Raw genomic sequence first — 141110 nt, 5'->3', positions numbered from 1 at the left:
CAGCCCCTGGGGATCCCCGGGGGATGCAGAGATCCACCCGCAGCCCCTGGGGATCCATGGGGGATGCAGAGATCCACCCGCAGCCCCTGGGGATCCATAGGGGGATGCAGAGATCCACCCGCAGCCCCTGGGGATCCATAGGGGATGCAGAGATCCACCCGCAGCCCCTGGGGATCCCCGGGGGATGCAGAGATCCACCCGCAGCCCTGGGGATCCATAGGGGGATGCAGAGATCCACCCGCAGCCCTGGGGATCCATAGGGGGATGCAGAGATCCACCCGCAGCCCCTGGGGATCCCCGGGGGATGCAGAGATCCACCCGCAGCCCCTGGGGATCCCCGGGGGATGCAGAGATCCACCCGCAGCCCTGCGGGAGGTGCCCGGGCCGGAGCGGGTGGGTGCCTGCAGGACGCTGGGATCCAAGGGCAGTCCCGGTGCAGAGAGGGCCCTGCTCCCAGGCTGGAGCAGCCTGGCCTTGGAGCGCTGCACCCTGTGGCAGACAGAGCCCGGCGCAGCAGTTTTGGGGGGCTGTGTGCCCGAGGGAGGGGCTCACGCTGCAGCAGGGGCGGTGGGGCTGCTGCTCCTGAGAGCGGACCCACGCCGGGGAAGTTCAGGAGAGCTGTCTCCCGTGGGAGGGAGCCCACGGCCTCACAGGGGAAGATTCCTCTCCCGGAGCAGCGAAGGAAATCTCGGTGATGGACTGAGCAAACCCCTGTGCCCTGTCCCCCTGCGCTGTCGGGGGGAAGGAGGGAGGGGCTGGGGGGAAAAGGTGTTTTTGAGGGGTTATTTTATTTCTCAGTATCCTCCTCTGATTCTGTTAGTAATAAATTCACTTTGTAACTTTAAGTTAAGCCTGTTTTGCCCTTGAAATGTTTCTCCCGGTCCTTGTGGAGGCCGGTAGACCTACCAATCAAGAGACCTTGAACGTCCCCTGGATGAACAGCTTTGAGCCTATTTGTTACCTCACAGTTGTGGAGACCAAAGAAACCTCTCCCAGGATGCTTTGTTTAATTATGTTAATGTACCCTAGTTCTGTTTCCCTGACTGGTCCATTGGCCTCCCTGCCCCTTTTCTACCCTGTATGTCCCCGATCCAGAAAGTTCTCCTTTCCCCATTCTCCCATCGGCCCTTTTCCTTTTGCCACTCCCTCACTGTTCCCCTGTTGGCTCCCATACCCTAACCCCGCCTATGTGCCGCCCCTGGGCTCTCAGATCATTGGTCCCTGATGCTCTCCCCGCCCCGTATATAACCCTGGACCCTTGCCTGGTTCCTGACTCTTCGTCCCCAGACCCCTTCGTGTGGCTGGAATAAACTCCTCCCATGGAACCCCATACAAAGACCCTTCCTGCTTCTTCTATCATCGGTGTGCTTGGAGCTATCCGGTGTGGTGAGCGTGCGTGGTGGCCTTGCCGAGCGGCTTCCTAAGGAGATGCTTCCGGGAAGGTCGCAGCACCTTACCATGAGCCCCTGCTGCGACAGTTCTTATCTCAGCTAATGGAGCCTTAGTTAATATTTTTTTCTCCCCCCTCTCCTCTGCCTGGCTGTGACAGGGGAGGGTGAGCAAGCGACACTTGTGGGTGCCTGGTGTTGGGCCAGTGCCAAACCACGACACCTGGTTAAAAAAAATGTCCTGAGAGCAAACAGTATCTCACTACACCAAGTCAGATAAAATTATAATAAAATCGATGTGAAGAATATTAAGAATCCATTTTTATGCCTGGAATTAATTTTCTGAACAGGGAACCACTGAACACTGCCCTAATTAGTGCATTCTTAGAACCTATTAGAACATTGTTTTCAGGGCTGAACTTACTATGGAGTTGCACTTTCATTTTTAAATGCTCACCATCGTCAGCTGCAGCCAGAATTCCGAGGACACAGTTTCAATGTTGACACCACGAACTTGGAGAATCCATTTCTAGGTCTAAGAATAAGCTCACTGTGTTTGTTTTTTTAATTTCAACTGGTCCTCACCTCATTAAGCAAAAATAAAATACCTAGTGGATTTTTTCTGGGCTTACAGGACCCTAAACAAAGGCCTAAGACTCCTGTGCTCAGTCCTGGCTGCTGGAATAGGAAGACATCAGAGGTTTTCTCACACAGGTTTTCAGTGGGCTTGTGAAGTTGGGCATTGATTGCAAATTCTGCCCCCATGCCATCTTTGTCTACAGGAGAGTTAGCATTCATGGTGTCACTCAAAGTGAACTTTTACTGCCCACAACAACCTATTTCTGTAGCAAAGGTCGCATTTGTTATCTATCAGGATGTAGCAGCACAGTGGAATAATGAGTTGCCACAATGAACTGGCCTTTTTACATTCTGAATGGGCTTCTAAATCAAGCAGAGGGAGCACTGACTGAAAATCATTGGGTCTGTCTACTTGAAAGGTCATAGTCTGAAATACTGCAGGATCATTACACCCTGGTTTATACAGTGAAGCAGCTTCTGGTACAGAGCCCACCACCTACACCAGTTGTGCAGGTGTCTGGCCTTCTTGGGATTTGAGATGGTAATGGGAAAAAAGAAAGGCTACTTGGATCTGTCACAGCCCTTCATCAAGGAAAGATACAAATCGGTAATGGTTTGGTGCTTTTTATATATTTTTTCTAATTTTTTTTCTTTGTGGCAAAAGCCACCAGAGCTTGCAGTGGCTTTCCTTAGAGTGAGCACACTTCCTTCAACTCCAAGCAGAGCTGCCTTTCTCAGCCAGCAGTGGATCTTACACAGCCATGTGTGGGCAGTACATCTTCCCAGGCATTTATTTTATCCTGCTCAGTGCTCAATTAATTGTATCCATTTCCTTCCAGCCTTGCTTTCCAGTTCTAAATCTCTTCACTCCTCAGTCAAGACAGGGCATTTCCTAAACTCAGGGCTGTCATTTCCAGTGTAGCTAAAGGAATTCACATGTTCTTGTGGCCTGTGACAGCAATTTCTTGTTTGCAGACAGTCTGAAATTCATCAGCTTTGTCAAATGGAGATGCTACATAAAAGCAATACTCAACATTATACAAGTAAAATATAAACTTTGGTGTCTGGCAAATTAGGCTCTTAATAAATACAGCTGCTGCTTGATTTATTTTGGAAGGATGTTTGGCCCTTGGCATATCAGTGAGGATCCAATGTTAGGCAAAATTCTCTCTTTCCTCACTCACATTTCTTTTACAGATGGGCCAAAGTTCATTGTCAGTAGTGTTTGAAACAATCAAAATGCTGCCGTTTAAGTGAAGAATATTAGTGTAGACATGGTCCAGTTCTCTACCTGAAATTGGCTTTGCACTGCTGTGCTATTTACCCTTATGATGTCATGTCAATATACTCAGGTTTTCCCAGGAGCCATAAAAATATTTAGTTTTACTGCTGCAAGACATTGCTATGACTTAAAAATACCCTGAGCTCCTGGGCCTGAGAATTTGACCTGACTGTCTTTGTCCTCCTGACACAAATCCCTCTGTGGTGCAAGGCAATGTCCCCTCTTTGGTGCGGAAGGCAGAGCTTTTTTGGCTGCTGCTCTGACACTGCAAAGCAATGTACTGAGAGTAAATGATTCCCACAGACCTTTCCATCTTCCCTACTGAAACCCACCAGGCATCTCTGAATATCTTTTCCTCACTGAATACAGAGCAGACGATAAAAAAAAATCTAAAAGCACATGCACTACTCCATGAAAGTAAAGCAGAGCACTCCACATTTCACATGGTGCTCTCCGGAGGCAGGACAAAAAAAAATGAATAAACTGTCTCTGATAAATGTTAATGAAGCACAGAGACCCATTTTAATGAGGTGCTGGAGAGTGGCCAGTCTGTTGTAGCTGGGACATCATGAGCCACACAGAAAAAGGACAGGACATGAAGAATGTCTTCACTTTTCTCTAAAGTGTCCTTCTTTAAAGATTTTTGGGAGTTCTTTGTGGTTGTCACAGGGCATGCTCATGGATGCAGCAGGAGAACCCCCAGCTCCCGAGAGGCAGAAGAGGTGCTGTGCTGACTGGACTTTTCTTGGATCTGCCTGTTAAATCCTCCTGCAGCTGCTTGGGGAACACTTTTAAAAGGTCAGGAAGCACCACAAATTCCAAATGACAGTTCTTGAATTTGGCTCAGAATAACGTGGCTGGATCTGTCTCTGTTCTGCTGTAAATTCTGCTCAAGCAGGTTAGAGGGATGCTGCAGAACAGCTCTTCCCAGGGGTGCCCAAAAAACCTCTGGCCTTCCTCAGCAAACGAATCAGCTGGTGACAAGGCTGCTGCTACTTGCAGCAATAGGAGACTGGGCCTGGCTGCTCTGAAGCAGAATTTGTGTTTTGTGCAGCTTTTATTTTATCTGCCATCACCCAGAGAGATTGGGATATATAAATGTATTACATTTGAAACAGGAATAAAAAACTGAATGCAATACAGAGATAAAGAAACACGTGCACAAGGTAAAATGCCAACTTTAGATACTAAAAATATCTTAAACCAAATGAGTTGGGGGAACTTGTGGACCAGCAGTCTTAAGATGTATTCCATATTATTAAATTAACCTCAGAATGTATATTTGGCTTTTGTTTCAAGCAGACTTCTTAAGGAGTTGTGGCTAATTTTCAGCATATTTAAGGATGTACACTGAGCCCTCCCCAAAGAGTAATTTCATTAATTGCTTGGTACTGCTGCTGCTCGGACTTAGAATCCTTTTTTTTAAATTACAAAGAATATTCAAGCCATGACATTTTCCTTACATGAAGCATGACAGAAGATTCCCCTCCATGATTCTGCTGTGGCTGTTGACACAGTCCTCCTCTACAAATTTCAGGGTATTTCTGGAAAGGGATCTGTTTGTAATAATATTTGTGTGCACATGATCCCTACAGGCCTTCACTTTAATCTTGGTTAAATAGCCAAGTCATTAAATAGTAATTCCTGGTGCTGGAAAAACATCATCCTCCCGGGAGACAAAACAGGAACAGGGAATGTGTACAGCACTGGCATTTTAAAGCTAATTTAAAGAGGATTTATCACAATTAGAAAAAGAGTTATTGAAGCATATATACACATTGTCTGGCTAATAGTGATTCACATTCCACCACTGTCATCAAGCTGAAGCAGAGGTTGGAAGGGCCAACTCCTGCCTGCCTGCAAACATCCACGTGGCTGCCAGGGCTCCAGCACAGCATCTCCAGCATCACTTCTCAAAGAACTAGTGTGAGAGCAGCTGTAAGAAGTATTTAATAGCCCAAGACAACTGAGAAGTTATTGAAAAGAGAAATCCTGTGGCTTAAGGCAATATAATTAACCCTGCCTTCCAGTTTGGTTTATCTATAGAAAAAAGGCCAATGAGAATTTCATCAACTGTGCTGATGATCTGTGGGAAGAAATGTTTGTAGAAATGTGAATGCTGGCATGGTCGTGAGAACCTCAGTACATCTCAGAGGTGTCTCCTGCTGATGTTGAACACATCACAGTGCATGTACCAAGTTCAATGTCATTAATATTCCACAGGCTCCAACCTCAGCCTTCCAAGACCTCTGGTTCTTTGTCCCCTTTAGTGATTATATAGACATTGTCCCTGTCCACACTCAGACTGGGTTTTCCTCCAAAAGTGTGTGTGCATGTGGATAGAAAATGGGTGAATGAAAGAAAGAAAGTCAAGCAAATCAAGTGAGGACAGAGGCCAAATGGCAGGGGTTGAGCTCTCTCCAGAAGTGGCTTTCGTATTATGTGGAAATGGCAGCTGTGCTTGGTAAGGGCTGACCTGAAATCTGATCGGGGTAGAGAAAAAAAGGAATTAGGCCATAAAAAGCAACCAGTCGGATGGATGTGAGAGAGGTGGATATTCGAGGAGCTTAATCCTAATAGAGAAGGCAACAAAACATACGAAAATAATCTAATGTGTACTAATTTCCAGGGAAAAAAACACTTTTAATAGCCATTTTGCTAGAGTGGCAAGCTCCACAGAAAGGGCAAGAAGTGACTACGATCTGGCAGACTACATCTTCTCGCCAGCAACACAAAACATACTGCTTATAGAAAAGAAATTAGTAAAAGAACCTGATGCTCCAAATTTTTTTTACTTTTGGCTAATGGGTAATTGAAGGTGACACAATGCAGCAGACTCCTGGTCTGGGGATCCATGTGAAATGAGTTTAAAGTCTAATGAAAACCCCAAGTAAATTACCTAAATATTGCCCCCAGATGATTGCTAAATTTGGTGCCAATGTTAGCAGTGGGGGTTTTTTCAGTGTTACATTTTGATGTGTGTTTCTCTTGGGATCATAAAGAGAAAGTACCAGGATCTTTAAAATACATTAGTCCAAATTTGGAATACTTATTTTATCCACTGCCTCCATGTGGAAAATTAAATTTCAGAGTGTCCCATCCCGCTGTGAAAGGGGAGTCAGGTAGGATTCTTTTTGAATAGATTTCTCGGACAAAAATGAAGTACAAATACGGAAATATTACATCTGAGAACTGTTTACTGATAGAAAAGAGTAAGTGTTCTTACCAAAGGAGGACAGCGAAGAGAGCAGAGAAGGATAAAAAGAGACAGAGAGAGGAGCAGAGGACAGGGACAGCGTTACGGCAAGAACCCGCTCTGTCCCTGTCGGCTCGGCAGACGGAGCGTGCGTGCTGCGAGCTGCAGTGAGTCTGCGTGCCTCCCGTGGCGGGCCGGGAGCCATTTCCAAACAGCAGCAGGCCGCGTGTCCCTTCCGTGGGCCGAGGACAGACTGCCGTGGCCACGGGCACAGCAGCTGCAGGGCCCCGGGGTCAGGGCGCAGGGCGGCGGTGGCCGTGGTCTGGGTGCAGGCAGCGTCCGCTCCGTCGGGGAACAGCGGAGCACCGGCTGTCGCGGGGACGAGCTGCCTCAGGGAAGCGGAGAAACGGGGCAGGACGGGTGTGGACAGGGAAGACAGCCAGGGAAGAAGCAGGACTGTGGAGAAGAAAAGGCGAGGGGGAAAGGCGGGCCAAGCAAACCCTCCAGGTGAGCCCCCGCGCCCTCCCAGAAACACAAAGAAAATGGCCCCGGCTGTGTGGCAGTTCACCGCTTTTACGGGCTAAAGCTCCTCCCGTAGCCCGATTTCCCGGACGTGTTTTCCCGGGCACCCGGGACGCTGCTGGCAGGTGCGGGGCTGCGCTCGCAGCCCGATCGTGGAAGGTTTATTCCCCCTGACTGGTTCTCAGGGAAGCCTCCCGAGGGACAGGGCTGCCAGCACGTGTACAGCCCCTTACAGGAATTCTTTACCTCATGTGTAACATAGGTTGAGGCATAAATAAAAATCAGATTAATCAGATTGATCCCTCTCACATGGGTATCTAAATTAGATTTTGGAGTAAAGGGTCAGCCTGAGGGTCTATAACCCCATCAATAATGGAGTTTCTGTTCTAATATGGAAGTAATTCAGCACATCCTGTTTCATGTGTGTTAAAAACGAGGCCAGCAACCTTTAAAAGGTAAGCCTGTTTATGGTGAACAGAGAACAATTGGAAATGAGGCCCCAGGATAAGCCCAGGACCTGCACGACAAGCCAGAGTAAAGACAAACAGTGTATCGCACTGGGCGCTCCCCTAAACTTCGAGTTCCGCAGGAGGTCCAAGTGCAGAGCACCTGGTGGCTTTTAAAGTCTTTGGTACCACCGGATTGGTGCGTTTCTTAATCCTCGTGCTGATTGGTCCCTTTCCTGTTCGCTGGTTGTGCTGATTGGTCCCTTTCCTGTTCGCTGGTTGGTCTATACCTCCGTGCATTCCTGACCAATCATTTCTGAGTAAGTCCATTTCATTGGCTGGCTCGTTCTCCAATCACAGTCTAGGGCGTCGTCCTCATCCCTTGTACCCTATGAGGTAATGTGCTAGAAGGTTCCTCCTATTAAACCCATTGGGTCCTTGTTATACCCCCATCTAGTGGTTACATTCAGTATTACAACTGTACATCAGCACATTTAACTTAATAACTCGTAACTCTTTAATATTACACTAATTATATCATTAACTCTTGAATAGCCACCTACGAAAGCCAACTTACCCATAACATGTGGATAATTTAACACAGCAATTTCTCTGAGACTGAAGGCTGAAACCCAGTAAGTAATTTAAAATTTTTTTCAAAAAATTGAGATGTAGTAGTTTTTCAGCTTACCCGACTCACAACCAGGCTTTGTGCCAAAACATTGGAATAGAATCATTTCACTCCTGCACTATTTAGAACACGTACTAGTTTAGTTTTTTTCAAGTGCAACTATAAATTGTTGGCTGTGACTGATAAGCAGGGCAGCAAGAAACACACTGTCTTTGTAGCTTCCAAGTGTGTTTACTGCTATAAAAAACACCTTGATCAGCTTGATGCAGACTTAAACCCAAGCTGCTGATGCAGACTCTTAGCAGGAAAACCCTCAAAGGAAGCATGTGCACAGAGGAAAAGCAGTTGATTGAAACAAGGAGGTCTGAAATTAAATGTGATGTTTCTGGTTTTTGTTACAGAACCAGGAGATGTGTCTGGCCTTATTCTTCTCCCACTGCCCAGCTGTTTGGATATATCCTTTCTTCTGTGCAATCATCCAGAAATTTTTCAGGAAGGTTTTACTTGTGTTTGTGGGATGTCATAGACTAGGTAAAAATTCCATGTGTGTTTCAAATGCATTTCAAATAAATTTAAAACGTGAAAGAGTTTGATCCTTCATCACCTTTCTGTATTAACTCTGTTGCTTAATTCTTCTTGTTGTTCTAGTAAAGCTGAATTTGCCCTGTCAGTACTTCAGGAGAACTAAAAGTAGGGGTAAGGCAGAAGCAGTATTAATTTTCTTATGCCAAGGGGAAAGCGTCTGCCCCTGTGGTCCATCTGTAGGCTAGAGCTGGAAGAGCTCCTACTTATTTTAATGCAGTTTAAATGTGTCACTATGAGTAGGTTTTTGCCACTCTGGTCTCTTAAGTCAGTCCCTGCTTCGTCTTGCATCTTCAGTTCCCGTTCTCTTTTTTAGAGATCCTAAAACCATTTTCCTCACTTTAGGATTCTTTAGTACTGCACTAAGTTCCACAACTAGCATCTCTCTGTTTGTTTCTTCAGTCTGTATCAGGAGGTGGAAGTCAGAAATAGAAGATCGCTTGCAGTGCCACAGGGAAAACGTGGTGGAGTGAATGCAGTCTCCAGCTCCTTTTCTTTGTGGGATTTTCTCTCCATCCTCCTGCCCCCACACTCTGTAACCGTGTAGTGAATAATAGGAAAAACAGGTAACCAACACAAAGCAAACATTCCAAAGGAAACACACAGTGAGAGAAGTCTGAAATGACCTAGTCTGGACATGAATTCACCCACCAGGTGAGCAAAGTCAGTTGCCCTTAGCAAGTAAGGGGTAATGCACTGCACATCTTACTCTGAGCAACACTAATCACTATAACAAGCCTGGAAAACAAGTCCAGTGCCACAGATGTATTCTGCTTTTAGGCTATTTCAGTTGTTCCTTCACCAAATTAGCTCTCTGGATTCAAGAGAAAGATGCAGCTGTTTGGGGGGTACATCAAAGCTCTGTGACCCACTCTGTTCCACACCATAGACCTGCAGTGCTCTTTGTGAAGATGCCAATTCAAGTCCCAAAAGCTGCATCTGAGCCTGGTTTGGCAAAAGTGCCCAGCACAGGATGGGAGTGCAGCGTGGAGCTCTGCAATTCCACAGTCCAGCTGGCCCCAGATATGGACAGAACTCCACATGGACTCATTTGAGACTAGTTTTCCAACGAGTTTTGGTTCTGAATTGAAGCCTTTTCATGTCTGTTGTGGAATGGGATCGATTTCACACAGTCACAGAATGGTTGGGGTTGGAAGAGACCTCTGAAGAGCCTCTAATCCAACCCCCTGCTAAAGCAGGTTTACCTACAGCAGGAAAAATGAAGCATTGCTTTCAATTCTAGCATTTTCCTATTCATATATACAAGATTTTCTAGATGAAAATTTGTTTTGAAATAAAAGTAAATGCTCTGATTTAAAGAGAATTGTTGAGCATTTGATAACTTTTGATTAGTTTTTTATTCCCTAAAATCTACTGGCTAAAATCATCGTTTCCACAGCACCTTAAAGGCATTCAGAAGGACTGAAAGCAGGCAGAAAATACTGCACCACAGGCCAGATGCTTACTTAGTGTTCAAAAAAAGACAAATAGACATAACCAAAAATCAGAATAAAAGGGACAACATTCACAGCTGCAGCACATGGCAGTGCTGGAAGAGAAGCTGCTGCCTGTGGAAGGAGCTGTGAGAGGACTGCAGAGTGGAATGACCTTGTGGGACACGGGGAAAAGGAAAAGGCAGCCTGAAGTTCTTGCCACGATTCTGAGGAAGAGTGTCTTCACATGCCCTTTCATTACTCACATAGCTGCCACATGTGGAGATGACTTCTTTCCCAAATGTACATTAATCAAAATGGTTAAATCTGCCACTTTTTTGAAAAATGCAAGACATATCAGGAATTTCTACCCCTGAATAGTATCCTGCTGTGCACAGTAAGTAAATCTTCCACTAGATTTGACTTCCCGCAGGAGCCTGTGAAAGGGCATGGCACTGTAACCACACACTTGCTTCTGCATAGCAGGTTTGTGCCTTCCTGGAACAGACCTGCTTGTCAGCAGCAGCAGCTGAAATCATCAGGAAGTTCTAAACAAATACAGTATTAGATCAATTTTAAAAAATTTTAGCTCCTTTTGATGTTTCTGTTTATGGGACCATTGTTCTTTTACCATGTAGAGCTTGCAAAGGGATATGGATAAAGCAGGAGAACAAAGAAGTTTTGAGGTTAGGTTTTTTTCATTTAAGAATTTAGGTTAGTTTTTTTCCATTTAAGAATCTAAATTACTAAACTGTATGCCTAAACTCAGTGAATTTTAATAGGATTAAACCACATGCCGATGCTGAGTTCTTAATGCCTTGTCAAGAATGAGACCACCCTTGATGTTGATTAAAAATTAACAACTGTTTTATTAAAAGAATAATTTTAAAAAATTAATTAAAGCTAAAATAATTGTCCAAAAAAATTCACTAGTAAGGAAACCCAAGTAATAATCCCAAAACCCAGGTCTGCAGCGATTAGAGACCTTTAGGCCTAACCGGCACAAGGCCCCAGTGCAGGAAGCCTGCAATGCTGGGTTAACTTTGGCTAGTCCAAAGTTAGATAATTAAAATGGTCTCTCTGGGAGAGAGAGGCCTGAGTCACCAGCGTTGAGCTACGCCCACAGCTAATCTGAGGTAAAAAGCGAGTGCCAGTGCTGTGCACTGAGTTTTATAGCGTCCATGTTCCGCCCAGGTCCGCCCACAATCCAGCCCTCATGGTCTGGTGCGATTGGTGGAGTCTTGAAGTGAGGTCATCTGATCCTGCCAATGGCTGGCTGTCGTCTAGGTTAAAGTTTGGGGATGATGTCACTTGCTTGAAAGGCGGGAAAATGTCCTCATTGACATTCATGTTGCCATGGAGCTGAGTTGCAGGTTAAGGGACAGGAGACTAAAAATAGCCCTTGACAGTTAAAAGTCTTCTTCTTGGAGCTGAGCTTAGAAACTTGTAGAACTTAAGGACAATTAACAAAAGCATTAAACTACACTACAAACACTTCAAAAAAAACTTTTAAAACAGAACAATCAACATTTTAAGGAACTTTTAAAACAGAACTATAAACACTTTAAGGAACTTTTAAAACATACTAATTAACTTGGATAACTTGGGTATGTGCAGGAAACAATACATTTGTAAGTTTAAAGCTTAAGGAAGGGATTATATTTGGGAATATTTTATTAACAGGGATTTTTAACTAAGAACTGTGTGATTAAGTGATTCTGAGAATTAACTCAATAACTTTAACTAGTTTGATGGGCATTTTAAGTATGTAAAGACTAATTTGGCAATTAAAACACTTAATATGCAAAATGTAAAACCAGAACATTTAACATCTTATCATGCAAAATCAGGGCACTTAACATGCAAAGGCCAATTTGTTGGATTTCATATATAACATGCCTTATGGAAAAAAAGAGATTTAAGGAAAACACCCAGTGATATAACAGGACCTTTCTTCTGTATTTCGGAGGCTCAAGTTCAACACTCAACTATGGTATTAAGCTTCTGAAATTAATCTAGTTAGTTCTTTAGCATGCTGTAGAAAGAGAGAGAGAGAGATGTGGTCGTCCATGTTTTTAGATTTTACAGCAGTAATGATCCTTCATTTTCCTGTCCTCACCTAAAGTCTTCCCCATCCTTTCTGGCAGCCCTGGGGGTGTACCTGGACAACCACAACTCCTCCAGTTCCACACCAAGCTGCTTCAAAAGCTGATTATTTTCCTCAGTGTGTGATATCACAGCTATTTGGGTAGTCTAATTTCATGGCCAGTGGGAAGCCTCATGAATAAAATCTCCTCGCAGTGGCCTGGCCTGGGAATGCTCCATCTTGTCTCCCCTCCAGCCCTGCAGCAGGTGAGGGATGGCGTGAGTGAAGCTCCTGTTCCCTCCCAGCTGAAGGGTATCAGCTCTGACAGCATTTGCTGATGGCCACTGAACCATAAGCCATACTGTAAAAGTACTTACACTTTACTCACTGCCAAGGCAATTCATGAGCAGGTTGTGAGGGGAAAAATATTGAAAAGTGAGCAGGGTAAAGGAGGACGTACGAAAGTTTGGAGGGAGGAAAAACATATTAGGCAATGCTAACTCATCAAAATAGGCCCTGAAATAGATCATAAAGGAGATGAAACAGTAAGAGAGGCATCATAGTGGAAATAACTACAGCACCATGCATGTCTGTCTGGTGCACACTTTTCACTCACTCCCTGATTTAAAAGCAATTTTTGACATTTGGGCTCCATCAGAACACTTCTTGCCAAGAGATCACTGTATAGTTTCACAAGTGTTATTGAGGACTCACACAGTGTCTGTGGAGTAGATCAGTGAAGTTATCTCTTTTTTTCAGGTGAGTAAATTGCATCATAGAAGTGAGTGATTGTTAGGGACCGAGTCTGGAGAGCTGGCCGGATAAAGGACACGTACACCAATACGATTAAGCATCGTTCTCCCTTTATTGTTCAACTATGCAAGCTTATATCTACTTTTGCAGATTCACGCCCCGTCTCTCTAGATGGCCTCTGATCTGCGGGGGAGCCGACCAGTGTATAACTTTGCCAAGGATTCTCAGGGCTACCTGCAGCCAGGGGCCTGTTCAGGGGCTTTTCCTCAGCAACGCTGGGTTGTCCAATCTTTCCAGGGGTATCATATGCCCCTGTTCCATAAGGAATCCCTCTACACATGCCCATTTTCTTTTTGGGCAACCCAGGCCTGGTTGATAATCTTTCGCAGCCCTGCTTTGACACAGGAAAAAATGCACGCAAATACTATAAGCCTAATATAGCTACAAATAGCAATCGGCAGCCTTCTACTACCAAGGTACGCAGCCATCTGGTGATACCCAGACCCTTAAGCCAATCCCCTACAGGGTCATCTGTCTTCCGAAGGTTGTGCAGGCCCCTCTTCACCGCATTGGTAACAGGCTACTCCGCCCGTCCGGGGACCAGGAGGTGGGCCAGCGGCCTTCACCCCCTTTTTACTTTGCGCCCCTCCTGTCAGTGCTGTGGCGATGACTTGTCTCTGCTTTTGCAGGACATTCTGCAGCGTTGCGGTAAATGCAGCTGTTTGAGACGACTGCTCCGTGTGGCTAGCACACACGAGCATCTCGTCTACTCCTGCTCCCTGGGGCAGCGTGGCAAGAATCGTCTTAGTTTGCCTATTAGCATTTTCAAAAGCAAGGGTCCGGAACATTTGCTCCTGGAGCTCTTCGGAGAGCTCAGTTGCATCCTTCAAGGCTGCTGACAGACGGTCGATGAACTGACCATATGGCTCTGACAGCCCCTGTCGGACTGCCACATATGGAGGAGACTTCCTTTTGGGTACTGACAACAAGGCTTTGTGGGCAAAAGTCTGTGACAACTGATGAATGATTGTGGGCATGGTCAGCTGTAGGTTCAAAAATGCTGCTAGCGAGGATTTTCTTGCTATTTTCTAAGTCCGTGAGAGATTTTTCTCTCTCACAGAAGAGGTAGCAGGGAATGTAAACAACCAAGCCACCTGCAACCTTGAAAAGTCTTGTTTATGGTATAGTAGAAAAATATTTTGACAATGGATGTTTTAGGATTTTGGCCAATCACCCCCAAGGGGTGGCTGGTCCTTTGTCCAATTAGACTATGAAGAAAAAAGTCTATAAAAGAGTTTGTAAAATGATTAAATCAATCAATCTTGCTGCACAATTCCTGCCTGCTGGATCTTCTCTCCTCCTCCTCCCTATGGTTGTGGGACACAGTGATATACCGTAGGAACCAGGCCTGCGGTAATAGTCAGCTGCGTCACTGTCGCTCCATAAGCCTCGCTCCCAGTTAGCATGTCGGCTTGGATCGCATACAGTGGGTCTTGCATACCACCTTGGTGTTTGCTAGTTTCTTCTTGTGCTAGCTGCTTCCACGTTCGCTCCCAGAGCAGGAACTCTGAAGAGGTCAACAACAATTGTGCGATGTTGATGCAATCATTAGGACACAGGACATCTGCTGTAAAGATAAACTGCAGGATGCTCCTTGTAGCTTTGGACCAGAGGCCGTGCATGGTGACCGTTTGCTTCGCTTGCTGCAAGGTCTTCCAGTCATGGGGCTCCCACCTTGCAGTGTCCCCCTGGTATCAGTACAGGGCAGGCTCGGGCATCTATGGCTTGCCAATCTCCTTCAATGTTTGCGTTACAGACAACTCCATTCCATCTCCTTCGCAATGGAACAGTTCTCGCCGTCGGGGCGGGGCTGACAGAGGCAATGGCTGCACGTCCTCTTGCGGGAAGGGAAGGGCCATAGGCCCTGTGCCCAGTTCTCCCAACGGGAACGGAAGAATTCTGGTGGCCATCTTGACCAGTGGGTCCACAGGATGCCACATTGCTGATGGTGTGGTTTCACAAGCCTTAGACTCCAGCGCGTCCTGATGTGTAGACAATTCAGCAAGCTTCTTCATTACTTCATGCATCATCTCTTGGTGCTTCTCCTCCTCTTGGGGCTGACCCCCGGCAGCCCTGGCTGGCTCTGTCTCTGCGGGCGACAAAGCCGTAGAGGCTGCTTCGCCATTGGATGATGATTCGCTGTCCAGCAGAGGGGGGTGGCGCGCTGCCGTTTTCGGCCGGCAGCTAGGACCACTCGTTTCTCCTCTGCTCGCCTGCGCCCCACCCCCAGACTCAGGAGGGTCTACTTCCGCTTTTGCTACCAGTTCTCCCTCAAGCTTCTGTGGGGTAACTTCCTTCCCTGCCGGGTCCAGCAGCTCCCGCAGTGAGCATACAGGCGCTGATGTCCCCTTCATCGGTCGACCTGCAGTCAGCCCAAAGAATTGCGCAACCCTGGATTCCGCCCTGGCCTCCAGCCACCGCTCCGTGAGCCCTCCCTCTCTTTCCTTTCTGGGGCTGCCACCCCCCAGCGCTTCCATGGCTGCCGCGGCCACCTTCCTCTCTGCTTTCATTTCTGCGAGGGTATTAGTCACAGCTTTCCAAGTTAATCCCAGAGCTTTTGCTTCTTTACCTTCCTTTCCACCCCCAATTGTGAACTGCCATAGTCTGTTTCCAACTTCCCACCACTCTTTGGTCAAAAACAAAAGCGAAGTGCATTTCAAAAACTCTTGTTCCTGGGCCCACATTATTAGGGCATAGAGATCTTGATTTTTTACAGTCTCGCCTCTCTTAGAGAGGATACTGGCTAGGAGATGAGTGCCAGCCTCGTATTCCATAGCTTCTTACCTGCGGGGCCTTGCTCAGTCGTGCGAGCTCCAGTCTCCGGCACCACTCAGCTTTCTGCCGGGACATTCCCGCTCCAGCTCTCCAGTCTCCTCACTGTCGGTGCGATCATTCGGAGTCTTGCTGCGTTTAGGCAAACTGCATTTAAGCAAAACAAGCCGTGTTTAGGCGAACCGCATTTAAGCAAAACGAACCACATTTAAGCGAGTAAAATCACTCGAGTCCCTGTTCGGGCGCCAGGTGTTCGGGACCAAGTCTGGAGAGCTGGCCGGATAAAGGACATGTACACCGATACGATTAAGCATCGTTCTCCCTTTATTGTTCAACTATGCAAGCTTATATCTACTTTGCAAAGATTCACGCCCAGTCCCTCTAGACGACCTCTAATCTGCAGAGGAGCCGACCAGTGTATAACTTTGCCAAGGACTCTCAGGGTTGCCTGCAGCCAGGTGCTTTCCAGGCCTGCCTGCAGCCAGGGGCCTCTTCAGGGGCTTTTCCTCGGCAACGCTGGGTTGTCCAATCTTTCCAGGGGTATCATATGCCCCTATTCCATAAGGAATCCCTCTACAAGTGATTATTTTTTTTCTATTTTCCCTGAGACCACAGCAAGCCAGCTTTAAAGGAAGATCCCAAGAATCCTGGCTCCTGCATCCTGGTTTTATAACCTGCACTGCACTACCTCGGATTTAACAGAGTCCTGGTAAGTAATTTTGGGGCATTAAATACCATTTCTGATTATAAGTTGGATTTGTCTATATTTGGAGGTAGTCCTGGTGCATTAAGAGAGGAAGAGAAGGTGCTGCACAACAGGTTTGTATTTGCTAATGTTTTGCCAATAAGCCTAAAATATTCTTTCATAGTCAAGGGCTGCTCTTCTTACTTTGATGTCAGGAATATAGAGAAATATTTGGAAAATCATTGGTAATGCTGAAAGGTTGAAGAGTTTTCCATGTTACCATGCTCATGGATATCCCACAATTTCATGTGATGCCTCATCCTGAGGAAAAGCTGTGCTTTTTGAGGATAGTCCAAAGACTCCTCAATCCCCAAACAAGAATTTGTGAATATCTGAAGTGTAACTCCTAAGAGGTGTAGCAGTGCTTCCCCCAGCTACAAAAATGCATATTGACTAAAAAAAAATTCATTTTACATTAGGTAAAGTGCACATTAAGCAAAACATTTTTGTTTGTGAATGTAGAGAACATACTGAATGACTGACTATTTATAGAAGTTTGTTGGATGATGGTCCTAATCCAAATTAAATCCCTGATAAGTTTCTTTTTAAAAAGAAAAAGGACTAAGCACTAAGATTTTCTGGTTAAAAATATAAAATCATTCTGTGGAATGTATGTTTACAACCAGTCATTAGAAATATAGAACGAACTGAAAAAAAATTACAGGGGAATAAAGATTGACTCAACTGATAGCTAAGTATTAACTGTGTTCATAAGGAGAAGGGAAATTACAAAGGACTTGGCAAACTGAGTTGTCCAAACTGACTGACTAAATCAAGAAGTTAAACATCCTTGGGCAAAGCAAACTATGCACCAGCAAAGGTCATTACTGTTTCCTCAAACGGTTTGGCTCTTTCACTTTGCAATCGAGCTGGGGTTTTAAATATAGCTTTAGTATGCAGACGTAAAGGTCTTGGTCTCTGTTGAACAGAGAGGCTTTGAAGTGAATTCCCTCACACAGGTGTTAATGAACACAAGCAGGTTATTGGGGTGTTACTTGCAGCGGCTTCCCTTTGTGATGTGTGTGAGGGCTCCACCAGCCACGCAGTGGTTAGAGATAAGAGGTCTAATTAGCTATGCTCTAGTGGGCTTGCCTTTAGGCTTTAGAAATAAAAGGGTTAAAAGAATAGCAGTGGAAAGATTCCTATATTTTTTTTTGTCTTCCATGGAGCAGTCTCAGGATCAACAGTATGCTGTGTGCTGCATCTGTGCTGTGGCACCTCTCACCATTGCATTGCTGTTTCAGGTTGTTGCAGTAGAGTTAATTTCTTTTATTATATTTGTATTCCATTGCCACAGGAGTTACTTAGAAACCTAGAACTGGTGAGAAACACTGAGAAACCAGCGATCACCTTGCTGGTGTGCAGGTAAACACATCTGTATTCAAAAATCTGTTGACAATATGGCACATTTTCTGCAATTGATTTGAGCAACGGGAACAACGAGGGTCTAACTGCTGCTTAAGTGCCACGTTCACAAGATGATGGTGCATTGTTAACCAAATCAAAGCTAAGACTAAGCAGCACTTGAAGCTTAATACCATTCAAGTGAGCCCAGTTAAAAGCAAGCACCAATTTCCAGGTAGTGACCTTGAGCTGTGGGTGTTGCATTATCAGCTGCAGCTGAAAGGGATTTGGTTCAGCTGAGGGCTAGGCACAGACTCACAGAAAAGAAATTATAAGTAGCAAGGCACTGCATGAGAGGCTTTGTCTGCCTTGCTCTCAGTCCCCATTCCCCACAAAGTCAGAAAATTGATGGTAAATGCACATCATCTTATCGTTCATGGGTGGTTAGAGAATTCCAGTTTGAAAGGGGCTGAGGTTATTCTTGCCTAGCGGAATAAATGCTAACTATATTCCAGTCCATTTGTCTATAGCAATGGAAAACATGATTTATCTGGGATGTCAGGAATGACATTGCCTTTCATTATCCTTAAATAATGTTATGAGGCTCTGCTCTCCTACTAGGTAGGTTCACGTACTATCAATTTCTGTGCATTTATACACATGCAGAATTAGGAAGGTGGAAATTCCTCAAAACCTTGCTAGGAGAAACCTGTTAAGAGCTTATAGGAGATATTTATTTTATGTTTTAAAATTCAATAGACTTCAGTTAATCTGCCCTCTGGTAATCCACAGAACAGTGATTGAGCCAGACACTTAGCTGGTATCATGTGAATCACTCCAAATTGAGTCTAGAGACACTTCAGAGACAGAGTCAGAGAAGTGGGTATTTGCTTTATTCAGGGAGCCAGGTGTGTAGGGGATTGCTCCTCCTAACATGCACACACAGCACTCCACACAGCACAGTATATGGTTACAGTCATGAATATTCATTGCATTCCTTGGGATAGGAGTGGTTATACAAATTCTTCTCTGAAGTCATTAATATCATTAGCATATGTGCCGCGCAGGTGCTGTGTACCCCAGTGGTCGCACTGAGGAAGGCTCTGTGTCTTCCTTAGGGGTCTTTCTGATGAAGGCCACTGGTCTTCCTCACAATGCACTTTTCACCTTTCCTCTCTGGAGCATGTGCAGTCCTTCATTGGCTGACTCAGCGGTTTCTGTGCTGGTTTCAACAGGTTCTGTTCCTCTTATCTTGACAAGGTGCATTCTGTTTATCCTACCCTGACAAGGCTAAGGTGTATTTGTGGATACAAAAATGCTGCTAGCAAGAATTTTCTTGCTATTTTCTAAGTCCATAAGAGACTTTTCTCTCTCACAGAAGACAGTAGCAGAGTTCTATAAACAATGAAACACATGCAACCTTGAGAAGCCTTGTTTATGGTACAGTAGAAAAATATTTTGACAATGGATGTTTTAGGATTTTAGCCAATCACCCCCAAGGGGTGGCTGATCCCTTGTCCAATTAGACTATGAAGAAAGTAGTCTATAAAAGAGTTTGTAAAATAATTAAATAAATCAATCTTGCTGCACAATTCCTGCCTGCTGGATCTTCTCTCCCCCTCCCTACAGCTGCAGGACGTGATAATATTTTATGGCGTTAATACGCATCCTGCTTCTTAAGCTTGTGATTAACATTTGCTGACTCTTAATAGTTAACTCGCGCTTACAGGAGTTACTATTGATCAATCTCTCTCAAATCTACCAAAGCTCTTCTGAAAGCAGCAGTCAGGCTGCTCCTCTAAGATGTAAGAGGCTTAGGCTCAATTCCCTAATTTACAACAGGTCTCTTGTGTAACTTTGGCCAAATTCCTTCTATCTAGATAAAAACAAGGGTTTACAAACCTTAGGGTAAGGTAAGGGTAGCAAACAAAGTTCAAATCCCAATGATGCTCAGACTTCCTACACAATGCTTAAGAGAGAAAGGCTCAATGGATGGAGTGCAGAATTAAAAACACAGGGGCTGCATACTAAGGAGGCACCCTCAGCACCTCACCTTCTATGTGCTTTAGGAAGCCAATTCTATGAAAGAAGGCATAAATCTCCTTGTGAGAATCCTCTGTTGCTGTTTACTGCAACAGCAGAGCACCAGTTTCTTACTGCTCCTGACGGCAGGTGGAAATTAGGGGCTAAGCAATTCAGTTCAGTCATGACAAAAGACTTTGTGGGCAGGCATGGAAGCAAAATTTTTCAATCTCTGGTCAAGCCACAGCTGAGAACATTTCAAGCATCAGTTCCCTGGAAATAGGCATCAGAAGAGGGACTTTGGAGAAATTAACAACTCCAACATTTAATCTTCCTATTGTTGCTTCAGAACCTCAGTGTGGGATTGAAAGGTAAATGGATTAAGGACTGTAAAGCATTCAGTTATTGTAGCAATGGGGATCATCTAAGCAGCTAAAATTGATAGGTGCTGTCATTTATAATTGCTGAGGGCTTGAGCACCAGAGTGTGTTACAAGTGAGTATAGTGGGAAGGTTTGAGGCCTTCAGGAGTAATGGTCTGATCTGTGATCCATACAGGTACAGCTGTCTGGGGGGCAATTGTGTGCAGATAGGCCAGCCTGGAAAGGTCTGCCCTGCAGACAAGACTGCGGAACAGGCACTTCCACAGCAGTGATGTAAAGACTGGGTGTAGGTGCTCTGTAAGCAACTGGTCAAAAAAGCAATGGTGTCAGTACCTTTTTGTAGCTTTGTGTTTCAGTTCATTACGGAAGAAATCTTTATTGTGGACATAGTTCCAGGAGTAAGTGAATGGAAAACATTTTAGGGGATGATTCTGCCACAAGAAAGGGTGGAAAAGTGGGCCAGGCAAAGATTCTAGAGGTCAAAAGTAACTGAGAAACAAGGCGAGGAAATAGTAAATCAAATAAGGAATGTATGGTTGGCCCTCTGTGAAATGAGAGAAATTTTGGGGGGCAAATTCTGGAGAATTACCAGAGGACAAGTATCTGAGGAAGGTGAGTGTGTGAGCATGCATGCAGTACATCAGGAAACAAGTTTCATGCTTCTCTCCTGCAGGATGTTGCCTTCTCAAATGACATCTCACCATGAGCTAAAAAGTTATATGCTTCCTGTTACAATTCATAGCATTTTCTTCATTCTCATCTTCTCCCCTTCTTCCCATTTGACCCATGACAGGTGTTAATATTCACTTTGACTATTCAGGAGCATTTTCTGACACAAAATCTTAGCTTGAGAAAAGTGTGGCAATTTATAGTTGAGTTACTTATTGCTGGATCTCAAAAGCTCCTTAAAGCAGGGCTGCCAGAAGACAGTGGTCTGTCAAGTGTGTCAGTGTGAGCCCGGGGTTGTCCTCAGTGATGAGAACAACCTGCACCAAACCATGAATAGTTAGTTCCTGGCTTTGGGCTTTGTATGGAACCAAACATGCAGGGAGAGCCCCAGCCATCTTTCCTTATCCACTGGATGTGTAAATCCCTACCAAAATTCAGCAGTGGTGCTTAGAAAGCATCAATGCAAAGCCAAGGATTGTGATTCTCTTAAGCTGAGAGGCCAGAAGTACAGTTCAACTCTGCATTTCTTTTTGAGCAGAGCTATATGTACTGTTTAGGAGTCTTTCTGCTCATAAGATCAGAAGTAGGGAATGCAGATAAATGACTGTCATTGCAAGGAAAAATGAGTGTCCTGAATTACTAGAAAATACGGAATAACTGCCTGTTTCCAGGAACGACTACATTAGCAAGCAGCAGCAGACTTGGTGTGATGGTCTAGTAGGGGAAGACCTCTGACATATTGATTGTGGTGGAAAAAGCAAATAATCAAATAATTTTGATACTCTTCTGTATTAAATATTTCAGTAAAAAAACCCTCCACTGCTGACCTTACTGCATCATTACCCAGACATAGCTGTGGTGAAAGATGAAGTACAGACAAGCAGAAATTTCCAGTTTGTCTACGAGTCTTGTGCTGTCTCTTAAAGTGAGCATGCACAGTGCCTCCCAAACCATCCTCTGCTGTTGGAAATACCAGTGGGATTCCTGCAGCGTGTGAACTATGCCTTTTAGACATAACGATAATTGTTTCACACTACATTAAATTACTTGTAGCTGCACTTGCAAACACCAGTGCTCCAGCTCCCTGGGTAAAATGTACTGCACTGTTTGCCAAAAACACCACTGTGGAGATGCAGCCAAAGCAGGGAGTGTATTCTGAGGTTTACAGCTGTTCTGAACAGAGATTCAGAGAGCTTGACCTTATGTTTCAGAGCAGCAACCAGCCCTAATTCCACCCTAATACAGAGGATGTACCTTCTGCAATCTCTCCTTACTGAAGTTAATTTCAGTGAGCTCAGGCCCCATAACAGGTAACTGTCAAACAGTTTCTATAAACCTGCAGTGCAAAGGAGCTCTGAGAAATGTGTGTGTTCCTCTGTTCCACAAACTCAAGGCTCAGGATGGCACAGAGGTAACAGTGCCACAAGTCTCCATTTAGGCCATGTGTTAATCTGTGAGCCCCAGATTAACAGCTGGGGCTGTGTAGCAGCCCCACAGGTCAGAGCCACCTGCACTGACCATGTGCAGGTGTGATGGAAGTTAAATCTGAATCCTTTGTACTCAGAAGGAGGTTCAGTCCAACCACAAGCAGCCTTTGTTTCTGTGTCCAGATTAAGAACCAGATGAACATTGGCCTCCCTTAGAAACAGGGGAAGATTTTCTTCAGCTTTCACTGAGTTACAGCATGAAAATCTGCATTTATTTGTTTATTCTATTAACTGGCAGATATATGGCCATTTCTTTCCATTAAACAAGTTGCAAAATTTTCCTCTACATCCTGCTCTCCAATAGGAGGAAAATCACTGCCTTTCAAGTGGGGTCTTTTGGCAGGTCCTCATAACTGTCTCTACTAGTAGAAAGAGGTTTTTGGGTTGGATTTTTCACTTCCTAGCTGTGAGGCAATTAATGTGTGATAAAACCTATAGCTGAGTGGAAATTTTTCCAACAAAACACCTCTGATGAGCAAATACTGACTTGTCAAAATCAAAACTGTCCAAAATTCTAGTTCTGAAATTGTTAGCATATCTGGTTCTGCATGCTCAAAATGAAACCTAACGATTTTTTGTCTTTGAATAATTTTTGGATACACTTGGACGAGAAGTGTAGTTTAAATTGTTGTTTTGTTAAAGAAAAACCAGAAACATTAGGAAAATCCCAACACTTTCTCATTTTTATATGGATCTAACACATGACAAAAACACAAAATGGATTTCTGAAGAGGATCGAGCCATAAATTGCTTATGTATGTTCAGTTTAAAAAACAACAAAACAAAAAATAAAACACAAAGCATACAAACCCTGTAACTTTTTCTTCCCAAGCAGAAAACCACCACAACAGAGACAGAACCTGCATCCAAATGACCTCACTGTCTACTGAAAGCCTCTTTCCTCAGTTCACCTGACACTCTCCATGTCACCACAATGGATGAGACTCACTGAGACTGCAGATAAAGACTCCCATGGAACAGAATAATTGATGGAGAGCTCAGAATCATGGCACTAGCTTCTTCTAGTTTTCCTTAATATCCTGACCTTCATATCTTTTCAGGCCCTGCCTGTGTTTGCTGTAATGCATTTATTTCATTCAAACTTGTTTCAAAACTGCTTTGTCAGGTAATTGAAGTTATTAGTAAAGTTATGACAACATTTTTTATCCCTTCTAAGAGATGAAAAATAGTGTTTTTCTTCATGAGAGATGCTCAGTGTAACAATAATTGCTGAGTAACCAACTATTTCCATTGTTTACCTTGGCATCACACAATTTTTCTTAAATTAACAACCTAAAAAATAGTGGTTTTTACTTTTGGAGGAAAGAGGAACAAAATTACCCCAGCAAAAGCTAAAAACTAAATTAAGAACACATATTTATAAGCTTTTTTAAAAACCAGAGCCAAACCTGTTGCAATTGTTATTTTTATGCTGAGAAGTCCCCCTGCACTGCAGAAGAGTAACTGGTACTATGAACACTGCTCACTGAAAAGCAGCTAAACCTCCACCACTCACTTGTTTAATCATTCCTGAGTTTTTCTGCCAAGCACCTGCCTTTTAATTTGCTACAACCAACCTGAAACATCTGTCAATTTTTTTTTTTCCCCATGAATTAATAATGCTGTAATTAAAATCCAGCAGAGAGCTCAGCTGAAACTCCTGGTTAATTAGCACAGGAAGGGGCCATCTGAGCAGTGTGGCACTACATGGCTTGGAGAAGGCTTGGATTGGAACCAGGGCTCTGTGGGCGATGAGTTTCTGCCAGTCCATGAAGTTTTTGGATGTTTGTTCCAGTAGCCAGCACATCTAATTGTGGGCAATCAAATATTGCTGAAATTATTTAATTTGGATGCAGTGCCCAAAAATTATTTTCTTTAAAGGATCTGAGTTTAGTTATTGTTTCTCTCTGAGCACGAAGAAAATGAGAAGAAGCAGTGCTGAACTAAGCTCTTACTGAGAGATGTTTTGCACTTCAAGTGGCAGTGGGAGTGTCACAAAGAGAAAAATGAACTCCTTGGTAAAGGCCATACCTGCTGCTAATGGGCAAAGATTGAGGATTTTAGTTTCTTCCGGGATTGATTTCCACGCTGATAATTGCAATGGTGCCCAACTAATCAAGATTGTTCCTGGTACTGAAAATACCAGCTTGATTCAGGTTTGATGCTTGTTGACTCCTGTAGCTTAAGTTCTTAAACCACACACTCGATATATAAGGATTTGGAGATTGGCTGATTTGTTTTGTTTTGGAACAGCAGACAAAAATATTTGTAGTTTTATTGCATTTCAGCACACTTAGAGATGAAAACATCCATCTGAAGATCTCATCATTTATCAAGTAATTTTTTAATTTTAAAAAGTGCACAGATTAAGCTTTTTCAAGCTTGCTTGTTGAAGGCAGAGATTTATCTTACAGCTTGGAGTGAGATATAAGAAATTTTTATCATGACCTTAAATAATTTGAAAACGAAATTAAACTAAACTTGTGGCACACAGCAGTGTGTACCATGTGTAACCTGAGTGTCCTGCTGTGCACCAGTGCCATGTAATTCAAAAAGCATTCCTGATTTAATTGGACAAGTGTGTTTGACAACTGTCCAAATTCCCAAAGGATCTCCTACAAAATAAACTTCTTTAGGTAGCCTCTAATGCAAAGAGAAGGTTGGTTAATTCATATATTCTTTATTGTTAGCTTAAATGAGAACCACTTGTTTGCCACTTTCCTTTGATGATAGAAAAGTTCCCAACTTCTCATATGTTAGTTTGCTCTAAATCTGAATTACCAAGTTCATACCTAATTTTCAATTTTGAGCTTGTTTTTGTGCAGCAGTATATATATATCTATATATTTATATGACTATATATACACATATAGCAGTTGCATCCTATTAATGGGAAAACTATCTACAATTCCTGTAATTTAAGATTAAGGGAGTCTTTATTTCTTTGTAAGTTTTCCTGTGAGAGTTAAGCTGAAGATTCTACCTTCCAGTGGATAAGATATATTTAATAGTTAACCTCCTACAGGAAACTTAAGTCAAGACTCACCATATTCTGCAATATAATAATAATTTCACAATTTCTTTATAAATCTAGAATCCATTAGAGGAAAATACACCTCTGGAAAGAAGCTCAGGGAACTGGATGATGGATGCATCTTTGTCTCTGAGAAGGTGAACTTCAGAAAAGGCTTAGGTAAGTTTCCTGAATATACAACAGAATATTTATCTCCAGCTTTGATCCAGGGAAAAAGGAGAATTATTTCCTGAAAGGGAGGAGAGGAAAGTTTTTGGATTAACACCACATTGTAAGGGTAAAATCCCAGAGGGAGGTAATGTGTAATATCTTTTAAAAAAAACCAAAACGAACTGAACAACAACAACCACAAAAACCAAACAAACAAAACCCCCCAAAAACCCCAAACAAACACAACCCCCAGCAACAAACAAGCAAAAACCAGAAAAATAAACCCCTGAATAGATGCAAAATACTTATTTCCTGCAAGACTGTAGCCTCAGCTTGATGCCGTGGTGATGTTTTGCCTTTTCTTTTATATACCTTTTATGTACCCTTTTATATAGCTTTTATGTATCCTCAGTGCCTTTAGTGTGCATGTTTGTAATTCCTTAAGCTCAATAATTTAGCATAGTCCGACTGTTCTGTTAAGCCAGGAGACCAAATATCCTGGAGGCCTCACAGCTGGGGCAGAAAGTCCTATGCTATCCTGAGAAAGCAAGGTCCTCCCTAGAACACATCCTGGAAACTGAGATAGGCCCATCCAGGGGGGAGTTCCTTGGGATGGGGGGATATCACGCTATTCATTATTCATATTCATTATTCATATTCATATTTTTGGGGTGCATTTTTGGGTGCATTTCATGGGCATTTTGGGTGCATTGCGGCGCATTCCACCTGGACAAAGTTATGCACCTTAAGGTTCCTTAAATAAATACCAAGGTAAAAACCCCTTTTCCCTTAAACAGTGTTTGGTTCTTAATTTTAAGACCAGGGAAAGGTAACAGGTAGACATGATTTTAGTTTTAAATTAGCTGAGACTCCTGGAGTGTGTTATTTAAAAAAAAAGAAAACCACTTGAAATTCTCAGTGTTTTTGGACGGGGAGAAATACAGATTTGTCCAACTTCGCCTGAAAGTCCCAGGGCAGTGAGAGCTGCTTAGGGCATGTGATCAGGGAAATGCAGCACAGTCAAGAGGGAGAAAACCTGACTCTCATCCACAAAAATGCCACATCCCTGACCCTTTCTGACCTTTTGAGAGCTTGGCATTGCATTTACTGAGTTGTTTCTGTTTCGGTTTTTTTATTATTATTTCGAATTGCAAGACAGCATTGCAATGCTAATGAGCTGCATCTGAAGCTCAGTGTGTAAAAGAGAAAACCCAACATGGCTGAGAGGGAATTTTCCTATGACACCCTTCACTTCAAGCAGCTGCTGCAAGAAAAATGAGGAGATTCCTTGACCAAGCTTGCCCTCTGCAGGCCTCTACTTCCCTCTGGCAATGCCAGATCTGTTCCTTTTCTACACAGGCAAATTAAATGTGCTGCTCACATAACAGAATTTGGATTTTTTTTTTCTTTAATAAAATATTAATTACTAAAATAGATATTTGGGGACAGCTCTTAGTGCAACTGAGTCCCAAACATTAATTTAATTTGCCCAAATAGCTCCCGATTAGGTTTGCTGTTATCTGAAGGCAGTGAGCTAATGGAGATGATGCAGAAGGGATTTGATTTAACCCTGGAGCTGTTTGCTCAAGTTAAGCTCCCAGCACAGGCCATAACCAGCATCTGGTCTAATGAGCCACAGTGAGAATCCCACCAACTGCATCTCTGTTGTACTGGATAACAAGGAAGAGTCACACTAAAATAGGCTTCTGGTGAAGGCAGTGAGAGTAAATACAGCCCTTGGGAGATAGAGGAGGGAATACTTTGCAGCTCCTCACTTAATGTCTGATGAATAAGGACTTTTTAAGAATCTCTCATTTTTAAACCAAAAAATCATCACAAAGGTTTATAATTTTCATATAACATAAAAGCAGGTACAGGTCAATACCATAAATCAGTTTATGAATGAGAGTTGTTCAAGTATTTCACACAATGTTCTCTGTGTATGTGATTCTTTGAAAATAGGACTGAAACCTAAATAAGATAATGGTGTGATTTTTTTAAAGCTAAATTAATGAGATATAACTCTGAAATGTAAAGCCAGCAAAACTAAATTTTAAAAAATCTCTGCACAGCTATAGCAATTTGGGATTTTTTATTTGTAATTGACATAATATCATCAAAATCTCTGGTACAAATGAAATTACATTGACAATCCTGCTTATGTTGGTATAATACATGCTAGATGAGCTGAGGCAGACAAGCTATGCCCCTCAACACTTTTGCTTCAAAACATTTTGCAAAGAGAAGTTATTTAACCTCTTCCTTCTTTCTTTTTATAACACACTCTATGTGCTTGCAAGAGGCAGAAAATGTCCATTAATAGTAATAATTAGGTGTAATATTATCTCTTCAATAACAGTAAAATTGCAAGGAGTGCACTACGACTCTCCTGGGACTCTTTGACCACCAACTCATGAATTCTGAGGATTTCAGCCCTGAAAAGGCTGGAGAGCCAGAGAGGTTTGTTTCAAGCAGAACCTCAAGCCCACTAGGAGTTCAGAGATCAAGACCAAAAGCTGATTTCAATGAGTAACTTTAATCAGTAAATTCCAGTGAAAAAATGCTTCATTGGAATTTTTTCTTCTGAGTAGCTCAATAAAATATGCTCTTTGAAACAAGATCTGACTCACACTGCAGTTTTAACAAGGGCTAATTTAAATAGGCTCTCATTTCAGTTTTGGTGTTAAAGATTAAATGAATTAAACACCTGAGTTTAGAAGATGCCTTTCAAAATTCTGCAAACAAGAATAAATAAATGGACTCCTGTTTTGACAGCTGGTGTCTGGCTTTTAGCCAAATGACAGGATAACAGAAGTGTGGAAAATTGAGATGCATTCTGGGCTGCGTGATGAATTCCACCCATTTACTACAGGCTGAGTAAGAAAAAGACTGCTACATTCATGGTACATAATCAATTTTCCTAAGAGTTCTTTGATGACTTGTTTTTCATAGAGATACTTGCAGGTACACCAAAAAAACGTGGTTTTCTCCTCCATTCCCGTTAAAACCATCCAGTAGATGGGGCCACAGAGTTGTACAAAACGCAAAAGAAAGTAAAATTAGTTCCTCCTAGGAAAAACTCTCCTAGTGCAAACAGAGCTTTGTTAATCCGTTAAATTCTACTGTCAGGCAAATAATTTATTTACTTATATCGTGTCCTGACTGTATGACTCATTAAGCTGTACTCAAATGCTAGTTAATATGATTCCGTGTGTATTTGATACTGAAATATTTACAACTCTCAGCCAACAAAAATTACAGCTGAGATCTTAATTTTCATTCATCCTCTATTCGTTCCCCGGTATTGTACAGGTATGAGATACAGTCAGGCCTGTGATGAAGTGACACAGTGGAAGTCTTTGACAGTAATTGTAGCAAGGAAGTCCCACATGTGGAAAGGTGTATGTGGCAAGGAGGAACGTGTTAGTGGTTGCTGCAGAATATAAAGGATGACTTTATGAGTGTAACTTGGATGCACTGTTCGGATTTTTTTCCCCGTTTCTTTGAGATCTTTTGCGTGTATTCTTTTAAAATGTGTGGATCAGAAAAAGAATGTGGGGGTTTGAGAGCACCTGTAGGGAGGTTGCAGGAGTAGGGGTAGCCCCGGGGGCTGCGCAGCGGCGGCTGCAGAGGTTTGAACTGTGTCTGCACATGGGGTGCAGCGTGGTACCAGTAGCAGAAGGGGCTCTGAGGGTGTTTCTGAGTTTTGCCTCACGAAACGCCAAGTTCCTCGTGGATTCAGCTGTGAAATCCCATCCGGGAGCCGGCTGAGCCACCGCTGCCTTTGAGCGGGGGGCTCGCAGGTTTCCGGGCCATGGGGCAGGAAAATGAGCCCGTGGCTGTGTGACCCGGGGAGGTCAGGGGGTGCTTTGGGTCCGGGCCGGGGTGAGGGGCTGACCCGTCCGTGCGGCTCTGCCGGGCGGGGCTCGGCTGCCGGAGGCCCCGGACAGGGCAGCCCCGGCCAGGGCAGCCCCGGCCAGCCCCGAGTCGCCGCTGACCCCGCGATCGGGGGGAGCCCGATCCGGAGGCATCCTCGCCCTGTCCCGGCGGGTGTCGGAGAGAGCCCTATCCCAAGGGATGCTCCGGTGGGAGCGCATCCCAGGCGGGTGTCGGGGGGAGCCCTACCCCGGGGGATGCCCGGGTGGGACCCAGCCCCGGGTAGGACCCAGCCCCGCGGGGGCGGGGCGGTGCCGCGACCAGGTTCGAGGGGCCACGGCAGCACCTGGAGGCGGCCCCGCCCCAGCGCAGGAAGGGAGCGCCCGGCGGAGCGGGAGGGAGCGGCTGGATCCGGTGGCGGGGCCGGGGCTGCCGCCCCGCAGAGCCCGCGGGACGCTGCCGGCAGCGGCCATGGCTTTCGGGAGGGCTCCGAGGGACCCGTTCGGCACCGCCGTGGGCAGCCTGGTCGGTGAGTAGCCCCGAGCGGTGCCCCCGCGCCGCCCTTGTGTCCCCGCCGGGCGCTGACCCGCGGCTCCCCTTGGCCTTTCAGAGCGGGCCACGCTCGGGTCGCTGCAGACGGAGGAGTGGGGACAGTTCATGCACATCTGCGACGTGATCAACGCCACGGAGGAGGGGTGAGCGAGCGGGGCCGGGGGCAGCGGGGCGCGGAGGTGGCACCGGCGTCGCTCGAGGGCAGGGAGACATCGAGCAGCCAGCGTAGGGCGCTGATGTTGAGTGACCCGAAACGAAATAGCGCAGGGAGCAGATAGCTTTAGTCCGCAAGGAAAAGCTTTGCCTTTCGCGGGGCCATCGAGGATTAGGCTCGGAGGTTCTTCCCTATAGACACACGCTAGAGAAGGGCGGTGACAGAGGTTTCTCACCTGAGTTTGACATGTTTTGTACAACCTGTTACGCTTGTCAGGCTGAACGGGTACTCCTGCAAACCCACCTTGAAAAAGGCTTTGAGCACTTGGTTGCCTGCAACACTTTAAAACTCTGGGGTTTTGCCTTCGAGTTCCCCAGCGTGCAGTGTCTCTGTCAGGCTGTGCCGCAGCAGGGGTGAAGCGAGAGCTGGGGTCCTGTGCAGTGGGATCCATTCCGTCCCGGTGTGCACCCAGGGCTCCCAGGACTGAGGTGCTTTCTTGCACTGAACGGCCACATCCAGGTTTGCTCAGCCACTTGCTGCTCTGAGCTTCCTTGTTTCCACCTGTAAAAGGGGGGCAAAAGGAAACTCGTTCTTATGTAAGATCTGCTTCAGCTTTGCATTGTAAGAACTCAGTTCTAGCAGTGGCATATTTTAATACATAACATATTCTCCAGGACAATGGAGTATGTTTTACTTTCTGCACAGGTGTCTTTTTTTCTGTATCAGCTTTTCTTTCCTCCCATTGTTTTGGATTCCACACTCTCACCCGTGGCTCTTAATGCTTGGAATGTCAGTAATAATTACTTCTTTCTGGTTATTGCCATAAGCAACAGCACACTTTGACCCTCAGTTGTTATGTAAAGTTTCCATGCAACAGAGCCTTTTTTTAATAAACTATTTCCTCTTGTGCACAGCTTAGGCTTGCAGAGGAACTCCTTGTAACTTCCTTCTAGGCAGCTACTACTAGTCACAGTCTGTAACACGATAGTAGGAGCAGCAGAACTGCTGCATCTAATTAGGCATATGGTTGTTTTATTGCAATATACAGCTTCTGACCAGAGCATTTCCAGATGCTTCAGCGAGGGAAGCAAGCAGGAGTGCAATTGTAGTACAGCTCTCTGCAAGGGAAACTTCTTCTCCACTCTCATGCTCCTATCCATCACTTTATGCTCTACTGATGTGCCTGGGTATGACATAAGATTAAGAAAAATAGAGAAATGTCTTCTTCTTTTTTCTTTTTTTTTCATGAAGTATAGGACTTCAAACTAAGAAATGCAGTAATGGTAAACACCCACTTAATTTCATTGACTTTGAAATGTTTTCAACAAAGATTTCTTAGTTTTATCTTAGTGCAACATTGTGCCTATTGCTCCATCTTGGATTCTGGAGAGATCCTAAAGAGAAGTTAGGACATCTTGTTTATGTTGATCATGAGTGTTGGGTTGGCCCTAATAATTGTACACTATAGATAGTCCATATTAACGAGGCAAAACTGCTTCCCTCATGTGATAAGCTCGATACCATCTTCCACCCTTTTCCTCCTACACAGATAGTTAAAAGATACGGGGTGTATATATAGAAATGAAAATGGCTGGGTTAGAAATACCCCTATCTCTGGGCTGGAATGGGTTGTCCATCCATCCATCTATGGTAATTACTCAGATGAGTTAAGTGCATCCTGCAATTATAAGATTTGAAGTTGTCCATGACACCCCTACTCCTGACAGCACTCCCAGGAGAATATTTTGTAATTGCATCATACTTGAAAAGTACCAGTCAACTCTTGATACAGCTGGCAATTGATACTCCCTTTCATGGCAATAAAAGCTAGATAAGTAATTCTATTGTACAGCAGTGAAAAAATATTATTTTGTAACAGACTTTGCAGAGGAGAATAACTTTATTTCTCTGCACAAATCTTTGGAGTAATGCACAGTCTGCAGTAACAAACCTGATTCACTGCTTTGTTGCTCTACTTCAGTGCTGAAGAGATTTTGCTGAAATCAATGGGGCAATTGCTCTGGTTTATGTGGGTGTAAACACAGGGACGGATTTGGTCCTGTATCTCAGGCTGGTATTTTTGGTTCTTGGATGAAGTTATGAACTAGAAAACTTCACTGGTAACTTTTCCTTCTTAATTTCTTGTCACAGGCCTAAAGATGCAGTTAAAGCACTGAAGAAGAAGCTTTCAAAAAACTGTAACCATAAGGAGATCAGGCTTACCTTGTCTGTAAGTACAGCTATGTTTATATTAATTAGACACTAAGAAGGCAAACATTCTAAACGATAAGGTGGCATGCAAATTACCCCTGACACAACTCTGCAGGATGTTTTCAGTCTTTGTTGTTTGTGTATACAGCACTGCCACAGCTCAGATCAGATGGTTTGCTGGCATTCCATGGACTTCTGGATGATGCAAATTCTGGTTTGGGTTGGTTTTTTTTCACTTGTTCTGTGTAAAAGTAGTATAGTTCTTAATTGCTCCAGTGACTGTCCCTCTGTGAGAGCCCCATCTGTTTGTGAAAGACCCGGAGGTTGGGATATTACATAAAAGCTACATTTGACCATTCTCTTACTCACCCTGTTAGTTGGTTAGTGAAACTAAGCACAGTGTGCAATGTGGTGGAATATGTGATACCTGCTTTGTAGAAGGAAATGTTATCACAAATAAATGATAAACTTGAAGGAAAAGGTAACCATGGTGAGTTAAGTAAGGGAGTGGCAGGGTGAGCTATGTGAAATTCAAATGTTACGGCTAAAGGTTGGCGTGTCTGGGAATATCCTCACTTGACATAACCTGGCCTCTAGAATCTGACAGTGTTCCTGAACTGCTCCTGGGTTTGGGGAGGTGTTGTGATTTCAGTCAATTTAAGATTTACCAAGTATATTAACGCAGGAAGTTCTAATAATGCCCTAAGTCCTGAGTTTCTGACTTGAATTACTCTTGGCTACCAATAGTGCATCTGTGACAAGAGTCATATTATTTGTATTTTAAGGTCTTGAGGATATTAGTCTGTCATTAATTAGCTAAAAGTATTTTCTTCACCATTTCCTTTTTTGAGGTTTTAGAGGCCTGTCTACGTCACTTTGAGTACTATTAATCATGGGTTTGCTATTTGTTGTGTAAAATCATTATCTATATCAAGATGTGCTGCGAAGTGATTAAGGAAGATGGGTGATGGATAGTGCCAAATTGTAGCTCGCTTAGCAATTGCCCAAGTGTCTCCTGACCAGTTAGAGATGAAGATAATTGTGTTAAACATGTCAATATAGACCTTCAGCTCACTCCACTTCCGCACTTCTTCCCTTGCTTCCTCCTCCACTTGTCTCATGAGTCACATTTTTGTGTGTTCTGTATGTTTGCATAATGGAAACACTGGGTTTCCACTGTACCTGCAATCCCTCTATCAGGTCTGTCTCCTGCAGCCCTTCTGCAGCAAGGTCCTGTTCTGATTATCTGACACAGTCTCTGCTGCTAATCCAGGGTGTAGGTTTAGGAGCTGTTTCCTGGGCATTTACAGTGCAGATATACCCAAGGTGATATTACAGCTTAGCTTTTGAGTATGTAAAAGTGGGAGAAGGATCTTGTTCTGGGTGTATCCAAGGAAGAACTTTACCACACTGACCTGGAAGTTTGTATTGCAGATGGAGCATGCAGCAGGTTCAGCTGGGAGTGCAATTCCTGTCCTGTTCCAGCCCCGTTCTCTGTCCTCACCCACTCCCATGCACACCTGTAACTTGCCTGCCAGGCAGTCACATCCTCTTGGCCCAGCTGCTGTTTTCTGTCTGCAGAGTTCTTCTCTCTATATTCCTTAATCTTGTTTCCTTTTTTAAATTTAAATAAGTTCCAGACTTTCCTCTAACTCTCTCTCTCTTTCTGGGTTTAGATCTTACATAAGATCTTCTATGCTTTGCCTCTCCCTCTGCCTCTGGCTTCTTTCATTTTTCTTTCTTTTTTTACCAGTACTGCCATAATTTTAGCATGTGTAAAATCTTTCCTTTGATGACCTCATTGCTGGCCATGTGTGGCTTTTACCTTTCCCACATCACTCTTCCTATGTGCTGTATCTTCTGTTTTTATCTTCTTAATTGCCTTAATGAAATTGTTCCTGTTTTCCATTTTGAAATGCTTGGTTGACAACAGCAATTCATTGCAAGTGGAAAAAAAAACCCAATTTTCAATTCCTTAAACACAAGCCCTTCCCTCCCTGTGCAACTCTCATCTCTTAAAAACTGTTTTCCTCCCAGAGTTTTGCAAAAATAAGGGTTCTTTTTGGATGAACTGTTAGTGCCTGTATTTCTTACGGTAAATGTGGTCCTCCAGCTTTTGAGACTCTACATCAGATTGTCTCTCCTACGTACATTAGATACAACTAAGAAGGATCTACAAATCACATTTCTTTTGAAGTGCGCTTTGATCCACTTTTATCTACTCCACCTTGACATCCTAGAATTTAATATTTCTAATGAAGCTGCTTAAGGAGCTCATTCCCAGAGGATACACACAGAGTGGAGTGTGAAAGTCTTCATGGAAGCCGCTCAACTGCACATGTTAGGCCTGATTCTGTTACTGAGATGGGTTAAATCTCAACAGTGTGTTCCTCCTCCTTGCTCTTGGATGCTTCTTTATTTACTTGGAGGAAGAAGGCTGAGTGCCAGCTGTATAATGTGCTGGCTGTGGCTTGGCTTCAGGTGCTCTGAGCTGCTGAAGTTCTTGTGAAGTCACATGGATGGAGGTGTTTGTGTGTTAGGCCATGGAGTTGCCTCATACTTGGCCTTTGATAACACAGAGAGATCAGGGCTGGTGCTGGAGGTTGCACAATCAGAGTGAAGAGGATTAGAGCTTTCAGGCAGGAATCCAACAGACTGTGTGTGTGTTACTTGACTTTTTATTACTGGTAGACTTTAGATGCATAAATTCTGTTTATGTAATGAACAGTGAGACAACTGTTCAGTTACCTCCATAGGTCTCCCTTGGTTTTGTAAAGCATTTGCTGCAGTGCCCCAGTTCTGATACCTCTAAGGTCTTAGGAGCTGAACAGCACATGGGGAAATTGTTTCTTGAATGTATCCCTCTCACTCCGGCATTCAAAGCAGTGGGCAGAAATTTAAGATTAAATTACTGTTTCACCTCTGTATTACATTGTTGGAAAATATTTTAAAGGAAGTCATTTTCCTAGAGAAATTGTGGATGCCCCATCCCTGGAAATGTTCAAGTCCAGGTTGGATGGGGCTCTTAGCAACCTGATCTAGTGAATGGCAGGGGAATTGGACCTAGTTGATCTTTAAGGTCCCTTCCAACATAAGCCATTCTATAATTGCTTAGAATTAAATTTTGAAGGGTATTTTTTCCTAAGAATATTTCTACTTTTCCTTTTAATCACATGTAATTTTTCTGATGCAGAAAGAATTTAGCATGGCACATGTGACCTTCAGATTTAATTTTTTTAATTAACATTTCACAAAGCAGAGGATCTGAAAAACAAAAACATGAGAGAGTCCTCCAGCTCCTCAATTGAAAGAGTACTACTCAATTTTATTATACTTTATGGTATATGCTGACAAAGAGAAAAAGAAGAGGACATTGAGTGGGGGCAAAAGAAATCCAAATCTCCGTGTTTGAAATGTGAAATCTGAAAAACTCAAGACTTCTGAAAATTCAGTGGTTTTGAAATGCTGAACCTTGATCAAATGTACCCAGCCCCTGCACTGTAATTGATGAGCGGCAGCTGAAAGAGCTGCTCATACCGGTTTGGTTTAAATGCTGGCCTTGGAAACAGCATCTTGCAGTTCCAAATGTCGGCTGGGCAGGCATTAGGATGTGTTCAGTGGAGTGTAATCCTGGACATGGATTAATGGCTTGCTCCCCTTGAGTCTGAAGTGCAAAGAAACAAACCGTTCATCTGGGTTTTCTTGCAGCCACCTTGGGTCTAAGAAGTGTCCATCACAAGCTGCATCCATTGCTCAGCTGTATGGACCAAACCTGGCTGCTTTAGATGAGCAGTGAGTCCTGAAACCTGGGTGAGGTCTCTGTTGATAAGGAACATCGTTGACTTTCTGCTATACTCACCAACTTCTCACTTTTCTGTTTCTGCCTCAGTTTGGCTTCACTTCTCTGTAGACGCCTTTTATCATTTTAGTTCTGTGATTCAGTCCTGTAAACCAGAGGCCTTGGATTACACCGTTTGCCCCCATTTTGCTCAGTGCAGATATCTGGGATCAGTTATCCTGGAACACAGCAGCTCTGTCAATTCCAGCACTTCTCACATCCTGTTTGTTATTGACAGGAAGTTTAATGGTTTGATTGAAGTTAATTTGCCAGTTTTGTTATTAAAACGTGTCTCTATTGAGTTCCCATTGTGCTGTGTGGAGCAGTGGTTGGCTTGGCCAGCTTGGATCTGTTCCTTCAGTGGAAGTGCTTGCGACTATGAAGTCCTGTTTGCACTGGAGTCCTATTTGCATGATAAATACCCATACTGAAATTATAATGAAAGGTGTTATTAGCATAAAAGTGGCTTGTTCATGAATAGTCCAGTTAAAAATAATGGAGTCAAATTCTCCTTTTTCTTATACCAGCTTAGTTTTACCCTGAGTAAGTGGGCTGGGGTGTCATAATCGAGTGGAAGATCCAGATCATTCGTTCAGTACTTTCATTTAGCGGGTAAATACTCAGTCCCTTAAATAGAGAATTAATAACAGGGAGTACCATAACAAATTTGCCATGCACTGGGTTGAAAATATTTTACACAGACCATCTTTGAAGTACTGCACAGGCAAATGACTTTGCTTATGTGCCTATGTTTCATGTACTCTCCATGAAAAGCAATGTTTCGAGCCAAGATATTTTTGTAATTATCTTTCAGTTAGCTTTTTGCACAGCAGTCTGCCAGTGTCTCTTTGTTCTACCCTGTTTTCATTTTGGCAATATATTTTCTTCTGGTCTTAAACCTGTTGTCCTGTAAGTTCCTGATCACACTGAGAGAAAAATCCCTGAGTCTTGACGTTAGAAAATTAGTTACTAAAATGATTTCACTTAGTCAAATGTAGTCTGCTCTGAATAGAAAGTATATTTAACATACTTTTATCAAGATCACAGTATCATCCCTTTAAAAATGTGTATCCTTTTGAGAATATGTCTTGTCTGTTACATGATTCAGGGGAACTTTTGTCTCAAAACACATGAAATTTTGCAGCCTTTTGTTAATGTCAGCCCTTTACTTCCACCTTTCTATCTTCCCTCTTACATTGGGAGGGAAAATGAAGCTATAGTTGAGGAGAAAGAAGCACAAGAGTGACCATTTTTGTCTCTGTGGGTCATCATCCATCTTCAGATTTGGGCCAGGTGAGATGAGTTCTGTTCCTGATTCTGCAGCTGATCTGATTGACCCCAGTTTCCTGTCAAGTCCCAGGTGACTGAGATGTAATGGCAGTTTTTGACATCTCTTCTGGAAAATGGGAATTATAATCAGCCACCTCCAGATGTACCAGGGAGAAGTGTTATGTCCTTACCACATCCTGCTGTGTTTGACAAGGCAGTGCTTACAGGGATCCTTGCTCTAAGCATTTCAAGCAGGGTTTTGGAAGTAGACTTCCTTCATTAAGATGAATCTGACAACTGGAACATTTCAGCTCATCTGTTTCAAATCAATGTGACCTTTGAAATGCATGGAGAAATTGTGCTCCAAGTTGGTGAATTTGTTCTTTCCTATTTTATCATTAGTCTCTCACTTACAGGGCAGATTAGAGGACAGACATTTAGTAATCTTGATTTTCTTCTCCTGCAGAGCTCTTCAGAATCTGTCAGACCAGGGTACCTATGTGCTAGGCAGTGAATTAATTCTATTGCTAAATCTGTAAAAGTAACTTTTTTAAGATATGGGCAGATTTCCTGCTGTTAAGGTACTGTGTTCAGTAACTGCTGTGACATAGAAACAAGTGTGACCATGCTTCTCTGTTAAAAACAGTGGCACTCTGGCTGGCACAGCTCCTTTGAGCTGTGCGGGTATCACAGAGCACGCAGGCAGCTGCTGTTCCCCTGAAGTAACCTCATCAGGCATTCTAGTGAACAGTAATCTGTTCATATCCATTCCTACTCTTCCCCATAGTTCCTTGAAACAAACAGAAAGAAACAAAAGCAGTCAAGTTGTGGGGTTTTTCCCCCCTATTCTTTGTGTAACCAAAGGTTTTTTGTATGTGCAGCTGCTTGAGATGTGTATGGAGAACTGTGGCCCAAGATTCCAGTCTTTAGTTGTGAAGAAGGATTTCTGCAAAGACAAGCTGGTGAAACTGCTGAACCCAAGATACAACCTGCCCATTGATATGCAGGAGAAAATCCTGACCTTTATCATGGTGAGTCTGGAGTAAACTGTGAGTGTTCAAAGTGTCTCTGCTGTGTTGTAAATGTTTAATTGTGCAGCCTGTTTAAATCCTGGGAACCTCTTCCTAAAGCAGGCCTTAACTTTGGAGCTGTTGTGGTTCCTGCTGCACTGAATGGAGTTTTCCAGAGTGGAAGAAGGGAATGACCTGTCTTTAGGACATGTTTTAAAAGCATTTGTCTGACCCACTGACTGACCATTTCTGTGACTGTTACTGTCCCTGATATTTCGAAACCAGGTTTGGGCACGAGGTTTCCAAGGGATGGTGGATGTGAGCGAAGTAAAAGAAGTTTACCTAGAATTGCTGAAGAAAGGAGTGGAGTTTCCATCCTCTGACACCAGCAGAGGTGGATCTAAGGTGAGGATATACAAGGACACTTCAGAAACAGTATGTGTTAATTTTATGGGACACAGAAGGTGTGTTTCATCTGGGCTTTTTATTTAAATGCTCCAGGGCAGAGTATGACCAAACTACTTAAGCACGTGAGCAGGAATCAGTTTCAATTATAACAGTGAAGATAACAACAAAGAAACCTGACCTATATAGTAGTTTATTTCATTTCCAAGTACAGATTCATGGATATGTTCTCAGAAATGAAGCATCTCTGTCTTGAGACTTTGAAAGATCTGTGCATGCTGTTTACTTCAAAATAAATGAGTGCTTAGTGCTCCAAACTTGTCAGCTTCTGAAAGCCTCAACAAAAATGAGTAAGATTTTCACAAAAACACGTACTGTTCAGAATATGAGCATCATCTATCTTTAAGATTAAATTGAGAATTGTAGAAATCTATAAGAAGAGATTATTGTCTGTATATCTCTTCAGCTTTGCACAATCCATGCACAGCCTATGTCATAGGTAGTGTTGTGTGGCATTTAGGACATGAAATATAAGTATAGTTTGAGCATTGAACTTCAGCTGAAAATACAGTACATGGTTTAATGCCATTCTTTCTAGATTGCTTTTTTTTTTTTTTTAAGAAGAATTTTCACGAGATCTTTGGGCACTGTGAAAGCCTTCCACCACTGTGTGGAATCTTGCAATTACAGAATTAGATGTCTATAATCAGTGCAGACAGGAATAATTCAGATTTATCCTGAGTTTGATCTGCTGATTGAATAGTGGAGTACACAAAAGCTTATGTATTTAAAGGTTGTTCAAACAAGCCATGTGAAGAGTGCTCTCAATAAATACTAATTTTTTCCCTCACCTAGTACATTAGAGATTATTTTGTCTACCTCAGGTACTTGCCAATTAAAATCAGTGGCAAGCTGTCTGTTTATCTTAGCAGAGCTGAACACAGTTTTTACCTCAGTCTCCAGGAAGTGAAGGGTTTGTAGTGTGTAGTGCAGGCTGGGATTTGCATTTGCATTTTTTTTAGCAGTCAGTTCAGATGCAATGCAGGTGAAGCTTTCTCAGACTGTTCCTGCCTTTCAGCCCAGGAGGCTTTTGTAGTTCACCTTCTGCAGAGACCCACACTCAGCCTCCGAACCCTTCTACTGCTTCCAAGTGTCATCCCATTCCAAAATGTCCTTCATTGCAAAATTGCATTAGCACTTTGGGAAGGACTCTTTGCTCTTAGATGACTTCATAATTCCTTGCTAGCCTGTTCTTGAGCCGTTCCCACTTTGTCCTGTGATGGAATTTACTTGCAAACGCTTTCTAAAGATACTTGATTTCCAAGCTTCATTTCATTACAAAATAGACATTAGATTTATTTTTGTAAATAGGCCTTGCTCAACAAATTCCGTGGGAGCACTGATTATGAGGAAGCTCTTGCCCAGTTGTGTAGTCTGAGAGATGGTCCTCTCTCAGCAGGATGCCTGCTGCAATTTTGTTCAACCCAAGCTCTGGTTTTTTTGTGTTTTCACAGATTTCACCCCTGCCTTGTGCAAAGTCATCCCCATCCTCTACCAGTCCTGCCAAACGTTCCTTCCTGCCTCTTCCCACAGGCCCAACATTGTTGTTGACTCCGGAGCAGGTGCAACACTACAGGTTTAGGGGAGGGTGGGTCCACCTGAAATGTGCTGTGAATGTGTGACTTGAGCAGCCTGGCTGCCACTGGAGTGACCCTCAGTTCACGGGGTGTAGCTCTGGGTTCTTGGTCTTAGGTTTGTGGAATTACTACTCAAGTGTGTGAATATCTAATCACATTTTACAATTCTGTTATGCAAATTGATAAAAGCTTGTTCAGAGATAAGCGAGAAAGCCAAATTTACTTTCACACAAGGCTTGTGTGAAGAGGTTGTTATAAAAAGCAGGAAGGAAAGGACAGTTCTCTTCCATTCCTGCTTGCCTATGAAACTAAAAGGAGAAACAGTAACATCAGTGAGAGGGATTAACTGTGAGGAAAACAAGTAGTGCTATCAGGCTTGGATCTTAGTTTGATTGCACATTTAAAAGCTGAACTAACTCCATTCATTTTCATGGTGTGTTACCAGAGTAAAATAATGCTAGCTAAGTCCATATTATACCTAATGGAGAAGAAAGTGTGTATTAGAGGTAAGAATTATTCTGCTCGCTCTGTTCACTTACACAATATTTTCCTGTTGAATTCCAACAGATTGGGAAACTGTACAGTGAACTGGATATGGCAAAAATGAATGTGAGAGTTATGTCATCAATATTGAAAGAAAATGTTCCTGGCTCTGAAAATCTGGATGATATGAATCTTTTACAGGTACCTGATAATTCATTGATAGGGGCTATTGGTTTGGTTATAGTTGCTTTCTAAAGTGTTATGTCTTGTCTTTTAACATCTCAATTTAGGTTGACAAATGGAACCCAACAGCAGGTTTCTATCTCTCATTTTGCTCAACTTGCTTTCATCTCCTTCACCTTCCCTTGACATCTCGATAGTCAGGAAAGGACAATACAGCTTGAAATGCAAATATAAGCTCTAGGGAATTCCGAGGGCAAAGGAATTTTATAATGGAGCGTTCTCTGTTGAGCATGTTCTGTCAAACAGCTCCGAGAACATTCCAGCTGAACGCAGTTGCCTTGTGGGAGAATAGATGATGACACAGTCATGCTCTCATATCCGTCCTGGCGTTTGCAGAGCTCTCTTTATTATCACCAGTCCCTTAGAGGCAGACTGAGGGCCAATAAAGAATATGAAGCATTGGCTTTATGTGTGTAACCTCAAAGGTTGGGAGCTTGCTGTGCTACAGAAGAATCCATGTGCTCTTGAAGTGTAGCCTGAAGGAAGTGTATTGCAATAGTCTAGTGATGTGACAGTGAACCTGTACGTGTTCCTTCTGTGATATTATGTGCTTATGCTGTATTTTTCTGTTTAGAAATTAAAAGTACAGTATTACTTTAGCATTGCAATAGTGACCTGTGTTAATGGAACCTTTTCGGTTTCATATTGTCTGCGAGAACTTAAAAAACTTTTACCACATCCTCCTGTTTCTTACCTTACCTCCAAACTGCTACAATGAGGAAGCATTTTTGGCAGTTTTGCAGCATTAAGTGTTTTGAAGAACTGATCTAATTTTTGCAAGCCTTGAGTGCACTTCTTCTGCTCAACATAGACATTTTCCTGTGCAACAAACCCTTACTGGGTGCTGTTGAGAATACACTGGTTTAATATGCTTGACCATCTCAGTCCAGTCCATGACAAGGCTGGGAAACAGAAAAAGTTCATCTTTCATTTCCTGTCTCCTGCTGTGGCACTTCTGTATGTGGCACAGATTCAGCTGCCCACAGTAAACCAGTGGATTCTTATTGACACTCCCAGTAATAAAATTGTTGGCAAAAGGTTGAGGACAGGGTGTGGAGTTCCCATATGTGGGAGAGTGAATGAAAACTCATTCCTTTCACTGTTGTTCTTTCTGTTCTTTTTCTCCTGTGCACCAAGTGGTGCAAAACATCAGGCATGGCCAGCCTTTTCCTTGAGCAGTGTTTAATGTTCTCTTTTTGTTTGGGACACTACTTGGATTGGACTTCTGTTGTCACAGAACAAAATCCTTTATTAAAAGAGCTGCTTGTTTAGACTTTGAGTGTGTTGGAGACATTGATTTCAGTCCCTCAATAAAAACTGTAACAAGGTGAACTTGATCAGTGCAATGTGTTTTCAGTTCTCTATCTTCGTTAGTGGCCAGGCTCCTCCCTTTCCACACCCTGTGCTGGACAAGGCTTAAGATACCAGATTTCACTGGAACTAATGTGCTGGCCAATAACTGTAGTTAAAGAATAGCTCAGGATCAGCCAAGAAGCGTAACAAACTTTTGTACTGGATGGTGAATAGACATGGTGAACAGATAGTGGATGGATGTGCAGGAATTTGGGTCCAGGTCAGCAGCTGGTAAGAATTAACACAAATGTATTGGAATCACTGATGATTGTTATCCCAGATGCTACTCCATCATTGTAAAACTCCAGTTTTCAGGCAAATCTGTGCCTGAAATGAGTGTCTCAATTTCCTTCTCTGTTGAGTATTGACACTTGCAAAGGAGAGCTAGTCTGCCTGTGTAATGGAGTCATAAGAAATACACATTTTTTTAAATGTGGATCAGGTAGTAAAGTGTGGAGTCAGGTTTTAAATGTAATTACAGACATTAAGCTGAATACATTTTTGTGTTTTATCCTGGGCCATGAAGATACAGTACTGAAAAGTACAGCACTCTACAATCCTGACACAGATTTAGCAAAGGGGTGAAGATTTCTTTTCCCATAAATAATTGATTTACATGAAGTATATATTTTTTGAGGACAAATCAGATCACTTTGAATATCAAAGCAATTTCTGAATAGTAGTTTGCAAATAGAGTAATTTTCCCCCTCCTTTGTTTTTTTTGTTTCTTTAAGCAGAGCCAGCCTGCATTTGCAAATGCAGAGTGAGTGAGAAAAAATGTTGGCTGAATTAAAGTTCCTGTTGCTAAAGAATTTGTTTCTTTGAACATGCAAAATCTGCAGAGGGGAGTAATATAAACAGACTGTCTTCCACTTCAACAGACAATAATGTAAAATTTTGCTTAATAATCTCTCATAATTCTCCTATCTGTTAATTCTGTAAGGTTTGTGTTACTTTCTCAAAAGTCCATAGATTAAGTTTATCCAGACTTCGCATTTAAAGGAATAGTTAGAGCTGGAGACTTGTCACAGAGCACTTCTGACCTTCAGACTAATATTTTCTTCAAGCAGATGTTGAACAGGATCGCATCCAAGTATCCTGCTGAGTTTAATCAGCTTCAAGCAGGATCAAATCACATTGGCTCTACATCACCCAGATGTGTCTTTGTTATTTTGCAATTTGTAATTTAGGCTTTAGAGATAGCTATATCTTTAGAAATGACAGTGGATCAAGAGGTAGGGGTTAGGTAGGAGTGATGTGGTGGTGGGAGTTGTGACCCTGCACTGGAGAGATCAAAGATGTGGACATTGTTCTATTTGCAATGGTCGGTACCCATGTGATTTGTGTAAATTAAGGAATGTTACCTGTGACTGCAGTGCTTGAGTGTCTTACCATTCATCTCCAGAACTGTCATATTGAGAGACCACAGTTACGATTTTTAATTTTTTTTCCTTCCCTTGGTTCGGGCAGAAATTGTACAAGACCTGTCGGATGATGCAGGAGAGGATCATGGAATTGCTGGTGACAGTGGAGAATGAAGATGTGGTTGTTGAGCTAATACAAGTAAATGAAGATCTGAATAATGTCCTCCTGGGACATGAAAGGTAAGTGCAGGGCTTCTCTCCTCACATTTGGAATCCTACCTGAATAAGTGCACTTAATGGGGAGATGGTCCCTATGCCTAGTGTTGATTTTATCCTTAAATTCAGAAAAGAAATATGATTGCAAAAAGAGAAAATTATGTATCTTCTGCCTCCTAAACACTTCAGAAATGGTTCAGGAAAGTAGTTAGGAAACCATAGCGTGGGGTAAAGCAAGTTAACAGCATGGACAGGAAATCAGATGGAGGCACGCAAAAATAATTTTGGAATTTTTGGTAGAGTCCAGTGAATTTGTCAACAGCTGCTACAAATCCTTTGGTGCTGGTGCTCATCCTTACCTCTGTTAAGTGTCTGTGCTTCCAAGAAAGAATGCTTGTCCTCCTTTCTAAACAATTTTGACAGCTTTACTGCAGGAATTGGCCATGGAGCAGCCTTCTGCCTCATTGCATGCTTAGGAGAGTTGCTTACTGTTCTCAGCTGGATTGAAACACACTGTTCTGCTTGTCTTACAGCAGAAAATGTTTCTTTATTTCACACATGAAAGCACAGCAGTACTCCTGTTGACATCCTGAGTGTTTGTCTGTTATGGCACTGCTAGCATGACTGGATGCTGGCAAAACTGAAATCAGTTTTCAACTCAGAATTCCAGTGTTGTTCCGCAAAATATCACAAGTATACTCCTGGAGAGTGTTCTGATTTAATAGGAGATACCCCTCCATCTTAAGTAGTTGATCTCTTTCACAGCTAAAAAGTGTTCTAGGAATCATTATGCATCAAGTGCAATTGTTCTTTATTAAATTTAGCAAATTTATAGAATTTAGTAATCTTTTTAATCTTCTTCTGAGTGCTGCACTGAAAATACCACTAGTTCTTCTAAGTGTCAGGCATAAACTTTAGGCCTAATAATGACAACATTAAGTTTTCATGTGCCCTTATGTCTACTGTAGTGTTAGTGGATTTTACAGCAGCTGCCTTGAAAGAACTGTGTGCTCACTTCTTCCTTTAGGAGGTTTTGCCTTTTAATAATCAGAAAAGGAATTCTATTCAACTTTTGTGTAAATCCACTGAAGTCAGATGCGGGCTTACATTTTTGTTACAAATGATGAATACTGGTGAGGCCAGGAACCTTGAACTGTGAATAGCAGCTTGTGGGTATAATTCAACAGATTCCTCAGTAAAGACATGGTGATGGAAAGAGTGATTAATTTGGACAGAAAACTACTGTATTCTAGTAATCCTGTGGTTTTTATGTAACAGGTCTTCCTGAGTGCAGATCCACTGCACTTCAGAGTGGATGAGTATAAAAACGTATCTGGTTCATTTTGTGTTGCAGAAGATTTGTTTTTTGGATCTCCCTCTGAACTATGAGATGTGTAAAGGGCCAACTGATTTTGATGATCTGCATCTGTTTCACACTGTGTGGTGTTGGAGGATGAGTCGTGCTGCATTTTCTGTTTCTGATTATTATTGTAGAATCCAAATTAAATCCAGAGCAACCTCCACTGTACAACCAACAGCTCATGTGTGTAACAGTGCTTCCCTCTAGTGTCTCTGCAGCTTCTTGGTTCTTTCTGGATTTATGATAAATACTTTCTGCTCTACAGCTGGAAAGGTTTTTTTTTCCTGCTGCTTCTTCATGCATCTATACTCTTTCTGGGCCTCCCTAGTACAGTGACCCTGAATAGCAAATGCAGTTGGATAAACAGTCTCCTGTCTGTACAACTCGGGGCTTCTGGTGCTGAAACACAGAGACCTTCTGGATGCTCAGTGTCACCTACCTGGGTCTGCTCTGGACCCACAGTAGCAGTGTTATCACTTCTAGTACAAGTGCAGGTAGATTTTTTTTGTTTCCATTTTTAAAAAAATTATTTCAGAGATCTGCGCTAATGAGAGGGTTGTGTGCCAGAACAGGTGTGTGGTTTGTCCTGGGAGGGCATGAGGGAATGCCCAGAGCTCTGAGGACAGAAGGCTTCCGGAGACTCAGCCGGACGAGTGTTGTGGTCAGAAGGAGCTGGATTTGGCACAGAGGATGTTCACAGTTACCTAGCTGGTGTGAACAGAGGCAAACCACTGTCAAAGGAGCCTTGGTTTTGTTTAGGAACAAGCAGATGGCTGTTTCCAAACGTGAGGCCAGGAACAAACCAGCTGGTGTTGGTGTAGGAGATCCCAGGACCACAGCCCTGGAATGGGAGTCAGATTGCCCATAAAGAGACAGGTGCTCCAGGGACAGCACTTGGAGTACTTGTTCAGTGCTTCTGGAGTCTTTTGAGAATCAAACGTTGATCATTACTGGTTTCATATTCTGAAGGACATCATAGGAATGTAAGAATGAACATTTAACTCTGCACCTTCAACAGGTTCTCACGGAACAGAGTTCGTTTCCTGGAGAACCAGAGGATACAACGTGAGCGGGAGGAGGTAATTAAGGATGAACTGCAGGACTGCAAGCATTCCTTTTGCTCTTCCTCGTGAAATATACACTTCTGATACATGCAGAATTTTATTTTCTAGTTGAGAGGTACAGGAGACAACAGACTGACACTACTCTTACTGATTTTTCTAAAGTCTCACTTGCAGAATTTCATGCAAATTCATGTAACTAAAGCAGCAAATAATGTCAAATCTAAGAGGGAAGCTTGGGTAAGAAAAATGAGGGAGAGATCTATTCAGATGCTGGTTTATTGCCTCTCCAGCTAAGCACAATTATCTGCCATACACAAAATGAGAAACCAAAGGTTCTTTTCATTTGCTTTCTGTTAATGATCTAGAAACTGAAATACTGTTGCACTTTGAGAATTTACTCTTGCTGCTGATTTTTTTTCCTGAGTCAAAGCTTTTTCTGAATTGTGACTAATGGCTTGTAGCAAATCTTTAATGACTGTCCTTTATTGATTGATAATTATGGTTGTGAATTATATTGCCCAAAGTAGTTTTGCACATGTTTCAGCTTCTGCTAAGCCGTAGTTATGCAGTCATCTAGGACTCGATATGAAAATGCATTGTAAATGCTGAAATACTGCTGACAATTACTAAAAAAAGGTAGATGATCTTGTTTTTCTTGAAAAACCCCTCTTACTACATTCTGGTTATGTAGGTGGATGGTTTTGCTTGATGGATGCACTGTTGGGTTAGTTAATAGCTCAAATGGTGTAGTCTGTGCATTTTTGTATTACTAAGGAGACTGTGAGTTTAAAATGCATCATCTTTTACTTACTTATTTTTCATCTGTTGTGAAAAAACCTGTATGATTCAAGCATGGGGTTTTATTAAACCTTTGGCTGGCTACATTTTTAATTCCAACACATTCACAGGAGAAAGGAAGGGAACTCTTTTCTATGTCCTAGGAAACATTATTGTGATTTTGATTTTTTTCTATCCAAAATGGGACTGGAAAAAATCAATCTCCTAAGTACGTATCAATCTCATTAACACAAGTAAGTAGCAGGAAAAGAATTGTACAGGATCGATCAAAAGATAAATGTCAGTCCTGTAACTAAACAAGTTCAGAATAGCTTTATAGAATCGAATCCTTTCTATTTTCTACTTCAGAACTGGTTTTCTTTATTTTTTGAAACTGATCTTCTCTGAAATGCCTATTTTGTTTCATCAGTTACATTTCAAATACACAGAGTCCTGATCTTCTCTTTTATTTACCAATTTTTAATACTAAGATTTTAAAAGTTTATATTCTGTGAAAACAGTAATTTGTTTAAAACTGTGTAAGTTCCTTAAAAAAAAACCCCAAAAAACAGAACACCAGGAAAAACCCAAAATAACTTTCTCTCTTTCAAATATTAAGCTGTACAGGAAACAGCCATCTGCTCCCTCAAGTGACCTACTTGGCCTCTCCATAGATTCTCCATCTCCTGTGTCTGCAGTGGTGCAAAGTGACCTTGCAGTGTCTCCTTCAGGCCCAAGTAGGTGGTGAATGCCTCTTTCCCTTCCATTCCGCTTCCCTAAAACAAACCCACAAGAGCTTAGTGGAGGAATCAAGAAGGTCCTTGTAAGAAAGAAAACAAAGATACTCCTTAACTTTAAGGATGTTCCTTAAATTTTCTTAAAAGGAGAATTGAAATGTGTCCATAGGAACAAAACTGTAAGGTAGTATAAGGTTGCCTGTAATTTTTTAACAGTAATTTTTTTCCCCCATTTTATAGATTTGAGCAGTAGAACATGCTCTGTTTTCTATTGCAGTGAGGCCTGTAAAACACTCTGGTAGTTTCTACCTCAGCTTGTTCTGTAGACTTGGAAGGAAGAAACAGGAGTTTTTTCAGGAGTGTTAGAAAGACTTGGCTTCAGGTACCCTGAATTACTGTTTGCAGAATCCCCTCCTTTACCCACTTTAGAGAAATCCATATACTAAAGCTAAAGGTGTGAATGTCCCCCTGGGAATAAATGCCTAGAATTCCATTTTAGTCCTTTACAAATAGCAAAAAGAGTTTGAAGTAGTATCTACCATGCAGAGCTCTGCTGATGCTGTAGAGATAAATATCTTGGATCTAAGACTTTTCAGAGTCATTAAAATTTTGCCTTTCATGTGATAAACAGCAATTCATTTCAGACTCTTTATAGGCCTTCCAAACAAAAACTTTACTCTTTCACTGTTCAAAGTACAAGTAGCTACTTTTGCATGATAATGTTTAAATGATCATTAATTACCGCTTTGAATTTCAGATGGCCTATCTGCACACCCTGAAGATAAAAGCAGGCCTCATCCATCAATTTACCCACAGCTGGATTCAGCACCTCCTACAAAAGCTCATCAATCCCCGTGAGTAGTTTCTTATCAAGGAATGGGAATGGATAACAGATCCTTAGGGGTATTAGTGCTCTGTAATTCATCTAATGAACATAGAAGGCTCTGAGGACACAGATTTACTACTTTTACATATTAGTCCAGTAAAACAAGTGAAAATTCCCTCTGTACTAGACACTGCTTGGGAGGGTTCAAAATACACTTTTGCCTGCAGCACTGTTTTGTCATAAATAGACATAAATGTACCTGACTTTCAGCAGGGAAAGGGAGAAACATGAAACAGGTCAGTAAAAGAGTTTAAGACAGGAGAGGTGTCCTTATAATGACTGTGCGTTGGACGCTGGTCCATCTGCCCATGCTGCTCTCAGTTGTGACACACAGGAAAGACAGACCAGCCAAAAAAAAAAATGAACAATCAGAATAAACAGTTTTGATCATTTCTTACTTACATTCAGTGTACTGCTCTCTCCTAGATTTGCAGCTGAAGCACAAAACAATAATGTAAGCAGCCCACCTGGACACACATACAGCAATGTGAGTAATACTTAGGTTCAGGATGATCATTCTTGTCTGGCAGCTGTCAAATGAGAACTTTCGGATTGACCCCAACTGCTGTCCAAGTGGGATGCAAAGATCTCTTCTGTGCTCCCTTCTCCATACCTCAGGGAATATTCTACTTGGTGATCAGGTCAACTTTCCTTTTTTGCTGCCACAGATCCTAATGTGGAAGCCTGTTTCCTTGGGTCCAGCACAATCCCAGGGCAATTTGCAGAAACCACTTGCTCTGTTATTTGTGTTTAATTTGTTGCTATGCGAAGCAAGCTGAGATCTCCTCTTATTGCCATGATGTCACTTTGGTGTATTTTCTATCTCAAATAAGATATTAACAACAAACATACAAAAAAAAAAAAAACAGAACAACCCAAAGCCCCCCAAAAAAACACAGCCCACCAAAAAAGTCACTTAAACCCCAAGTACAGTGCAGGGCAAATGTCATGCTGCAGAGAAACACCCATGACAGAAGGAATGGAAAGAATATGAAGGGGCTTTGAAGTAATGTTATGAAGGTGGTATGAAATAAAAAAGATGAGAAGCAGCTCCCAAACAAACATGCACAGTCCTTATTTTAAACTGCAAGTCAAAGCAGATGTTTGAATCTGTGTAGTGTAACAAATCACACAGAAGTAAATTATACAAATGTGCTATAGAACACTAAAAGTTGCTTTGAAGTTTGTGTGGAGAATGAAGATTAATTGGGTTGCTAACTATTGGCCTTAGAATTTTACCTGCAGTAGTCAGAGATTAAAGGTAAGTCAGCAGTTATATAAGTGAGGTCAAACCAGTTCTCATAGAACAATCTCTTTATGCATTGTTTTGCTTGATGTCCTTAGCTGGTGACTCTTCTAAGCCCAGTGCCTCTGAACCCAATAAATCTGCAGACTGGACAGACTGTGCCATCGAATGGACCATCACCAGCAGGTAATAAATACTGCAAATCACCTCTTTCACGTTTCATTTTCTTGTTAGAACTTAAGGCCTTTACATAATGACTGGCAGTGACTAGGAGCAGCAACAAACATTGACAAAGTCATACTGCTCATGGATGCTATTACACACCTGTCCATTTTAGCATTTAAAGCAGCTGAATCCATAGCAGATAATGTGCTACTTTCAGGAAGACACAAAAAACATGCAGTAATCATGCTGTTCATTCTCATTTAAATCTGGATGTGTCTGCCTGTCTTTATTCTTCAGCTCCATCAAAGAACAAGTCACAGTCACCTCATTACTACGAGATAATGGAATTTGATCCCTTGGCTCCCACTGAGTAAGTAACTTTTTAAATATAATTTTAAAATTCAGAGGTGCCAAAGGCAAAATGGCTTTTTCTTCTGAGAGGGAAAGCAGACCTCTCTACGTAGGTTGAGTTAACTGACCAACTGCATCACTGATGGAAATGACAGTGGCTGCATTTTGTATGTTTTCTTCCAGTATTTCTGGCATAAACAATTAAGGAATAAACTGTAGTGTGCTCTCATTAACTGGCATCTGTAAAAATGGAGGAGTAATCCTGGGTCAAAATTACTAAAAATCCTATCCAGTGATACAGAAAGGTGGAGGAAATATGGTCAGGGTCCTGCTGAAGGAAGCTGATAGAACTTCAACACAGGTAGTTCTGGAATAAGATAACAGAAGGAATTCCTGTTCACAGCAATCATGTTTTTTAAAGAATGTTTTTCTACTGCATATGAAAAAAACCCTCAGTTTAAATATAAACCACAAAAGGGAATGGATGCTGTGTCTCTCCAGAAGGCCAAAATAGTGAGACAGTGAACTAATACAAAACTTAACAGATGGCAGAACCCCCCTTTCTAACAGGAAATTGCAAAAAAATTGAGCTGTCTATACAAAACTTATTTCCAAGGAGCCATTGAATTCTGAGGTAGGGAAATCTCAACAAAGCTTCCATTGTTTTTTTTTTAATTAGTGCAGTAATTGCACAGTGGTGCACTTGCCATTTGCGTTTTGCAGTCCTGTTCCCAAACTTGTTTGATCAAAAGTAACAATGTCCAGAGGTACCTCATTAAATGTAAGATCATCAGAGCAAGGTTGGCCCTTTGTTTCCATGGAGACCTGGGCATCCTGCAAGGGAAGCTACACTGTAAACTTTGGGCAGGATTTCCCTGGTGCATTTTGTCAAAATGAAATGTGATATAGGAGTCACCCTGCTCCTCCTCTTTCAGAGCTATTTATGAAGAAATTGATGATGTGCTGAAGACAGACGTTTAAAAGAACACAGACTGAAGGTGGAGGTGGAATCCTTTCCTGAATACTCTCTGGTGCTGGTCCTGTGCAGTGCTTCCTGTAACTACAAGTGAATAACAGAAAAGATTTTTGCATTTTGACACAACAAATAATTAGTGTTGGAGTACTAAGCTGTGTGCAAGTTGACAAGTTACTTGGCTCTACACCTTGACAATTTGTCCTAAATGTTCAGCTGTGTGTTCTTCAACGTCACTTGAATGGTTAAAGTATTTTGGGGGCCTTTAAAATGGGACTTCCAAATTCACCTGTGTATGAAGTAACACTTGATACCAGGCACAAGTAAACAAAAAGGACATTACATTCACAGAAACTGCAGAACCCAGTTTCTCTTTTGGCCTCACTGCTGTCTATGTTCATCTCCCTAGAAATCTATCAGGGGGTTTTGACATATAAAATGTTTTTCTAAAATTGGCCTCTTGATAGATGTCTGAAGACGTGCAGTGTTACTTTCCTACATCCTTAATACAGATTTTCTTTTTTTATTTTCTTCCAAAAACCCCACAGTATAGTTGGATTTTTGTCTTGGGAAGAACCTAAGCTGGGACGCAAAGTGCTGTCATCCATAATTAACAGAGCAGGAAAAAAACCTGCTTGCTCCTGTGTTGTTGTTGTTGCTTTTATTGACTCAGTAAATATTGGAGGGGGATCAGTTATTTCTTTTGATGTTCCTGCCCTGCAGAGATTGTTCTGGTGAAGGAAAAATTAATCATCTACAATGCAGATGAGCAATAGTTACCCATTTATTTTGTTTAACCCTGTTAATAACTGTTTTGTCTTTTAATAAGTGCCTTATCTATTTTAATGCTAAATGTAAACTGTGCACTTTAACAGGTATAGTTCTCTGAATTTATAGCTAATACAAAATTTGAGAACTTAGTTCATGTTCATAGCCGATAAGCTAATTTGTGAAATAACTGCATTTTAAACATTCCTTATGTTAACTGTTTAAGGGATAAGTTCTCAGCTGGTTTTGCAATTTTTGTAGCATAAAATCCCAAATAAAAGCAAATGCTGAGATGTAAACTCTCATCGCTTCCAACTTTTTCTCTATTTGTGTATTCCTTGAAACATAAATGTAGGTAGCTTTGGAAGTATTTTAGTGTGAGTCTGTGCAGTTTGCTGCAGGACCATCAGAACCCCTTGCTTCTATTCAAAACACAACCTTGACAAAGTTGGGGGTTTTGTAAGCTGAGGTGAAAAGGTGAGTTACTTTACTCTTAATTTTTCTTGCATATTTGCAGTGGTCTGGACTGCAGCCTGAGAAAACATCTGAAAATAGGATTTGAGGTGGATTGTTTTTTTAATTTTTCCCCCTACAGCTTAGTTGTATAGGCAGAACCCCCACCGTGAAAGGTAACAAATCCAACTGCCTGTTCCAGTGTAATCCATAATGGGTGATTGCTGAAGAAACCTGTGTTTAAAGCAGCACAGATAGATGGAGGGGAATTGGCTAATTACCAAGGTTAGAGCCTGTGTTACAGAGGGAATGTGCTCAGCATCTGTGCAAATTTGGGGGTTCAAAACTCGGGGGAAGAAACCACATTTTTATGGAATTGCCACTTGCCAGGGGGATACTCCTTTTCTTCTGAAGAATGTGGCCAGAATAAAGCAATGGGTGGAGAACTCCCATAATCAGCTTTTAGAAGGACAGTGGACTAAAGGCAACTGAGGTAAGAAGTTTTTTTTTCCCCTAGTCTGGAGTCAAATATTAGTCTTGATACTCCTTTTTTTTTCCTGAAGCATACTGGAATTATAAAGCTTGCTGCTATCTTCTGTTGGGGCCCTGCCCCTGGTCAGCCTTGTTCCCCATTGGTTGTTTTGTGTTCCCCTGTGTGGGCAAGGACCCTCGGGTCCTGTGACTGTGAGAGTTCCTCGGCAGATCCTCAGCCATGTGGCTGGAGAAATAAACATCTCTGAAACATCCATCAAGAATTGGTCCATACATATTCTTTTCTGCGGGCCTCGTTGTTTGATACACGTGTTGCAGTTTCCCCAGTGTAACAATCTTCATACAGATGTATTTCATCTGTGTGGGCTTCACTTGTTCTGCTGGATAAAATGCATTAGAGAGACGAAATGATGACAAGTTTTCAATCTTTAATATACAGTAAAGACCTGTATGTCATCCAGAATCTGTTCAACCAACATAAGTAACTGGTACGATAATGCATTGTAAAGGTAGTATCCATTTCTTTTCAAAAAAGCATTTTTTAAACTACTGTATGCGAATATAATTGAGACTGAAGTAACTGGAAGTTATTTCTGAAATACTCATTGCCTTTTCAGAGTGCAAGCTAACCAACACTAGCCTTACTTTATTAGATCTTCTCTGCTGGAAGGGGTACAAAGACCTGGCCCAGCAGAAGAGATACTGGCTGAGATTAATTTCTGTCTGAAAATGAGCAGGTTACTTGAACTTGCTCTGCAACTCGCTCCTGGTTTGCAAGGCAGTGATAAAGTGTTATTAGACCTACCCCACAGATAATGACCAAAAGTTACATAAATAGAGGCTTACGTGTTCTGATGGTAAACAGAGTCCACCTGAAGAGCTGCTGCACTGCTGGGCAGGCTTTGGCCAACTCAGCCTCTGAAAAGGCTGATTTTGGTTTTTGAGGAGACGCCTATGTTGTTCATTTAGCTGCAGTTCACAGCAGCTGTTTATGCACTGCCATCCCCTCAAAGCATGTCAGACACAAGCCCAGCTTGTGTCTTGTGGAGGTGCCCAGAGTACAGCCCTCTGCAGAGGCAAAGAGCACTCATTAGCAGCACAGATACTTCAAATGAGTGGGACACAACAAGGAAATAAGATGGTGTTTCCAAATGGAAACCATCCCACAGATCTGATGTGCTTACACTTAAATTACTGTTCTCATGATGACAGTTTAGAGCAGTCTGCTCTTACCAAATTAACTACTGATTCAGTAATAACATGAGAGGGTGCATCACCTTCTGAATCATAATATCCTCCTGTGCCAGGGAGGCTTACACAGAAATACAGTCTAACTTTGTTTAGTTATGGAATTACCTTAATTTATTATCTGGGTTTACCTTTATCCAAAGTAACTTAACATGCAAGTTATTTTCTGGAGCCAGCAATGGAATTTTAGATGCTTAATCAACTGATTTTTTTTCCTCTGTATTTAAATGAAAATCTTAATTTACACATTGGTTTAAAAATTTGCCTTGCAGTATTCAGATAACATCTTACAAAGAGATGGCCTGAGAAAACCCTCTCTGTTTCAGGAACAGTGTGTTCCCTTCCACTGTCTGATGAAGAAATACTATCCCTAAAAAATAGGGATACATTAAGTTGGTTTCAAAAAAATGTATATATACATATGCTTTCATAACAGCATGTGCCCATGGTGGTTTAGTAATATAATTTCATACTGCACAGTACTCCTGAGTTTTTTCTTCCGAGGAAAAATGGCCTCAAAACTTGCACTCAGATGTAGCAGAAGTCACATTTCGTAGAGAAGGCCCATTACTGATACCCAGGAAGTGGCAACTTCTGTCCTTCCTTTGCTTCAAAGAAGGTGTAAGAGAGGGTGATCAAATCAACTTTAGCCATTTTAGGGTCCTCTGCAAACTCTGGGTCAATGTAGAAAAAGACAGGCATGTCCACTTCCTCCTGAGGATTTAGCCTCTGTTCTTCAAAACAAAAACACTGGGGGGGGAGGGAATCCACAATTAGACAACAATAGTGATGATAAATTATATCTCTGCCAACATGAGAGAAATCTTCATGGTTAAAAATAAACTCTCAGTCCCTGGACACCCTTAAAATCCTGGGAAGGATCAATATGATGAGCAACAAGACAGCAATTCTGTTACGATGGTGATACAGGAAAAAAATAAATCAGCTTAATGAACTGCGTAAAGGTGTCAAGGGGCCAGGCCAGCTCACATTGTTCCTGCCCTCACAGTGGTACTAAATAACAGATTTTGGAGCCACTCTGATGGATGAGCAGCTTGGTGTAAGACTAAGGCTAAGAATGAATTGATGCACTTCATCATTTGAAAAAAATCAAGGTATTTTCTTAAAATGTTGGCATATGAAGAATGGTGTCCAGGATTAAAACAAAAGAGTTAATTTATAGGTAACTGTTTTCGTTTGTGTATAGGAAAATGCAATCTTTGGTTTGTTCACACTTACTTGTATTTTATTGAAATACTGTCCTGCTTCAAAGGGAACAACGTTGTAGGTGGAGATTCCAATTACTGGTTTGTCAGTAGGGTTTTTTGCTTTATAAAATGCCAGTGCAGTCTCTCCTGGTACCACCTGTGTAACATAATTGTACAGTGATTTTAATTTTTTTTTTTTAATCCACTGCAGCCCTCCACCCCTTAAACCAAGTTCTTTAGACTTTATCTAGAATTCATTTTCTCTTTTGCTGTTTCGAATTGGTTATTTCACAAATATTTTTGATTACATGCAATTCACTCATTCAAAATTAAAAGCTTCAATACTGTTCTATGTATTTTTAATCTTACCCATTTTGCCTGAGTCTTCTATTATTCTCAGCAGTTCAGCAGCACACAGAGCTTTTTTAATAAGCAGATTTATATATGGTGTGCATTTAATTTCTGAGGTTATTCTTTCAGTACTGGACTCAGAATCTATTAAGAAGCATGACTCCTTATTTTGAGAACTAATTTGAAACAGAAAAGTTAAAATATTTGTCATTTTTTTAAATTAACAATACCGTTTCTATAAGGATTGAGGCAAGAGGAGAAACACTACAGGTTTAGATATACTGTTATACTATATATTTTTAAGTGTATATATATATAATTTTGCAGTGTATATACCATGTACATGTGGTGTATATACCAGGAAATGTATATGTAAATATAGTTTCAGTAGCTTTTTTGATAGCTTCATGGGGTGGCAGAGGGGCAACTACAAACAATGTCCTGTAAAAAGGACATTGAGGTGCTGGAGCATGGCCAGCAAAGGGCAACAAAGCTCGTGAAAGGTCTAGAAAACATGTCTTGCAAAGAAGAGCTGAGGGAGCTGGGGTTGTTCAGTCTCAAGAAAAGGAGGCACAAGGGGAACATGACTGCTCTCTAGAACTACTGACAGGAGCGTGTAGTGAGGTGGGGATGGGGCTTTTCTGCCATGCCTGCACTGAGAGGACCAGAGGAAATGGCCTTGAGATGAGATAGGGGATACTCAGATTAGATATTAGAAAAATTTTTCACTGTTGGTGTGGTCAGGCATTGGAAGGAGCTGCCATGGGAGGTGGTGGAGTCACCATCCCTGGAGGTGTTCAAGAGGCGTCTGGACCTGGCGCTGGGTGATGTGGTTTAGGGGTTACAGTGCCGGGTGCCCTGGATGATCTTAAAAGCCTCTTCCAACCTTGAGCGCGGCTCTGCGCGGGGGGAAGGCGGTGACTCACGTAGATCTCGCTCTGCTGCGGTTTGAAGTTCCACTGCATGCTGGCGTGCGTGTCAGCGTTGAACGTGACCCTGATGACCCGGTCTCGCACGGGCTCCATGCGCTCGATCCGCTCCGCGCCGCGCCCCGCGCCCGCCGTCCCGCCGAGCCCCGTGGCCTGTCAGGGAAGCGCAGTGAGGGCCCCGCGCCCGCGGAACCGGCGCCGGCCGCGGGCCCCCCGTACCTGGCAGTAGAGGCGGTAGAGCGGCACGGCCGCGTACGACAACCCCACCATGCCCACGGCCGCCGCCGCGATGTAGCCCAGGGCTGAGCGGTTCCGGCGCCGCCACTCCTCCTCCTGCTGCCGGGTGAAAGGGTTGGAGCTGCGCACGCCGCGGGTCCCGCAGAGCCCGGGCCGGGGCAAGGCCCCGAGCCGCAGCCCCCGGCCGCACCCCGCCCAACTCCGGGCGCACAACGCCATGGCCGCAGCGCGGGGGCTCTCGGGACAGGTGGCCAAGGAACGGGGCGGGGAATGGGGCGGGACAGAGGTGGGAACAGGGCGGGAGTGGAGGCGGGAAGGTAGCGGGAGAGGGCGGGTCGAGCCGCCATCGTATCCCCGCCCGCCGCGGCCCCTCAGAGCGCGCTGAGTGCGGGGGTTCCGCCGGAGCCGCCTGTGGGTGCTCTCTCCTCGCTCGCCGGCGGGACGGCCCGGGCGCAGGTTGTGTACGAGGTAACTGGAACAGCCCCCCGGCCGGCGGGGTTCGCGCCCCCGGTACTGCACTGAGCGGGCTGTGCTGGACGGCAGCGGCACTGAAAGGCCGGCAAGGAGCGGGGTCACCGGAGGGGTGGTTGTCCCGCAGGGACACCGCACTGGACGTACGCGGTACGACGGTACTGAGGGATGACCTTGGTCCCGCAGGTACCTGGTTATCCCTCAGGTTCTGTGCTGCCGGCCCCAGGACGGGCGCTGAGCGCGGGGCCGCTCCGAGTGGTCACTCCGGGGCCGTGCAGTTTTTGCCCTTTTGTGCACGCTTGACGCCGGTTGTTTGTTTGTTCCTTTTCCCCACTGGTGCTTTGTTTCACGTTAATTCATTTGTAGGGATTTGTTGTCCAGGCACAGATATTGACACGCTGCAAAGGGAGCGAGCGCTGTTTGTAAACAGCAGCAACCTCAGGATGGGCAAAGTCAGGCAAGTTCACGAACAATAGTTTTTCATATGGCTGGTGCCATGCACTGTAACAAACTTTGCTGTAGCAATACTTGAATTTACTGCTTTAGAGCTGTGCTTCTCTTCTCCTGTGGTTGTTCCAGTAACGTGAATCATACAAGGACTGGCAGCTCCTGCTACTGCTTCATTTTCCATGTTGAATAAGAAAATGGTAAAGGTTGCAGTGTAGCCATACTGTGGTATTTCCACTGTGTTTAGATGCCTGGTTTTTTGATCCTTTAGCGAGCAAAACCTGAAAACGTTTGCTGCAGGAGCATTTGTGGTATTCCAAAGTGCATTTAACATCTTTTTCACACAAGATAATACGGACATGCAGGAATTAGTGTGGTTTTGTGGAGGCTGACCACCTGGGCATTCTGCTGTATCTTGGCCACGGTTTGTGGTGTGACACTGGTGCCAGGAGGACCTGTGCTGTCTTTGCCTGTGTGTTGGGAGAGTTCCTTGTCCCTCTTGTCTTGGAAATAATTCCTGTTCTGGGCTGTGGCATGTAAGGGTTCAGCAGTGTACCTCACAAGGTCAGGAGGATTTGCTGCTACTGATACAAACAGGTATTTTTTCCATTAATGCTTTTGTTGCAGTTTTTGAAATGATTGTAGTTCAGTACATCCAGGGTTGTATTTCTTGTCAACCTGTTGTATGTACTAATAAAAATACAACGTGAATTTCTGGGAGTTTTGCTACATTAGTGGTGTGTAAGCCCATTTTGTGTGTTTTGGCCTGTTCCACATACTTCATGTGAGAAGTTCAGAGACAGTAAATACCAGATAGTAAGTTAAAAAAATATGAGAAAACAAGACACACAGAACACCTTATCATGTTGCAAGTAATATTCTCTTTCCAAGTAACTTTCAGTGGAAAAAAAAAAAGAGATTGTCTTTGCCTTCAGCAGTTACATTACTTCATCTTAGAATTGTAATCGGTTCTTTCCTTTTTTACAAGATTTTAATCACAAGGGATTCAGGTTTACCCTAATTTCTGCCTTATAAATTAAGAGGAAATTAAGATGTGAAATGTTTTGATACTACCTGCAGCGAAGTCCAAGTCGTTAACTGTTTTCACCAATGAGTTGTATCCATTTTGTAATGGCAGTTGTCTTTTTCCGGTTTGATTTCAACTAGTCAGTAATAAGATTGTTTTCAGTGTCTGAAAATTAAAATGGCCATGTAAATTTCAGAAAGTTGTTTCTCCTTTTTTGTTTTCTGCAGTTTTGATCCTGGGTAGGAGCCTGTTCTTCATGTGTCAGAACTCTTCATTTTGAACTTTTATTTAAAGAAGCTTCTAAGATGTCCAGTACAGATCCCCTCACAAATACAGAGAAGGAGTAAGTACTCTTTTTTGCCTAGATGCAGAAATACAATTACTGGATTATAATGTGAAAATTCTTGCAGTTTCATTGGTAGGATCTTGCTTTGATGAAGTCTTAAAGAAAAATAACTTTCATATTAAAGCAGTCTGCAGTAACATCGTAGAAGAGCTGACACCAACACCAGTGAATTTACACATTAAGGGAGAAAATGTCCCTTAAGCTTTTCATTAAGTTAATCAGCACTTGGTTGGGACTAGTTTTGTAGAGATAAAACCCTGCATAGAGATTTCTTAATTTAATGCTTCTGAAGTATGAAAACGTACTTGTATATAGTAGATCACTTCCTTGTACATCTGCGGTACCTGCAGTAGCATAAGATGTGGTATGGAGGTTTTGTGTCACAGTGCGTTAATTTTTCAGAATACTCTGTCTCTATACCTTTAATATTTAATATGTAGTGCTTAGGAACCATCATATTTTTACCAATGTCATGGGATATAAAATAATAATTGTATTGATTCTATAAAACGTAATGTTATCCACTTAAGAGTTGGATCAGATTCTGAATGTCAAATCAAATGGATTCAGTCATGATTGAAAACTGTAACTCCAGACCGTTCCCAAACTGCCAAATAACCACGCCAATGTTGTCATCAAAACCAGAATTAAAACCTCTTGCTGGACTGATCATGTTTGTTGTACTTGTGCAATAGAATCCAGCAAAGAGTATTCAGAAAAATTGTAAAACAATTTAGCATAGATTTAAAATTATGCCACCTCATAAATAACTTGATTATTTTGAAAAACAAAACCACATAACATTAAAAAAAACTAACTTGCTTTTCTGGGACCTGAAGAAGGCAACACTCTGCTTGGCTGATGGAAATTCGGGGTACGGGATCACAAAGATACATCTTTAAGACAGCTGTGGCTTGCTAGAGTCATGTGAAAGATGAGTAGTTTACATGAGTAGTTCCTAGCTCACTGTATTCCAAAGGCAGTTTTTCACATAAGAGATGAACAGGAAAGGCACCTATAACTGCACTTCAGCTACACGCTGATGGCAGACTGTAATTTTCTGTACTTTTATTTTTTATGGGAGATGGTCTCGATGCTTCCAAGAATGGACTTGGTTATATTTTAACTGAGGTTTACCTAAACTTTGAATCATACTTTCCTTTTCTGCACAGGGGTTAGCCTCAAACCATTCCTGCTTCTCCACTATTACAATGTTGCCCAAGCTTTTTTCAGGCTTAACAATTGCCATATAATGACATATGTTTTCTTTTAATCTTTATAACCTAATCAGCAAAATGTATTTTGAATAGTGAGTGGGTTTGGATGGATCATATTGAGTGCTCATCCATGATATTTGATACAGGATTCCTTTGCCTGTAGTCCTTAAAATCGGAATTTAGGGTTAGTGAACCTGAAAGGCTACAGTTGCATAATGGATTTGTATAGGATTTTTGTAAAAGGCCTTTGGTTTATTTATAACAAAAAAGATCCTGTGAATCAAACTTCCAAAGATTTTGCAGATCTTTTTGTCATCTGCTAAATTACCCTGTAATCCATCTCAGTTGCTAAAGCATTGCAAAATGTCCCATGGGAAAGGCAGGTTGTAATTACAAATGTTGCCAGAATGGAGTAGTTTTCCAGCTGTTTGGAAAGGAATCGTACTTAATAACAAATGGTAACTCTTGAAAATTTAGTTTTACTCATTTATACTAAATTTCATGGAGTTTTGAGTTACAATTTTCCTAGATCTTTCTGTAAGTAAAAAGTAACTTGTGTTCTTCTGAGCATGTTCTTGAAAGGCAAAGGAATTGCAAGAGAAGAAATGATGCTGTTGTTCATTAAAAGCAGCGCAGCAACAGAATTTGAAGGTAAAGAGGGATAGAAGCCTCGGGGGTGAGTTCAGGAAGCTGAACAAAGCACAGTTTACTTTGAAGAAGGGATGGAGGAGCAAGTGATGTATTACTGGTAATAACTCTAATAAAATGGGAGCAATAAGTTTAATACTACTTTATATCTGCTTAAATTGTTCAGAAGTTTGTCATGTCTGGTTTAATAAAAATAACTGTCTGCTTTTTAACAAGGAAAATGCAGAGCCTTGAGCCATGTGTTAATTGAGGGGTTTCTGTAGCAGAAAATGTGACATTGGTTGGTCTGAGTGATGTATTTTGACAAATGCTCCTGATATTGATACCACAAATTGAACTCCACTGTTGTTAAGATAAGCGGTAGTTTTGTTGGAGAAGAACTGTTGATATTTTATCTTCTGTAACCTTGCCTAGAACCAATCTAATTGATATGAGGCTTAAAATACCAATGGCTTTTGTGTAGTTCCAGTAGCACCAGCAGAGTGAACTGATTGAGAAAAGGCTACGAAGGGGCAAATTTTCATCTCTATATGGATGTGATCACTGTTCCAGTGGGGCTTTTCACATTTTGGCAACTGGGAAGGCTGCTTTATGTTCCCATTTCCATCTCTGATCTGCTCCTTAATCTGTGGTGTCACTCTGCCCCTTCTGTGTGTGCATTGCAGGCTCTCAGGACTGACCTCTCTCTATTTGAACACTGTTCAGCACGTTGTCTCTCAGCAAAGGGATCCTTTCCCCAGAAGGATTATCTGCTAATGAAACCACAGTCACTGCAGCTTTAAAAAAAAAAAGGTGCCTGAGATAAGCATTTGCATTCCTGGCATAGCAGAGCCCTCCTGCTGCATGGCTCCAGACCTGACAGATGCCGTCTGATCCCAGGGTTGCTCTTGGCTAGAGAGGATTCACCTGTCTACTTAAAGCCCTTAGTGAATGCAGGGTAGTTGAGTTTAATTTCAAGCTGCAGTCTTACCATCTTTTAGAGAGAGGGGGAGTAGTAGGGGTGCTTCTTCTGAGGCAAGCCTGGAAGAAAATGGTCATTAACCAAAATGGTGTCAGGTGCTCAGAATTTCTGAAAATGTGCATCTCTGCAAGACCAAGCCTCTTGTCAGCAAGGTCTGCCCTCTGGGAACAGGGGTGATACATTTGACTCTGTCTTATTCTCAGTGTAATGACTGACATAAATTTGGCAGTTTCATTCCCTTTCACAGAAAAGCACATCAGCTTCCATTTCTAGGGAAAATATATAACCCAAGTTCTCTGTTGACTTTTGGCTGCTGTATATCGAAAGTCTACAAACCAAGTTAGATCATGGCACAGGCCAATACCATGATTGAGAATGAAAAGTAATAGCATTATGGCATTCATTTCATTAATACTTTCAGTCTGCTTTGTTGGCTTTCCCTTTTGTGTGGCTGTGCATAATCCAGTCTGCTAGGAAGATTGCTTTAGAAAGGTCATGAATTACTGCTTTTGACCTTGTTTGCAGGGAGCATGTAAATAAATTTTTGGAAGAGCAGGAGGAAATCAGTTTCTTTTAATCATCTCATTTGCCTTTGGCTGCTGGGATCTAGACTGCTTAATCACAGTGTAGTAAATTTTCTCCTTTGCATTTATCAGTCTTAAAAGTTGCTCTAAATGGCCATTTCAAAGAGAGAAAAAGTAAGCATTACTTCCCTAGGTGAATTAGTGCATGTGACGCAGAGGCTTTCAGAGAAGATTAAGTAGGCAGAGACGCTCAGCTGGAGCTGTGTTTGGGTTTTTTAGCTGGTAGCAGAAATCATCCTGCTCATAACCTTTATCCGGCTGAACTGGAAACCTCCAGTGTGTTTTGGTTGCATTGTCCTTGTTTTTCCTGGCTTGCTGAAGGATGTCCTTGCTTTCTCCCGGGGCTGAAGATGAACCAGAGCGTTTTGATGGTCTCTCTCTCTTATACTGGTATGCTGAACCATTCAGTTCCGAGGGTATTGCTCTAGTCTGTAACTGGGCAAAGTACATGACAGATAATTTAAAAGCTGTGGGCATTTTCAGCTTCTTTTCATGAACAGCCAGAGTTTATAATTTAGATTTTTCTGTGTCAGTAATATGTGTTTTGTGAGCAAAGTGTATTATTCTTCCATTGATAAAAACAGGTAAATGTTTTATTTCTGCACATAAATGACTAATAATTTCTCAGGAATAGAGATCAGAAGAATATCTGGAGCTGTATGTTCTGATAAGTACTAGAAGAAATAAAACCCGAAGTTGTTGAACTTCCTTGTGTATGCTGCTAAAAAGTAATAGAAGCAGGTTCATTTTAATTGCCCTTACTAGAGCATCTACACAAAATGTTGCACATTTAGCCTGTTAGCATTCCAGAACTTCAGCTGGAGTATTGAGTTTAGTATTTTTTAGTGTAAGACGGTTATAGTGTACATTTTGGTGAGTTTTGCTTGTTTATTTCATCTCTTGCCGCACATCTTCTCTATGTGCTAAAACCTTGCTTACAAATACTTTCGCCTGACCTCAAAAAATGAGTTGCAACATCATGTCATCAATAACATGGTTATTTAATTTGCATCTTTTTCTACAAGGAGTTGAATTATTTTTTGTTACTACTGCCAGCTGGTTTAGGAGCCTATTTCCTTATTTATACTGTTCAGCATGGTTCTTATGCTCTGGAGAAGTATTCTAACATTTCAGGAATATTAAATAATGATGACATAAAATAAATGTTGGATGGATGGGTGCTGAATCCAAGTCATTTTACAGTGAAATTGTTAAAGCTTTGTTTATTTTATAACTATGGCAAGTAGCTTGACTTGAAGATCTAAGTTATATGGGGGAAAAAGACCCCCAACACTGAAAGTCAGCTAGATGTGATATGCTAAACAAATTTGGAGCATTTGAAAATCTTTGTCTTTGCTTTTATGGGATAAAGTAATTTTAACTGCATGTACTGGAGGGATTTAGTCTTTAGAGCATAAAGAGACCTGAGTACCTTGTAGAAGTTGTCTGTCCAAAGTGTCAGTTCTTTCTAATTGTAGGTGGCAGCATCACAATTCCAGTGTTTCAGAGATACCTTATTCCTCTCCATTGTGCATTATTAGTTGTATATTCTCTGTGTCCTCTTTGTCAGAATCCATTTTATGTTCGTTAGGATCTCTCTTTTGAAAGTAGTGCCTGTTACTTTTGAAAATGTAGATCCTTTCCTATTAACTGGCCTGTACTTAGATTTGATCATATTTCGTGATTGTTTTATATGGTAGTATATAAAGAGGTTCTGCAGTTTCTGGTGAGCTCCAAACTTCAGACTTAAAGTCTGAGATTTGATCTTTTCAGACTTCACCAAAGTAAACCTCTGTGTTGGTTTGTATGAGGTTGAAGTAACTTTTGTTCTTGCTTTTTAATTTTAACAGAAAAACTGCCATGTGAAAAATGCTGAGAGGGGATGGCAGAGCAAGACCAATAGCAGTAGTAGCAAAAGGCAAGAAAGGAAAAAATAGAATAATTGCCTATTTTAAAGATCAGTGTACCTTGTTTAAGATTTCAAAGATGAATACAAGTCAGGACAAAACATGAGTAGTATGCTGTCCTTCCACCTCAAGACAAGTTCATGGGATAATTACAGTGACAGTACTGGGTAGTAATGCAAAATACTCTGTTCTTGTCGTGGAGTAGGAGGTTGTCCAGAGGGTAGTCATAAGCAAATATCAGACTTGGGGATTTGTTCTTCCTTTCAGGCTGTGGTTAAGTAAAAGCAGTTTGGTTCACTTTTAGCCTTACAAAGGATGCCTTATGCTCTGACATATCATGGTAAGGTCATGTGCAATCCTGTCAAATACAGATCCAATACACCGGGTCTTGTTATTTCTTTTTAGCCTATGAAACAAATACTTCAAGAAATACTAAAAATTATACAGTGCTTGAAGCGTGGGTTTACTTTTTGCTTCTAAAGGTTATTAGAATTATCAGAATTACTAGGTCTGTTCTTGTAGCCAGCCTTTCCTAAAGCAAAGGCTAATTTTGCAATTATTTGGAAATAGGAGGTTTTGTGGAATCGTTGCTTTTCAAAGCTAGTGCTTATCCCATGATACAAAAAAATCTCATCCAGTTTTCTTCTACAAAACCAAAAGAACTGCAGATGTTCTTTAGAATCTGGATCTCTTGGCTGGTGCTAGAATTTTAAGAACATATGGACCTTCTGGATTTCTCTCTTCCTCTGGCACAGCACCTTTTAATGATGTACTCTGGCTTTTTGCAGATGTACCCAGTTCCAGGTATGGAGTTCAGGCTGTGTGCTGGATTAGGTTGTGTAGAAGGATTTGGGTCACTGTGTCCTCCACTTTGATCTTCTTTCCCACCCTGCTAATGAATTCTCATTGTTCCATTTCACTAGCACCCTCTAGAAAATACAACTCTGTCTAATGTAGAACAATATGTAGGTCAAAGCAGAAAAACCTCGGTGGTGCTTCTGCTCTTTTCTAGAAGAGATCTGCTGAGTCGTCTCCAAAAATGATGCAGTGAAAGGACAAAAGAGCTATGATACAACTTACATTTTTTTTAACCCATAATTCATCTAAATGAAAATAAAACCTGGTAAAGGATAATCTGGATATATTGTCATTCTTAACACTCTACGTTGTCAGAGCAGTGTGCTGGTCATGAGTCTGATGGAACTGTAAATTTCAAAACTCTTAATTTTACTTTGTATTCTTTTTTAATTCTATAGCATGATCAACTGTCCTGAAAATATTCCTCTGCCTTTAGACAATTCCAAGTGCCATCCTGGTGTTTTCCCTTGGGGTGGTGTCCTGGGGTGACTGTATGATACTGTATTCCCTATTGTCTGCCCTATGCCAGGAAGGTACACAGAGGATCAGGCAAAAGATTTTGGAAAGAAGTCTTTTTTACAACAAAGAAAGAAATCAATGTTGAGTGAAGAAATTAGGAGACTTGGGAAAATATTATGTTCATAAATAGCCACTAAATTATATTTTAGGTATCTTAGGAAATAATTTTATGCACTGGCTTAGCCGTGTGTTCAAGTATTTTTTTCAAATATTTTGTTCAAATATTCATGACCTGATGAAGACTGATTTTATGGTACGTTTTTATTGCCTAAATGTTAAGGTGGAACAGCTTGCGGAATTTTGTTTATATGTAATCACAATCCTTTTATTATTCAAAATGGGATTCACAGTTTAGCCTGAAATGCTTTGGAGGAAAAGGAAGTGAACTCTGTATATTTATTATACCTTTCCATCTGGTATGGTATTGTGATGAGTAGATTGATTTTTGGCTGGGGAGATGGTGGCTCAGAGATATCAAACAATTTGAAGTTGTCAGTGGAGAAAACGGGTTTGGATTTGTATTTGAGTTGAAAACACAGTCACTGAAATTTCTTTTCTACTAACATAGCTCTACCTACATTTCTGTAATTTAATGACTTTTATTTTGTTCCTTAGGACCATTATGGGCCCTCATGGAATTAATCGAGCTGTTCATCGCATCTCTTTCTCTGATTGCCAGAATGGATTAGGTAACTAAGACTGCACATTCTGTTATTCAAAGTAAATCAAACCTAAAAACACCTGGTGAGCTTTGCCAGCTCACACTGGCATCAGGAAAGTTTATTTGTCTTTTATGAATTTGGCTGCAAATACATTTAGCACAGTAGGTGGAATAACCAATTTTTCACTTTTGTCTTTTTGTTTGTTGTGCAGGAGTTAAAATTATTGGAGGTTATCGGGCACAAACAGCAGAAGATTATGGGATTTTCATAAAGAGAATTCTACCTGGAGGGGTTGCTGCTGTAGATAGTAAGAAATTTTAACTTTTTTTCCTACAAACACACTGCATATAAAAAGCTGTCAAAAGAAGTCTTTATTTCACTTTGTGGGTAAGGATATTTAAAATAGTATGGTTTAGTCAGGATCCATGAAGTTTTGGCTTACTTTAAGGTAGAGAAATGAAACATGGACCTCTTGTGGAAGAAGATTTTAATGTGCTCAGGTCTTGAAAATGTGTTCAAATCTAAATATGGCTGGTGAAGGCAATTGGCAGTCTTTCAGTGCTGCTGAGTAAGTGTTGAGATGCTGAATCACTTTTAATTTATAAGGTGTAAGAGTGAGGTTTCCTGTATGGAACCAGTATTTCTAATTAGTTCTGGTAATTTTTATTACTGTTTTTTTTAATGGTGGTGTGCTGGTGGTTGAGATCAGTGTGCAAAGAAGAAATTACACTCAGAGTTTGCAGTAATCAAGCTACAGATTTCCATCCTAGGTTTCTGATGGGATTCCATCTCGTCTTGTGCAATATAATTGTTTAAAGTAATCTGAATCAACTTCAGGTTCCTAAACTTGACATTTTCAGGAGGTTAAAAAATAGAATTGGTTCTAACAAATCTTTTAGCTGACTTTATTAATGTCTAAAACATTAATATATCTACACATGGTAACTTATATTAATGTTAAGAGCAAAATTCAAATAAAAATTTATTCCACAACTGGGAAATACAAATTCTTGTCTCCCAAATTTATGCGGTGTGTAAATAATACAAATAGCTACATAACACTTATTTTCAATGCCTACTCTGTTGTTAATAAGACTGATTTTTAGTTTCTAGTCTTACCACAATTACCTCTCTTATTTAGGATCAGGTGCCAAGAGTCATAAAGCTTTTTAATGCATTAAGTCACATAAAATTGAAAGGAGAAGCCCTGGTTTAATACCTGGTTTAATACAATATGTTCACCATTTTCTTGTTGATTCATCAATCACTCTTGGTTTCATTTAAAGGCCGTTTGCTCACTGGCGACCTAATTTTAGATGTCAATGGAGAAAACTTGATTGGAGTAACAAATGAAAGGTATGTTTGTACTGATTCCTGAACGTTTATTAGAGCTTGGAATGTTATATATTGATTATTTTGGACGTTATCAATGACTGATTGAAAGAGCACAACTACCCTGAGATCCTTGGAGTTCAACTGGCAGGTATTTTATCCTATAGATCTAATTCAGCAAAAACTGTTGTGGAAAAGTTAAGGATTTTATATGCTTCTATAACACCAGAATCAGCTGGTTTCTTAGTGACACAGATTACAGAATGTGTGTGAAAATAGCAGAAGCGGTTAAAATATGTTTATAACTATCTGCTGGTTCAGTACTGGTGAATGTAAATGATGGTAGCAATCATGTGATGGCACAATGAAGGGGAAAGAAAAATCTGTAGATGGTTTCTGTAGCTGGATCTCTAAGAGATCAGTGCAGCTTTTAGTGCTGGAGATGGAGATTGAAAATTCAAAGAAAAATTGCCGTTATGTATTGTTGCGGGAAATCCTGAGCCAGGCACACCTGAGCAGTAGCTTTTGGTGTGTTTGTGTTGCTGTTGATCCTGAAGGAGGCCCAGGAAGGCAGCAGGATGGACCAAGGGGGGATGGGGACAGAAGGGAAGGGAAAGAGAGGTCAGTCCCAGTTTGTTGCTGTCAGCAGATGCACCACAGTCTGTCTTTTGCTCTGTTCCCCAGTGCTCACTTTGAGTTTTGCTGCTGAGCTCTTTTCTCTGTATGTGGCTGTGAAAATTAACTACCTTAGCAATTTGTCCATTTTCCTGCTCTTCTAGCACTCCCCACTTCTTGCCAGCATCCTGGTATATTTATTTGGCCTTTTTCTCCCCTCTTCTAGGGCTGTTGACATCTTGAGAACAGCCTCAGCCTCTAATCACATGTCTCTGCTCGTTGCTAGAGATGAAGAAGCAAAGTAAGAGGAAAAATTGTTTTAACCTCAAAACTAATAAAAATCCAGTTCTGTTTCTCTGGGTAGGTGGGTGGGCTTGCATGTATTTTTATTTCAGATTAGTTTTAATTGCAGAATTGCACCACATGTCACATTTTTCTGATGGTACTTGATACCAGTTCATTCTGAGATCACTTGCATCACTTCAAGTAGCAAGCTCAGGCCAACTTCAGTTTAAAGAGAAGGATTGTAATGTTATGTTTACAGCTAATACCATTAAAAATTATCAGCTGTGATAGTTTTTGAAATACTTCTCACATTTTAAAATAATGACAAATGAGGACTCCGTTAGAGCTACTACAAAACTATAAGATTTAAACTGGTCTTGCCTTCTGAAAAAAGGCAGATTCAGTTGTGTTTTCCCCCTAGAAGTTTGCTTTTCAATCTCTAATGAGCTTTGAATAGTTTGGATAAGTAGGTTAAACTGTTCACTGCAGCAGGTAGTCCAAAATATATTCATTTTAAGGACATTTATGGTAAATATTGCTTTAACTTGACTGTTGGACGTTAAGCATATAAAGCAATATTGGCAGAGAATCATTGGCAATGTGAGAATCCAGGTCTGTATCCCCTTTTGACTTAAATCTCGGGAGAAAACGGCTGTTACGTAACTTTTCCTGATAACCGTTGTGAGAGTGTCTGCTGTTACTTGCCATCCCTGGGATGTTCCACTTCCAGAGTAATCTCCCCATAAAGGATTTTCCCCTAAATTCCTTTAGCCTTTTGTCTGAGTTAAGCTTCCTCTTTCTGTTCCTTTATTTTTTTTGTATTTGACATACATTTAAATCACTCTGTAGCCTCTGATCTCTTGTTTTTTCAGACTGCCTAGATATATGAGGTCCACTCTTAATCTGCTTTTATCTAAAGCATACTGGCCTAGTTCCTGTAAACTCCTTGAATAATTAAAATCCATCAGTCCTTTAACCACTCCAAGGGGGAAGTGCAGTAGCCTGGGCAGAATTTGCCACTCCATCCAGTCCCTGACCAGCCACCTGTGAATTCATTTCTTGTGACTTTGCATTCTAGCCTTAAAGTATGTTTGGTTTGCATTCAGCTGTGTTTATGTGTGTGCCCTGGGGCCAGCATTAGTACAATAAATGTTGTCCTTTTTTAAAATAAAGTGCACCCAGGAGTTTTGAACAACCTTCAGCAGGCAAACTGGAATTACCTGGGAATTACTCTCCTTGCAATCAGTTAATTTATTTTCTCTCTGACTAATTCTGTAATATTAAATTGGTGATGTTTCTGACTTACATCACTCTAGATTATTTATATCTTCTAAATCAGTTATCACTGAGGTAATCAGAGCTCAGATTATAAACTTTTTTTCTTAAATTAGGCTGGATTCAGTATCAGATGAATCAAGTGTTTTTGTTTTCTCTTTAATGCCTGTCATAGAAGATGTACGTAATTGCCAGTCTGTTACAATATGATTGGTGTCTGCAAGGAACTTCTGCTTTTGTTTTTCAGTAGTTAATAAATATTTCTTCTATCCCCTTGTTTTTGAGGAGCCATATCTTTGTCGGTTTCTTCTGGGTTCTTGTTCAATGTAATTGAACTAAAGGCATTCTTTAAAAACATGAGTATGCTATAGATGTATAATCTGATTCCCTCTAATATAAATAAATTGTTCTGGACCTTGGTAGTACCACTGTCTTGTTATCTGTAGTTGATTGTATTACAAGTTTTTAAAGTTTTGCAATTCAGGGTAAAGAGAGGCAAAAATAAAGTTTTTTTACCAACAGTCCATTTCATCCACAGTGTGTTGTTTTCCCACCTTTATCCTGCATTACTTTTTTTTTCTTTTTTTTTTGCCTTTTCTGACCATTTGACAGGGCCTTCCTCTTTCAGTTGAGGTTGAGCTTCCTTCTCTGAGGAGGAGCAACTGTTCAGTACAAGCAGTGCAGGTTTCACAGGGTTCATTCAAACTAACACCAAATCCTGACAAAGACAATATTTTTATTGGCACAGGAAAGAATGTCATGACCTGATGGATAAGTATGGCTCTCACAGTGACACCAGCTCTGCAAGAACTTCTCCAACACATCAGTTAGCTGGTGAGAGATCACTTCCAGCCTGAAGCAATCCTGGGGGACAAAATCAGCCTTGGGTGGAATAGAAACTTGTACTTAAAATTCCTAATTTGAGGGGAGGTGTGTTGGAGGAGGTCACTGAAAGTCAGACAAAACACACGTGTACCTTGAGGAATTTGTGTGTCAGTTTCCTCAAATCTTAAATATACTGATGTCTATTTTCAATTTAATTAATGATTTATGTGAAAAGTTTTTGGTATTTCTAGCTGAAATGTGCCACAAAATATGAATAAAAATTTCATCTAGAGCACCATGAATTCTAATCTTTCTGGAAGTGCTGCCTAATTAAGATGCCTTTATATAGCATCGAGGAATTAGTTGAGATTTTGTATTTTGCACCCAATTTGAAAAAAATCATCACTTGTTATGTTTTAAAAAATTATTCCTGGAGCCCTGGGCAGCTCTCAGTTCTTAACTGTGTAGACTTTTCTTTGGTTGTCTGATTGCTTAGTTTGTCTGTTTTCTAGTATGAAAGTGGTCCTACTGAACTTACTTACATGAGCTGAAGTTTTGTGCTTTTTCCCAAATACGGGTTTTATTTTTTTTTTCTTTTTATTATTTCTTTTTTTGAAGCAAAATCTGTAGACAGCCTTTCTTCTGGGTCATCCTCAAGGTCGCAGAGTCCTCAGTTGCATCCGAAGGAAAACATAACCACCAGCAGCAGAAATAATTCTGTGCCAGCACCATCCCCAAAGCTTCCAAAGTAATCTCCAAAACTGACTGTACCTCTCGTGTGTGAGCTGCAGGAAATGCTGTATTTGGCTGGTCAGGAAAATTTGGGTTGAGCACTAAGTGTTAGACTTTGGGTTTATTTTTTTAACTTTAGTCTTGTAGCTCGTAATACCGTTGACATTGCAGACTTTCCATTTTATTAAGTTATTTTTCTATATATTTATTGTTTATGTGGTAGAAGTAGATTAATCAGGTTGATTTTTTTAGTGTCTCCTAATGAATTAATGTTCCTGGTTTAAGTGTACCCAGGTACTCCCACAAGCCTTGGATTTATATAGTAGAGAGGAGTTTTTAGCCTTGTAACATAGGTATCAGTTCTTGTTGTAATTGTCAGAAGTGCCTGAGGTTGCTGATTTTGTAGTAAATAGTGTAATACTTGAACACTGAGATTAAATGTCCACTATTTCTATTTGTTACTGTAATACATATTTGCAAAACCAGTAAGATAAAGATAAGTTATTGCTTCAGTCTTTATATTATCTACTTCTGTGAAGTAATTCTACTTTTCTTTTTCTTTGTGTCTCTAGTGATAGTGCATTTCAGATTATCTCTGTTTGCAAAGGAACAAGCCTAGGTTTGAATATTGTGGGAGGAATTAACAGAAATGAAGGGCCTTTGGTATATATTCAAGAAATTATCCCTGGGGGTGATTGCCATAAGGTAAAGGCCTTTTTTCCCTTCCTTCCCCTTTAGACACCTGTATTTTTGCCTTAATTTAGTACATGTTTGGTATGTTACATCTACAGTCATATTTTAAATACTAAATGTGTTTTGTGTTCCTCCTTGCCTTCTCTTTTAACAGAATTATCTCACTGCAATGTAACAGAGTTACATGGTAATGAAAATTTATTCAGAAGTTCATTTGAGGTAAATGAGGATCTTATTCCTCAGTTTGTGTATGAGAAGGTACAAAACCAACTTCTGTAAGAGATTGCATAATGCAAGGTAAATCAGGAAGGATGGGACAGAGCTACAGATGGCACCTCTTTTTTATTTTCTTGGACATTCAAAAAATCTTATTTCCCTGAGACTTAATTTAGATGGATCCTTGCAGTTGGAAAGCAAATTAGAAAAAAATATTCTGGAAGTGCAGACTGATAAAGTGTGTGAATTGGTGTTGATTACTGTTTTAATTTATGACCAATGTAATATGTATATCAGGGGGATTTGTCAGTGTAAAAAGTAAATAAATAGTATAATTGCCTGGTTCAGGTACACAGAACTGTTTATCCAAGTGTCTCTTCTGGCATCCTGAGTAATTATGGTTATTTGGAAGTGTAGATAGTCAACTTTTGCCTCTGGCCCAGCAAGAGGGGACGATCTCAATTCATGAACAGTGATTTTTGTCCCCAAACAGTTTATAACTATTTGTTACTGAATTTTTGTAGGCTAAGTTAAATCCTAAAATGCGAAGCTGGAAGATAAAAATCCAATGTTTCTCAAAGACCTATTTCAGTAGATTAATGGTAATCATTCCTCTTTTATTTTCTCCTATTTTGTTGTGGGTTCTAAAATATTTTTCTCACTGTGAATTTGAGGCCTATCACACCTAATCAATAGACTGAGGCTAAGACATCAAATTTCAGTAGGCTCTAATATTTGCAATAATAGAGGTAATTTTCCAACCCTAATTATCCTGTTTGGGAAGGTGAAGCAGGAAGCATATTTTAAACCTCTGCCACATGAGGGCACCATTGAAATGGATATCTTTGAACATGCTGGATGAAAGCAAAAAAAAAGATATACAGCTTTTTTCTTTAACCAAAACCAAAACACTGTGTGACCAAAAAAAAAGGTAATAGGCATGGGTTTGAAACAACACAGCTAAAATTATGGTATGTGGGTGTTAAGTAGGTAAAATTATACTGGTTTTGAGAAGGTATTTTACTTTTTTCCTGTGTATCATTGTCTGTACATATTTTTTTTTTCCACATAGATTGATTTCGTAGGAGCTGAAAAGCAGAGACATGTTCTGTGTAATGTGATGTGTATTACATTAGACAAATGTCATAACTAACTCTGTAACCATAGGTGAATTGCATGAATTTCCAGTTAAATTGCTGAGGCCTCTGTTAAAATGTGAGTAAAGAAAGCTGTCTTACTGAGAAGTCTAGCCTAACATGTTTAAAATCTTGTCTTAAGAGTCTCTGGGACAGAAATGTGAGATGTTCTTGTGCTAGTAGAGAGCTGGCAAGTAATTCAACAGAACCACAAAGTTGACAATATTATTTCTGTCATGGTTTTGACTGGTGAATCCTAATAGACCAATCTGGTTTTCTCATTAAGTTTAGCATGGCCAGTGAGTGTCTGCAGAGTTCCATGTATTGCCATGAACATTTGCTTTTGAAATGCAAATTAATCCAGCTCAGAGCTGAATTAATTAGTAAAGAAGCTTCCTAAAGTCAGATGGGTTGGTGCTGGAAAAATCTGTTTTTTCTTTCCTTGGTTTTTTTTTAACAGAAATATTTATCTGGATCCAAAGTTCTTCTTTATACAATTTCTGAGGTCTGTTCTCTCTGATGAGTTTTTATGATGACTGCTTTAATAGTGAGGGATGATGGTTTAATCTGCTTATTTCTGGAAGATTGTCAGGCAGAATGCAGAGCTGTTCTTGATATTTCTTGTCCTAATAGAACCAGGGGAATGTGTCCAAGTGCTGTGACTATACAGTTCTTTCTGTAGTGTTAGCAGTTAATTTAAAAGTTGTGGGTTTGGTTTTATATTTGTTATTTTAGGATGGACGATTGAAGCCTGGGGATCAGCTGGTGTCCATCAACAAAGAGTCCATGATTGGAGTCTCCTATGAAGAGGCAAAAAGTATAATCAACAGAACAAAGATGAGGTGTCTGTTACTGTCGAACAGCCAACCCTCCAAGATGGTTTAAGAGATATTTATGATCAGATTAATGTGAAATGTGTTTTTGTGTGCTTAGAGGAAATACAAGGGATACTAATTTTTTTAAATATTCAGTTGTAATATTATTTCATAGAAAAGACTCAAATGCACCTTTCAGGCCTGCAAAATTGTGATACTTTAATATTTAAAAAAAAAAGACAGTATTTGTCTTTGTAATTAATGATGGATAACAGAACATCCTTTTAGGAAAATAATTAAATAAACCCACACACAGTGTTTGGAAACATGTAATTTTTGTAGAAGTATAATCTTATGAATAATATAAGTGTACAATATGTTGAAATTTCTAACATTTTAATTTTAGGTTTGAAAATTTTTGGGAGATAGCTTTTATTAGGCAGAAAAACATCCCCAGTCATCCAGAGAATCGGCAGCGTCCTTTCAGCCTCTTAACATCTTCTGTAGCACATGGAGAACAACAGGCTGCACTTGGTCCTCTTCCCTCTCCTAATGGGAAGTTGCTTTCAACATTCCCTCCAGATGCTGTGAGTGTACTTATAACTCCTGTTAGAATAAACTCAGCAAATGGTTGCTTTTTCCTAATTGTAATTGAGTTTCCATTTTAGTAAGAAAATTATTGTCTATTTTCCTGCACAATATTGTCTTTGGAATATCAAAACTTTTGGAAAAACCCATGTTGTATAACAGGAGATTAAAGCACACTGATGAGAGGAAATAGTTGACTTGGGGTAAGAAAACAAATTAAACAAGCATTAACTGTGTTCTTAGATACCAAGTTCTCCTTTATTGTTTCTCTAAAGTTTTGGAATTAGATATAAATAGTTATATATTTCAGAGTTTAAAATTCCCTGTTTACTACATATGTGTGAGTACAGTGCAATCTCACACTTGCTCTGTGATGATGAGATTTTTGCTTAAAAAAAGTCCTAGAAGGATGCGGGGTTTTTCCCCTTTCTTTCGACTAAGCAGCAATTGTTTTAATTCATACAGCTCACCATTAGTGTAAAGAAATAATGTTGACCGTGAGAAAGAAGATTTTAAGACTATTATTGCAATTTTTGAAAAAACTTTTCAGTTTATCATATTTTTAAAGCTAAATAAAGTATTGCCTTAGAAGAAGGAAGAAGAAAATGTTCTCAAACACAAAGTCAAAACAGGTGATTCTCAAATCTTCTTATATTTGTACTTAAAATTCTTGCCCATTTTTCTTTCTTATTAGGGATATAAATATTGAAGTGGGTTGCCTAGAGAGACTGTGCTATCTTCACATATTAAGATTTTCAAAACTCAAGGTTTTAATGAGGCCCTGATCTCTTTTTTTCCAATGCTCTTCCTTCTCACCACCACCCCTTCCATGCCTTTCTTTTTCTCCTGGGGTTGTTTTTTTCTGCCCCCAGTCTTCCTTCCTGTCCCTTTTTTCATTAATGTCTATTTCTGGTTTGGCTTGTGATCTGCTTTAGAAATGGTATTTCATGACTTTTCATTTCCTCTTGTAGATGGAAACTGGAGTCAAGATGGGAGAGCAATCTCCAATTACTGCTCTAGACGGCAATCCTGCTGATGTGTCTGCCACGGGTAAGTGCTCATTTAATTCCCTGCCATCCTTTTCCTTGTTCCTTCAATAACAGTCAGACAGAACATAGTGCATAGTGAGACTCAACAGTCTTCAAAAAAACCAGGAATATTGCACTGTTTTTATACTCCTAAATAAATAAAGGACTGAGATCAATGGATTTTTAGTAGCTTCTGTCAAATATCACTTACATCGTCTCTAACAAACAGCTGCAGCCAAACAAAAAAGAGTGATCACAACATTTGCTATACAGCAGTAATGATAATAGACTCAGTAGAAACCAGATAATGAAGACTCACGTATAGATCAAGATTAGGTTGCCATAGAAACTGTGCTTTCTTGATTTGATGAAATTCTGGGGATGTATGCTGCTTGCATGGTTTTTTTCCTTAAATCAGGGCAGCATATTGAAAGGATAGAAATAACTTGCAGCCCTCTTAACAGCTTTTCAGTTCATAACAAATACAATATATAGTGTATATTTGTGCTTTAGAGTCATGACATTCAAACAATGGCAAGAGTCACTGATCCCATCTCTAAATATCTATTTTGAAAACAACATTTAAGGAAAAACAGAGGTTTTGAAATTTGCTCAGAACCAAATCTGAGCTGAACAATTGTAATTCCTGTGGGAAACAGATGTGTTGTATTTAGAAACAGTGAAAATGCAGGAGTGGCACAATAATGGGAGTCCCCATTGACGCTGTGATAGAACTGACTCTTTTCAGTATTTCTCTGTGCAGACCTGAACTTTATTCTTTTTCGTCAGGCAGTAGGAATTAAGCATAAGCTGAGCTTCTCAACTTGATGTCTAATGTACTGAGAAGAGGAAGAAAAAATACACAGGATCTGATTCATTCCAGATGTCTCTCCACTGATGTTATTTCAATTGTTCTTGCATTTATTATAGCCCATATTAGATATTCAGATTTAAAATGAAACAGCTCCCATATTGCAAATCGGACAGTTGGTTTCCTTCGTTGAAGGGTGACCTGACCAAATATGGGCTATTGAAACTGGAAAAGTTTTAGTATTGAATACACCTGGAGAATAATGATCACACAGTTTTTACATATTGACCATGAAAAACACTACAACTAAATCAAAGGAACAAGACAAAAGTCTTATTTTTTAATATATTCAGAATACAAGACTCTTGGTTAATATAATTCAGTACACTGGAGCTTCATTGTTTGAAGACACCAAGAAGGCCACAGTCTCTTTAACACATCTGAATAATGTAGGTAGTAGAGCAGAAAGCACAAATACTTGCAGCTCCAGTTTGTACTGCTTCTTGCCATGTTTGATTTTTTTCTTATTTAACAGCACATCCTTTGTCAAACCTGCCACTTCTTTCATGCTGCCCTTTTTCAAGGATAAACTTTCAAAGATAACCTTGAAAAATTAAAGTATTTTTTAGATGAGATACTATTTTTTTAACACCTTATGAAAAAAATTAGCATAGTTTCAGGAAGTTTTTGCACAAACTCACACATGAGGCTTTTTCATTCTGAGCTGAAGTGAAATTGTGCCAATTCCACCAAGGTTCTAGCCCACTGTCTTCAGAATTTAATATAGCATGTGAGAGGTGTTAGTGTCAGAGATTTTCAAGATGTTTTGGTTTATGCTTTTGGCATGTAAAGAGAATATAAATGGCTTTGAGCTTGGAAACAGATACTCTGTGAAACTTAAAAAATTTTTTAAAAAAAGAATTCCCTGCAATTCCTTCTGTTCCTTTAGAGAGAATCTCAAACTGCAAGATCCTTTACTTGTCAAAAGCTGGTTTTGGTTTCAGTACCTTTTTAATTCATTAAGGAAATGATGAATTAAGATCTACATTATGTTTATAAATAATGAATGCAAACAATTATTTTTTTTTTTATTTGCATACATCTAAAATCCAAAGAGTTTAAAAAAAAAAACCCATGCAAAGTTGTGTTTCTGACTGTGAGGGTAGAGGGGGCTGATGGATGATGGCCTGATGGACAGGAGTTCTTGGAAAAGTGTTCCTTCCCAGGAAAAAATACTGAGGAGCCTGGGGAGTTCAGCCTAAGCTCTCTCCACACAGCCCATGGTTGGGAACAGGTCATTCCCTCTCTTTCCCCAGTGTTTTCTAGATCACTCCATGTGGGAACTGTCAGTTACGCCGAGGGTGTGTCTTGGAGGTCTCTCTTGGAATTCACAAGTGTGTTTCCCCTTCTGTTTCCTGAGTGTCTGTGTAACTCTGAGAGAAGAGAAAATACCACGAGGAGAAGCCATATGCTTGATGGATCACTCAAAGTTATTCCTGGTTATTTTCTGTTAATTTGCTACTTGTCACTTTTTTATGCAAAAAAAATAGTGGAAGTGGTTGATACCCATAATTTTTGTTGATTACAATTATGTCTTTTAAAAGAAGAAGTCAGTCTAAGGATTAACATGTATTTTTGGCAAGTGGGTATTTAGCTGGCATCCACTTGATGAGCAGAGCTTCAGAACAAATTTTTCAAAGCAATAGTTACAACTACATCATTATTACTTTAATTTTTTTATTTCTTAGTTATTGCCCCCAGCCAGAATGATGTTTATGAGCCCCAAGGAAAGAACTCAAGTATTCATCTCAAAACAGAAAAGCTGGAGAGGGTAAATACTTAAAATCTTCTGAGTTTTGCTTCTTCCTCTTCATGATGCAGGTAAAACCTCTAAACAATATTTCTAGGCTGACAAACTCTAAGGTATAAATGACACACAGAATTTTCTATTTGAGTAGCTCTTTAATGTTGCAGGCCAACATTTCAGTTTATACATTGGGCAAATTACTGTTTTTGTTAATCTAATTACTGATTAACTCTTCTGGGAATCAGAACATCCCTCAGGATTTTTAAAGCAGTTATTAAGGACAAAGGGGTTTGCTTATTACACTCATCTGTATTCAAGGTTAAATAATATCTGAACATCTCTCAATGAGAAGGAAAAGTCACAGAGTGGCTCTGGAATAAAAGTGTTGTCAGTGAGAGTGTACCGGGATACAAAGGCTCTTTGAAGTGTAGCTCTTTAATTATTCCCCCATGTCCCTGCAGTCATTATCCTTAGTCCTTTCTTTTTTCAGTCCAAAATAAGTTTTTTCCTTCCAGGCACTGAATTATCTTGGGCTTCAGCTCACAGATGAACAGCAGCAAGCCCTAAGGCAGCAACTTCATAAAGATTCTAAAGGAACAGTGTCTTTTGGAGGTAATAATTTGTTAATTACCATAGAAAATAGTGAAAAGTAGGAATACAGAAATGGTAGATAATAACGATTATTATATTTTTTGTCAGTATTGGGTTGCTGCTGCAAATAAAATGATAGTTTGAGGCAAGAACCTTATTTTACTGTAGAAAATAAGCTTGAAATTTTGAAACTAAGTCATGGGAATGCAAATCACAAATTTATCTAATTAAGAGCAGCCTTGGGAAAGTTTTATTTTGTGCTCACAAAATCCTGAACTTTTTGTTTTGACAATAGGGAACTGTAATTTTTCCAAAAATTACTTGGGAGAGTTTTGATGGTTAGGGAGGCTTCTTGAAGCAAGTAAACTGACGGATCATTTAACTTCAGTCTGTGGGAAGCAAGAACATTTCAAGTATTGCATATAGAAACAGATTTGCAGGGAGACCATCATAATTCTTCCAGCTAAACCTAATTCTGATAGGATTGAGTTGCTGTTGTTGGTTATGACAATTTTGGTTGATGACACTGACAATTTTAAAATATTTTTCAGAAACTGTGAGACATGATGGTTCTGATGCTAAAACTGATGGAAATTTCACTTTTCCTAAAGTCTATGAAAAACACTAGTGTGTGAAAACTAGTATTTTGTACTTAAACATCCAGAAAGATCCTCAGTGAGAAAGATACTGGATCTTCTGTCAGATTTTATGTGAAGTAAACTGACCTTTATATTTCCACTTTTCTGTCATTGCGTAGCAGAATTTTTTAATTAAAAATGTATGGGTTATCCAAGTCATGTTGATTGTGAATGAGGGAGTGTTTGTATTTAAAACTTTCAACTTGGTCAACATCAATTTTACCAAGCCTCTGTCAGGGGTTTAAAGGGCCTGAAAAGGAAACCATGAGCTCAGAGCTAGCAGGAAATTTTTCCTTTTTCCTGTCTCCTCTGGTAAGGCCAACTTCTTGGGAAGGGCAGGTGTATATACCTGGTGTGCAGATTTATTTCATTTTTCACAGGCACCTGCCAAATGCAGAACATCCCAGGTACTTTGAAGGTGAACTTCACACCACCTTTGTTTTCTTTTCTCCTTCACAATTTGATTTGAGGACATTTCATCCCACGGTGTGTTTTGGGCATTTTTATTCTTACCATCTTTAACAGAGCTTTCTCTTTGGAGATATCTCTCTGATTTTCCTATTTTCCTTTAGAAAGCTTCAAGGGCAGACACTGCATTTCTCAGAGTGGCTGTTCTTGGTGATATTGGAGTTGTGTTGCATCAGTGATCTGTTACTAAGCTGAACTTCTGGGCTACAACAACAAAATCTGAACTGTTTTTTTCCTAGATTTCTTTGAAGTTTCAAGAAATCTGTTGTCCATGCAATCAACTGCAGCTGATGATGGCCACAAATCTGTCACCTCTAGGGTCAGTGAAGTTGCCAGCTTACAGGACTCACAGGTAAAATATGTGCCTGGTCAGTGTTCTAACAACTGGGAGGAGATTATTGGAGAGTTTATTGTATGTAAAATAACTCCAAATCTTGGGCAGATGTTTAAAACAGCTCGATAGCATGGGGTTCTTTAAGATAGCTTAGTTTCTGTGAAGCTTTTTTAAGCTTTTTTCTAATTTATAGGAAGCAATTAATGTAATTTAATTCTGGTTTGTTGTATGTCTGGACAACATTGATTTACTGAGGTCTCTTAATAAAATTTGGGTTGTTAAAACCTGTGTGAGTGATAAACAACTACTGGGCACAGTGATTTGAACTACTGTGCTACAGTGAAAACCATTTTATTCTAGAAGTGACTTCTAAAAAGAGCATTTTTAGTATATGAACACTAAAATAAAATGCCTATTATTTAAAATATTAAAATAGTGATGTATTCTTGATAATTTAAAAAACACTTTATTAATCCACTTTAAAAGGAAAAGTAATTGTTCCTTTGGAAGATAAGTTGGTTAAAATTTTCTTAAATGTTTTTAGCATTTTCAGATCTATAACTCAAAATTAAGATTTTCTTCTCATTTTATTAACAAGAACTTTTAATATAAGATGTTAAAGATTATGGAAGACACAGTTAGCAATACATTCTAACCTTAAGTGTTTATATACACACAGTTTGTAACCTGTGATTCCTTGGAGGGTGATGTGGAAAGACTTAAGAAAGAAAGAAATGAAGCTTTAAAAGAAATGAGTAAATTAAAGGTAACACAATTTTTATTTGCTTTAAATTATTCAAGAGACTTATTTTTTTTTGAGTTTGCATAGTAATTTTCTTTTTTTTTTAATTTCATGTGCAGTTTTTCATAAATAAAATGGCAGTGCAAGCAGTCTTAATCATATTTGAAGACTGCTTACAATGTATTTGTGGAGACAGTGAATTTTAGCTGTTACACTGAACGCTAACACATTTTTTAATCTGATCCACAGAGAAATGAGACTAAGCAGACATTTCACAGAAGTGAATTTGGAGAAATGACTGATTTGCATGGCAGTTTTATTTTAAAATGTGTGATGCTTGTAACTGCAGAGTCTGAGCATGTGCTGATACTTTTGAAAGGAATCAGAACTGGAGGATAAATTAATCTGTGTGCAAAATTAATACGTATTTTCCCAGACATTAGAAAATTCCCAAGACTAAAGCAGTAAATACTCTTATTGTTTATTAATATCCCAGGTTCCTACCACATTCCCATGGTCCTGAATTTCTGTTTTAACAAACCAAAAGATACATGTATTCAGGATACATAACTCTGATTCTTGGACAGGAATACTGAGCTTGGGATAAAGACAATTAAAAAATTGCCTCTTGGTCCAAAAAAATTCTTGCTGTAAATTACAGAAACATTGGGTTGAAATGGCCAGAGATCTGTTCTCTGTTCTGTGCTCAAGGATTCTTCTTCAGAGAGCTCTGTACTGAAATGAAAGAACCCTGTTTACATTGAGCACGGTGACTGCTGACCCAGAGTCCCTAAATTGCTGATGTGGAAAACTGACAATGATCAATCTATAATTAATTGCCTTATTTCTTACACTCTTTTACACAAATCCCAGAAATGTTCAGTAAATAATCCTAAAATACTCAAGAAACTTAAAAAGCATCAATGAACTCACAGAAAAGTTAGCTTTTAGAGATGGTTTTATCACAGGTTTTGTAAAAGCTGTTGATAGAAGTTAAGTATTGCTACCTGTAGTTTTGAAAGAGCTAATTGTTTTAGGACCAAAACTCTTCTATTATTCTTTTTTTTTTAAAACAGGAAGAATTGTCTGAATCTGTGGACTTACAGAAACAGTTAACAGAGCAGCTACAAGTAGTCAAGCAAGTATGTTGAAGTTTCTAAAAATTACAATTATTTAAAAATTTTTAATTGTTTTTTTTGTGAAAGGGAGAAAGGAGCACTTTTTGTCTTGCTGCTCATACAGACTATGCTTTCACACTGATTTCAACACAAAGTGCTTCTTGTGTTACTACAGAGCTTTTGATTAAAAGTGGAGAATTGATCCTTCAGTTTTTAGAGCAGTAATATATTTCTCTACTATTGAATTGAGAGTGGAACCCTAAGACCAGCTGGATCAATGAAGTGGCATAATGATGTAGTAGAACCTTTCTGGTCTTAGAGATTTTGCTGATTTTAGCCAACAGTGAGCCTAATTTACAATCCTAACATTAACTATTTTATATGTCAGCCAGTCTTAAGTGTGAAAAAATTACCAGGAAAAAAAATTGTAGTTAGGGGTTTGTGAGGAAAGCCTTGTTTCTGTCTCCAAATCTATCTATAATTATGAGCCAGTAAATCAGAGTATTTGGCCTCCTTGTGTCTTTTAAAGGAAATTCCCAATTAAATGTAAGTCTCATGTCAGTTATAGCCTGGATTCAAAACCAAGTGGCTTTCTGGTTCCCTCTTTTCTCCTGAACACCCTGTCAGCTTTTTCCTTCTAATGAGCCTGGCTGCCTTCCTTCCCTCCTGCACTGCTGCACCTATCCTTTGCAGGTTTCTCATGTCTGATGTCATGTAAAAATGCAAGAGATAAAGTTTAAAAATCCCATGTATTAAGATTAGTCTTATATTTTTGCTCATAAGACTAGTTGAGCACCTTCATTATCACCTTTTATTCCTTGAATGTAAGAGAGCTGCTTGGAAGCTTTTTCCATTAGTATTGTGTAGTTTCCTTCTGTACACTGTGGGGAAATAAGTTGGGTTATCTTCTGGATAAAATTTAACTGGAAGATTGTTCCAGTAATGCACTTGGAAGTTCCCATTCTCTAATGGGTTGACTGTGTTGTTCTAGACCAGAGCACTTGTTCTGTGTATTAGTCCAGACTAAAGCTATTACAAAGTACAATCCCCAGTACAAACCTGCTTTTTCTGGGAAGGCACCCTTGGACAGGGCTGGTTTAAGATGTTTTAAGTGGCAGCAGTGCCCATTTGCCACCACTCGAGGTCCTCCCACTTTTATTTTTCTCAGGTACTGTCGTGTGGTGATGAAGTTCAGCTTTGCCCTGCAAACCTCCCAGGGATAAATACTGATTTTCTTGTAGGCATTGAAAGGGTTCCATATAGAGAAGTCAAAGAGAAATAATAAATTATATATAATTATAGCATTGTGTGATTTGTTTTAGGACATGTAAGTGGGCTTTTAATGGACATTTTCTTTTGTTTATACTTGGTGCATTTTCAAGTGTTTCATATGTGTTTTTATATATATATTTCTGTTGTTTAAAACCAATATTGGCACTGAGATTCATGGTGATAAGTTTTTTAGAAATAGGCTACCTACAGTACAAGTTGCCATTTAACTTACGGTGTGCATTCCTGCTTGAGCTGAAGTTTAGTGAAAGGAGTTAATGAGTGCATTATTGAGCCCTAATGGCCTGATTAAAAGTAACAATCAAAGTAAACAAAAAAAAACAATTGAAGTCTGTGCGTAAGGTCTTCTGTCTTCAGTGTAATTTAAGCATTTTTTAAAAATGACTGCCTTCATGAAAAAAGAAGGTTTTAAATGAGGATATAGGTTACCAGTCATGTATTGGGGTATATTTTGTGGTATTCCTATTTTCTACTAATTGCGAATTGCAGAGATTACAGATTAATTAAGACAGGGGTACAAATATTCTGGTTAATAAACATGCTTTGTTAGTACCAATTCATTAAACAGTGCTTGACTCAGTAACTAACAGCGTGAATAAACTCTTAAGATTAGAAATGCTGCTAAACTTGCAGTAAGGTAGTAATTATTTTCTAATATTGGTATGTGACAATTAAAATTCATTAATTGACCTATTTTAGCTTTGAAGTTGTGATATAGCACTATATCTTTGGGGCTTCCTTGAAATCATATGTAAGCTGAAATTGGCACCAAACACAGAAAGGCACTTTTGCGTACCTGAAGTCTTGCCAAGAGCATGAATGTGAAATCTGGAATGATGTCTTCTGTCTTCCTGGAGGAGTTGGACTGGATCCTGTGCTGCCTCAGAGTCCTGGAGTATTCCAGCCTGAATGATCCCTTCTGTACAACAGCTTTTTCTGGGCAGTTTCTGTCAGCTGAAGCACTTAGCTAAACATAGTAAATGGGAGAGCCTGTAAAGATAAGATACTGTTTGTGGTATTCCAAGCTCCTGGACTCAGTTCATAGGGCTGAGATACGCTATTCTGCGGTTGTTTTCTCTTAACAGGGAAAGAGGGGCTTTGAATGGCTGCTATTTTGGAAGCAGTATGTAATTTATTTCACCCTGCCTGAAAGAAGGATTGGGTTTGTTTCATTAGCTTTTTTTATTTTAATACATAGTAAAGATATTAAAAGTTCTTTTGAAGGATAATTTCAGCATACAATTTTTATAACATTAATCAACAAGCACAGTTGACTTGTAACTACAATTTTCATGTGCTTTAAAAGAATATCTTAGTTCTGGTGGTTTTGGTGGCTGGAATAAAACTTGGATAAAACCTTCTGGCACTCTGAACCTGTACCTTGAAAGTGCTTTTTTACAGATTCAGCTTCTGTCCTCCAGCTTTCAGTTCCTTATTGGTTGTAGTGGCTTCATACCAGATTAGGACAATTGGCCCCATCAAGCATTTATATAAATGAAATATTAGCAGCTGCAGATTCCCTATCTGTTGTCTTAGAATCCTAGATTGGTTTGGATTGGAAAGGACCTTAAAGCTCATCTCATTCTAACCCCTGCCATGGAGAGGGACACCCTCCACTCTCCCAGATTGCTCCAAGCCCCATCCAGCCTGGCCTTGGACACTTTTTTCATACATTTGAGTGGGACAAGAGCTGTCTTGCTGAAGTGGGTGTTACGCATCAGTTCTTCACTGGTGGGGCCCCCTTACCTGCACAGGTGAGAGAACCCACTGTGTCCCCACAGTGCCAGCTCCAGTAACTGGAGAACAGTGAAATCTATTCTCCAGTTCCACAAAGGGAATAGTTTCCCTTTGTGCCCCTCTGCTCCAGCAAACAGCTCTGGTGTGTCAGAAGACTTTACTAATTCAGTTTTAGTGTGTATAATTGTTTAATTGTAATGTAAGAAGCCATTGTTCCTTAATTATTCCTTTAGGTCTTTCACCATTGAAATCTGGTCATACTTAGTCTGCTATTACAGAGAAATTAATATTCAACAACTAGGGTTCTGAAAAAACAACAGAGGAGTAAAGGCAGTTCTGGATTGTAAGAGTTTAAACCTTTATCTCAAGGAGGTATTCTTTCAAAATGAAGACCTCTCTTTTCATAATAGCAATTTTCTCTTCACTTTTCTCATGTCGGTTTATTTAAATAATTCCTAAGTGTGGGTTTTTAAGACGCCATCCTTTTTCAAGGCCTCTGTGTTCATTCATATTAGTCAAACTTAACATCAGAGCATCCTTTCACTTTTGTCTCTGAGAGTCTTTTTCCCACCTCCAGCCTGCTTCCCAAGGATGCCTTTGGTGCTGAAGGCTCCCAGCTCATCCTCTGTATCAGCAGGGCCCAGCTCTTCTTGCTATTGACTCATTTTGTTTCTTACAGTGGCCATAAAGTGCCTTCCCTAGAGGTAGTAATTTTGACCCCTGCTTCTGTAGATTGATAACTTCTTAGGAGTCCCTGTGTTCTCTGAATTGTTTCTAGGAAAAAAGGAGTGCCACGAGCAGCTTGCAGGAGGGGGGATTGTTCTGTTGTGCTTTCAGGGAGTGCGAGCAGTAATGACCCTCACACTGTTCTTAGTGCTGCAGACACACAACTCTGACACCAGCGTGAGGAATAACACACACAGAGCAATAAGCTTGGGATGAGTCTGTGTTTCCAGGTGCAAGTGGTCCTCGTGTAGTTCACCTAGTGCTTCCAAAGGAAAAAAGAAAACCATTCTACTTGCTGTCAAATTAAAGGTCACTTAAATGGATCTCTTACCACTTGTGCCCTGTAACACACCAGTGCCTGTACAGCACCAGTGTCACCTGCCTTCACTAGTGGTGTTGCTGTTCTACATGTGTGGTTACTTCTTCTACTGCTCTATTTTCTGAGAGACCAGGATGTCCCTGGCCATCATCCAAATTGGTTTTATATTGCAAAGATGAGGAAGATGATGTACTGGTTATATGTGACTGATATTAGCTGATTTATGGCCTGGAGTATATTGTTCATTAAGGCTAACAGTGTAGAGGTTAAAAGTCGTGTGAAGCTGAGATTCGTAGATCATTTTACAGAAAGAACATTATCACAAAGTATAGGAAAACCTGACTTGAAGGATATTGATTGTACAGAACAAATGCTTCTACGTGAAGAAAGAATTAAATCTGCATTTGTAAGTTTAACTGACCTCTCTATAGACATTTGTATCATGACACATGTTATATGCAGTTTCTTCCACAAAACAGACAGATCTGGTCATCTAGGTTTTTTAGAAACAGCAGTTTCAAACCTAGCTTCTAGAAGGTTGTTTCCTCCATGTTAAAGAGTCACAGTGTGTTTCTCCTCTACAGCTACCTGTTTTCCCTCTAGTTCCATTCCCAACCAGGGTATAATGATAATAATAAGATGTAATAGGTAGACGAGGAATAGAATATTCACCTAAGTATCCTTAACTGAGCACCTTCTACAAAAAGCTTGTAGATCTGTGAATTTGTGTATTCAAAGCTTATAACTTTAATTATTCAGAAAATTGATATAAGGTGACTTTTCATACAGATTAATTAATAGCTGAGGGCAAAGATGGTTTACTAGTTTTGGTGCCAGTGAGCCTGTATATTTTGTGTGAGCAGTTTGTTTGTTTTATTCCTAGTGTGTAAACCCATCTTTAGTTTGACTTTCTAATTTACTAATCAAAGTTAACTTCAATTAATATTCAGTCCTAAAATGAACTGAGCAATATCTTTCTTGAAAGGACATGTTGCAACATTTAGGGATTACATTAGCTGAATTAAAGCTAACAGTTTCTGATTTTTCTGTTTTCTGTATGTTATTTAGATAAAAGTTTTATCCGACTCTCTTCTAATGTTCTGTGATAATATAGGATATTAGGAGCGTAATAGGAGCAGGAACTAGGCAGAAAAATAGTTTTTATAAAAAGCACTGATTCTGAGAAGAGTGTGGACTGAATACTTGCATTAAAAGTCCATGTACGTGATGTGTGAGCTGTGACTAGAGTGTGAATTCAGGCAATAATAATAAAATGAAGTAACATCTCATTAAGGTACTTTTTTGGTATGGAAGCAGTGGGGCAGATCAACAGCATCTGGTGCATTTCAAGGAAACCTTTCATTCACGTAGATTTTCAGTAATTGTAGAACTCGTTGTTTAATTTATTAGGAAAATTATGTCTCTCTGCTTACCTGTTTTTCATTTGCACATCATATATTAAAAATTAGCAATTGAGCCCTCTAACCATGAACACTAACAGGTAGCCCTGAGGCCAGCTGCAGTACTTGTGAGCTAAATCTGCTTTTTTGGTAGTTGGAGTTGTAACTTTTCCACTGAATTGTATCATCTGCAGGAAGCCAAGGCAGCTGTGGAGGAGACAAGAGCCCTGCGAAGCAGAATTCACCTTGCAGAGGCTGCACAAAGGCAGGCCCGGGGAATAGAGATGGACTATGAAGAAGTGATTCACCTGTTAGAGGCTGAAATTGGAGAGCTGAAGGCTCAGCTCGCTGAGCATTCTGGCCAAAATAAAGTAAGCAAAGCCTGTCAGAGTTACCATGGTTTCCTTCCTGTTATCATGTATCTTGTTTTCATTTTCTTTTCATCTGCTTTTCTAAAGTAGGTCACTGTTTGTCTTGTATTATTCAATAACTGGGATGATGTGTAGCGAAGGGGGTAATGCGAAGTGCACGAAGCTTCCTTCCACCAGACATCTTTGGGCTGGAAAAACAGGAGCTCCCAGCATATTTGGGTTATAGGTCAGCATATCTCAAGCATTAAGCATGGAATAGTTTCTGGGCTGCAGATACATTGTCTTTAAAGGACTACACCTTGCATATATTTATATGCTTTTGTACTCATGTGAAAATGGCCTTCAGGTTTATGTTTTTGTTAGGCAAATAACACCCCTGTCCTGTTCTAAAGTAAACTTAGATTTAATTAAAATAATCATTTAAATAGTACTAATCCCGCCAATTTTTTTTTTTTAATTGAGCCTTATATTTTAAACCCACATCATCTTCAGTGAGGCTTTTCAGAACAGGCTAAGAAATAAAATATTGGAGGCACTTTAAAATTTTTCCCTGTAACTCCTGACCTGTGTTCTAGACACGGTTTGAACAAATGCAAACAGGTTGGCATTTTTGAGATTACCTTGTTTTTCTCATGAAAAATGGATGTGCATATGACCTGGTGAAGAAAACCTACTGAAATGTTGCCTTGTTTAATCCTGAGAATTAATTTAATATTTCAAGACATTGGAAGGTAAAGCCAAGCTCTGAGGTAAACAAGCTTGCAGAGAACAGCTTAACCAAGTCCCTGTGGTTCCCACGGAGGAATTCCTCTCATTCAGTTGTGAGTGATGAGGTGAATCACACCCTGGAAGTTCTTTCTGAACATTTGGGTGAGATGCCCCATCTTTTATGTCAGGTGTTCTTGCAGCACTGTTTGTTTTCTAGGACTTGTATAAACAGCCAAATTTTAAGAAATTCAGAGGGTGTGGGTTACTTTCCTGGGGGTTTGTTCCAGAGATTGTAGCTTGAATTCCTGAAATTCTGACTGACTACTTCAACACCTGTGTGGAGATTTGAACCTCTGCATTTCTTATCCAAAAGAAGCAGTATCAAGTAGGTACCAACTCCATATTACAGCCTTTTTAGTGTGAAAGATGAGGTCCCTCACCAGCTCTTTCTCCAGAGTGGACAGTGACATTATCAAAACAAAGGTGTTTGAATCAACAGATCCTTTGGCATTCAGGGTGATGATGATTCTGCTGCTTTGTACAGTGTATACGAACAAATTATTTGCTTCCAGTAAAGTTAATAAGTGGGTTTGGGTGATTTTTCGATAAGAGTTTTAGAGTAGGTTGTGAGCTTTCAGAATGATCACCTGCAGTGTGATGTAAAAGTTTATTTTTAACTACAGTGCTGTTTTCTGTATTTTGGAGAGATCTTTCTAGATCTTGTGTCCAGCAGACAGCTCAGCTAAACAGACATGCCCAGGTACATGTGAGGACTTCACTCGTGGTTCTCTCACAGGAACAGTGCCAGGCACTCTAATGAAACCCAAAGCCTCCAGGACTGGATCTAACAGGGCTCACATCCTCTGTGCTGAAGGAGAGAGGGATGCATAACACTGATCAATAGGTTATACGAGTGCATGCAGAGACATCCTAGGGGGTAATTTCCTCCAAGATGTGCCATAATTACTGTAGTGGCCAAAGGATGCAAGCTAGGGGACTGAATTTGTTCTGGCTGTTTATGGCACCCTACTGAGGGATACTGTCACCATCAGGTTGGTATTTTTGATCCATTCATCAGTCGGTTCAAACTCTCTTAATTTTCAGCCCTATCACTGTTGTTGTCTTCCAATTTTAATTTACCTTTCTATCATTTGCCAAAATCTGTTGCAGTTTGGTGCTGATTTTCCAGCTGGTCCGGCATTCCAGTTATGAGTTTTACAGAAATGTAGAAAAGAGTGTGTTAAACATTCCAAACACTCAGTTCATACCATGTCTCTGTGTGATCCATGGGAGAAAATTATTAGAATAAAAGCCATAAAATACCTTTTCCAGGAGAACATTCAAGACTTGAGAAAGAGGGTTACGGTGCTTGACTGCCAGCTGCGGAAATCGGAGTCTGCCAGGAAGACATTTGAGGTGGCCACTGAAAAATTGCTACAATTTGTAGAGGTAACTTTGCCTTTCATTTCTAGCAATATCTTATTTGGAAAGGGTTTGTGTTGATGTCTTTGAGGAATAAACATAGTAAAACGGCTATAAACTAGTTCACAGAGATCCTTTCATTCCTGGAAATATAGATGATGTGTAAGTGTACAGTTCCATCCAGAGGTTTACACAATCTTTGTGTTTTGCTATACTGAACAAATGAAAATGATCAGATAATTTTTTACACCTAAACTCTACCAATTTCTGTGAAACTCCTCAGAAGAAAAAGGCAGAAAAGCTAATATTTGGTAATACTTTGGAATGTTATGAAACAACAACAAAAAAAAGTGATGTTGTTATATTTACTTTGTTTAAGGGGGCTATAATATTTTGGTTTTTACTTTTGCGCTTCTAGCTGGGAGACACTAGACTCTTTAATTGACAGTCAAATCCCCCACCCCCAAATAGAACATCAAACTATAAGGTATTAACTTTTTGATGGTGTTGATTTATAAACTGATAACTTCTTGACTATGACCAACAGGTTGTGCATGAAATACTCTCTGATAACTCTACCTCCTCAACAGTTTTAAGGTAATGAAATGGCAATATTAATAATGAAAAACACTGCTATTGTTTCCAAGTCTCCAAAAACTGCCTTGTAGCTATTTTTTTTCCTATGCTTTTGCTGTGTAGTTCTGAGTGTCATTTTATTGAAAGAGAGGGAATGGCATGAATTATGAATTAGGCTTTCAGAATACAGCTTCATTAACAACCTCTGAATTAAATTAAAACAGTTAGTAATTACATAGATATGATTGTCTGGATGTTTCCATAAAGTAATTATAATGTACTAAGGATTAGTTAAAATGCAAGGAACTTTAACAGTGGGTTATAATTTTTTTAATATTTTTTTAGATCCTCCTAGGTGATTTTGCATCACAATGAATCCAGTAGCATATAAATAAATTGATAAAATGTGTATCCATTTACATTTGATTAATTTTCTTGTTTAAAAAGCTGCTGGGAATATTCAAGAATTAAGCAGCCTTTGGTCCTTCAGAATATTGACATGATTGTGCCTATATATCCCAGATAGCATTCTATTAATATTTATGTAACAGTAAAATTGTTCAGTCTCTTTCCTGCAGTTTTGTTTGGTACAGCTCTCAAGGAAATCAAATGTATTTAAGTGAAGTGAACTGGAACGTTATTTCAAAAAACCTGTGCAGGCTCAGACCAACTAGGATATCATAGATAATCAGTGAGATGCAGTTCCCATTGGCACTGCACACAACAGTGATGTTGTCTGTTTATAAAGTTCATAGAGTATATTTTAGTAGATGGATTTATTATCAAATACTAAGCCAAGGTGACAAGCTGACTAACTAACAGCAGAGAAGAGTTGGGTCCCATGAAGCAGTGTTCCTTCTTAAATGCTGGTATGAAAATTCCATTCAAGTTCCTTTTGTGACACCCACTGAGTCCTTGACACTGCATTTTGAGTTGTGAATGTTATTTGAATTGAACTTTCCGAATAACCTTTGTTGTTCAGCCAGGACTGCTGCTGGGGCAGACTCGCTGATTTGGTAGCGTGAATCTTTTTTGTTCATACAGTGAGAACAAAACCACTTTAGAAAAACAAGTTTACCTTTTTAAAAGGAGCAATTTCCTTTATCATCTTACAAATAAACACTTACTCTTTATTCTCTTAGTGACAGGAGAACATTGTCCACTAAAGCACTTCTGGCACGGCTGGGAAGGGTCGGACCTACTGTCACAGCAGCTCTTGCAGCAGAAGCTGGGGACCTTGCCAAGTCTGTCCGTGCCATTTTGGAAGTAGATTGTGAGTGAATGTGTCCATCTCTGTGTGCTTTGAAATCTGGTATCAGTTTATCAGCCAGGAAGATGGGTAATTTCATTTAAAATTGAATGTGAACTGGCAGAATAAATCATTCCTAGCAGAGAAGGACAGAGCAGGTTCAGTGTCAGTTCAGGACACATCTTCATCAAACTATAATTAGAATATGAAGTTATTCCAGAGTACATTTCTTCACAAGAAAACTTAAAGTACAAAATTAATGCAGAAATGAGGAATATGAAGATTACCAGAATCATGTAAAACAAGCAGAATTTCATTGCTTTAATGCTCTGGTTTTCATACTGGAATATTTGTAAAATGTTATTCTGCTGGATTTACATGGATATGTATCAAAGTGTTTTAATGAAGATGTTGTTGCTGTAGGGAGTGAATGTAGGCAGCAGTTCTGTTTGGAGATATCTGTGTATGTCCTCAGGTCATGAACAGAAGTCTCTTCCCATTGCTGAAAGTGATGGTAGTTCATGCGAGTTACTGTGATAAACTACATGAGTTGAAAATCTAAGAAACAACTTCGACTTTCTGTAGAATTCCTGGTTAAGATCATTAAAACAATTGTGTATTTGGATGGTATTTTCCTCTAGTTGAGCAGACATGTCAGTTCTAATCCAGCTTAAATGGATTGATTTACAGAAATGGAGCAGAAATGGTACATTACAGGAGGTTTTGGAAAGGTGGTTAATTATGGTTCCCATAATTATTATATCAAAGATTCGAAGAGCTTAGACTATTTAGGAATTAATTTAGAAAGAGACTGAAAAAATGTTTCTTGAGAAAGTAAGATATGAAAAATAGGTTTTTTGACATTCTTATTGAAGCATTTATTTATTATTCACTCTGTGGCAAAGGAAGCACAATAAATTTTGTTCAAAAGTGTCCAGATAAAATTTGTTCAAAAGTGTCCAGAATATTAGAGTTACTGGTGGAGTGAAAAGAATAACAGTGACCAGGAGAGGAGATAATTGGTTTTCCACCAGTGACAATGATAGTTCTGTCACACTGAATTGGTTTTATTACACTACACAGGAAATGGTGCAAATAAAACTTTTGGTTCTAAATGCAGCTGAATTCTAACATGTGGTTATGTCAAACATAATAGGTAGAATGCACATTAGAGAGCTCTGGAGCCACAGCAGGAATCCATTTTATGAACCTGAGAATTAAAAATAGGTCTGCAGAGAAGGATTTAAAGATTGAACGTCATCTTTCTGAGTTCATTCTGATTTGGAGAGCATTACAGATAGATTTGGACTCTGACAAGCTTGGGTATGAGATTAAAGCTTTAAACTTCACTCGTTTTTTCTCTCTCTGTCAAAAAAAAAATTGTTAAGGCAAAGGAACTATCTAATAGCTATCTGTCTGCAGTGTTCTCTGCCAGCTTCTCACTAGATGTTTCCCACGTGATCTGAAGTTTTCTTGCAGATGGGCTGTCATTGAAAGGGGGCTCTTGTGTATGTGGCATTTCATAAATACCATACATCAAAGAGAAGAGTGTAGTAGAGACTACAGTGCAGACTGAAGGGTTTCCTTTTTCCAGGCAGGTGTCCACAACATAATAATTTGTTACTTAATTCTTAGAGAGAAAACTGGAGTTAATATTTTTGAGGTTGCTCAGTGGATCAGAATGTCTGGCTAGGCAGCCTTTGTGATACATTTTACCTTCTAAATACAACTTTGCTTTCATTATTTGCTTGATACTTGTAAATACAAAGTAAAGGAGCCCCAGCCAAAATTCCTCTTTGATTCACTTACAATACATGTGAAACAAAATCTGGGTGCTAGGACAGAGTTGTAGAGTGTTTTTCCAACAGAAGACTGCTTCCTTTGTAAAAAATCTTCCTTGACAACCAGGTCAAAATGATATATTTATGAATTATCCGCACAAACTATCCCCTTCCTCTCTAATATCCTGACGTTTTGCCTGAGGGAAGAGGCTTGAAGAAGTTCAGGGTATTCCTGAAAATCTTCAAGTACATATTGCCTTGTGATACTGCTGCAGGTCAGCTTTCAGCTCTGCAGGCTGTGGCAGCTCTGTAAAGGCACTTTGGTGATTCTTTAGGCAAAGACTCTGAAAAAAAACAACAGCTCATTTTCCAGGGCTTACTGCTTCAGGATCCTGCAGATCCTGAAATGCAAACAATGAAGTAATAAACAGAATAATCAAGTTTATCCCTTGAAAGAGCCATTCTTCATCTTCTTTAAAGACTGTAAGCTATTTTTAGAAACCAAGCCTTGAGAGACTGTTCTGCTTTGCAGAATGTGAGCATCTCCTGAACACTTGAAATTACTTTCGTCATACAAAGGATAATAATGCCTCAGTGAAGAACTGCAGCATTTAAAAGTAGCTGCTGCCTGCACTTAGCAGACCATATGGTGCAAATCATGCTAAAAAGAATAGAGAAAGCATTTTCTTCTTTTCTATTAAAAATTTAGAAAAGGAATACACTGGGTACGGGTAATGGCCAAAAGCTGATTAACCCTGGAACATACTTATCTCCTCATCAAAGAGCAGGCAATCAGCATTTTGAAATGGGCAGTTGTATAACACAGCTTTCAAGTATTTTGGCTGCTGATTTCCTCCCTCTGCCTCTGAAACTTCTGTCCAAAAATACAATCTTGCTGTAGTTGACACAATCCCAACCATCCATATCCAGGAAGTGCTCTGAAGCCAGGTTCTCCACTCGGCAGGAACTCAAGCAGTGAATCTTGAGCTATTTTATCCCATCACGTTGCTTTAATTAGCTCTCAGCCTGGGATCTGACACAAGGCAGTCATGCTGAAGTTCACTCAAATGATCTCCAAATTAATAAAAATTCCAAAAATCCTACTTACCTTACTCATGTTGATCTTGCCAGTCACTATGCATTTGATTTTGATGATCCTAAAGGCAGAAATTTTGTTGCCTGGATTTTATATTCATTTTCCTTGAATGCTGACTAGATAAAAGGAGGATGTAAACTGCTGCTGCTCAGCATCCATTAGTGCTTGTTCTCTTGATGGTTAAATTGCTTTTGATTTTTGGACAATGCTTTACATCTTTGGCATTAAAAGCTGAAATATTGGATCTATCCATTTCTTCAGTGTAGGGATTTTTCAACTATATTGTGTTTAAACGCCAGAACCATTCCATGGCTGGGAAAGTGTCAGTCCCTTTCCATTCTTTTGACAGTGTGGGTGGAACTAAGCTATAAAGCAGAGTAGCAAGGCTTCACAAATAACAATTTTGCTATTTTGAAAAGAGCCAATATTGTTAAGTATTAATATTTCTTTTGTTTGTTACAGGCCTGGTGTGTTTGTTTATAGAATAAGTGCTGTATACATTTTTGCTATTTTGTTCTTGAATCTTGTATTTTATGAACGCAGTAGTGCTGTAACTTTTTACAGGTAATTGGCTGTAGTTCATCAGCCAGAACATGGCCTGTTCTCCTTCCGCTTTTTACCTTATGCCTGTACATCAAAATGTAGCTGTAATTGTGGCATGGACAGGCATGTCTTGGTTAACTTCTGTATGTTTGGCTCCTGATATTAAAGATGCTGTATCTTGTATTTTTAGTATTAGACAAAATTATCTCCTGCAAGGTCCGATTTGTGGGGAGGAGTGTGAATTGAGAGAATACCTCTGACATTCTTTCAGCTGATGAGCTAGAACTGTGCTTTTCCTTCCTCACTGGAAGAGCTGCTTGGGAAGGAGCAGCATAATGATAACTAAAGAGATAACTGTGTATTCATTGTTCTGGCAAGGCCATAAATATTTCAGTGAATTACTGAAATCAGAAATAGAAGAGACCTGATAAATTATACAGAGTATATCCTGAATGCAGCTGTACAGGTCCCTTTTTAATAGTTTTTGCTAGCAAAAGAATTAAAATTAGTGCTGTGTGCTTTAAAGGTAAAAAACTTATGTTTGTCAGCTAAACATTTGCTGAGACAGTACTTCCATAGAAAATACTAATTTGGTGAAATTAATATGTATTATTCCTTTGAAACTTTTAACAACAACAAAAGAGGTGAGTTTTCCCAAAAGAGAATTTATCAACTGTTTTATTCAAAGGAAAATTTCACAGTTTTGCTAGTCCCTGAAGGTCAATTTCTTTCCCCTCCAAACAAAAATACTTAATGGGAAGATAGTTTCATTTTTGTCAAAAGTAGTAATATTAAGTTACTCAATTAACTTTTTGCTGTTGGATCTTATTTGAATTGACATTAAAAAGAAATGATAAATCTCAGAATTACATTAATATTGAGATATGGCCTGGTCATCTGTAGCTCCTTCTACTTGAAGAATTGTGCTGAATTTTGAGCTCCTGGGGACAGCACAGAATCTTTTGGCACAGAATATTGTCACTTTATTCCTCCTGGAATAAATACCAAATGCTGTCAGCTCCTCAGAAGCAATGCTCCAAAATCCTTTGTTCTTTACCAAGGAGATAGGAGGGCCTGTGGCCTTATCTTTGTGGCCTCCATGGCCTCTAAAGACAACATGTTACATACAGCCTCTTCCCTGTGTAGCTGCAGAATCTCTCACTTTGCCTGGAATTTGGAATTCAGTCTCTTGTTTGCTTAGTCTCATCTTGTAAAGTCAGAGCAAGGCAGGACAAGATGGAGCAAGGCAGGAAGAGTTTGGTGCTGCTCTGAGTGCAGCCCTTGGCTCAGGCTCTGTGGAACAGGGGGATTCAGCTCCCAGCTCTGCTCCGTGGAAATCTCTCTGGGCACTGAGATCTGTCTCCCAGCTCAGCCTGTGCTGGGGGCTCTGGGTCCCTGCTCTCAGCCACGTGCTGGGAGTCAGGGACCCTGTGCAGAAACAGTGGCTGCAGCTACACAAACTGGTTTATCCAAAAATTAAACTTAATTCACCAAGAAATTTTAATACTGTTTTTATTAAATTGCAGAGTGCCCACGTTACTTTTCTGATCTGTAAACTTTGCTGGTGCAACTCAGGAATAGAGTTTGGGAATTGAAATAAAACTTGGAAATTTTCCTTTTACATCTTCAACGATGTAAACTGAGAATAACCCCGACTTAATTTTAATTTTTCCAATACACAACATCAAATATACACAAGATGGGAAGTGGATCTGTTTCACACTATATTACAGACCTTGTTAAATTTTTGCCTTATTTTGAAAATGGGAATGTTTCATTAAAAAATTGATAGCTTTTCTGCAACTCTATAGATACATTGCAAATCAGATCACAGTAAGAAACCTGAAGGTGAACAACTTATGTACTTGCAGAAAAATTAAATTTCAAAGTTGCATAACAGTGAAAATGGTTTCTGTAATCCTCAGGAAAAAAATCCCATCATATTTAATACAGTTTTACAAGGATGCAGTCAAGAATTTGAAAGCTTTTTCTACATAACTGTTTACTTGCATCAAGACTTTTAATTTCCTGGAAATCATTTAAATTTCCAATTTTGCTTGCATGGTAAATAAGAATGAAGAGTTGTAACTCTGACAGTGTTCATAGAACTGTAATTTCAAAAAGAAAATCTGTCCAAGAATTTGAATATGTTTCATTGCAATGGAAAATAAGTGTTCCACTTAAGAAGTGTAATACTGTACAGTATTAAAAATAACTCCGATATAAATGAAATTGAGTGTGCATAAAAACTAATTTGAAAAGGGAGCACTAGACCTGTGAGACAAGTCCATTCTCTCTCCAGTCTGTAAATCTGATACAAACTGCTTTATTGACATGATTCCTACACCTTGATTAAAATTATTACCCCAATTAAAAAAAAAAAAAATTGAGTCATGAAGCAGCTGACTTGCTTGTTCATAGGTAAGAATGACAAAAACTCAAGGATTTAACAAAAGTCTTCTGAATTTATTATTAATGTTTTTTTCTGATTAAGTGTCTTACTGATAGGAAATCTTGAAAGCAGCTTTTTTTCTTCCCAGATAGTAATCTACAATTACTAGAATCTATTATTACACTAGAGATGCTATTCCCCAGCATTCTTGGGTAACTGTCAGGTTTATTAGTGACTTGTAAAAATACTTCGTTTCTGGTTTATCATTACTGTGTGTGATGTTTATGCAGTGACTTTTCATTGAGCAAAAATGCCTGGACTATGGAACAGTGTCAGGGAGCACCTTTGCACTGTCTGACCTGGAAATCTTCATTAGGAAAGGGAGTGGCTGATGAGGAAGCACAGGCTGGAGCACAGAGACAGCCATAGGCTCCCGTACGGTTTTCTGAGAACATTTTACTGGGTTGGGTTTCTTGCCTTTTTTTATTGTAATTGCTGCAGTTAAGTACTGTAGGTCTGATGCAAAGTTTCAGTGCTGTGTGCTGGATCCACATTAATTTTTTAATGCATGGTTATCCACATATTTCTAGGTAATTTAGACTTATAGCTGTGGTTTCCAGACTGTACTTGATCATCAACCACTGAACCGCAAAAGTCTCATGACTGATTTACAGCTTGTCTGCAGAACCTGGATTCTTTTGTATTCTTTTCAATTGCATGATTTATTATGATAATATGGGAGAGGTTTCAAGGTTGGGTGGTGATCCCTGACTCAACAAAAAAAAAAAAAAAAAAGGCTGCTAAGCTGTAGCATCATCACTGATGAAATAGTAATATTTAAGTATTTATCTGTACTTAAAAGCAGTTCCTATAATGTTACAGAAATAAGTTCTGCCAGTGCAGACAAATCAAGGCTGAATTAAAAAAAAAAAAAAAAAAACAAAACACAAACCAAAAAAAAAACCAAAAACACAAGACCAAAAAATGCTTTTGCTGTTTCACCTTTGACTGTGGTTTTGTTTGGTTTTAGTGTTATTATTGGGGTGTGAGTACAGGTGCTTTCTGACAAGCCTTAAAAACGTTCCCTAAGCCCTGTTTCTCTGGCCAGGACTGCCTTGTGTTTACAAGAAATACTTTGAAGGAGACAAGAGAGGAGTTTTTTAGTGCATAATATAATTTAAATATATCACTTCTGTGAACACAAGACATAAAAATGCCTTGCAAATGGGAAGCAGAAGAAATGTCTACATGTAATGTAAATTACACAAAATTGTAGAGAAGTAGCACTTGGTAGTTTGCCACCAAGGCATCAGAAAAGATTTGGCTGGGAAGGACCTCTAGCAATTAGTGCATCCATGTGCCTCCAGCAACACAAATTATTATTAACTCAGACAGGTATGTTAACTCAAACAGGTAATTGTTTAGCATATCCCACTGCCTCTGTGGGCCAGCTATTGCTGTCCTTAATTACCTGTGCCACTAGAAACCTTTTCCTTTGGCTTAAATCCTCCTCACTGTGGTTAAAGCCCGCTACTACTTGTCTTGACCCCTGTGGTTATTGAGAACACCCCACTGCTTCCTCTTAACTTTTAACTTTTGAAGACCGTGTAGCATCTCCACCCTGTTTGCTGTTCCCCCAAATAAATGACACTAGTTTGCTGAATTCTTCCCTACACCACATCTCTCCTGGTCACTTCCTTACCTTTGTATTTCTCTGACTTCTCTCCAATTCATCAAAGTTGTGTTGAGTTCTGTACTTGAGAGCTTCCTGTGGGAGACAAAAATGGAATAAGCTTGTTTGCTTTAATATGAAATCACACCAGGTCCCAAATGGTGTTTCCTTTCCCCAGTAGCTCCATGTTACTGGTTCGTGTGAAGATTGGGCTTTCTTCTACTCCCAGAACCAAGGGCAGCTGGGTGTGCCCACTTCCTTCTGGGCAGCTGATTATCCACACCTTGAAGACAACACTCTGCTGTTGTCTTTATTCAGCTGCACCCTGTTTATTTCAGACATTTGATCCAGTTAGTCAAGCCCTTACAAAATTTTAATCTTGTTTTTCAATGGCATTTCAAAAAAACGTCCTTTTACCAATGGGTTTTAAATCCTGAATTATCCCCAAGCTCCGCTTCCTTGGACTAAATTCACATTTTGTTGAGTGTGAGTGAAGAATGACATTGTTTTCACCTAACTGGTCTTACTTGTGGGTGTTGTTACAGGGCCCAGGAACTAGACCCTGCTTGTTTAATTTGGTTTTTGAGAATCAGAACATTACAGTAATTATGGATAAGCAGAGAAGCCAGATAAAAACTCACACTAATAAGGACAGAATAATTTTAGACCCTGATCAAATCAGAAAATACATTTAAATATCAGTTATGAACAAGTTGCATGCTGATTTATTGGTGATTGAACATGCATGTTAATCCCCATGTTTCACAGTAAGGAAAAACACAATTCAGTGTCTAAAGCTTGTATTTCAAGACAGTTCTTTAATGTGACCTAGATTTCAGAACTCTGTTGTTGCTGCTAGAAAAGCGAATTATTCTCTCTCCATTCACTTACTTTTAATGAGAAAAGATGAGTCAGCTTTTGAATAGGCACTGCCTGTCCTGACTTTCAAATCAAAACATTTTAATAATGAAAAACAAGTGGTATTATTATATCTTAAAATACAGATGACCTAACAAGATTAGTGCAGTATCATTAGGATAATTTCCAGCATCTCTGAAAAAAAAGGTCATTAAAGAGCAGACCTTTAAAAGTCTATGGACTTGTTTAGTTCAGACTGTGACCCCTCTATGAAAAAATCAGTTGACTTTGTGCCTCTTCCCATACAAGTTGTATTTGCTCTTGGTAGCTATGGAGACTGAAGTCAAAACTCTCCAGATTCAACAATTTTACTGGATGGTAAATACTTCCTAAATTGTCTCTCTGTTAATTTCTGTTGACATAATGCTTGGAATTTTGATATATTAATCCTTCATTATAGCATGGTGTTTTGACTTAAGGGAGGAAAGAAACTTTAAAATTCTGTGTCACGGAGATGCAAATTGCTCCCAAGTTGGAGAAAATACACAGGGGAAGCAGGAACTGGTCTCGGCCCCAGATCAGTGTCTGAAAGCCAGAAAATACCCTGGTGAGACAGGAATTTATCCGTGAGGGGTCAGTCCCAGATCCGAGTCTGACATCCTCCTTTTTTGGCTGGCAGGGACAGCTCAGATTTAGTCAGCTGGTTGTGGGGAGAGGTGGATACCCCGATGCCTCCCTGTGGGTCTGGGTGCCAGGGAGCTCCTGTGTCACCATTTAAGGTGACCAAAACCAAAGTGACCATTGCAGTGGAGCTGATCCAAAGCAGTGTGTGTGCTTTTGGCAGTCAGTGCTGAGTTCATTTTCTTTGAGCATCCTGAGAGATCTGGATTCATGCTGACAAGGGGGAGGGGGATGAGCAGCCCTTTGTTGGGAATCAGTGTGTGCTGAAGCTATCAGGGCTCATCTTGTCTCAGAGGGCTCGTAGGCTTTGCTGTCAGCTCCTGCAGTTGTCACATTTTTTCACTTCTCCTCAGTAGGTAGGAGTGAGAAGCTGAGGGCCAGCAGAGTTCCTTAGACATATATGGCACACCAGTGTGTTAATTTAAATGGAAAGAAGTACAGGGAAAGTTGATTGCCAAGAATGAGAGAGGAAGCTTTTTAAAAGTGTGTTTTAAGGAGAATTTGCCAGAGGAAAATATAATTGCTTGGTGCTTATAAAGGAGACCTAAAGGAGGTAAAAAATGTATGTATGGCTCAGACTAGATCTGTTACCTCATGGCATGAGGCATATGGATCATTAACTGAGAGTTGAGGGAAATTTTTGCCTTACTTTAGTGATTGCTGTGGGTATTGTGTTTGGTAACAGGAATTTTCCTTTACCTGTAAATTTTACCTTTACAGTTCAGGTAAAGTTCAGTATGCTAAATTGAGGCACTTTGTGATTTTTTTTTTCCCTTCAGATGTAAAACAAAAAAGGAAATCTATCTTAGATTTTAAGAACTTTTAACATTATCTCTAAAATATTTAAAATTATTTCTAAAGCCTCTTCTTTTACCTATGTGTAGCTACAGGCTTTTCTGTATCAGGCTAAAAGAATGGCTTGAGTTGATGTATTCTTACAATTCTTGCTTCAAAAGGAAAAAATATTACTTTGGTCAGTCCTTGCTGTGAAATGAGCTGAGCACAGAGTGGTTCTGTCTCTCAGTTGTAGGTGGTTCGTGCCAGCCCGTTGTGCAGTTTAATTTCATCATCAGTGCAAAACAACTGAGGTATTACTTAGCAAGAAAGGCATATCATGTAATACTATTGCTTTTTAAATCTCAGACAATTTCTGCTCAATTCTAATTTTAGGCAGTCATTTTAATTTGTTACCAGTGAATGCTTTCTAATTAAACTTGCATTTAACGATCACATGCGTCAGTGAGCAATGTGAGCTGACAGTGATGGAAGTGGGTGGATAGCACAATAGATGCTGACAAGAGAAGTTGATCCAGTAAGGAGAGGAGATGGATGAATTCCGGAACAGAGGAATCAGGGGAGCAAGAAAGGAGGGAAACTGGGTAAAAAGAAATGGGTTCTTGGGCCATGCAGTGAGTTATTCCAGGCTATTCCTAATTACCTGGTCCTGGTGGTGAATGCCTTGTGTGCAGAGCCTTGAACTTCTGTAATAAGAATGGGTTATTCCAGGTTCTTTTTAATCAGCTGAAAGTGGCTTGTACCAATTCAGAACAAGAATGTCCTCCAGACAGTACTTACTTCCATGAATTTAACTTCTGTTAGCCTACATGGCATTGGTGTAAAATTCCCCAGTGATGGACTGTTTCTCTAATTTAAGAATTAATAATGTGTTTCCTGTCTTCTCTTCAGCGCTTCGAGATTCATAGGTATAAACAAAACTAATTTTTAATTTAATTTATGCAAATATTCCTCAAAAATTAATTCGTAACTTGTAGTGTGTTCAGTCAGCAGTGGAAGCAATAATGTGTTCTTGACTCATCCCAAGGACAGCATCATGTTAACAGTCAATAGTGGGAAATTGCAAAAAAAAGCCTGCAATTAATGCATAGAAAGGAATATTTTTTTTTTTAAAAAACGGGAAGGGGGTGAGAAAAATGTAATGGGGAACAAACACGCTTTTACTGTTTTTCAACCTTAGCAGGGAGCACTACCAGCCCTGCGATCCTCGGGCACTGCATTTCTCTCGCTGTGTCACCAATTGAGACTCAGCTATTGCAGCCTTCAACACTAAAATAAAACAAAACATCTTTAACTTGGCAAACTAAACAGATGGGAGCCATTGGAGGATAAGGAACACTGGTATGATTTCTTTTTCTTTCTAGCCTTTTCTGTGAAAGAGGTGGATTTCTGCATTCGTCATGTTTCTGGTTTTTCTGTATCGCCTCCACCTTATCGACAGATTCTTGACCACAATAAGCCAAATAATTTGGAGGGATTGGTCACTGCATTCTTTTGTATTTTCACTGGGCAGCCAATAGCATTTTAGAAGCAGTGTAGGTGAAAAATGCAAAAATCAGTGTCAGATAATCATATGTTAAATGCATTTTTAAAAGGAAAGAATAAGAGACAGTAGATTATGCAAAATCCAGTGTTTGGTCAGAAGGAGCTGGTCTGAAACCCCTCCCAGCTTTCACTATCCCTCACCTTTGAGGGTTTATGCTCTCCTGAACTAATACCTAAACAAATGTATTGCACCCATGACTGAAATGTGATAATATTGAGAGACAAGCAGCCTCATGGTATCTTGGCCTCCTCAAAATCTGTTGTTGAACATCTATCAAATGTGTGATGTGGAAAGACTTTGGAAGCCAATTTATTCGAAGCATGTTGAAATAAACTTGGTTTTTTTGATCCAAGTTGCTAATGAATTACTTTTTTTCTGAGAGGTGATTATTTTATATTATTTTGACTACTACTAAGCTTCTGCACAGATTAAAATGAGTATCACTTCCTCTGTTTGCTTCTCATCTTGTTAACAGTCCAAATTGCTTGGAACCTACAGCACCTAAGAGTTATGGGAAAGTAGATAATTAGTCTTTATCTGAAAAATATGTAGTTTGGAGGTTTATTTTCTGTTATTTCCAGTATTCACCTTCTGAAAAGGTACCATTTTAAAGGTAATCCTTTATCCTTCTTAAAGACATATAGCAGGAACCTCTTAGCTCAGGTGACTGTAGCTCTCACTCATTTCTGAAGATCTTCACACTGAGCAGAGTTGGTTCTAACTTTGGATTTCCTTCCTTCTTAGGTAGGAGAGGAAAATGACTGTACTAATGTCTGACCACATGCTGTTTGAGGTCATTCTTATTTCCTTAAATTTTAGCCAGTTGACTGGTCATTGTTCATAAATTGCAATTGCTCTTGTATTCAAACTATTTCTAATTAACTGTACTAAGCTTTTCACAGACAAGTATTAGAATAGAAGAAAGATACTTATAGCAATTTGTAATTTGAGAATTAGCAAAAAGATCTAAAAGTTGTTCATATAATCCTTCAGCATGAAACACAAACTATTTAATAACTCCTTCTAAATTGTAAATTGTAATTGTTTTAATCCAAGATTAATGAGTTTGCCAACATAGATGGGTCAATATGTTATGATTAATAGGCAGTGGGAAAACACAAGCTCATCTTTCACCATGCCCTGAATGTCCAAAGTAAGACAAATACTGTTCCTGAAGCCTTGTTTCTAGGAACAGACTGAAGGGAGACAAGCCACTCTGCCAACCATACTCTTAAATCAGCAGAAGTTTCAGTTGATACTTTTTGCCAGATGTCTCCACTTGAAGACTGCTGAGTCCCTCTTTGTTTTATTAAGTGACCAACAACAAAAGAACAATTTCTTTAAAATGGAATTGGATATGTGAATAAAGGAATGGAATGTCCCCTCAGCAGAGTATTATTTATGAAAGGAAACATATTTGGTTTTGGGAAGAGCACTTGAAATGATCTAAAGTGACACACAAGCAAATGCCAGAAGTGCATATTCACTTCTGAAAGCTGTTTTTCTGAACCTGGGTGTTTATAATTTAATTCAAAAATGGCAAAATACAGCTTGTATTATTGATAGCATCAAAAAATAAAAGGCCATTTTGTGCCTGCACCCCACTGAACACTCTGGACAAACAAGGGTGGATATTTCTCCACAGATTTTTGCTTCAGCTGTGTCAAATTACATAAGTCACAGAGGGGTTCCTCTGCTGGTCTCACAACATGATACCTCTGGTGTCATCTCTGGGATATTCCTATATTCCAGTAGCACTCAGGAGTCCAAAACCAGGCAACTTAGAACCAGCAAATCAGACCTTCAGCTTTCCATCCTCTTTGCTCAATAGCTCAGAAATAGTGGCTCAGAAGAGAAGAGCCAAAGGCATCTGGGATCTTAAGTAACACCTTTTCCTTTATTGTTGAAGCCACATGAAGAAGGTTTAAATGTTGATAAGAGCTGAAATCGATGGCTGTTGAAAAGAGATCAGAATTCAGAACCACATTTATCAACTGACAGAGAAAGCTGGTTTTAATGTCCTATAGCAAATCTTCTGCATCAGAAACCCTTTTAGCATGTAATTCCTGTTTCTAAAAAAATTTCATCATTTTTGAGACTCTGATACTAAATACAAATAAATTATCAGGAGATAAACGGTACGAGCTGGCCCATACTCAAGTATGTAAAAAAGATATCCTTGTTTCTGTTGTTGGTCAAGGAATGGTTCATTGTGAAACAGAATATGTCAATAATGTGTCTTTAGCATTCCAGATAGATACTACATCCCTTAAACTGGATATTAATTCCAGATACAGACTGTTCACCCATAACAGGAAGGGTATTGCAGTCATAGACCGTTTTAATGACGGGTAACAGAGATGTGAAAAATGCAGGAAAGTAGTTTCTGTTTCACAGAAGAGTGCTTTGGGTGAAATTGGCACCTCTGGTAGGCAATTGTCCCTAAGCACTTCTTCCAGATTCATCAGAGATGTTTGGTGCCTGCTTATAATGGAAGGAGGGTTTTAAACTGTGGCCTCAAGGCCAAAATAAAACACTTAAGGACATACTTATCTTGCAGCATCTAAATAGGGCAAATCTAGATAGAATCCTAGTGCACGGTGCATTTGTTTGAGCAATTCTGTAGGCTCTAAATCTCTCATTTCCTTTAAGTAATTTTGTCAAAAAATAAGCAAAATAGAGCATTTTTGGATTGCAGTATTTTGATGTCAGTCAGGACTGCAGTTTTGAGTCAACTGAATATTTTGCTGTGGTATCTGTTTTACTTTCATCTGCTGATCTCCACATATCTTTTGCTTTAATGATTTTTAACTAGATTATTTAGAGGGAAAAAAAATCACCCAACAACATTACTGCAGTGTCTAGGTTTAATAACTGCCCCAAATGAGGCTTTTCCCATAATACATGTATTTCCCCCTTTTTCCTTTAGAGGGATTATGCCATGTGCAGCGTTACTGAGGGGAGAGCACACACATTCTCTCTTGGGAACTGCAGGCAAAGTCTTCCATGTCTGTCACTTCCTACGGGTTTATAATTCGGGCTGATGCTCATCTCCTTTTTTCTGGGACCCGCAGTGTCAGTGCTGGTGCAGTTTTTGTCCCGTTAAGCCAAGGAGGTGATAAAGATCGATGAGCTCCACATTTATCAGGTATCAGGAAAGTTCTGTTTGCCCAAGGGCTTCATTTCCTCTCAGCTTTGGATAAGTTCAGAGCAGTGGTTATCCCAGCAGGCATCTCGGGGAAGGAGGAGCAGTCCCCAGGGACCCTGACCAGCTGTAGTCCTGGGGTGCAAACAACAGCAGCCGCTTCCTTGGTTGTTTTTCACAGAGAATTACAGACATTTCTTTGGCATTAACCCTAATTAAATGCATATACTCAGAACAAAATGCTGGTAGGTTATTGTGTATTTTGACTGAAGTGCTCTCTCTCAGGAGACCGCTCTTCCCGTTGCATGCACAATTGCTTTTGCAGTTTTACCTTTTCTTCACCTTGCAGAAGGTAAATAGTCACAAGTATTTGAATAGCAAGAAGCCCTGTATTTTCTGCTGAAATGAACTAGTTTTTAAATACTTTAAATCTGTAATTTCTTAAGATGATCTATGCAGACAGCTGCAGGCAAATATATTATTTATGAAGATTCATCAAATAGACTGTAGCAGTTCACACGAGAAATTATAAATATGCAGGAAATCTGAGATTGCTGGAGTTTATGTAGGTTAAATCCTGTATATTTCAGACTGTTTTTCTGACTTTTTCAGCTCCTTTACCTCCCGTTTACTCCAGGTGAGAGCTTAGCAGCCTTTCAAAGCAAGTCCTGAGACAGACAACAAATTTGACCCTGGAGGGTGTGAGAAAATAGAGCAGGAGGAAGTAGATCAACTTATGAATGATTCATGGAGATAGCAAGCTTGGAGGAAGTGAAGATGATGTCTGGGGAAATACGATGCAAAACATGAGAGCGTCCTGGCTACCAGGGGAAATACATGAAACAGAAGTACAAATCTGAAAGGGAAGGAAAGTAATAAAGGGAACAGCACTGAAAAACTAGTGGAGAGCAAGTAAAAAATGTGGAAAATAAAAGCATTAAAAAACCTACAGATGTAGGTGGAACGTGGAAGCATATAAAGAATGGATAGGATATACAATCTAACACACACAAAGTCAAAAAGGCGAATAAAGCTCTGGAGATATCTCCAGTTTCATTTCTAGGCAAATGTATTCAGTGTTTTTGAAAAGCAGTCTTCAGTGTGTAAGGGAAGAATACAGAGCATCAGTTATTGCTACCTACATAGGGTTCTTCATTTAGAAGAGAAAAAAAGCCATAATTTTAATCAAATCACCAGTGAAAAAAGTGTAATTATGACTGATAAATGAAACAGGTGATGTAGGGGATCCATGTGAGCACAGAGCAGATGCTGGGCTTTTACTCATAATTGAGCAAATTTGTTGTCATTTATTGGGACATGCATGTTTCATGCAGGAAGAAGGAAAGGCCAGGGCAGATGGAAGCAATTGAGGGATGAATCCCATTGCCATTTAAATAGTCAGAAAATATCCATGCTTGAATAAAGGTCCCGTCTTTCATGGGAGAGGAAGGAAGAACCACTGAGCATGTCTAGCATATTTATAACTTAAAACATCCTTTTCTTCCTCCCTTCATAATGGAGTCAGAGCCTGAGAACTTCTACGCAGCATCTACCTTGTGTTTAAAGGGAAGTAGCTGTGAATTATTCTCTTTGAAAGGTAGTGGGCGTCATGTTTGGAGGAACAGATTGTAAAGGTCTGTTCTAAACTGAAAATGGGAAGAAGCCTGAGATAAGTGACTAATGGGGGTAAAAGTGATAGGAAAAAAAAAAAAAAAACAATCCAGTGGGTTTTTTCTTTTTCAAGCTGTACTGACTGATCACGGTGCTGTTCTAGTTCTGAATTCTCAAGTTCTCTTCCTGAGTTCTGGAGTTTTGGTTACTTTGGCTCCTCACTTGGTGCCTACAGGTTTAATTCCTTCTGAGAAGGTTTGTACCAGTTCCACTGTGCCCCGTCCTGATTCAGTAGCTGTAATGAACTCTGTTTCTACTGGAGAACTGAAGTTATCCCTCCCCAGACTTCTAAGAGAAGAACCACACTAGAGACAAAGGTGTGACAACAGAAGAAAACCAGCCTTTTAAAGAAGACATTTAAAAAATAAACATGTGCACTTAGGCAGTCCTGGGGAGGAGGCAGCTTTCAAAGCTCAGATGGTGCGTGCAGTCCAGCACATTTTCCAAATAAAAGTTTTAAATCTAAAGCAGGCTCACAGATGGTTCTAATGAGCTGGTCTTTGAGATACACTGGGACTTGAACAAAAATAGTTTAACTCCTAAGACACTAACATTTTGAGATGAGTTTCAGGCAAAACACTTCAAGAACAATTTTTCTTGAATATTTAAATTTCATATATATTTATATATATATAAATTTTATATATATTTTATATGTATATATAAGCCAGTTTTTTAGGACCTTGCACTTGCCATTATATACCTTACAGTACAGTATCACAAAAGTGGGAGCATTTTTACACAGTGACTGATGCTTTTTTTCTCCAGCACTTTTCAAACCCTACAAAGAGTTAGTTTTGAGCAAATAGTTATTTAAAAGGTAAAGATTTGTTTGGAAAACTTAATTTTTAAAGGAATATAGGGTAGTGCCCTACTAAAAGTATTATTCATCATTCTAGTAATAGAAATGTCATCAAATGATACTTATCAAAAAGTATTATCTAGTAATAAATGTATCATCAAATCATCAAAGCTAGTAGCTTCGTAGCACAGCATGTATTTGTTAAATTGTATTGTTTATATTATTACATATTACAAAAGTAGGAATTGGTTTATAATCTTTCTATGATATTGTTTGAAATTACAGCATTGTAACTTACACTGCCTCAAAACTATGTTCTCTGTGTCACTTGAGCTTCAAGAGACTTCTTATGTCTTTATCTCCTCTTAGGTCTGCCTTATGGATGGGAAGAAGCTTACACAGCTGATGGAATCAAATATTTTATCAAGTGAGTAGTTCTGGGGTAAACGGGTCAAAGTTGAAATAGAAGCACGTCAAAATAAACACATTTTCAGTCCTAAAATTAATGGAAAAATTTATTGCACATTGTACTGTATGCTGTTGTTTTTTCTAGAATATAGTGAAGATTAATTTATATAATATGGGGTTTTTTTGTTATTCCTCTAAAAGATTGAAAGAAGTGGCAAAAAATATAATTCACCTCCATTCCATATATATCGTGATCTAGTTAATAGCAAGTTATTCTAGTTACTGAAATTTTCACGTTGTTTAATTCTTATAGGTGCCAGAAACACAGGGTTTTGCAGGTGGATTTCTGCAGTCTCCTTAAACAGAGGAAGGGCAGCAAATAAATTACTTTTATCCCGAACTCTTCCAAAAGTCATGTAAATAACACTGAAGTTGATGCATTTACTGGCCAAGAAAAGTAGAGGTTTTTTTCCTTTTTTTCAAGCACAGTGCTCAGTTGTCCTTGCTTCACCCCGTGCTGCCTCGAACGAGATGTATTAAAGCAGACATGGCTTTTTCTGCAGAGGTTTCCAAACACTCTGTATATGATCCTGCATTCCAGCTCTAATCAAAGGGTGCCTTTTATTTTCAGGCATATGTAGGTTACTACATGAGATTTATACCCAAAAAAATTGTCGAAAAATAGCTTAGGAAATGAAAGTGAATTAAAAGCCAATTTCATAGTCATGGAAATAAATACAAGAGCAACTATTAAAATAGAGCACTGTTCCCTTGGGCTCTGTCTGTTCATACAGGGAGACATGATAGAACAGTTGGGAAGTTAAGGTGGATGCTGGACTCTTTTCTGGGTAATACTCTGGGTTTGTACCTGTGTAACTGGAAACTAAGCTTGAAGATAGTATTATCAAAAATAGCAAATAAAATTTAGAATCAGAATAGAAGAAATGACACATTCTTGAAGCATCTGTTCTGGGTTTTTTTGGGGGGTTTGTTCCTGTGTTTCTCGTACAGATAAGTATCTCAATGACTCAGCAGAAAGCTGGATTTGCTGGATATGTGCAGACATTTCTTTCTGAGCTCTGCACTTGGATGCTGAACCATTGCAGATGTGACAAGCAGATGCTTATTAGCAACAGCAGAATCTCAGCTACTCTAGGTGGTGCAAGTCTAATTTGCAGAAAGCATCAGATGTTTTGCATCTTGTCCCCACTTGCTGAAACTCACAAGTTCACATGAAAAAGCTTTTTCAGGAATTTTTGCAGATCTGACTTAGTGACTCTCTTCATTTGCTCCTGGTGACAGTGCCCAGGTTTTCCATTGCTGTTACCTTCTGTAATCTGTCCTAAAAAGTTCTGCCTGTCAGTCTTTGTGAGGAAGGAAGGCAAGGAAAATTTATCCATTTAATTGCAGAGAAGGGTGTGAAGTCACCCTTTATGACCACTGGCTAAAAACTTCTTTTGAGTGGAATCACCACACTGAAGTGGTGTTAGAGCTCTTAATGCAGCTCATTAGAATGGAGTTAACTGAGCATTTCAATAACACATCACTGTAATTAATATTATTTTTAACGATTTCCTTATTTTGCTTTCATCACTGTTTCCAAATGCCTTTGCAGAGTGTAAGCCAGGCTGTTTGCATGCCTGGCAATTCATACCTCTTACTACACTGTTTAATGTGTATGAAGTCAGCTGTCGAAGTTAACTGTTTGGAGCAAGGAGCAGGGCTTGCACAGACCCTTGTTTCTAACATCAAATGGTGGAGATTTCAGGGTGAAAATCAACTTTGAAAACATCCTTTTTCTAGGAGGAACTCAGTTGAGGGACCATTTTATCAGCTGATCCTTTCCAGTAGGATTTAATCTTAATTGTTTAAATGGGAATTATCAGAATAGTTGATACTTCACAGCTCTGGTACTAATGCTGTCACCTTGTTCTCTTTGGCTGTGAATGTCAATCCTTTAATTCTATTTTAGAATCCTTTCAATCATTTTTAGTCCAGTCAAAGCCATGAGGGGCTTAAGAGTATTTCAACACTAGCCCACTTCCCTGTGTACAAATAGGAAAACATGTTAGAATTCTGAAAGTGAGGCCACAATTGAACTGGTCTTATATGTGAATTGCCATTTTTCTTACTGTGCACTGAGGATGTATAGAAGCTGCAATGGCTTTGTTTAAATCCACAGCAGCTTTACAATATGCTAAGGACAATCAAATATTATTTTAATTAGCAGTTGCCTTCAGTTCCAACATGCTTTATTGGGCCATCAGGTAGCTGAGTCCATAAATCTATACATTATAAATCTAATGCAGTAAACACCCCAGAATGGAATCTTAATAGCACGTAAGCTTGAGACAGCTTGCTGTGAAATTTCCATAAATATCTCTGAAGGGGTGTAGCAATATGAGGTGCATGAGAAATCAGAGTTTAAAAGAAGCAAACCAGCTGGCTTGTGTTACACACTAAAGTGAAACCCACTTACATGAATAAGTGACATGAATAAAACATTTACATAGGGTTGAGAAGCTCCCTGTACCTACCAGGGAAAGCTGCATCTTGTCCATGAATCCTGACCTTAGGACAACTTTTGAAATTGTCACTTTATCCAGCAAATCATTTCAGCCTCAGTAAATTATTTTCAGTCTATCAGGTTGTCAGGACTGCTCAGTGCTGCAAGTGTGAGAAACCACCCTTTAGACTGCTAAAACTGACCTGATTCTGGGCTGGCCATTAAGCTCATTTGTACAGGTTTACCATGGAATAGCAAAGTGTAATGGAAGACTCTCTGAGTTACAGCTCAGTGTGCACTGGAAAAAAGCAAGTTCAAGTGTCTTACTAAAATAAAATAAATTAACAGTTATGAGAAGGACAAAAATTACAACAGTAGATAGGGATCAGCTTCCTTGCAAATGTAACTTCTCTCCTGCTGGGCAGTAAAGGTGGAATTTGGGCCTGGATATGTTTTAAGATAACTTGGTATACCTCAACAGAGAGGACAAGCACTGTTGTATTTTTATGTAGCAATACCACCATTCATACATGGCACCAGATTCATGCCCCATCAAGAGAAACAAAGCACTGGTGCCTGTGTCCTCACCAATTTACATTTGGAATTTCAATCCTTTTTATACTGGCTGGGTATCCCGTTCTAATGTTTAGTTGTTCTCACAGTGAAGAATATTTTGTTAGTCTAGTCAAAATTTCCCCTGAAGCAACTTATGCCCATTGCTTCTTGTCTCTGACCAACATCTTTGTGAGAAGAGTGGGCTGAACAAACCCAATTCCTTCAACATTTCTTCATGTGCCAAGTTCTCCAACCCTCTCATCATCTTGGTGACCCTCCTCTGGATCCTCCCCCATTTTTCCATTCTCTGTCTTGAACTTGGAAGATCAGTGCATTGAAGAGACCCCACATAATAAGGTAAAAAGGTCCATTAATTAATTTTACTTATGGTTGATTAAGGCATTTTTAAATTACTGATTTTCTAATAGAAATTCCTGTCCCAAGCAGGCATTTCATCTGTAAGTCCCAGAAACACAAAGGGGCTAATGAGCCCTCATAAAGTATCACCTACACCCAGACGAGTGTGAGAGCACTTACAGTCAGCTGGGAGGCATTAGGATGGGAAAAGTTTTGTAAATAAGGGATAGGCCATCTTGTTCACTTTCAAAGTTTTCATGTGGCTGGTTTTGCCCAGGCTTAGTTCAGGCATTAAATGAGTTAACAAAGTGTTGTAACCAACCACCACTAGAACAAAATCTCACTTTTGCTGCATGCTCTAGCACTAAAATCCAGCAGTGCAAACAGTGTCCATTCTATCACTGAATTTATTTTGTGAATTAGGAATCTTTGGGTTTAACTTTCAAATAGGAGAAAGATTCTGTGCAGAACTGCCCTCCCAGGGAGGGCCATATCTGCTAATTAATGGTTATATCATGCTAGTTTAGAATCACACAGGAACAGCATAAAACCCCAGAGCTGGGACACACTAATTTTTCCCTAGAAAACCCATTCTAGTTAATCTCTTTCATCCTCCCACTATGTTCACCTTTAACATATGGCAGCTCTGTATCATGAGGCTGGTGCCTAAAATTAGGTAGGGCCTTGCTATGCTCCCTCCCACTCCCACCCACTCCTTGCATATGTATGTGGTTTGTAAGGACCAGCTGTGAATTTTACCCCTGTAAACACTGTTTTTCTAGCATTTTAATAGAACTAGATTCCAAATATTCCACACTAACAACTATTTTCCTCAAGAACACTTACTTTAAATTTTCGTTAAAGACAAGTAGAAGTTCTCAAATATTTTAGAACTTTTGGGATCTTTTCCCTTAGATGTACTAGGGCCTGTGATGTTTTCTATCTTACAACAAAGGGGAAACAGTAATGTTTCATTTAGGATTCTCTTTCAGCAATTTATCTAAAAATCAGAAGTTTCCCATGGAGGCCATGTGTACTTCAGGTGCCTCCATTGGAAGGTGGAGAATTTGCTCCAGGTTAAGTAGAAGCCTAAAGTCAATACTTATAAAATACAGATTAATAAAAACCACACATGATGTGTTCTAGTGGATTTTTAAATCATGCCTAAGAAATCAGGTTTCTACTTGGAAAGCAGACACATCGTACTTAGATATTCTATAAAATTGTATTTTGTTTGGTCTTGCTTGGGAAAGAGACACCATTCATTTTGATGAAAACTGGGCATTCATAGAAACTGTGTATCATTTTAGCTGAGCTAAGAATAGCAGAGCATGTGTGATAGATGAAGAACTTCTGTAGTATAAACATGGATGTTTTACAGCACTACAGTTAAAGGTATCATTGTAAAAGGAAAACAAATCACAGTTGATTTTACTTAACTGCATGGTAACTTGAAAATACAAATTTATTCCTTTTATAAATGTTCTCTGCACATTTCTACTGCTCTATAAATGAAGGATCCAAACCCCAGCACACTGAGGTGTGTTCAGCTCATTCCTGAATACTCTGGTAATATTACAATATCCTGGTTACCTGCAGGTTATCTCAGCATGGGTTGGAGTTGCCCTTGCTAGGAGACTTCAGTGAAGTTCAAATCACAGCAGACCTGATGTAGAAATAAACTTGTGTATGTTCCACTTAATTTTCAGTCAGTTCAGAGCAGCAGACTAAGAAAACCCGTGATCTGCCATACTGATTTCAACATGGAATTGAAATTCCCCTGGACTGAATCCAGTGCCAGCTCTGCACCCAGCTCCCTGTAAAGCAGTAGGCAAGTTACTTGCACCAAAATTAGCAGTTATCAAATCATCACTGTAGGTGTCCCCATCTTAACTCTGAAGTTTTGTGGGTAGGAATGGATAATTTGAGGCATGCAGTGCTGGTTCCACTGAGTTCAAAGAAAGCTGCAGTTACTTTACGTCTCTTAAAATTTGGACCTTTCCTATTTTACATTTCACAAAAAAAAAAGGAGGTTGTTTTTGAAAATGTTTCCTTTTACCTGTCATCCTCAAATTCTCCTGAATGAAAATAAAGAATAGTTATATAGTTACAAGTAGTGGCAAATATTAAACAGAACTGGCTGAGCACTAACCAAGTGCTACCTGCTATTACTGCTGTTCAATGTACAGGGATCCAAATTTGTCTCCATCCATCAGCTTGGCATCAGTTCACACACCTCAGATGTAACCACGTGAATTTGAGTAGTCCTGACATGTTTCGCTTGGATTTTTGGAATTCAGTTTCTCTGATTCTCACTGAAATCATTTTCCATGACTATAAGGAAAATAATCTCAGATGCAGAGCTAGGAAACTTGGCATTGGATTTTATGATAACATGAGCTTGTAATACAAGAATGTTAAGACCTTAAGCTGCTTTTGGTTGGGCAATCTTTTTTTTCCTGAGAGGTTGTTTGTTTTCTAATATCAAGAACCAAAATGGAGAAACATTCTTTCGGCTTCCGCAGATACTGCACACTCTGTCCAGCTTCTGGCCTGTCACAGAAGGCATCTGTTAAAATTTCTTCTGTGAGAAAACACAAGAAAGTGAAATTATTTTGCTCCCTGGGTTTTGGGAGGGCCATCGGAAGCAGATCAAAGCACACAGCAAGGTTTTTTGGGATGTGCTTCATCTGGAGCAAAATCACTGCTCCAGGTTCATGTCAGTTTAGTACACAAGGAGTTTAAACAGTAGCCTTCAACATGCTCTGATGCATTTGCGAATACACAGCACCAGAATTTTTATGCAGCTCACTTAGAGACAGCACTGTGAGTAACTGCACACATTAAACCAGCACTTCCAGAGGAACAGCACTTGGCTGGTACTGGGGAAACGGATTTCAGGTAGCACTTTCAAGCTGAGAAGTGCCTGTGCTGTCACTCAGACCTTAGTTCTGATTCAGCCTTGGCTCAGATACTTTTGTACTGATTTTATTTTAGTTCAGGCCATTTGTTTATTGTTGACAATTTTTAATGATGCAGCACACACTATTTGGCTGGATAAATCTTCTTCCTAGTGATTGCTGCCCGCTGAAATGGCTCATAGATTTTTCTGAGTAGACAAGGGTTTAATTGGTTTAATCAAGGAGTAAATAGCAAGACTGTCTTCTGGGGTTTCACTTTATATCCCTCAATCTTTAATTAATACTCAAGCAAAATCTGCAATCCGGGAGGGAAATACAATAAACATTTATGTTGCCTGAGGACACAGCTCCATGAGGTGACAAGTGCTCTTGATTTTATTACAGCCAGTAAAATTAAGGTCACTGACATCTTCCAAGACCTGCCCAGCATCTCCTGGGGTACTATTAGAGGTTGTATGGTCTTTTGAAATGTCTTGAAAGAGGGTACAGCTTAAATGAATTTTAACAAAAAAGGAAAAAGAAAAAATGAATGTTCCAGTTCAAATAATCTGATCTTGATAAATGCAGTGCAAAAACCCTTCCCAAACTGCCTTTAGGATTCGTGTCTGGAAACTGTCATCCCTAGATGCTCTCAGGATTGATTGATTGAGAGATAGATTATACTTCCATCAATGTAACTCAGTTGTTTTATTTTGCTCTGATTGCTTACCCGCTAAATGAAAATGCTTTAGTTACAGCTCAGAATAAGTTATTCCTCACAGATCCTCCCAGCATTTGCTCTTCGAAATAGCAAGAGTTTTCCAGTGCTTGACAGCATTTAATACCTGCTTTCCAACCACTGTCCTTTCCAAAGGGGCTTCCAGCCAATGCAGACACCTTGGCTGGCTCTGCAGGTGTGTGCTGGCTCTAAGAGAAGAAGAAACAAAAAATGAATACCAAGTTTAGATTCATAAGGGACAACAGCAGAGTATTAAAAGCACTGGCTCTGGAAAGCTGAGAAATGGTTCAAGTTAGGAGTGCATTCCCAAAATGTGTGAGGTGCAGCACCAGCAGCTCCACATTACATTTAATAGAATTATAGAGTGATTTAGAAGCAAGTAGAGATTTGAGGGCAACAGAGTTAGCCCACTTCCAGCATTTTAAGCATCCTGCCTACCAAATCGTGATGTATTTATCTAAACTCCACAGCCATGTCAGGGTAACTAAAGGCCAGCTATTGCCATGATCCCATGAACTGCCTTCAGGAGCAGCAGCTCCCTGGAACTCCTGTAGATGCTCCATTACGACCTGCTCTCATTGGGAAGGGTGATTCTCTCTCCCTGCCAGGATGTGAAGGTCCTCAAGATGCTGCTGCAAGCTGGGACTGCTCCGCTTGTATGCAGGATCTATGTTTGGTTGTGTATTTTCTAATTATACAACATTTCCAAACATGCCCAAGGAATTCTGATCATGGCTTAAGAGGGTTGCTTTAGAGACACATGAGAATAAGAGCTGAGAACCTTCTCTGAGGTGTGGAATTTGGGACAGTGGGTTTGAAAGAGAAGAAGGATCCTTGCAAAGCAAAGAGCTCTCCCAAGCACAAGGGGAACAGGAACAGAAAGGCCTGGAAACGAAAGACAAAGGCAGTAATTCAAGCAAATCTTGAGAAGCCATGTGGAGTCCAGCACAGAGTGACACGCAGCCTGTGCAAGAGCAAGCAGGGAGGACAGCAGAGTCTCTACATGAAGGATTAAGTTTCAGGATCTTCATTCAGGGGCATTGTTCTTTATTTTCTTATAGTTCTGGCCCTTATTAGCCTCCAAGCCAGCAGTGCCCAGGGCCTGCATGCCAGTGGGTAAGGAAGGGATGTGGAGTTCATGTTCCCAGTCCTCTGGCAGATGGCACACACTCCTTTCACAGGAACTCCAAACCTTCCCTCTGGGAGATGCATGTAAGTCTAAAAACTACCAAAGCACAATGTGGAATATATTTCTGGGTAGTGTAGAGCATGTCCCCTTCAAACCTGTTGCATCTACATCTAGCAGTGCTATTTGCTGCATTTTTTAATGATTATTTCAATAGCAACAGTGAATACACCAAAGGGTGAAGCCCACAGGGTGTGCAGTGCCCCTGGCTCAGGCTCTCAGCAGCACTGGGGGCCACCAGGGCTTTGCAGAGGTTTTGTGCAGAGATCAGGAAGAGCTTCATCAAGCATCAATATTCTTCAGCTGAGCACTATTGTATGTTAAAGGGATGGTGAAGATTGGGAAATGAAGAAGAAGAGAAGATTAAAAGTTTAGCAAAATTACTGCTATGGATTACATGGATTTAGTTTATGGGGTATGCTCATTAAGGAGGAAGACATGGGGTTTGTGTTGTTTTACACAAGCAGAGTTTCACTTTCGTCTTCCATACTGCTCAGTTTGGTAGAGAAGAACAGGGCTCATCTGAGGCCAGAATTCGGCTTTTTAAGTTCAGATACAACTAAATCTTTTTTGGCCCCTAATGAGTAACGGTCCCTATTCATTAGGAGAGTTTGACTGACTAATTGCTTAAGGCTGCATCTCCTCTCCTGAACTGATCTCAAACAAATGGGTCTTGCACAAGACAGCTCCTTTTAAAGCTCAGGAACAGTGGTGCAATTGAAACATTGAGCCAGGTGTTGTCAATGTCATCTCATGTCAAAAGGGGGGGGGAAAAAACAACTTCCAAGAATGCTGTATGTCAGGTTTGTAGCTGAACATCCTGCACCGAGACCCACAGCACTTGTGGTGTCTGCAAGATTTCACAATTCCCTGTTAGGCTCCAGAGTTTGGCCCTGGCTGGAGAGCACAATTTAAAGTGAAAAAATGTCTTGATGATGCTAAAAATCTAAAAACAAGGTGCAAATATTTTTTCCATTAGCCTTTCTCCGAATTTTTGAGTTACTCTTTTCTTAAAATATTGTCTGCGGTTGTAGTTTTAAAAGAAATAATTTTCCATGTGAAGAAGGAAGAGCCATAAGGAGAGTAATTATAATGGCATTTGAATAATCCACTACTATTTCTTTGCCAAAACATCCCTTTGTTCTCATGTTTTGTTTTCCCAAGCTCTGAAATTTGTCCTGCAGTTTGCTAATGTTAAGACAGACTAATCTACTGACATATTTCCAGATCAAATGTTTGTTTTCTATCAATAAATTTGGCTGCCCTCCGATAGCAGTGATTTGTTTGAAAACCTAAAAATCTTTAAATGTTGCTAATTGCTCTGAAGATGTTAAATTGCTCTGAAGATGTTAAATTTTGAACAGGAACATTTGCAAATGGAAAATGTTGTACATTTAAACTTTGTAATGCTGGCTTTCCAAATATTCCTTTAATATTCAAACCAATTGCATCAATTAAGCAAAACCTAGAGGTAGATTTGGACTCTCTCTCACTTTTTATTGCTGGCCCTAACACACAAATCAGAGAGGGTGTATACAAGAATGTTCTGCAAACCACTAAATCTGGGATTATCTCTTCGGACTGATTATGTCAAAGCTCTTTAGTCACAGCACTTTTGGAGAGCTAAAAATAAATAGCAGCAGGGTTTATACATTTATTCTGTACTTAAATAATCTGTGCGTATTGTGTGTGTCTGTCTACAATGTGAGACATGGTATCTGGACTTAATGTTTATTTATAAGAGCTCTTTTCCTAGGAAGGATTTTGGCAAAGGGTTTAAACCAAACTGTCGTAAGAGAATCGCCCATGGGATAAAGTCTAGAGCAAGTTGAAAGGAGCTGGGTTCAAATCAGAAGTGTTTGCAGCAGCAGACTGACAACAGAGCAAAACTTGGCCCCTGGTGTTTTGAAAATGAATGAAAACTGGTTCTTTTCTTTCTTACCTGTGATGAAACAATCTTATGCAATCAAATACAGGGAATCGTAACCCAGATTTCAGTGCCACAATTTTGCACTGCTGAAGATCTGGAGAATTGTGTGCGTTTAATTTGTGTGAGAGCAAACTGAAGTTCTTACAGCAGTAGCAGAAAGTTGGGCATGCTGTCATTTGCCTGGGGTATGTAGGAGAAAAATCTGAAGAGGAAGAAACACTTTGCAAGGAATTTTTACATCAAAGAACTGTGGATGCCTTTCCTTTACTCCTGTGCAGTTTCTCCCCCTTCACAGGGTTGATACTGCATGCTCAGGAGAAAATGGAACCAAGGCTTCAGGTACACAGCAGGTCAGGGCATGCTACACAAGGAAGACAAATGGGAAAAAGAAACAGCTTTAAAAATCATTTTGTTCTTATTTAAATTCAGCAGTGGATTGCTCAGAAATGGTTTGATAAAAGTAGGCAATACAAACATAGTGCTGGAGGCAATAAATCTTGCATTGGCAGAGGTGGAATGGATGGAATCCAGTTTATTCAGCTCCCATAATTCTGCAGGTATTGAAAATAGTTCTATGTTGTTATACCAATAAATCATATGCTGATACTTCAATCTGGAGCACATCTCCAGTACTAAGCCTTATTGACTGAATATTTTAATTGGGAAACAAGGCATTTCCTGACGTTATAGAAAACATTGCAGAAATGTGCAGCAAAATATTTTTCTGAGTATATTTACAAATGTAAATATATTCATAATATAAATATGATGCATACATTTCCCCGTGTTGTGGAATAATGGGAACAATGTTCTTGGTTAGACAGACTTTATTCACAAGTCTCTCATAAAACATTGTAAAACAACTCTTTTCATGTTCTTCATGTTGGGTGTCACCTGACTTTCTAAAGGTAAACATTGGAAATGTTTGCTAAGTTGCTCTTATTCCTAGTAAAAATAGTACATTTGCTTTCTTAGAATGAAACAATTACTGTCCTTGAGAGTGGTCATTGTCTGCTGCAGTGTATTTTCTGTAGGAACATGTTTTTCATTTATCCTTTTGTTTTAACTCTGTGAAACTGATCCTACAACCCCAGTAATGCACATTTTGTAACAAAAGAAGGAATGGAGTCCATCCAGTCCTGCTCTCACCAAAAGAGCACTTCTTGAATTGGTTTTACACATAACTGGAGCTTTGGGGTTTGGTATTTTTTTAATGTGTGAGAACCGAGGGTATGGCCTTTATATTCCACACTTTGTTTTCCTTGTGTGGTCCTTGCTCAGGCATTGCCTGAGTTGAAGTAATGCCTGAATTCACAGGTTACCTATTCAGAGCAGCTCCAGCTGGGATTTACATTAGGATCATATTTAGCCCTTGGTGAACAGTATCATACTCATCACACCCAACTGATTCTGAGCTCAGTGCACTCAGCTGAAAGGTGTGAATAGTATGATCATGTTGATGGGAAGAGTGATCCCAAACCCATCACTCCGTGTAGTGGAACATTGGCTCGAATTCCTACTTCAATGTATCTGTTTCCATAATCAGTTATTCAAGAGACCATTCTTGCAGAGAGAAAGACAAAACCTGTTCTCACTTGAAAAGGTAAATCCAGAGTAGTTCCTTGATGGCACTTCAAATTTAATTAAAGCAATGCGCCTGGAAATTGAGTACAGACCTGGGCATGAGGGACACTGTGCTAGGACGTGAGAAGAGCTGTGTGTCCTTCGTGGTATTTATTATACCTACAGTATTTTTCAGCTTGTTCTTGTAGTGAACTTATATTACAAAATTAATCTTTGCACTGACTTGACTATAAAAGCTGTGAATTTATTAGCAAGATTTTTTTTTTCCAAGTGAAAAGAAGCTATTTCCTTTCCCAAGAACACATTATTCCAGAAGGGAGAAGAGGCAGTGTGTTGCCCACACACAGTATGGCTCACATGCACACACCACTCATAAGGTGTGCATGTTCTCACCACAGACACCAAACCTGTCCGTGTGTCTGTCCTTACTGAGCCCTGCTTGGGCTCTTTCCATTCACACAGAAGCTTTCCAGAAACTATAAAGCAGCTTAGCCTGCATGTCAAGTGTAAGGTTTAAACATTAAAAATCAGCACTGATACCCTTTTATTACACGTGTAAAGGCTGTGGGAGCACGTCCAGAATTTGGGCTGGAAGACATGTAAAAACCATCATTTTTTAATTCATTCTTTCTGCAAGAAGAGGAGTTACTTAATGATGCTAGAATAGTAATCATAGAATGGTTTGGGTGGAAATGACCTTAAATACCCCCTCATTCCAACCCTCTGCCATGGGCAGGGACACCTTCCACTATTCCAGGTTGCTCCAAGCCCTGTCCAGCCTGGCCTTGGACACTTCCAGGGTTCATATTCTAAAGAGCTGAGTGTGTTTCTATGATGTGATTCCACATTTGCTCAACTTCCTCTTGACCACCCTGCCTCCCTCAGGCTGGAACTGGTGTGATGGCCATGTTAATACCCTGCTGTGTTAATTGTCTACAGCTCCAGTAATTAACAATAAATGTCACCAGTCTGTATCAGGAGTCTCATACAAAAGCATTTTCTTTATTGCATTGGGAAATGGAATCTCCAGTCCAGGTTCTGGCTGTCTGAAGACTCCACATTTTGTTTTTAAAAATCTCGCAGCTAGCAAGAAAAAGACAATTCTGTGTTTGAAGGTGTCATAATGATTGTTACAACTCCAGAATCCACCTGGAATTCCTTGTTTTGGGGTGGGTAAGCCTCTTTTGGGTTGCTGATATCATTTCTTGTTGGTTTTTAGCCACGTGACACAGACAACGTCCTGGATCCATCCCGTCACGAGCGCACTGAGCTTGCTTTGCTCTGAGGAGGAGGAGGATGGGATCAGAGACCTTCCCAGGCCCAAGAGCTGAGGACAGCTGTGGACAGAGAGTAGTTTGTCTGCTTTTAGTCCCTTAGTGAGAAGATGCACAGGTTTTAATCTACCTACTTTCTCGTGTGATGTAGTAGTACCTGGTGACATTTCTCCCCCTTAAGCTGAAGGAAGTTCTGCTGTTTTTGAGGTGGGTTTGTTGATGGGTGCTACAAAGGATGCAGGTGCCACAGGAGTCCTTAATCTGCCCCAGTTTGGTGTGCCAGGGATCAGTCTCACCTTAGGGCCCAGTCCAGTCTTTTCATGATTACCCCCTTGACCCATAATTTCCCTGACCTGAAGCTGAATTTTTCAGGTCAGGTGAAATTTTCACAGCTTTGAGCAACATGAGATTCAAGATGGGACCACTGGTGATAGATTCCAGCTGATGGTTGACTGAGAGATGCAAAGTGAGGTGGGGTATTTGAACCAATGCTAGTGAGAATAATGTAGATGACTTAACTGAAAATTCTTATTTCTGTGGGAGAAATCTGCAAATAAGTTTTGCTACTAGAAATTTAGGGATTTATTACAAATATTGGAGCCCTGATGACTTTTAAAACAAATACTTCTATAGATTGGTTGTTGAGCTTTAGAAAAATGTGTCTTTGATAAGTTGTCAAGTAAAAAGAAAGTTTTCATAGAGGACACCATACTCTGACAACAATATGAGGCAAGATGAAAATTATTCTACTTTTGTACTCGGCTACAGTGATACAGACACACATCAAATACTTCAGTGGAAGCTGTGAAGTTTCAAGTACAATGAAACCTGTGAAACCACCTCCAGGATCAGCAGAAATCAGTCACCTCCTCAGAACTGGTCTTTTAAGTAGAGCAAAATCATTTTGTACACATTGGTGATGTTTTAAAGAGGATAAAGAAAATGATGGTGGGTGCTAGTGCAAGTTAATGAACAGAAACTGAACAGGTTTCTGTGTACCTCAATAGCACAGGATATTTTAAATCTCATTATTCACAGCACAATGTCTGATCTCAGCTTTCTCAAATGTATGATTCTGTGCTACATTTTTCTGGAGGCTCTTTTTGTGTGTGTTGTGTGTATAATGGTGGCTGTTACTAATGAATGAGACAGCCCTGAACCTGCAGAAGCACTAATGGGTATGCCAAAGGGAAACTATCTCTGTGCTTCAGTGCAGGAGGGAGAAGGGGATTGTGGCAGTTTAAGGTACAGGCTGCAATCACATTTTTTAAGGTCTGTCTTCAGCAGGTGTAGCATTGGAGTTAAGAATCCTTGTCCCCTGAGGAATGAATATGAAAACCAGACTCACTTGCAGTTCTGGTGCCTCAACCACGCTCTCTGTCCTCAGCAGTGCAGAGTTCTGCCAGGTCAGGCTCACTGGAACAGTTGATCCTTTTGAACCAAAATAATTCACCTTTTTTTGAAATCCAAGTCAGGCTTCTGACTGCGCTTGGCCTGAGAGCTGGAGAGCACATCACCAAATGTTCTTCCTGAAGCTCACAAAAGAGGCCTTTGCAGGAAGCAGAAGTCAGCGTACATTGAATAAGCAAATAGGAAAAATTTGTTTTGTACTTTTAACTAGGTCAGACCCAAATTATTTGTGAATCTACACAGGTGGTGTGGATTAGGGAAAAAAGCTTGCTCAGCAGACCCACAGTAACTTATATTTCTAAGAAAACTTCTCCTAGCAATAATACATGAATGGTTTAGCCATATTTGCTCCAGTGGCTCCTGCGTGCTCCACAGCCTCCTTTGTGCTCCCGGAGAGCTCAGGCCAAAGGGACAGAGCGGGTGCTTCAGTTTCAGGCTTGGACGCTCCAGAAGCATTTTCATTTAAATCCCTTTTCTCAGAATGGCACAGACTCATGACCCACAGAGGATATGTGATGTTTTGAATTCTTTATGGTATTTGCTGTAGCCATAGTAGTCATTTGAAAGCTTTATGACAGCACTTTCTGTTCATACTTCAGTGATATCCAGCCTGCACATAGATTCCGGCTTCCCAGTTCTGTTCAGGAGATGTTTGAGCCATCACTTGCCTCTTGCAGCCTCAATGCGTTCTGCTCGTGGCTTTGTGTCAGCCAGCCGGGTGCTCCAAAGGGGAGCAGCTATTTAAGGATGGGGACTGTGGCTCAGGCAGGCTCTGCACGAGCAGGGGCTCCATGGAGAGCAGTTCAAAGCTGTCCTTCTGTTGGATCAGCTGCAGGAAGACAGCTCTGCACATGCTGCCCTTCCTGGGGCGCTGGGGACGGCGCCGGGCGCGCAGCCTGCTGTGCACGGGGACAATCCGCCTGTTCTCTCACTGGCACCTCCCACAGATGAGAGTGGCACAAACTTGGAGCCTCTTCCTCCCTCTCCCGTATAAACTTGCCTAGAAATTAAAGATGTTAGAAATAGATCTCTGCATCTCTTCAGCTGCTCCGGTGAGCATTTCCCTCCTCAGATAATCCACCAGTTCACATTCTCTGGGGTTGAGAATACATTTTCTTACCTACAACCTCCAAATGTTCCAATCTATTTTTGTACACTGGCATACTTGTTTCCTAGGTTATTTCTCTTGATCTCCCCTTGTCTCTTCCTTTCGGTGAAATAGTTTTGTGAATATTATTTTGCTTAATCTGAACTGTGTATATTGAGAAAATGGTTCTAGGATAACTTGGAACAGAATTTGTAAAGAGCAGTTGTCAACATATGCAACGCTGTAAACAAAAAATTTTCATTTTTATTCCTGAATTTAAAAAATTAAGTGGAAAAGATACTAAAGTGCATGTTATAGCCTTTAAATTAATAAAGCTAAACCTTTATGTAGGAATGAATCTGTCCCATATAACATTCTCCGTCTGTTGAAATGCCTCTTGTAACAGGCTGCTTTAGAAATGGTTTGGTTCATTTATTTTTGACACTCAGGAGGTGCCTGGTGCCACTGAGGTAAGGAAAGGAAAATCCTTTAAGAAAAATATTTGTGGTTGTGGAACAGGCTGGGCCGTGCAGGACTGACTGTGGGCAAGGCGCTCCAGGAGCTCAGGAAAATGCTTTTCTGGTTGGCCTGTGAAATGTTTCATTTTCTGGGAACTGGTGGGATTCTTAACCCTCAGCTCAAGATACACAGGAGCATTAATGCTCACTCCAAACCAAGCTCCAAAATTCAGTGGCCTTTTGGCAAGTGCTGCTCTGAGTGACTTTTGTGTGGCTCTGCTTTAAGTCAGCAGCAAAAATTTAAGTCAGCTCAGGAGCCTTTGTTCGGTTCTGTGCTCCTGGTCCTCATGTGTTACCAACACTCCCCACTCCAAGGAGCACCAGCCTGCAGGGAATGAGCCCAGTCACACCAGTTCAGACTGGCACCTGTCAGCCCAGGCACTGGGGCCAGCTTTGCAAAGATGTTTAGCAGCTTAAACATGTTCATGGAGTTAATGGGAATTAGGCACCTAACCTACTTAGATGCTGCTATAAATGCTGCTTGGCATGTTTAGGTACCTAAATACCTTAGTAAATCTTTCCCCTGGCTGCTTGCAGTGATAGTGTACCAAAAATCAAATACTGGTGACTAAAGCCTAACCTTTGTCCTCTCTAACCAGCTTTGCCTTTCCCTGGGGATTGTTTTCATGTAACACTAAAAATACCAGCCAGCTCACAGGTGGTACCATTTAGGCTCTGCTCATATTTTCTGGTGGCTTGATTATTGCTCATTCTAGATTTTTTCCACAAACAGTGGCTGATTTGGCATGGATTTAATAGGTTGGTGTTTTCGCAACACTCATTTAAGATATTTTATTACAAGATAATAGTATTGAATTCACTTCCTACAAAGATGAAATGAGTTTTGTATAGTTCATTATTAAGTCAATAGAGTTGAAAAAAAAAAGGGCATGGGCCAAAGATCTGTTATAAATGGAGCCTCTTGTTTCCCAATATGAAGCTGGGAAGTTGAAATCTGATAACCAATGCTGATTCTGTCCCTGTGGTACAGTATCAGTCAAACCCAAACTAATTAAAACTATCATTTAAAGAGAGTGGATTAAAAAATCTTTATCCCTCCTGCTCCCAGGTATGTTTGGGAGGTTGGTTTGCCCCCTGCAAATTCTGGCCCTGAAGCCACAAGGCCATGTTTGATGTGATGTCCAGGATCTCTATTTACAACTTCAGGATTAGCTGAGGTTAAATATATGCAGGGTTAACTGCTGTCTAAGGATATTTCCTTGCCTGTATCTTGCAGCTCAGGAATTCTCAGCACACCAGCCAGGACAGTGATGTGTTTGGTGTTTACAGTGGCGCTCGAGACTCCAGAGAATTCAGCTCAGCATTTTTCCAAAGCAAACATAAGCTGTGCTCTTCCTTCACCTTAAGAAGGATGTTGATAAATAGAGACATTGAACTGCAGCGACATGATCCTTATTATTCACTGAGGGCTCCAACGAGGGAGGTTGCTGAAATGATCCCTCATCCTGATGAGGAAGAATCCAGTTTCTCCAGACAGTCACTATGGGGAATTTTGGTTTCATTGTTAGGCTTCTTGGCTAAAAGCAAACCATGAAAAATCAGTAGTTTTGCTGCTGTTTTAGATAAGTCACTATTTCACCCTGACCCCCAAAAGCTACACTCTGATCAGAAATGTCTTAATCTCCTCTCAAGTACCTTGCCTGTCAGCTACCCACAGTCAGTATTTCCCTGTGGTCCAATTATTGTTATTATCATCAAGAACTATCCTTGCTTTTGTATGTGAAGAGAACTCATTAAAACGTGATTGAAATGGAAAAAGAAATTAAATTATATTTCTGGTCTGAAACAGAAATATAACAATAACAGCATTTATATGGGAAAGAGAAAGGATCCTAGGAAAGCAAAGCATTGGAGTTCCTGCTGATGTTTTCATTTTCACTCCAAAGGCTGGTAATGCATCCCTGTTCCTTTCCCACCCCACTGTTCCAGAGAGCAGCAGGAGCAGGGGGCTCTCTGGGGACAGGGGAGATCTCAGGCCCTGGCTGAGCTGCACATTTTAATCTCCAGACTGAGCCACTGGGGACCCATCATTAGGGACTGTAATTAGTCACCGTGGGGGTTACATGTTCCAAGCCAAAGACAACTGCTCATCACTGATGGCATGGCATGAGCAGGAGTCAAGAGGCCCAGTAAGAACCTGCCTGGCACATTCAGACCGTATTACTCCTCCAATTAAATGCAGAAGTGTTGTAAATAATAAAGATTCAGAGGATCAGGAAATAGGACCTAACTGTCAAAATATGGCTGTCTTGTTACTTGGCTAATTCAAAGATGCAACCAAAAGGAATCATTCTGGTATTAACTGAAAATGTGTAAATGCAGTTAATTACTCTTTTCTCTGCTCATCTTTGGGAATGCAGTCCAGTCTCTTGAGCCTAAATTCTCCATGAATGTGCTTAACCCATTCTGGCTGTAGATGCTGAAGCAGCACAGTCCTGCATGCTCTGCTGTTTCAAATAACCACTTAGAGTCCTGCAGAGAATGATACAAAAGCCAAAAATGAAATCAATAGTAAATGTTCACTAACAGGAAAAGTCCTGCGGCTGGCTGAGGATAATAAGAGTGTTTTACTGCTGTGGTCAGAGGTTGTTGGGTACAAAACCCTGAAGTCTGTTTCAGACCAGGTTTGTTATTGTTGCCTGTCCTGATGTTTTGGATACACAATTTAACCCACTTACAGGAAACTGGAGGAAAAGGCCTTGGTAGTTTCACCACATTCATAAAAATGCACGTTCTCATTTATAAGAAAACTCAGTAGCTAGCATAACTGAAGTTTTGAACAGCACCAGTGGGTGCTCCCAGGGGGCTGTTCTGGGCCAGGGACACTCACCTGGAGCACGGGGGGAATTAGCAATTCAGCTTCTGATGTTGCTGAGGGAAATTACAGCTCTCCAGGTAAGGAGAAGGATTGAGTTTTTTTGTTTGTTTGTTTTTGGGTTTGTTTTTTTTTTTGCTATAGCCAAAAGGGAAAGGCAAGCCAAGGGCTCTGGGGCTGGAGTGAGGACAGGGGCACCCTGCCAGGGGCATCACCACCTTCCTGAGCTCGGGAGCTGGATCCTAGGGAGTGTTACCAGGGGAGTGCTTCCTTGCTCTTTTAGCTCATTGTAGTGGAAAGCCCTCAATCCAAAAAACCCGTGTGCTCTGCAAAGGCACCAACAAGCTCCAGCTGCAGGCAGGGGGATGAACCAGCAGAGACGTGCAGAGCAGGCTGTAATTCCTAGCCAAAGCTGCAGCTCAGCCTCCTCCCTCTGTGCCCACTGCATCCAGAAATTGTTCTTGGCTCCATCCATCTACAGCTTTCCTGCCCTACCCAGTTCTGATCATGATCTCTCCCCTGGAGGAGCGCAGTGCTCAGCTGCCTCTCTCTGTCACTACCACATTTCCAAGGGACGGACTGCAGCTCTGACAGCTCCCAAGTGGGTAAATTGAGTTTGCAGTAATCCCAAATACCTGAGATAAGAAGCACAGCTGTGCCGTGGAGGCTGAGGGCTTTAGAAGCAGGGAGGCACAGGGACTCGGATGGATGTACGTGCCTCATGTCATGTGTCTCTGCCAGGGCTGGAGCCTAATTGGATTTCACAAATGTGACTTCTGCGCCTCTTGATCACAAAACCAAATCAAACCTCAAGAAGTTTTGAATAAATCCATACCTGAAAGTTTGCCTAAAAAAAAAAAAAAAAAAAAAAAAAAGACTCATTCCAGCTCCTCCTCTGCCTCAGCAAGGGAGCAAAATGAAAATTTCAGAACTATTGCTTTAAAACAAGAAGAGAAGCAAAGCACAGCCAGCAGATCTGAATTCCTGGGTGCACTGAATAAAATCAGTCATGTGATAATGAAGGGATTTTCTAGAACACCTTTTAGGCATACAGTTTCTGCATTAAATCTATGCAGATGTCCCTAGAACATCTGCTTCTATAAAATGGGAGTAACAACCACTTTTTTACAATGCACTGATAGGTACAGATAAAAGCCTGGTAATTGCTAGCAGGGACTACTGCCTAACCAGAGATTTTCTTCAAAGTTAACCTGCCAAGATTTTTAAGACTATTGCACATGATAGCCCTGTGCCGGTTCACACAATTTTGGGGGGTGGAGTACGTGTTAAAATTGTAGATAACTGGGATTCAAACAGATTCCAGCCTCCCTTGAAGGCAGATCAGACGCGGCTGATGCCTGGAGCCGCGGGAGCAGAGGGAGCAGAGCAAATCCACAGATTTGCTGTTAATGTGACCTAAAATCAGTGGAGCTGCTTTAGCACGTGGGTGCCATGGGCTGCTCTGCTTCCCTTCAGGGAGACACCGAAACACCTGCTAAAACCCTGGGTAGCCCCGAAAGAGAGGAGCCATTTATAGGCTCTGCCCGGGAAGATGCACAGCTCTGCAGCAACACCGTCCTGGCTGCTTTTCATCTCCTCCCTCTCTGCCTATGTTTATTCATGAGTCAGGGTGCAGGGAAGATGAAAAGGCTGCTGGCAGACTTCTCCCCGGAGTCTCCACTTGAAATGGTACCACATTTCCAGGGAAGCCTCACTTGTGCTCACAACAAGGCTGATCCTCATGGGAATGCCATCATTCCTCTGCAGCTCTCAAGGCAGGCAAACATCTTTATCATCCAAACACTAAGGCACAAGAAGTCACTAAACCTCACCTGCTTTGGTGAGATCCAGAGCTGGAATGAGATTTTACTGCTCTTGAAAAACACAATATTTTGATGGATTTGCCCGGTGCCAGGCTGTCCCTCTGGTCTTTACAGAGGCACTTGAACAGCTGTAAAACAGCACCTGAAACCCGGGGGACTGCTGGCACACAGGGCTCGAGCAGAGCAAGTTCTGCTACAGAAAACCCAGCTGAGATCTTTCTTTGTAAAAGGGAATAGCAGCTAGTGGAACAGAAAAAAGAAAGCCATGCCTGAATGAAAGGAAAGTGACATTAAGGAGGACTTCTGAGCTCAGAATAGCTCCTGCCATTCTCTGTCACAGCCTCACTCTGTGAGCAGGGATAGCCAGGGACAGGCTGCCAGGGTGCTCAATTCTTGTAGGCAAAGTCCTCTGCCTGGAGCACCTGCAACCTGGAATAAAAATCAGTCTGATTTTTGTAATTTTGAGGGGAAGTGTTAAAAATACTAAAAAGAAATCACATCTCCTGTTAACTATTATAAAACTGGAAAGCCTAAGGTTTTTTTTAGTTGATTTCAAACTCCCATCAGTGCTGTTGGTGCTGCTGCTGTATCACAAAGGGGTCTCTGCTGAAAAGTTTGTTCTCTAAACAAAGCAAAACCACAGCATTTTATGTCTGCAACTGCAGTGTGTGTTAGTTACAGGATCCTCTCCCATGAACTCATGCATGTTTTACTTCTTATTCAAATTTACAAGCACACTCAGATGACAGCAAATCCTGTGTTTATAATAAAGCCAGTGTTCTCTTTCCAGAAAAGCCAGTTGTATGGACCACCATGGACCCTCTTCTGACCCTTTTGCCAGAAGTATGACATTTCCACAGATTTCTTTGAATTCAAACCCAGTCTCTATGGCAGGGAGCTGTAGCAGCTGCGAAGTTTCAACAGTGAGAGTGAATTGTTCTAGTAGAGATTACTCAAGAGCTACTAATCTTAGCATAATAAAGCCTTTGAATGACTTCCAAAGGACCTCAGTGCAACTCTTAAGTAAATCAGTCTCACCTACTCACAACACAGAGCAATCAAGGTGTTTTCTTGCAGGAGAGCATCTCTCAGTCTCCCTGGCCCAGGCTGGACCCGCAGCAGCCGTGTTCATCACCTGCTCCGAGGGGCTGAGGGTGGCTCAGCTCTCAACAGCCACCAGCACCTGTCAGGATCAAACCCCCCAAATCCAGCCGGGATCTAAGCAGTTCGGTTTTCCTATGAGGAACAATTGTGAGAGGGTTTGTGCAGAAATCTGCAGTAACTGAGGTCGATGCTGACGCTGTTACTGAGCAGACACTGCCGAGCAGCCTCTGAGCAGCTCAGTGACAGAGCTTGAGAGACAAGAGAACGTTACTGTGACGTTCAGTGAAATCTAATGTACTGCTGTAAGACTTCTTACTGGAAACAAGTACCTGGCTGCTGTGTATAAGAGGTTTGCAACCTGTCGGTGTCATAACAGACCTTGTTACCTTACAGATATAAGAAATCACACAGTTAACTCTGGCAAATATTCACCTGGCATACAGGTGTTACCCTCTTAAGATCCCCCTACCTGATCCTACAGGAAACGGACAAAGAGAGAGACAACACTGATGAAAACTCAGTGACTTGTCCAAGGTCATGCAGCAAGTGGTGGCAGGGGCCGGAGAGCTGAGGTCACCAGCCTGGTGCTTCTACCCCTGCACTGAACTGTCTCAATAAGTGAAGGCTCCAGATCAAGTGTAAAGGTTTAAATTATAAGAAAATTTTATTCTTCAAAAACAGTAGTAAAAAAATGGTTTCCAACTTTTTTATCTCCTGCTCAAAAAATTAAAAATAATAAGACAATATGAGCTTCTCTCAGAAAGGACAGGTTTTCCAGGAAAGAATTTACATAACAGAATAGTAGACAAGTCAGTTAGACAATGATCAAGATAAAGTAATGATGCTGGATGTCTGAGCAAAGTATCAGAGAAATGTTTCGAAAATCTGGTCTAAAAGTCTGCAGCAGATGACGTTTTGTTTCTGTTGCATGGAAGATTCTTGGCCATGGAGGCATTGCCCTGCCCGATGGCTCCAGGACAAAGAGGAAGGAGTTCCCCAAAGAGAAAAACAATCCCCGAGTTGTACAAGCACAAATGCGGAGTATTGTGAGAGGCTGATTGTGCTGAATGGAGCCAGCGGATGGGACTCTGTATCCATGGTACCTGAGGAGGTGACTCATGGCACCGCTATAAATACGAACTTGCCTGCAAGGAGCACACTTGAGTAAAATCTGCATTTGTACTGCGTTTGCACAACAAACTTGAGACTCCACTTCTCCCGGCGTTACCAGTGCATACCTCAGGATGAGATACTGGTGTGGAACAGGAGAGACCCCACAGTCCCCCTGCTCTGCCTCCCCTTGTCCCAGGTGTTGGCACTCAGGGACATCGCACCCCGGCAGCGGCAGCGCATCCCGGGCTGAAGGAGGGATCATGCCATGCCATGAGGGCACCAAAGCAGGGAGGGAACATGGCTGGGTACAACTGCAAGAGCTCAGCTTACAGTAATTCAAAATGTTTGATTCACTCAGGAACAAGCCACTGACACGGGCAGTGCCATCGGCTATTAAGAACAGATTGATGGCACAGGAGGAAAAGGTGGCTGCAAATGGGATAGCTATTAAACAGCTACACGCCACCTCATTTGGATCTCTCCTGGGAAGGAAGAACACGGCACTAGACCATCTGAAAGTTCCTAGAAGGAATCGCAGCCCTCGTAAAGACATCAGGCAGAGCTCTGCTGGCAGCCTGGAATTCGCATCAGCAAATAGTTTTGGATGTTTGCGCTTGTGGAGACTGCAACTTGCCTGCCTAGTCAAAAAGGGGGAAAGGGAAAAAGGAAAAAAGGCAGCCTCTCCAAACTGAGAGAAGTGCCATTTGCTTCGGAGCTGGGGAGCCCCGTGCCCCCGGCGCGAATGCAAAGCCGTCCGTGGGTTTCAGACCACGCTGCTCCCCCGGCCACGGAAACGAGGGTGGAGTCGCCCTCCCGCTCCTCCTCCGGCTGAGTGGTGATGGATGTGAGTGAATCAGAGGGGAAAGGGAGCTGCCTTCACGGCTGCTCTGCAGTCAGAGGTCTTTAAGAGATAGAAATAGAACTTTTAAAAAATATTTTACCGAATTCTTAATGATTTTTAGGAGGTACAAATAACTCTCTCATTACAAGAACCTTCTTCTCTCCACATGTTTAAATATCCCCTGGCTCAAGGAAGGTGGGAAAAAGTAAGAAAGCTGATTCGGTTCAACAATTTGAAAAACACTTTGAAAAAAAATGATAGACAAGCACTCCCTCTCCATTCAGGGTCACAAACCAGATTAACTCTCTGCTCTTGATGCCTTGAGAACTCCGGTAGTTTTTCACAGGTGTTATTGTATGGCTTGAGATTCTGATATAATGGAAAGATAATCAAATTGGAATCCCATTAATATGTACCTTTTGTAAGATTAGCAATTTCACAGTCTATTAATTTTTTCCTAGCTGAGTTTAAATGTGTAACAGCACTTGATTTAACAGAGCTGCATGGGCAGACAGTATTCCAACATTGTGAACATCTGTTCTGAGTTACCAAAATTCCAGCTGAAAACCAAATATTTTCCCTATAAATCAACCCAAACATTATCCTGAGTGTTGTAATAGATGCAAAATGATTCTGGCTCCCTCTGCCCTGTGGTTTGGCTCTTTCCTTAAACTTGATGTGGATATATTTATTTAAACACTTCAAGAAATACACATCTGAAATGGCTATTTAAGCTTCCTTGGAGTCTGTCTGATGTTGGTTCAACATTTATGGTCAGTTGACAGACTGCCTCATTAACTACAGATTCTATTAATTAGTGTAAGCTCTGGTTACAGCTTTGCAGATGAACCTGTTCTGGAGCAGCACTTAAAGTCCCACTCAAGTGTTCTGAACACTTCAGCCCAACAGCACAGAACTGATGACCCCAAGTTTGTGAGGGGGCAGAGTTTATTTTGGTGTTTATATTCATTCTGTTCTGGCCTGTTTCAGTGGGCTCTTTGCCCCCATTGTTACTGCTGCTGGTCATCTTTCATGAGTTAAATGAATCAGAAGAGGTATTGATTTATCTGGCATAAAGAAATGAGATTTGTTTACTAAACATGAAATTTGGAAAGAGGCTTTGCAAGACGGTTCCCAGTTAATGGTCTGAGTATGTGAATAAAAATGTTTACTTAGGCAGAAGCAGCAATTCCCTACTTTGAGGTGTTTAATTGCATTAAGCTTCATATGAATGACTGGGATTCAAGATTTTTTTTTTTTTAGTTTATATGTAACAGCTCAGACAGACAAGGAGAGAACTGAATTGTGGTATCATAAATAACTACAAACTCCTGTATAGAGAAAAATCCTTTTGGTTCATCTGTCCTTGCACAAAATACCCTTTGGGGGCAGAAAGAAGGTTGCGCTTTGAGGATGACATTTTCGAGTTGTTAATCATTTTCTGTCTTAAATTGTTGGAGAAAAACAGTGTGTATGGACTAAATATAACCCTGCCTTTAGTGCTGGTTGGGAAATGGGAGTCCCAGGCCAGTTCTCTCTCACAAACAATGGGAACACGTGGGCCAAATGGAGACAGGAGGATGGCAAAGGGAGCACTGTAGGACCCAGGAGTCTGTGTTAGTCAGTGGAAACCACACAGGGGGTTCAGCCATGAGAACCTGCACTATTCCCCTGCAGAGCTGCCAAAGTTATTATGAAGTTGAGGGCCACGTTTTCCAAAGGCAATTTGTTAATTAAGGCATAACAGTAAAAATACCAGAGAGCTGCAGATACGTAAACCTGCATAAAAATGTGCATTTTGTTCAACCTTTCTATTTTTAAAGAGATCAGAACCCATTCTATATGCAGTAGGCTACATCCTTCTATGGCATTATACATTAGCTTTATATATTGTTAATTAGACCTAATTTAGGCCTTGAAAAATCTCATTAAAATTCTGATTAGTGCTGTTGGCAAGCAGCCATCTAAAAAATCTCTATTTCTTTCTTTGATAAGTTTGAAGCCACTATAACAAACAGTAAAAATAAGATCACAGCCTTCTTTCTCATGCCAATCAACATAATGTGTTCTCCAGGTCAAAGTCATTTAAGAAAAAATACAGGAGAAGGACATCTTTATTTCCCTGCATGGATGCTGTCAGGTGGCTATAGAAAATTATATGTTTATGCCCTTTGGCAGTTAAAAAAAAAAACAAAGAAAAAACCCCAAACCCAAGAAACTTGTTATGAAAATGCCAGTTGTAAGCCTTCAAAACCAATTTATTCTGCAAGCCAATTAAATAAGGGGTTTTTTTAAAGGCTTTAAAAATTAATGGGAATAAAAATATTACAAAGTTGGTTTAATATTAAACCAGTTCTGTCTGATGTTTTCTGCATAACTTTCTGCCTGATGCTTTCCATACAGCTTGTAGTCTAAATGCCTGGCCAGGAAAACATACAGACAAGAATATCTTTAGTCCAAATACAGTCAATTATGCACCCACATTGCTGCAGATCAGAGAAGATAACTTTAAAAGAAATCATGGCATTAAAAAAAAAAAGTCAAAGGCAGAATAAAGCAACAAACAATAGCAGGGCTGCTCTGCTTCCTTGTGCCTGTGTATGTTGAGGGGTTGTTATGATACAGCTGCCAGCTATCATTGTATTCATCTCAATTAACTTCAACATTTCGCTTTAATGCAGAAAAACTTTACAAAGCTGAGCGCTGCTTGAAATGGCAAACATGAGGTGTCTCTTTCAGTGTACCTTGTCTCTGTGCACATCTGTCCTCGCAGGAGACACAAGCAATGAGCCTGGGCTTGCAGAGGAGCCACCAGGACTCTGCAGAGCTGCTGACTCCAGCAGAGGAGAGGCAGGAGGGCTCTGATCTGTCCCTGTCCCTCGGAGCACAGTCCCCAGTGTGCAGCTACTCTGTCTTGCGTTACCCTGGACACTGGTAAGACAAAGCATATATGATTATGGGAAATCACCTCCTTTTCCTTCTCATAAACACCCAGCCATGCCACTGAAACTCTGCTTTGGGATGCTCTCTATAAATAAAGCTGATTCTGGGTTGAAATATACATTTTTAAAAAATCCATAATGCGAATAAGAGAGGTGGTAATTTAGCAGAATGCCCTGGCTGGGGGTACCTGGGGTACCCAGGAAGGGCACTGTGGGCTGGCAGCACTGTCAGGAATCTGCTCAGGTACTGCATGAAACTGAGAGTGCATTAAAAAGGAGGGGGGAAAGAACCCCCCCCAGTCTCATCAACAAGATTTAATGAATCTAAACCTGCAGGACAAACTGCATACAGCTAGTAATGTGGATTTCTGCATTACTTGCTGCTGCTAAAATAATTCTTTCATAAGGAGACATAGCATGACTTTAATGCCTTTATGTTTAGAACCCTGATTTTTGTCTGTAGGAATTTTCCCAGTCTCCCACAGAAGGTCAGGCTTTCCTACCAAAGATAAGAAAGGTTTATCACATTTCTGGGTCCTTAATAATTTAAACCCATGGGATTAAAAACTGATCTGTGTTTCTGCATTTTGGTTTTTTAAGTAGGAAACCTGGGAGCAAGGTGGATGTCACAGAACTGATCACAGAAAGAAATCCCAAGCTTAGGGCAGCCTAGCAAGCCTGAAGCCCAGGGCAGCAGTCACTTCAGTGACTTTGAGAGAGCTCGTTGGAGAGCACGGGGTTTGCAGTATCGAGCTGTACAGATCCCGAGCTGATAAGCCTATGCATGCAGAATTCTTCAGGCTAAATTCTGCCTGACCTTCCCCAGCACCGTGCCTCCAGCAAGCTCTCTGAAAGCAGCCATTTGAAGTCAGAGAAATCTAGGTCATTGACTTCAATAGAAACTCTGATTAAGGAGGGGATGATGCTCAGCTCCTGCACCTTTCACTCTTCCCTTCTGCTGCAGCTCTCGCCGGGGATGGGCTGTTTTATTCTGTGCTCGTGGGTGCTCTTCTGTCTCCAGTAAAACCAATGCCAAATTCCAAAATCAAACAGCCTGAGCATGTAAGAACAGCTATTTCTAAACTGTCTTTTTGCAGCATGCAAGCCAAGAGTGAAAAAGGAAGAGGAATGGAGTACAGAGGAATAAATGGAAGGATCAAGTTGTTTTTCCCATTGGCACCAGCTGGGAGTTGTCCTTATTTAGGGGAAGGTCTGACTGCAAAACGGGCCAGCTACTCCCTTATCTCTCGTCTCAATCCAGTTCTGTCATCTGGCTGCTTACACCTACTGGGTCTAAATAATTTGCCAAGGCACCAAAGGCACAAGGTGCCTGGAAATGGCCTTGAGAGTCTGGTTAATGCTCTACAAGGGGAAGGTTGCTTTAAAAAGCAGAGCAGAGTATTTGTTCCAAAACTGTAGTCATCAGTGAGAGCCACACTTACTGAGTTCAAATCAGGTCAGCTGCCCAGGCAAGAACATGTATTTGATCTACCATGTCATGGTAAAGGCTGCCTGTAAACTTTGGCAGAGAAAATTATTAATCTTTCAACTCACAGCATATAAGCAATGACTAGTAATACCTATTTTTCTGCGAACTGGAATGCCTTTTGGAACCACCCCAGATTACTTAAGAGAAGTTCCTCTGCCATCACCCAAAAGCAGTTCCAAACCTGTCTCTCCCACATTCAATTAAACTTAAAAAAAAAAGAAAAAAAAAAAAGGCAGGGGCAGCTCATGGTTCATTCAACAGGCATTCTTAGTCTTGTGAGGAGCCACAGCAGCTCACTCGGCTGCACCCCACGGGGACAATAAACATCCATTTTTCAGTAATTCAGTGCTGTGGGTAGTGGCTTTCACTTGGTAAGCCAAGCGAGGGCTCTGGCCAGAACCTCTGTGGAGGCAAGGGAAGTGGGGGGCAGGCATTGCTCCTTGGTGTCTCTCGATCTTCTCTTCAAAAGCTGCTGCTTTTCAGCTCAGTTGGGTGTGGGTGTCTGAGCGTTCTCACGCAGATTTTCATGGCCCTCCACGTTCTTCGTCACATAGCTGGAAATGCACTGCCCTGCAAGGTCAGCCTGAGAACTTTGCACTGCTTTGGGACGAATCAGAACTAAAACAAAGGCTGAATCATGAGCCTCTTCAAATTCTCTCCTCTGCTTATTTGTTTTGTTGTTTTGTTTTGTTGGTTTTTTGGGGGTTTTTTTGTGCATCTCACTCAATCCTTTCATCCATTGTGTTGGCTCCCAAAGGGCTGAGGTGGAGATCCACTCAGTGGATGAACCAGTGGGTATTTAAGGTACTGTAAACCATTTGCTTTTTCAGTCTGTCCTGTGCCTTGACCCGAACACTTGTTCTGCATTATTTATCCTCTCCATCTTGCAGCTTGTTCTCTGCCCGCCTACTTTTGCAACTCTTTTTTCCAGACAGAACATATTTAACAGTGGAATGAAGTGACAGTACCATTTCAGCTGTGACCATACAGATACCTGACTAGAATCTTTGCTCAGGTTTGAGAGATTTCTCACACTGCACATACAGTACTGGCTCCCATTTAACCCTGAGAAAGAAAAGCCTGAATTCTTCAGACCAGTCTATATTTAAATACACACAGAGTTCTAGATCACAAGCTGGCTGTACAATACCTGTCTCCCAGCACGGGAGTGGGTGTCTCTCCATCTATCAGTAACCATATTTCTGCTGAGCCATGATTACTGCATCGTCTTCCTGCCCCACTTCTATCCATGTTTATGGAGAAAATACAAGTAGGTCCCTTGGAACATACTAGTCAGTTGGATCCCTTAAAAAACCACTTTCACTCCAGCTTTCTGAATGAGGGAAAAAACCTGCAGTCATGTTTCCATGAGATATTTCAGAACAGAATTCCCAATTTGCATTACAGGCTATGCCAAGGCAATGGGTAGGAGAACGGGAACTGCTGCAAAACAGTGGAGAAAATGCATCTCATGAACCGTGCTGGAGGTTTTTACCTAAAACCTGCAGTCCCTCCTTTTTAAACGCATTTAAAATAACTTGGAGCGGGCGGGGGGGGGGAGCTTTATTGAGTTTTCAGCGAAGAGGCACGAACAGATTCAGACCTAAGGGCAGGACCGAGTGCAGGCCGGGCCGAGGGTTACCCAAACGCGTAACCCGCGGTCCCCGTGGTGGGAGGTCACGACCCGAGCCAGGTCTCTGACTCGCAGCGCTCTGTGCGCAGCCCCAGCGGGAGCGGCTCCGGGCGGCAGTGGCCGCCGGAGCTCCCGAGGGGCCGGGGGAGCTCCTGCCCCAGCGAGGGCACGTCCCGCACGGGGGCCGGGACCAGACACGGGGACATGGGACAGGGCGGCGGGCGGGAGATGGGGGGGCGGTGAGGGGATCGGTGCCGGAGCCGCCGCTCGCCTCGGCGGCGGGAACACATCACACGGCAGGACAACAGCCCACGACAGGGCAACCCCCCCAGCCTGGACACCCCCATTCTCCGGCAGGACACCCCTGACACCCCCATCCCTCGGCGGGACCCCTGCCAGCAGGACACCCCCCCTTTCAGCAGGACGGCCCTTTTCCCACCAAGACGGCCCCGCTTCGCTGTGGCGAGGGCGGCGCTGGGGGCGCTGAGGGGGCTGTGCACGCGCCCACCCGCGGGCCTCGCCATTGGCCCAAAGTAGGTCACGGTCCGCGCGCGCGCGCTCACGTGACGGCCCCGCGCGCGCTGCCCCCCGCGCCGCGTGACCGGCGGGCGGGGCCCGGGGGCACCGTGAGGGGGCCGGGGTGGGGGGGGGGGGGTTCGTGTCCGTGTCCGTGTCCGTGTCCCTCTCCCTGTCCCTCTCCCTCTCCCTCTCCGTATCCTCCCCTCACGGACCCGCCGGTGCCTCCTCCGCCGAGCCTCCGGCACCGCGGCCAGCGCTCTGCAGGTGTCGGGGTGCCCGGTCCCCCCGGTGGCCGCCCCGCGGTGCTCGGGACCCGCTGCGGTCCAGACCGGCCCCTGCCTGTGGGGCTCCGGCTGAGCATCCCCCGATCACGGCAGCCATCGGTGTCCGTGGGTGCTCGAGGACCCCTGAGCCGACACCTGCCCAGGTGGGATGGCCCTGGGCAGTGGTCACCATGTCCT

The 141110-nt window shown here is 40.8% G+C and overlaps 3 protein-coding genes across 10 annotated transcripts; 2 read left to right on the top strand and 1 right to left on the bottom strand.

Annotated features, from left to right (window-relative positions):
* The first annotated feature begins 29786 nt into the window (after positions 1–29786).
* Positions 29787–52816, top strand: TOM1L1 (target of myb1 like 1 membrane trafficking protein). Of its 2 annotated transcripts, XM_032128729.1 has the most exons (15): positions 29787–29968; positions 30050–30134; positions 32297–32375; positions 38345–38494; positions 38759–38878; positions 40393–40500; positions 41083–41199; positions 44065–44198; positions 46553–46613; positions 47995–48112; positions 48870–48966; positions 49425–49485; positions 50343–50430; positions 50707–50779; positions 51696–52816. In XM_032128729.1, exons 1-15 carry the CDS (start codon positions 29911–29913, stop codon positions 51739–51741), a joined length of 1395 nt encoding a protein of 464 aa, XP_031984620.1. In that variant the 5' UTR covers positions 29787–29910; the 3' UTR covers positions 51742–52816. The 2 variants fall into 2 exon arrangements, with proteins under 2 accessions (XP_031984620.1, XP_031984619.1); XM_032128728.1 differs by lacking the exon at positions 30050–30134 and having other exon boundaries at positions 29796–29968.
* A 1043-nt stretch (positions 52817–53859) lies between these two features.
* On the bottom strand, positions 53860–57679 carry LOC116453381 (cytochrome c oxidase assembly protein COX11, mitochondrial). Its single transcript, XM_032128730.1, has 4 exons — positions 57402–57679; positions 57180–57335; positions 55934–56059; positions 53860–55444 (listed from the first exon to the last, which is right to left on the bottom strand). The coding sequence occupies exons 1-4, from the start codon at positions 57636–57638 to the stop codon at positions 55262–55264; spliced, it is 702 nt and encodes a 233-aa protein (XP_031984621.1). The 5' UTR covers positions 57639–57679; the 3' UTR covers positions 53860–55261.
* Positions 57680–57755: 76 nt separating this feature from the next.
* On the top strand, positions 57756–138730 carry STXBP4 (syntaxin binding protein 4). 7 transcript variants are annotated; one of them, XM_032128722.1, is made up of 23 exons: positions 57756–57887; positions 59592–59707; positions 67020–67093; positions 67278–67373; positions 68353–68422; positions 69240–69314; positions 71322–71407; positions 72017–72146; positions 72703–72835; positions 74911–75017; positions 75397–75577; positions 76550–76628; positions 79166–79248; positions 79740–79836; positions 81161–81273; positions 81935–82021; positions 83074–83139; positions 88782–88958; positions 90999–91115; positions 91636–91685; positions 92807–92937; positions 110265–110322; positions 123280–126189. In XM_032128722.1, the coding sequence occupies exons 2-23, from the start codon at positions 59670–59672 to the stop codon at positions 123389–123391; spliced, it is 2160 nt and encodes a 719-aa protein (XP_031984613.1). In that variant the 5' UTR covers positions 57756–57887; positions 59592–59669; the 3' UTR covers positions 123392–126189. The 7 variants fall into 7 exon arrangements, 6 of the variants coding, with proteins under 6 accessions (XP_031984613.1, XP_031984615.1, XP_031984614.1 ...); XM_032128724.1 differs by lacking the exon at positions 57756–57887 and adding an exon at positions 57910–58033; XM_032128723.1 differs by lacking the exon at positions 57756–57887 and adding an exon at positions 58390–58934.
* Positions 138731–141110: the final 2380 nt, after the last annotated feature.

The sequence above is a fragment of the Corvus moneduloides genome, chromosome 19 (assembly GCF_009650955.1).
Source record: "Corvus moneduloides isolate bCorMon1 chromosome 19, bCorMon1.pri, whole genome shotgun sequence".
NCBI lineage: Eukaryota > Metazoa > Chordata > Aves > Passeriformes > Corvidae > Corvus > Corvus moneduloides.
This window is presented reverse-complemented; position numbering and strand designations above follow the sequence as displayed.

What these genes read in the sequence shown, in the direction of transcription:
- LOC116453381 (XM_032128730.1), bottom strand. Translation starts at nt 57,638, where the DNA reads ATGGCGTTGTGCGCCCGGAGTTGGGCGGGGTGCGGCCGGGGGCTGCGG. An exon ending in TCTACCGCCTCTACTGCCAG is followed by an intron (nt 57,336 to 57,401) that starts GTACGGGGGGCC and finishes CTTCCCTGACAG; the next exon opens with GCCACGGGGCTCGGCGGGAC. An exon ending in AGTATTTCAATAAAATACAA is followed by an intron (nt 55,445 to 55,933) that starts GTAAGTGTGAAC and finishes CTCCCCCCCCAG; the next exon opens with TGTTTTTGTTTTGAAGAACA.
- STXBP4 (XM_032128721.1), top strand. Translation starts at nt 63,443, where the DNA reads ATGTCCTTGCTTTCTCCCGGGGCTGAAGATGAACCAGAGCGTTTTGAT. An exon ending in AGGGGTTGCTGCTGTAGATA is followed by an intron (nt 67,374 to 68,352) that starts GTAAGAAATTTT and finishes TTTCATTTAAAG; the next exon opens with GCCGTTTGCTCACTGGCGAC. An exon ending in CAACATTCCCTCCAGATGCT is followed by an intron (nt 75,578 to 76,549) that starts GTGAGTGTACTT and finishes TTCCTCTTGTAG; the next exon opens with ATGGAAACTGGAGTCAAGAT.
- TOM1L1 (XM_032128729.1), top strand. Translation starts at nt 29,911, where the DNA reads ATGGCTTTCGGGAGGGCTCCGAGGGACCCGTTCGGCACCGCCGTGGGC. An exon ending in ACAAAAGCTCATCAATCCCC is followed by an intron (nt 48,967 to 49,424) that starts GTGAGTAGTTTC and finishes GCTCTCTCCTAG; the next exon opens with ATTTGCAGCTGAAGCACAAA. An exon ending in GATCCCTTGGCTCCCACTGA is followed by an intron (nt 50,780 to 51,695) that starts GTAAGTAACTTT and finishes CTCCTCTTTCAG; the next exon opens with AGCTATTTATGAAGAAATTG.